This window comes from Thunnus thynnus, chromosome 9 (assembly GCF_963924715.1).
Source record: "Thunnus thynnus chromosome 9, fThuThy2.1, whole genome shotgun sequence".
NCBI classification, from domain to species: Eukaryota; Metazoa; Chordata; class Actinopteri; order Scombriformes; family Scombridae; genus Thunnus; species Thunnus thynnus.
The window spans coordinates 4,329,568-4,473,746 of NC_089525.1; the positions used below are offsets into that span (position 1 = coordinate 4,329,568).

General features: G+C 39.0%; 1 long non-coding RNA gene across 1 annotated transcript; it reads left to right on the forward strand.

Moving 5' to 3' along the window:
* Positions 1-48,089: 48,089 nt before the first annotated feature.
* LOC137188966 (uncharacterized) lies at positions 48,090-114,749 on the forward strand. The gene is made up of 4 exons (XR_010929566.1): positions 48,090-48,228; positions 113,493-113,596; positions 114,316-114,493; positions 114,708-114,749. It is a non-coding gene; the product is annotated as an uncharacterized lncRNA (long non-coding RNA).
* The last annotated feature ends 29,430 nt before the right edge of the window (positions 114,750-144,179 follow it).

A 144,179-nucleotide genomic window follows, 5' to 3' on the forward strand; every position in this document is an offset into this window, starting at 1 on the left:
ACACATTTATTTGGGGAGTTAAAGTTTTGACTTGAAGGTCTTTCACTTTGTTCCATGTATAATCCATCAAAGATGTAACTCACACAAACATTGACACAAGTTCCAAGTATTTAAGTGCAGATTCATATTGTCATTATCTATTGTTGGATAATGATGAAAATATTTTCTTAATCAATCAATCATTCATTTATATGTCACAGATTGGTTAAAAAAATGCACATCTCATGTCCTATGTGCCAAGGTCTTCAGATTACTTGTTTTGTCTAACCAACAACCTAAAACACAAAGATATTCAATGTACAATGAGAGAAACAGCAACGTTACATTTGAGAGTTGGAGCTGGTGAATGTTTGGCATTTTTAGAAATAAAAAGTGGTGTTCATTAATTTAGTCATTTTATCATTCATTTCTTCTCTCAGTATTTTGAAAAAACCTTTAAAAATCCCAGAAAACCTCATCTTTCTTTCAAATTCATGACTAAATAAGCAACAGCCAAAGTTGAGGGAACAAAAACATCCTTCGGTATTATTTATAAGCATTTATAAAACTCAGTAGGTGTTGCTAAATTCTGTTGCTCTGAAATACATGATATCACCTTCTACCACCTGAGCCCCGCCCACTTCAAACCAGTGAGAAAAGTCAGGATGAAAACAAAATACAGAAATCTCTCATGAAACTGTTCTAATCCTGGTAAAAAAAAAAAATTGTAGGTTCATTTCGCTTATAGTGAGAAAATGGACATTTCAGGACCTTTAACTCAAGGTCCACTGACTGGCTTTTTCCAAAGCTTTCAACTGCTTATCACCTAGCAAACTCCAGCAGTTGTGGACTGTGAGATGCAGTAGTAAGCAGCAGGAAAAACATTAAGTAGACATTGCATCAAAGTTATTTTGACTAATCTGTTATTTTGATGATCAAGAACAAAATGCTTTTTTTCATTTTATGTCTTTATTTGAGAGTTGTCAGTAGAGAGAAGACAGGGAATGAGAGGATAGAGAGAGAGATGAGAAATGACATGCAACAAAGGTGTCCAGCTAGACTCCAACCCAGAGCCGAACCTCAAACTCCTGGGCCACCAGCGCACCCCACTTTCACACTAACCAGATAGTAGCTGCACTAATTTTATATTACAGAAGTGTGAAAAGGCAATGTTCTCTTACTTCTCTTCTTTACAAACTCCACTCTGTTAGGGCAGGTATGAACAGAGAGAGAAAGACAGGTCCTCTGTTTCTGAGACAGTTTGTTCTGTTGCACTGCTTCATGGTTCATCAGCCTTGCTCTCTCAGGTCAGATAGCTGCAGCTTGTTCTGATATGAAACCTGTGAGAAAATTGAGAGAAAGCAACAAGGCTGGTTGAAAGTTTTGTTTATTCTCAACTCCTGCCCCAAACAAACTGCTGCTGTCAGATAAGATAGCAGCAGTTTGTTTGGGGGTTGGGGAGGTGGAGGTGGAGGGTATATCTACACCCATCACTGCTTTTTGTGTGCTGTGTATTTAGTGACAATTTTCAGGCAATACAGGTAATGTTTTGCACCATATATTTTGCTGTTTTACATCCATGGTAGATGAGGTACATTTTCTACTTGACTATTTAGGTTTATTTTCAGAAATCCATGGCACATGGAAGACTGAAACTCATTGTTCAAGCTAATCAGAGCAATTTTGAAAATGACAGAATATAATCAAAGGTACATTTCCTGTTCTGGCTAAATGACAGGCAAAGGCATATAAGGCATATAAAGCCCTTTTATGCCAAGCATATTTAATCTTGCTCGGTAATGATGAGTATCATCATTCAAAAAATGTTTATTAAGTATTGTGCTTGGTCTTTGGCTTTCATCAGATATTGCCTGCATTAAATCATAATTTTGGTAATTTTATACTGTATTTTATCTCCTATTCCTTGGCCAGAACACAAAATAAAATATCTTGTGTGGGAAACCTTGCAGCCTTTTCTTTAATTCATGGATAAAACAACTCGTCTTTAATTTCAAATTGAGGAGGTGAGTGAATTCCACACAGATATGGTGAGTTGCCGCATCCCTGGACCTCGAACTGACCTCTTTGCCAAGCAGGGATCTAATAACATTATACTGACCAAAAGTGAAACTCTGTGACAAAATGGAGATTAAACAGATCTCCTGAGAGACCATTTCTGACCAATAACTAAATTATGGCCTGAACTAAAAGCATAAATGACCTTCGGGGTCATTTGAACTTGGAGAAACAACCGATAACTCAGTAAACAGGGACCGGAAACTCTCCTCTTTTGGGCCTTATCTTTCCCAGATCAGACTCATAAACATTAACTGACATTCCTGGAGGACTTTTATGGAGTCTGCCTGCAAATGTGAGCCAGATCTGAATTTCATGTAAATTAAATATCTAATCATTGTGTACGTAATGTTGTTTGTCATAGGAATACACAAAGAACAGTATAACTAGCTGTGTGGCAATCTATTGAGGAGATATTAACTTTTGATTTTATTACATTTTTACTACATGTGACACGACTGCCCTCTAGTGGTAAGATTTTGAATTTTCTTATGTTAAGAGTTAATGAATGTTTATATGGTAACTACGCAATGGTATTTTTAAAATCACCCAAGTGTTTTTACTTTTAATCTATTAGCCTCATAGACAATCATATTTTAATAGTTAAATTAGATAAGTAGTTGTATTGCAATTTCTGAAATAATAGGGATGTAGAAATATACTATGTGAAGAATTTCAGGTTGAATGTTTTTTTTATTATGAAATAATAGTTTCATTGAAAGTTTAATATTATGAAGTAAGAGTTATGTTGAATTAAATTAGTTTAATTTAATCACATAAGTGTTGCTTTAACTATATTATGTTGTAACTTTTACTACTTTAAGTGTAGATGGTTTGAGAAAGTTGAATCAATGAAGGTTGGATGTCTAGACATCATGAGAAGTGTTAATAAGAATGTTAATGTTTGATATGTTGATAGAAGGACTGACTTATTATGAAATGAATGTATAATGCTGACCTGTTTTTATGAATGGTTTTACAATATGGTACAGGATGATATGAAGTATTCAGATTTAGCAACTCTGAGTTGTGAATTTGTGTCTAAAACTCAAAACTTAATTCCCCAGTGTAAGAAAAGTTATTTGCCATCTCAAGTCAAAGTCAGCCACACCTGAAACAAAGGAATTTAATATTGATCAGTAATTTGGCGCAAAACGTTTAAAACACACCCAAGACTCCAACTATCTTGTTCAAAATTATAAAAACAACCTCTGAGGAATCTCCCTCTGAGCTGGTCTCCAGAAACTCATGAGCCAAGACATAATTCTTATTAAGATGTCTCTCTTATTTGATTTTCAACCAAGTATATGTGTATTTTAATCTTTTATTGAAGCAAGTTCAGTATGTTTTTGTTTTATTTGTAACATTAAGTCTGGTCTTTCCACATACAGTATTTTATTTTTGAAGTCTATGCTGCTAAAGATTTGAGTGTAGTCAGGAAAGTTTATTCGGCACTCAACTATGGTTACAGGAAGCCAGCCAAAGCCTGAATCCTCAACTCAAACACTGCTTGGAAGCAGGTAGCAATGCTTGAAACTGCAACTCAGCCTGCTAGCTGACAGCAGTCGGCCAAACAAGGAGTTAAACTGAAAGACTCTTTCCAGAGCAGCCTGAAAACACAGCTTGACTCCTCTTCACTGGTGGTTCAACACCACCAAAGACTCAACCCAGCCTAAGCTGGACTACAACACACCAATTGTAACCTTGCAGCTAACTCCAACTCCATTCACAATGACATTGGACCTGCTGAGACGACATAAACTACAACAAATCTTAAGTAAGACATAATATGGCTTTATGAAGGGTTGATAAAAATAATGTTAAAATTAAAAAAGAGCATTTCCTTAAAGAAGCTGAACTAGCTTTCCCTTAGCATTCCTGTTGCAGTACGTTAGCCTCGAGTCACACACTTTGAGACACTATTTCTAAACAATTTTCTGTATTATTTTATTTTATAACCCTTATAGCCTTATTATTGTTTTTATTTAATTATTTTATGCTCTATCATGTATCCTCAAGATGTTTAGCTATTAATAAATTTGCGATTCGTGGGTTACTAGGACTACATGATCATTTGACTGAAGGCCCTATGTGAGAAAAAAGAACAAGATGGAATAGAGATTTCACAACTTTGCATTGATGTTCTTGACCGAAGATTTTTTTGCTGACAGTTCCTAAGCATACAAGGGTGTACAGTCAATAAAAATATATACCTTTTTTTTTTTAACTCTTTTTAAACTCTTGGCTGGGGTGAAAAAGTCGGTCAATAAAAAGACAATTAAACAAAGTGCAATGGAAACTGACTTAGCAAATACATCACTTGAAGCATGTGACCAAAAGTTACTCAGGCTTACACTGAAGAGACGAAAACATCAGATCTGTGTGGAGTAATGAGCAAACTGTAGCATTCTTCAAATAATACATGAAACAAACAGAAATGTCATATTTCAATCATGTTCTTCACATGGTCTTCCATAGTTTGAGGTTTGACTGGCGCTCTTTTAATTATGTCATCTCTTTGCATCAACTTCATCTGCAATGATTCAATGGCACTTGATTGGAGAATTAGCGGCAACGAGTGTGGTGTGGTTCAGGGCAACTATAAAAACCTTCACCTTCAGATTCTGTTTGACGACATATCACATACCTTAGTTTGTTTCAGCATACTGACACCTGAAGTGCTTGGACAGACAGATGGACATCCAGATGCACTGATGCAGGTCCATAGCCCTCTGCCTCAATGTATTCCAGAATTACCCAAAAGCATTAAATGTTAACTGTCATAGATGGAGACAGACTCCATTTTAGAAGAGCACAGTGTATGCTTAGGGTGTTTATGCATTTCCTCATGGTGATATTTTCGGCTACAGTCTGTGTCTTCATTCCTCCTTCTAATAGATGTTGCCTTAAAAGGCCACATGAACAACATGTTTTAAGGGGAATACTGGCTGAGCAGAATAAGAGCTCATAAAATCTAGCTGTAGGCAGGGTGAACAGTGTGACCTGAAATTCAAATTATACCCTCGCCATGCTTTGAATATGGAGGTGTAAGTGCACTCTGTGATGAGAAATAATAAAAACAATGTCATAGCAAAACACAATCACATAAATGCATTGATGAGGCAATGCATTTGAAGCAGTCAGCTTGGAGATAGGGTTAATAATAATGTGAACATGTCCAATTCAATCACAGTATATATTTATTCTCTTCAATGTTGCAGTGATGGGTGATCTGTCACTAACAGGCAGTGTGTTTGTAGCAGCTCTAGAGGCAATGACGTGGAAGCTACTAGATGGGAGACTGACTGAATGTTGGATGGGCAAAAGCATGGATGAATGCAACAGTCATCAGAACATACAGTATGCTGTACCTGGAGGGTTTGTTTTGGAATAAATACATTACTGAACATGCTTCTGCAGGGAAAACAGAGATAGCAGATCAGGCATTGACTGATATCTGACAAGATATTATTCAGACAGTGTGAGTATTAGTGGAAGCATTTTCCACAAATGCATGTTGCATAATGCAGTCCACGATCAGCTCCTTTGTCTTTGGCACATTGAGGACGATTGTTGAAGGCACGCCAAGATGTGAGGTGCAGGATTCCGTCCCTATAGGCTGTCTCGTCACTGTTAGTGATTCGGCCTGCGATTGTGGTGTCGTCTGCAAATTTTATTATTGAATTAGAGTTGTGAATTGACAGGCAGTTGTGGGTAATGAGGGAGTAGAGGAGGGGGCTCAGAACACAGCCTTCTGGGGCTCCTGTGCTGAGGGTCAGGGCGGATGAGATGTGGTTACCTAACCTCACAGACTGTGATCTGTTGGTTAGGAAATTTAGGGTCCAGTTACAGAGGGAGGGGTTAAGCCCATGGGAGAGGAGTTTGGTGTTTAGCTTGGAGGGGATGGGGGTGTAATTTTGGAGTAAAAGTCAGGTGATCACCAAAGTCAGCAAGTCTCATCTTCTGGTAACCATGAATGTCTGTACAAAATTTCATTGCAATCTGTCTTATAGTTGTTGAGATATATCTGGGCCAAAGTGGTGGACTGACTGAATGAAATTTGCTCTCTAGCCATGCAACTAGCATGGCTAAAAATGCACAGAGAAAGGGTTACTGCTCAGAAGACATTGTTAGCAAAGATTCAACTTCCAAAGTTCAAGGACAGCACTCACTTTTAGCATTAATGACACAAGCACATAGTGTTTAAATCTCTGGACAATTCAAGACAGTTGTATGGATGGAGAGTTGGTGGTTTGAGGTTCAAAAATACTGCACTTGGTCAATATATGATCAAAATAGCACTATATCCATTAAGTTTCAGTTTAATCACCTTGAACGATGGGCCAAGGCAGATGTGAGATGTGTTGTTTGCCTTTTCAGAAACTTTTGTTAAGCAGCAAGTTGGAAATATTGTAGCCTTAAAACTAGTCATAATTGTAACTAAAATATGGATATGAGCTGTATTCACAAGCCAGAAACCACAGTACATGATATGAATGTGGTATGAGATCTATGTTGGTGTTGCTTTAGGTACTGGTGAAAAGACTGAATAAGATCCAGAAAGTGTAATATGAATAATAGATCCATGAGTTTGAAGACTTATCAGATGTCAACACAATGCAGAGCTGTTTATATTCTGATGAGGCTGGATTTTACAAAATCATCATGGCAGAAATAATTTCATAAACCGTCTTGATGATTGCATAGTAAACAATAGTGAACGGGGTAATGCGCAGTTGTAGGTTGACTAACTAACGCAGTGCATTGTAGGATGATGGCTCTGACACAGCGTTGGTCTGAACATGGCCTCAAAGGGTTATTCCACTGACTTTCAACTCTGGGCTTGTTTTCATTTTCCACTCATGATGATTAACAGGAGAATAAAAATTGCTAGAGTACCACACAAATTGAAACAGCAATAACAAAATCCAATCAAATCCAAATTTAAGAGTATGCAGGAACAGATTTGTCAGTGACTTGTGTGAAAAATCACATTTGGGCTCTTGCTATTTTGGGAGCATTCTGAACAGCAGAGAATGTGAGAGGAGGATTGCTACTATTTCAAAACTTTAAAAGCACATACTCATATATAAAGTATCAAAGCTTTGTAGACAAACAACAAAGGCAATGGTCCATGCTGGGTGGTAGCCTGATGTTACATAGAAGGTGGGTCTAGCAGGCTAACACTTGCTGCAGGCATTATTTAAATTTTATTCTTCTATCGGTTTGATTTTGCATGTAAAGGACATAAACAGTCAAACCTCATGATGTGAAAGTTTTCCACACAGTCTAAGTAAGCAGGAGCAATATACAAAAGGCATTCCTCCCCATCTCTTTCCTCTTTCTCTTGATCTGTTACTGTCGCCTGGGCCAGATTAATCCTCTTGGGGGCCTTGGGGCAAAATTGAGCTGTGCATTGTGTACCTTGTTGCCTTTTAAGTACCTAAATTGAGTACTGTGCACATAGCAGCGTTATTCTACTGAAGCCTTAAGCTCAAAAAGCCTAACAGTACCACGATAGTGGAATACTACCTTGCCCCAGGTTCTCTTTGTTAGTTAGTTAATAGTTGTTTGACCACAATACCATTAAGGAATATACACAATGTAAGCATTTTATCAACTTAAATGCTTGTTTGATTTATTGGTTTAGACAGGTTTAGGCAGCAACAACAGGCCTTTTTCACAGAGACATTCTGACACAGTAGGACGAGCACAGGTGTTAATAATCAAATGAATGATGGCTGAGTTCCATGTAGCTGCACAGCCATCATTAATGTCATTAGTAAGACCTGTGCTTTTCTTACTTTGACAAAGCCTATTTGGAAGTTAATCATCCACCTTTAAAACCAGAACTGCCTACTTCAAAAGAAAAGCAGGTGAATCAAACTTGTTCCTCACCAGACCAAGGAAACAGAACTCACCCCCTAGGGACAAACAGGAACATAGGAAATTGAAACATGTAAAGGCTCAGTGGATGTTGGTACATTATGTCAGGCAGACACTGCCTTTTAACTATGAACAACCAGCAGGTAACACTTACTATAATGCTCTTACACTCGTAAGAACACTGTAAGTCTTATAATCAAGGGGGTCAGATCATAAATTCTGACTGTGAAAGAACCCAAAATCTTACACACTAAAATCCACTTAATGAATTTTACCATATGATGGTCTAAGGACCAAAATGTACAAAAGAAAAAAGAGTTCATATTTCAAATGGTTCAACAGTGTGTGGGATTTTTTTGGGTTCTTTTTCAGCTATTAAAACTGAAAGAAATTAGAACATGTATGAAAACATGACAAACAGGTAGTGGGCTGCATTTAATTTAATTTCCTGTCTTTAACTTCAAACAACTAACTTTCGTTAGTGGTGTTTTTAGTGTATTTGATGTATTTGCCAAGTATATCACAGTGTGAAGTAATTTTACTATGTTTTGGCGCTAAATTCTAATTTCAGGATGGTTTGATCATTATCGTGATACTACTGTTTGTTGTAATATTTTTGTTCACGATAATTGAAGCATTAAATTTTCTTACCAGCTCAACCCTAATCAGAACACTTGATTGACTGCCTGAACGATCAACAATTTGACTGTTGGGAAAATCAGACGGGTTTCTGGAAAGTCTTTGCTCTGCTGTCCTGTGGTTTGAGCAGTTCTGTGATCCAGTTCACATGGCTGCTGTCAAAAGATCTGTTGCAAACTTGTAGTAAGCCTGTTCAACATGATTGGAGTAATTTTTTACACGTTGTGGCTGACTGTAGTCTTGACTCAGACTGTGCTATAATAGAAAACTGAACTTGGCTGCAGAACAGGCAGGCAATATTGGTCACTCCACATTCTTTTTTTGTTTCTTCATTCTTGCTTTCTGACCAAGGTAGTAATGAACATGTTGTTTAATGCTGTTTTCATTATTTTATTTGTTTTTGGTCAACATCTTTGAGAATGCCGCCATCTTCGAATAAAACTCTATTGAAACTGTCAATGGACAAAAATGATTGGGGGTTCTAAGATAACGTTAAATTTCAACACCCATGTTGTGATCGTCTGATTGATCCATGCAGTGTGAGTGTAACGAAAGGCTCTTCGTTACTAGTGACTGACGGCTTTGTCCTTGTTAATATGGCACAACAGGGTCTCTATTAATTGGAATTAATTGGAAGCATCCAATCTAGTGGACCAGTGACAACAATGATAAAAAGCGCCGGTTTCAATCTGTGTGTGTTGCTGGTCAGATCTCCCTACCTGTGCTGCTGCTGTAGTTTGTTGGTTGGTGAATAAACACCTATGGTTTGGTACACCTTACCATCGCCGTGGAATTTCTTTTTTACTCCATCATATCCAGCCGCCAAATGTATGTTTTGGCTGTGCAGAAAGGGCATTTAAAATATGTTGTGTGAGTTAATGCAACATACCAGATTAATAAAAATGCACTGTGTCTTTCCAACTTAAGGCGAAATGTAGGCCATATTTTTAAATTTCAAACAGTAGTCTTACATTTCACTGCACAGCAATATTCCCAAACAAATGAACATTAATCTACTGTAAACTAATTGCCATGCTGTAAACCAGGGGCCTTCGGGGCCCGTTGGACTGTGGAACCGCAGGGGTAGTTTCCCACATTGCCTGGTTGGTAGTCCAGCCTTGACTCCCCCCTCCCTCCCTCTCTTTTCACCCCCCTGCACCACCTCTTGCCAGGTGTTTTTGTTAGCGTGCTGATCAGTATGTAGCTCCCTGTCCTTCTCTCTCTCCCTCCTTCTCTATCTCTTATTCTCCTGTCATTTTCCTCTCTCTTGTATCTTCATATCTCACCTCCTGCCTTCCTTTTTCTTCTGTCTTATTTAGAGTGTCTGTTTCACTTCTCCCTCTCTCCTCTCTTCATCCCTCTCTCCCTCCCCTTTCTCATGGGTGAGATTTGTTGCTTAAAGGATTTTTAACCTTTCTCTGATCTGTTTCTCCCTTTGATTCCTCTTCCTCCTTTTGATTCTTTGATTTGGTGCATGTGAGTCGGGCAGCGGGGGTAAAATCGGAAGGCAGCCGAGGGATTCCACCTGGAGCACAACGCGGACGAGAGTGTGTGTGTGCGTGTGTGTGTGGGAGAGAGAGAGAGAGGGAGAGGGAGACAGTTTAGTTTCTGAGTGTATATTTGTGATGAAGAGAAGAGCTGAATTTAAAAGTGTCTCTAACTTTTTATTGAGGTTGAGCAGGTATATATATTGTATCTGTGTCTGTGTGTGTGTGTGTACATGCAGAAGAGGGTCCTAGATAGAAATACTGACAGGAGGAAAACAAAGAATCCAAGACTTCCAGCAGTGTGCAGACATGCAGGCTGCAGTATGGAGGGGACTTGTCTGGCTGTGGATTCAGATGAGCAGTGCGGTATAAGATGTTCACGCTGCACAACTGTGACAAACAAAATGTACTCAAACTCAGGTCTGTGAGCTCTGTGTGTGTGTTTTATGTATGTGTCTTAGTAAATTTGGATGTCTGACAAGAATATAAACATGAGGAAAGTACTCCAAATTAAATCCTTTTACTTGATCTGCACTTGCACAAAGTGTAAATGTAAATGTGTGCAAGACCTGATATCCAAATTTTATTTAAAATAATTTTCAGCAGTCAGAAGCAGTGTTTATTTTTCCATTGGTCACACTTTCCATTATTCATTCAAAACAGCAGCAACACATAGGCACACTGCTAGCATGAATTATATAATGCAGCATTTTAAATGGGCTTTCACCTATATAGCACTACTCTACCTTAACAGACAACACGCTTTACTCATTCACCCATTCACACACTACTTACGCCTGGGTCACACAGCTTATCTCTACCTGAGCAGCGTCACTGAACTGCTGTGTTTCACAGGTCTGCGGTATCCACACAGACTGCGTTGCTGCTGAAATGCTGCTACTGCAGATCTACCTTTCTACATAGAGTTCGACTTTGATAATAGTCATCAATAATAGAATGTTTCATATCATTTCATTATAAATTTCATTTATATTTAGTTTAGACAGAAAAAGGTTATGAAGCATTTGCTCAATTGTGAAAAATAAATAAATATATGAGGTGAAAGCGGCTTTCTTTCTGACGGGCATGGTGGGGTCTGGTTGGGGCTACTTCTGTGTCAGCCACATACACACCTCACACAGGACGAGGTTTTTTTTTTTATTGATTATACTGATTATTCCGCCAGTTAAACCCCTGCTGTCACCACTCAAAGTGAAGAAAATCCTTCCAAATCCTTCCAGTTCCCCAAATGAGCCAAAAACACTCCAACAAACAAACCTCCAAACTGTCAGGAGGGAAACTGACAACAAATAAGGAAAGTAACAACACCAAATCTCCACCCAGAAGCAGGTGAAACAACAGGCAGGAGCCCCAGTTTGAACTAATATCACAGAGAGCGAGCAGGAGTCGAGAAAAGAAGCTCTGTGTGTCCACAATTCACCATACTGGAGTTCCCAACCACATATTCTACAGATATGGACATTGAAACTATAGTGTAAGGTGTAATGTTGCTGGTATGTCAATATGACTTACAACAGATCATTTTCTCTGTCTGTTGTTGCTGAGAACTGTACACGTCACGCGGAAAAAACAGGAAACACCCGAATCTCTAGATGACACGCTGCAGCAGCTGAAGGCTAAGTACACGGCTGCTCATGCAGGCTGTGTGTCCCAGGTGTTAGGGTTCAGTGTAGGGTATGTATTGATAGGGCTGTAAAGGCCTAATCACACCAGCATTTATAACAAAGTAATTCAAAGACACTTCAACATGTGGACAGGATCAAACCACCCAACATTGTGATTAGTGGATGACAAGCTCTACCTCCTGAGCAACGGCAACAGTTGATTTGAATGTAATATTTCCCTAACATACATACCAAGGTGCCCAGGCTTTTGCCTGTTGCCGAAGTGACTGTGGAACAGTGACCATGGAACCCCAACTTTTCAATGGTCACACTTCTTTGGGCTGAGTTCCACCACACCCCATGGATATAGGCTCAGCCACCAAGTGCTCCCTGCTGAGCTCCCCTGCCAGGCTTTAAAGTCGGCAATAATAACAGTAGGCATTCTCCATCTGTCATATGACCTTCATGTTGCATGTTTAGCCATCCTTTGAGGCCCTTCCTTTTTCCTCCACAGGGTTTTCTGAGAGTGCAGTTTCAACACCATCCTTTGAAGCACAACGACATCTGAGTGGCCAGCAATATGGAAACCAGTAGGAGAGTGTAAGGTGTAAATAAGTGTAATGTATGCTTTGATTATACATCACAGAGCAACAATGGACCAATACAGCTTTTCACAAAACACTAATAACAATATACTAATAAATCAATTTTCATTTTTGTTTTTCATTGTAGAGAAAAATGTACCTCCTAGAGCATCCAGTGTTCATTTTGTCAACCAGTGATACCCACCGTATCCTTATATGATATTCTGCGGTTGTTTAATTTTAATACTGACTGAATATGGAACGAACATTGAGGTAGCCATGGTGAACCCACAGCGGGTGATAGGACCTCAGTGTATTATTTGGGATAAAATGAGGAACAATCTCCAGTCTCACATGACCCTGAACAGAATAGGCACTTTGGAAAAAGGATGGAAATGAGCTTGAACATGGCAGGGATTATGTGATGATGAAATGGGGCATGGTGAGACGTTAAGGACGAAGGACTGTCATACATGATCTTGGCTAAGACTTCTGAACAGAAATGCATTAGACCAAGAACCCCCTGTCTGAGAAGACACGTGTAGTTGGATGTGATTTAGCGGAAAACCGCACAGCTGGCAAGATATCACACTTCATTATCCTTCCAGGGAACCTTTGAAGAACTGCTGAGGGGCCCTAGAACCCACTTTGTGAAGCATTGATTTGAAGAACATTGCCAAATAGATGCAGTGATCATGGCTTGTTACTCTCCCTCCTATAGTCACAAATTTCTCCACTGAGTTATAATGAAACATTGCTCTGTAGTGGAAAACAATTTCACTGCCCCTGTTCACACAAGCACACACACAGAATACATTGATTTGTAGAAGGACAGTCAAACATTTGGTGCAAATGATTGGTATGCAGTATTGGCAAGATGCAAGTCCCTCAAAGATGTAACAGTTATACAGTTAAACTAGGGGTGGCGCTAGCTGCTAGCCATCAGCTGATAACACACTTTAACTCTATACTAGGGCTGGAGTGGTAAGGAAAAGCTTGGGTAAACACTACCTAACCTCAGCTACTCTACTGCAGCTGCAAGGACCTTATGGATGGATAGATCAGTCTCTGTCATAAAAACAAATCTTCACACTCTCTATATGGTCCTTAATATAGATCAAAAATTGGAGTAAAGGCATAAATAAACTGACTTATGGAGAATTAATTTGTTTAAACTTTAAGCCAAATCAAGTCAATAGATAACACAAACTAGCTACTTACTTCATGGTCTTTTGTCTGACAGATTATTCAATGCTGCACATTGTAGTTATTGTCATATATCATCCTCTGATCTTTGATTCATGCATCTGCCCCACTCTGTCTCCCCACTCAGTCTGCCCCATGAAAGCGGCTCCAGTCTGCCTGCTAGATTCAGTGCAGAGGGTTCATTTGTTTTAAAACCCATGTAGCACAAGTAGGTGGTGGTACTCCGTGTTAACAGTAACAGCTGTCTCAGTGTCTCATAGAAGGATACAGTGTTCAAACAGAAGACAAAAGCGTTCCTAAAATCTGCAACAAAAGCTGCGGTACGGGAGCCCATTCTGAACACACTAACAAAGTGATGTGAGGTATGCATAAATACTCAGACGAGGCTGCATAAGTGCTGTTTCAGAATTTGAGAAGGAAGTAAACGACATATACATGCATTACACCTCAACTACAGCCCTGACTTACATATATTGTTCTGTGAATATGTATTTAACATGTCATCTAACATGTATTGGTAGAGTTGTAAAGGCCTGATCACACCAGCATGGATAACAAAGAAATTTTAGATTAAATTTATTTCGATGCAATTGCTATGATTGGTGGAGTGCTCACAGAGGGAAGTAAACTGACTGTTTGATGAACATGCAAGTTCTCACCATCGACTGATTGCAAACTGTCTAAAATGGGGAGTGAAAGGATTTTTAGGTAGATATACAGTAAATTGCCCTTCCCAGAGGTGTGTATGCGCTGTTTACTTGCATATACACACCACTACACCTATGCTGTCACCCTATGCACACCACTTCAACATGTGAAGAAATCCAAAGCTTGGAAGGCCTGCCATGCCATAGTGATAGTTGCTAAGCTATGACTGGGCAATTGCTATTTGATATTAAAGCTTTGTGACATTGTTACCTCAAAGTGTCTGAGTCCTTTTTATCCTCCTTGTTTATTAGGTTGATGGACCTTCGAGGACCAGCAAGGTTGCGACTGATTTTATTACCCTTAGTAATCTGTAGGGTCATGGAGGAGTTTCCCATCAGCCCCTGCTCTGTCTTGTTGACACCAGTGTCGTTGTCTACTGCTGTGGTATTTTTGGCAGCAGCAGCAGTGTTGTCATTGTCCTGTGGCAGTCTGAAGAGGAGATAGATGCCAGTTGTTCAGGTGAGAGCTCAGATAAAGAGCTCGGCGAGGCGTGAACCTCCTCCTTTCCTCCCTCAGATTATTTTCTTTATCTCAGTTTCTCCTTCTCTAATTCTTATTGCTCTGTTGTTCCTGTTCAGTCCGTCTTCTCTCTTTTGTTGGTCTTTGTACATTGTGACTGTTCATCCTCTTGTGCTGCCCCATTGTGTTTCACAAACACAAAGTTACCGCATTCATACCAGAAAACTACCCAATACAATATCAGTCTTTTAAGTTTAGCTCCACTGTTACAACTGGGGTCAAAATAAGTAGATTTTATAAAAAGAGAAAACATTTTACTAATGTTGATTTTGAACAGTGACCTAGTCCAGGGTTTCTAATCTTTTCATAACAAGGATACCCAAACAGATTTATTTTCATATTCAGTTTTGTTTCCCGCTCTGTATGACCCAATTTGCCTAAAACTCGCACCCCTTCTTTTCAAAGTCATAATTCATTGAAATTGGAATACAAAGAGATCAATCACACACTGCAGGAATCAGAAGAACTCATTCTTTCCAGTGATATAAGTATCCCTGATGTCCATCGAGGAAAGATGTTCATAAATCCTTTTATAAATCAGAGAAAAACGGTGCTGTCTTCAAATTTAGCTTCCCAGGGCTGGTTTGGGAGTGGGGGCTGTTGTCTGAGCCATAAAATCAAAAAGAATTTGCTTAGTTTTAAGATCTGTGGCTGCTTAAGCTAAACAGCAAGGCAACATGCAGTTTATGCTTTTTGAACAGGTTGCACTTACAGGCTTTTTTCTTGCACAGATTTTATGGCACCAACAGTAACAAGTATCATTTTCATTACCTTGAGTAATTTAAAAACACAATATACTTATTTAAAATTACAGTAATTCCACAAATAATCACAAATCAGAATTTGTCCAATTTGTTGTTAAAAGAGTTAACTGAAGGAGCTGACACTACATTCTCTGGAAGCTCATTCCATACTCCAGATATAAATCCATCCGGCTTATTGCTAAAAAGTCTGTTTGACTTCATATGGTAAACAATTTATGTCCTGGTTAGATTTTCCATTGTCTTACATATTACAGATGTCGGACTAACTGGCCTGTAGTTTCTTGTGAATGATTTGTTTCCTTTTTTTGAAAACTGCACTGATTTGCCCTGTGATTTTCATTCACAGAGTAAGAGTGATTCTTCTACTGATTGATTATATACCGCTGTTAGAGGTTCAGCAATCACACAAGCCAATCCCTTTAAAATCCTTGGATGTATCACATATGGCCCTGGTGATTTATATATGTTAATATTCTGTAGAAGTAGTTTTGTATCCTCAGTAGTTATTGTAAAACATTCTATTTGCTGAACTTCCAATCTCAGCAATTCAGGTATGTGCCCTTCAGGTTCGTGAGCAAACGCACTGCTGAAATATTCTGACAATATTTCTGCCTTTTCAATATCTTTGTCTGTTTTTTGAGAGTTAGTATTATTCTGATTAGTATATAAGTCTCCTACTGATGTTTTAATTTCTGTCCTCTTCTTTATATAATTCCAGATAACCTTTGGTTTCTATTTAGATTGACTTGCTAAATTGTATTTGTATATCTTTCTTAAATATCTTGTTCTCATTGTCACAAAGTATCTAACTCTCTGGAACTCCTCTGGGTTTTTACGTCTTATTGGCTTTAATTTTTCTTTTTTTCTTTTTCTTTTTTGTAGTTTTGGAATTTTGGAAGTTATGTTTTTTATTCTGAGGCCAGATTTTACTGATTGATACAAACTTGTCCTCTACTTCGTTCTGCTCAGCCTTAATTAGTCTCCATTTGTTGTCAACATCATAATTAGATAAGTATTATATCCAATCAAAGTCTTCCAATTACCTACATGCGTCCTCAAAATTTGCCTTATTGTAAGTTCATTTCTCATGATATAAAAAAATAAGACACAATGATCACTTTTACCTAAAGGGCTTAAATACTGAATACTATCTATCATGTTTTTCTCATTTGCAACAATAAGATCCAGCACATGTGGTGTGTCGTTCTTGTACATGTTGAAACAACAATGTGTAATATCTGTCACTTCACCTGGCATCACTCTCAGCTCCACTGTCCATGCTGTGTGTGTGTGTGTGTGTGTGGTGATGGTGGTGGTGGTGAGGACGGTGGTGTGGGGGGGGGACAGAGATAGCAGAGGAGAGGATGACAGACATGCATGCACAATCACAAGTTACACCAAACCCATAATTTCCAATCTGCCTCTCATCTATATTTACCAGGCAGTGAAGAGTGCCAGGCAATTTTCCCCATTCTCTGTGTGCACCTAATGCATTGGTGCCATAGGAATTATCTGATGCATCATGAATTTACATAACACAAAATTTGCCCAAATGTTTAAAATACCACATTAAAAAAATCATTATTTTTTGTTTAGATTTGTTGTGCAGTGCAGTATAAAGTTGACAGATGCTGCACGGGTTTTATTTTTACTTCATAATATGATATTGAAGCCTGACACTTTAAAAAGTGCAACTGTAAGCTGACAAACTGAAATTAAGAACTGTGTTAAAAGTGTGTATCAGTCGGTATCAGTATTGGTGATGCTGGTCTTGGTATCACCTGGTATCAGATTGAAACCAAGTTTTGGAGTATCATCTGCCTTAAAGCAGACTGCATCAGTACTGAACATTGGTAGTGGACCTATTTCTGTACAGCAGAATCATCCAACATGAGTGATATTCCTGGGCAAACTGGTCTCCTGTAAAAAGGTCTTGCGTTGCTACATCTGAAGGGAGACCAACAGAAAAATAGCTGAACAGCAGAAAAGATGTTCACCAGATTTGTAGCATGCCAGAGGTTTACCTCATGACCCAATACTGAAGCCTGGCACTATAAAACTGGGATTTGATGGTGGACAGGAAACATAGGAGCTGAAATTAGGGACTGTGCTTAAAGTGCATGTAAAATGGCCAAAATAGCTTCTCTGATTCTGTCAATAGCTCTCAATATATACAGTATATAATTTTTTTTTTTCTTTTTTATCATTGACACTTTGTTTTCATCTAGGCCTCCTCCCATTATATGCACAAGCTGTTGATGTTTAGCAGGTATAATGTTTTCCATGTTCACTGTATTGGTTTAGCATGCAAACATTTGCTAATTAGCAATAAACACAAAGTACAGCTGAAGCTGATGGGAATGTCATTAGTTTTGCAGGTACTTGGTCATAAAAAATAATCATTTTGGACAAAATTAAATTTTCATCAACAAAATTAAATTTTGACCAACACATAAAATGAGGCAGTAAAGTATTAGATGTTTTCCAACACCATATTGTGTGGGCCCTGTTCAGTTCTGGTGTAAAGCTGAATATATTTTTGACAGACACTCTCTATCAGACTGTTTCTTGTCTCACCTGGTCTGTCTTTCCATTTGGTATGCAGTGCCATACGCTGGTAGCCAACATACCTAATGAGCAATTGGTGAGTGTGACTGCATAAGCCACCTCCCCATACACACTTCTGTGCTCCAACAGGCAATTATTCAAAGAAAGGACAGCGTAAGGGACACCAACACTTTACCCTTCCTCAGTGTGTAATTAATTCTGTGTCGACACCGCAAATGATCCTCTTCCTTTGCGCGCACACACATGCACACTCAAATAAAGCCATATGGCTGGAGATCAAATTCTCTGAAGGGTCCCATACTTTCTGGTTTATAATGGATTATTGCTATCTGTCATATGTCATAACACTGATTAAGTGGTATGAATCTCCACTAGTTGAATGCATTTTCCTTCAATAAGAAATCCCATCCTTTGGTAGACTGAAAGCCTCCACCTGCTTTTAATCTACCTTTTTATCCCTCATTTGGTTAAAAGGCTTTGTTGTTCATGGATTGTGACTCATTAGCATTCACAAACACCATCTCCTTTAATCATATCCGCAGTAGATTTACTACAAGCACCCCACTCTGCAGGTAGTGACTCATTAGTGTTGTCATCCAGTTCCTATGTAATGCTTGCATTGAATGGTAGGTACCCTAATTAGAATTTTCTTTACCAAGATATTTAACAGCAACGTTGTTCCATGTTTTTATTCCTCCAGGAATAAATTAGTAACTCCAATATATACTGTACATACTGTAGTGTTTAAAAAGGATGGCTGGGGAAAGGAAAACTGTTTTACTTGTCAGAGGTACAGTGAGAGCTCAGTACACTTTTAAAAGTCCAACTGTAATAACATTCAGTGATAAGTTTTTGCAATCAATAATGTGTTTTTATGTATTGTTAAAAGTATTTTATTATTAAAAGGAAGAAAAAGGGTCTTTGGAGAAATATCAAAAATGCTCCTTTTTGTCTCAACTGGTAGGGGAGACGTGTCGGTGTCTGTGTTTGATTGACATTAGCTCGCAGGCTACTGGTGTTACACCGCAAAGTAAGACAAAGTATATAAACTGCTGTAACTACAAGTCATGGGCAGACAGTGTGTGTTAGCAGTGGTATTGAAGAGTAAGGAGAATCTATACCAACTGAAATGACATCAGATGCTGTCTAATGTGCTGCAGCTGAACAGCTAATTAGCTATCTAGCCTGCTAACTGACATTAGTGGTGCACTTGTTCCCTGGTGAATGTTTGTTTGGTGGTTCATTCAACTAAGGTAAGGTACAGGACAATACATGTCTTAATGTTTGTTAGTAAGACAAGAAGAAGACTTTAGCAGGAAAGCTAATGTGGGTTGTTCAGAGTCTGTTTCTCTTGTGTTGTGTAGCAGGAGGCTATCAGAATCAGTGTGACCATCTGCTCTGCCTATGATCAAATGCCACATTAATGATTTATGTAAAGATTTGATTGGGTGTATGGGTTCAAGGTCTCCTTCTATGTGGATGGATAACTAACATTACTCTGTCAAATTAATGCATAACTTTAGAGCACCATCATGAAATTTTTTTAAAAAAATCTATTTTTCTCCCTTTGGGTTTCTGATTTTTTTCCCATAGGAGAACACACAACAAGTGATTTACAGAGCAGATATGGATGCTGTAGCAGACAAATGCAATTTAATTTCTGTTGGACTTTAAGAAAACATAAGCAAAGGGGAAAAAAACATCCTCAGCACTTTGACAACACACTCTTTGCTCTGGAGGTTAGCAGGTTTAAAAACATCCAGGAGGAGGACAGGTTGTGTGAGCTGTGTGAACTGGGACATTTCTCATCACATTTCCTTTTGTACTATCTCTTTATGAGAATATGAAGTGAAATGTATGATTGAAATTCAGGAATAGTTTGGAGGCCTGATGAAGGAAAGATGGAATGGCTGTTTAATTTTAGTGTCAAGTTGTCAAATTTTGTTTCTAAAGCCTGTAAAAAAGAGAAGATGGTTTGCTGTTTAATAGTGGTATTGTAAAACATATGGAATGCAGGATTTGAAATTATCAGAGGGGCCCTGATGAGTCTGCAAGCAGTTCTGGAGGTTTAAGACCAGATCTATAAACCCATCATATTAACAGATAATCTGAGCTGAGATTATGGTCAGTACTGACCAAAGTTCTAGACCAGATTTCTCCTCTGATTGTCAGGAGGGGTGCATCGGGCATAAATCCACCCAAAACTCCTGTAGTCTGAGCCTGGCTTAATGTATACACTAACACCAGGTGTATAGCCAATATTTCCATTAACATTTGAGTCATACATTCAGAATGTTATAAAAACGTGTTGGACCATTTTCCAAACAGAAACTTCTTCTGTGTTGTAAGTCACTTCTGTTGTGTTGTTCTGTGTGACAAGCAGTGTTTCTGTACTTTCTTGTGTTTTTTAGCTGTGTGTTGTTTTATGCCTGTACAGTATGTGTGGTCAAATTGGTGTATTTAATTTATTGTGTTTTATTCAGTGTTTTTTTGAACAATTGCTTGTATGTTTTTACAATGGTGAGACTATTTTCTTTATTTGCTTTTGTTTTGTCCATCTGCATGTATTCTTAAGTTGATTTGCGATCTCTTGGCCACCACACAGGTACCTCTTAACCTATTCAGAACCCAATTATGTTCCAAACACACAAAAAATGTTTGTCATGGTGGAATTCTACTCTAAATGCACTCATAAATAATAAGCAATCAAAAAATTGATTAAAATACTTTGTGTTATTTTTTTTCTGTCCATTCCAATGGATAGAGAAACTGAACATGAGAAACCATCTAATAGTAAAAATGACAATAGTCTGAAGAGACCTTTTTTCAACAAACAACGTGAATTTATTTATTTTTCATGAACTCATCAATGAATAAAGTGATGCTTTAAAACAACTGCATATATATCTTGTATTATTTAATGAAATTATTGATTAAAAAACAAAAAAACAAAGGTTCAGTCCAGAGTGGTTCGTTCAGTTCATTGGCATCAGTAATGCTTTTAAAAAATCAGATATTTATGCACTGCTTTAATATAACAGTAACAGGTAACATGTAACAGTAATGTCTATAAAAAATAAAAACTATTCATTCAAAAAGATTACAAGCCAAACATCCCAGAAACACAAAGGCCTAGTCAAGTGATTGTCAAAGCAACAGCTTTAGCTATTCATTCAAGCAGTTATAAATGATAAAACATTGAAGAGCCACAGGCAAATACATAACAAAAACATGTAGCCTAGTAGCTAGTACAGCAAGAAACAAATGTTGCTATAATTGTAACAATTTTATCATTGTACTGATTCACAGTAACACAACAGCAGAAAAGTCAACAGTCATGCATTTACATTCTGTGTGCATTCTTGAAGCAGTTCCTCTGTGGAACCATGCAGAAGTGCATTTATTATATAAACATATTTATTATTATGTTTATTATATGTACCTGTGTTTGTGCATGCACGCATGTATGTGTGTGCACACATATAGGCTATAAGTTTGTGAAGGTGTAAGTGAGAGAGCAAATACAGAAGACTGTGTGTGCGCTTGCGTGCACGTGTGTGTGTGTGTGTGTGTGTGTGTGTGTGTGTGTGTGTGTGTGTGTGTGATCCTTTCATGTCCCTAAAAGCCACCAACCATGCTACTATCTAGTGTTTCCTCAGCCTCATCATCAGTATTCAGAATATCTTCAATTTCTGAAGTATCTCCAGAAAACAGTATGTTCAAGGTCTCCTGAGTTGAATATTCTGTGTACATAATCAATAGGATGTATTATAAACTGATTGTATCATTAGAAAATCAAATCAGAACAGTCTGAATAAATCAAAACAGTATTACCCCATTTATTTCCCTATTTCCCTTCTGGTGACATTCAAGTTCCCCGACCATTCCAATGGATGGATATTTTTGAAAAAATCCTGAGTAAAAGCTATAAATCTTTGTTTGTTTGTGGGAAAGCATTTGTGGTGGTTCACCTCTGTTCCGAGATTGATGCCAGCTGTCTGAGAACTTGGTTATGCCACCAAGTGTAACGTCCTTGGGTGAGGCTCGTAGTGCATCCTGTTAGAATGCCTTAGAGATGCATGTGCTTGACAAAGGGAGCAAGGGGGGTCTTCTCCCAACCACATAAGTGGCTCTGATGACAAAACTTAGCTGAGATCCCTCCATCTCCCAGATGTCACACCAGCTGAGTTTCCTCTTTTCCAGGCTCTCCCAGTTAGTCCACTGGCTCTGCTTGGCCATTGAGCTGGCCTTGGCGTGTCGCTCTGCCTCTTCCTGTCTTCTCACCTCCTCAACCACGAGCCGTCTCTTCTGCAGTGATGTTGTGTTGTGCCAATGAGGAGCTTTTGGGATGAGCCCAAAACCAGATCTCCCATGTTGGAGTTGGCAAACCATATCCCTGAAGTGAAGAGCAGACTTAGCACTTTGAATTCTTCCACAAGACTTGCAATTGGTTATTCCAATTTTCCATTCCCAAAGTCCAACAGGACTTAAGCATTGTGGAAGTCCAAGCCACTGTTTCAGATGTGTGCCAATCACTCTTTCCAGATTTTCCACTTTGTTGATGGGGATTTCGTACACAGTTAAAGGCCACATGACTCTTGGGAGTATGCCAAACTGGAAGTACCACAACTTGAGTTTTCCTGTCAGCAAGGTCTTCGTGGTCCTGTCAGCAGGTGTTCCTTCAGTATGAAATCTTTGATAAGTGACTTGACCTTTGACAATGGAGATGCTTCTGCACTTGCTGGGCTTCATCTTCATCCTCGCCCATGTGATGTGTTGATGAAACTTTTCCAGTAGTCTCTTGGTGCAGGAGACAGCTGTTGTCAGTGTTGTTGTATCGTCCATATAGGTTTGTATCGGTGGTAACCACTGACCAAATTGTAACCGTTTTCCTCCCGCAACCCATTTTGAGGCTCTTATAATGAGTGTCATTGCCATGGTGAAGGTCAATGGGAGATGGTGCACCCTGCCATGATGCCTACCTCCAGTAGTTGCCAAGCTGTGCTGAAGTCTGATGACAAAATTGCAGATCCTGGAAGTGGTGTTTTACCAGAGTTGTTATTGTTGCAGACACCTGAAAGAATTCAAAAGCAGTCCACAGTAGGGAATGAGGAATTGATCCATAGGCATTAGCCAGGTCGAGGATCAAGACGTGCAGATCCTTTTCTTTTTTCTTAGCAGTCTGGATTTGATGCCATATTACACAGGTATGTCCAAGGCATCCCAAGAAGGCTGCTATGCCTCGGACACAAGTTTTTTTTCCATGCAGAGTATTTTTTACATTTCTTAAATGTCTGGAAGTGAACTTCAAGTCTTGATATTACCAATACTAAGTCTTGTTTTGAGTGTTAATACCAATGTCAACAGGATCAATACCAAAAAATGGATGTGTCTTATGTTGCATCATGTTATAGGCACACACAAATGGTATTAGTATCAATATTGGTGAATCTAGCCCTTGTTTTACTCCCCGCACTGGCACTGAATGTTAACAGTGGACATAATTGTGCACTGCAGAATTGTCTAGAAAAAGAGGGCCTTAGTTACACCTACAGTAATACCAACAGAAAAATAGCTGAACAGCTGGAAAGATTTTATTTTCTTAGGAATTTCATTACACCTTCCACATCAGCCTTTCCCCTCCTTTCAAGTGCTCATTTCCCAGTCATGTCCTCCATCGTAACCCTTTTCCCCCTTGATTCCCACTTTCTTGCCTTTTCTCTGTTAGTTATTCATTACATTGGTGTGTAGGAATGGGAATGAAGAGGCCATATTTATTGGAGTGGCTGCAGTCTATAGATTTGTTCGCCTGCAAGTAATGTCCCCTGTACAAGAGTCGGGTGCTGCAAGTAAAAAGATCTCCCTGAAACATTTATTTAACATAGAGCTTTAATGAGGGGGAAGGGTTGGTGAGACGTGGCCGCTGTGTTCTCAGTGGGACTGTGTGTGTTTGTGTGTGTGTGTGTGTGTGTGTGTGTGTGTGTCAGGGAGAGACACAGGAGAGAGGAGGAAAGAGAGTCTTCTAGCTGCATAGACGAACAATCATGTAAAATTCATGGCCAGGGGAAAATCTGACACCGCTGTCGAGGGACAGGAGGTGAGGAAGGATGTGAGGGCCATGGAGTGGGATGGGAGCGAGATGAAGAGGAATGGATGGAGGGTACTGTGGGTGGAAAAAGCAGAGGAAGAGGAGGAGTGGGTGAAGGAGGAAGAGCAGGAAGAGGGCTGGAATAGATCAGAAGTGCAAGAGATGAGCAGAGAGCAGAGAAAGTTGGGCTGCTGGAGAGACTGGAGTGGAGGAAATGTCTGGCGGGGATAAAAGAAAGCCTCCTTGCAGGACGCAACAGTGTGTGAATGCTCTGCGTGCATTTTCCTCCAATGGAATGTTCTTATACTCAAAGAGAGAAAATGATAACTTTGTGTTTTTGGAGAAGAAAAGGAAATTCTTACTGTTGCTTTCATCAAGGAATTAAGTATATTACCTTTTGCACTTTGCAGTGCAGTATATTGTGTTCTAAAAGCCTCCAGTGCATCTGTTTGTGGACTTGAGAGCAGAAAATGACTGAACCTAAGAGCACTCTTTGTGGAGTACATGGCTGGTTTAGATCTAACTATGTCAAATGTTAACACTTTTTTTCTGGCTCTTTTTACATCGCAACATGTGATTCTCTATTTACTCTTCCTGGAGACGTCATACTTTTCACCACAGCTTCCACGTAAACCATCTGATTAGATTTTGGAGCACCATGGATAATGAACTCTTTAATGCCATAAGACATGGATCACATGTTGATTTAATGAATTAATTATCTAATAATCTCATTAGTGTAACTGCCTATGTTTAATATGTCACAGTGATTATGGATATGAGATAGCTTGTGGACGCCTCAGTGGGTAATGTTATGGTCAAAGATGTGAAGATAAACTTTGCTAGTTTGAATTCTTCAGTTTGGATAACCAAAACAGATAAGGAGCAAACAAAAAAGTAGCAATCAAGCAGCAAGATTGGTTACTATTATGCTTTTAACTCAGTCATGCAAAAATGCAATTGCTGAGGGGAAAATGAAGTTCATAGACTCATAACTGCTATCTTCAATTCAAATAGCTAACATGTCCCTCTCAATGCTTTCTTTCTTTCTTTCTTTCTTCCTTTCTTTCTTTTATGTTTTCCTTTTCTCTCCATGGTATATTGGTCTGAGCACTCATAAAAGTGTTGCCAGTTATTCATCTTTTTTGTTATTTTTTTCTGCAATTTGGGAGTTAAAGATATTTTTGATGTAATACTAAATCTAATGTTTAAAACTTCAATACAGTGAATGAGAAAACTACAGAATGGGTAAAGATGTGGCATGAAGAGAGACAAGTGTGTATTTATACAAACAGTTCAATGAGCCACTTCTCAAAGGCTGCACCTAAAGAAGATACTGCAATTTATTAAGGTGGAAATCACTAATGTTTTGACACGCACTGTGTCTTCATCAGCGTCAAACAGTAATGGCATAGATTGAAAAAGTTAAATATTCAATCAATAAACCAATACCTTGACAGCACTCATTCAAAAAGGGAGGTGTTACAATGTGAAACAGCAATCAACCCCATATTACCCATCACAGGAAATGAAAGGTAACAATCAATATCTTAAAACCAACACAAATCCCTTTCCTTGGAACATAGATCACAAATAATATGAGAGGCTAAGTTCTTCATTAAGTCTGTGTGGTTCAATTGTGTTTAGTGTGTATATCAAAAGAGCGTCTCTTCTAAGCAATTTGTTAACAATATCACTTCCTCTCTGGGAGGGAGAGATTTTTTCAATGTTTGAGCATAGTGTCTTGTTATTGCATAGTCCATATTCTTATTGTGAATAGCAGCCTTGTGTTCAGCAATCTGTGATTGCTCGGTCTGGCCCACATATACCATCCCACATGGACATTTCAGAATGTAAACAACATTGGTAGTACTGCAGTTTATGAATGAGTTAATGTTGTATTTTTTAACTGTGCATGGGTGAAAAGTGTTGAGTCTCTGATGAATTGGAACAGTGGGTACAGTGACCGCATCTATAGAAACCAGAGGGTGGAGTGGGCAACCATGTAGTTTTTTTGGGGGGACTCATCACAGTGTGAGTCTATCTTTGAGTGAACGAGATCTTCTGAAAGAAATAAGGGGGGTCCAGTCCATATTTGTTTCAGGGCAGAGTTGCTTTATAAAACATGCCAGTGTTTTTTACAGTGTTCTTGATTTCTCCTCCAATGGGAGAGGCGTGGTATAGACGAGCACTTAGATTTGTCAAGGAGGTGAGCTCTTTCAGTGCGCACCGCCCTCTGATAAGCTGTCAAGATGTCCTCCTTCGCATAGCCTCTGTCCAGGAACACCTCGGTCATTTCCACTGCATTTCGTTTAAACTCCTCATCTGTGCTGCAATTTTTTGTCGCAGAAACTGTCTTGTTAGAATGTTTTTGATCAGTTGTTTTGGATGATGACTGTCAGCTCTCAGGAGAGTGTTTCTGCTTAATGGTTTGTGGTAAATGGTGCTGTCGAAACCCCCATATTCATTTTTATAAAATTGTCAAATCTAGAATATTGACTTTTTCTTTGGATTGCTCCACTGTGAAATGTAGGTATTGCGTGGTAGAGTTGATGTAATCCATAAAATCATTCAACTCAACAGTGGTGCCAGTCTAAAAAAACAGAACATCATCAGTGTATCTTTTCCATAATGAAATCTTGGAGAAGAATGGGTTGGTAGTTGAATTATGAATAAACTTGTCTTCCCAGAACCCCATAACTAAGCACGCATGTGATGGCGCAAAGGACCTCTCCATGCTTACACCTCGCCTCTGCAGATAATAAGCTCCAGCATATTGGAAACAATTTCTGAACACAAGGCTGCTATTCACAATCAGAATATGACCATAACCATTGAAAAAACCTGATAACCTGATAAAACCTGATATTGTTAACAAATTGCTGAGAAGAGAAGCTTTTTTGATATACACACTAAACACAATTGAACCACACAGACTTAATGAAGAACGTAGCCTCTCATATTATCTGTGATCTATGTTCCAAGGAGAGGAATTTGTGTTGGTTTTAAGATATTGATTGTTACCTTTCATTTCCTGTGATGGGTAATATGGGGTTGATTGCTGTTTCACATTGTAACACCTCCCTTTTTGAATGAGTGCTGTCAAGGTATTGGTTTATTGATTGATTACTTAACTTTCAATCTATGCCATTACTGTTTGACTCTGATGAAGACACAGCAGGCGTCAAAACATTAGTCGTTTCCACCGTAATTGATTGCTGAAGTGAATTGGGTGCTACAGTATCTTCTTTGAGTGCAGTCTTTGAGAAGTGGTCCACTGAACTGTTTGTAACAATTTGTCCTATTCTGACTATGTTCATCTTTTCAGTTTCCCACTGCATCAGTCCTACATACAACAACTACTATACAGTAATTGCGTATAATGCTATCTTCATTCAGAATTATAATAGGGCAAATGCTTTCATGTCAACAGTATTCACAGCAAGAGTAATTTCAGCCCATGGTAACTGTACACAGGAAAACACAAGTAAGTAAACTGTATAAAGCACCTTTCAAAACCAGAGTTACAAGGTGCTGTACAATGCAATTGTGTGCATGTGTGTATGTGTATGTGAGAGAGAGAGAGAGGGAGACAAGAGCCCACATAGAGACATAAAAAGCAAGTTTTTTAGCAAAATAAAACTTTTAGACTAAACTAAACTTCAGTATTTACTTGGAGGAAGAACTGACATTACCATAGAAGCAGCAAAATGTGTCAGAGCATGTCACCGCCTGAGGAGAAACCAGCAGAACAGCACAGAAACTGCACTGAGAGATCTCAAAATCTGATTCCTCTGTTTGATTTAATCTTCTGTTTCTCACCATTAAACTTACATCCCACTGTCCCTTTTTCTAATGAATATGTTTTCCGCAAACAGTTTGTTTTTCTTGCAAGAACGTGATCATGTACTTAATCATGGTCATGCCAATAAAACAAATTTGACATTTAAAGCATTAGAGAAAGAAACTAATATTAGATATTTGCTCATTTTGGGCTTGAATCATGGTTCTACCAAGAAAGACGTACACATCTCTGCAGGTATACGCAGTGAGGTGTTATGGGTAACCGTAGGTGAAAGCAGCACACAGACTTGAGCATCAAGTAAGCTGATTGGTTTAAGGCTTGACAGGAAGTGGGTTCAAGTGCTGGCACTTCAGACCCTGTTAGCAGTCAAATGACACCACATGTTTTTCTAAAGAGGTGCCTACAAGCACATGAAGGTGCACAGGTAGTCCAGCCATTTACCTCCTAAGCCCTGTGGGGTAGGCAGTTCAGTTATTGATTTGATGTGACAGTTTTGCCAGTGATTTTTTTTTTACTCTTTCAAGTTGATTATTCATACCATACTCTATAAAAAGGCCTGTGATCCATAGGGTTAATGTAGGGGGTTAATATGTTATCAATTGAAAGCTAATAGCTTATCTTTTCTCTTTCAGCTAATCTGCTTTTTAGACATCATGCTAGGTATAAACAAGATCAACAACATTGATGTAGCCTGCATAATCTGTCTGGGTCTGTAACCATGGCAGCAAAAGTCATTGAAAGCAGCCAGAAATGTAAAATTCTTTCAAGCAGGAGACTCACCTGAAGCAGCACCACCTCCACGTGACAGGAAAAGGCTACTTACATATGTCTAAATGTTACAAACTAAATGTCGAAATCTAAATGTCAAATGAAATCGGAGTATTCATTGTATTAACAATGAAGACAGACCAGTTATTCTACGTAGTGTCAATACAGTTAACTAAAAAATGTTACTATACAAAACTTTTACTTGTACCTATAAATATCAGTGTTTGTGCCAGTTTATTTAGCTAAGTAGGGAAGACTACTTTACCTTTTTGTCTTCACTTATTGTGCTCTCATTACTGGACAAGGAAGACCTACACACTGATATTCAAACTGAGCTCTCAGGCTGCATAATGATTTCACTTGATATCCAGGGACAAGGCATGAATTTTTCATCAACTTCTTGGAAAAAATTATCAAACATGAGGCAGAGTTAGAGGAAATGCCCGTATAAGTAATTGGGTTTGGGTAATAAGAGGAGGATTTAACTTATTTTGATAAGTTTTCTATATTAATACTCATCAAATACAAGAGCACCTGCTACAATCTGTGTGCTTGTCAAGAGACACGTTTTCTCATTTAGCAGTTAAATATTTAGTCAGGTGTCTGCAGCAATGGCAGTACCCTGAAGACAAAGGATTTATACAGATATGCTTTATCGTCTTTATTGAAATGTATTTTTATCATTGGTACCAGCCACAGTTCAAACAGCTCATCAGACTTTCTTACTGAAATCAGTTGCTATGATGAAAACAGAAAGAGGTGGCAGAAGTCAAAGACAGCAACAAGCCACATCTCAGAATACACAACCCATCCTTGAAGCTCAGCTGAGATGGACTGTACTGCCCTCTTGTCATCCAAGAATAAGCTACATTGTGTTATATAATGTAAAAACACTGCCTAATCCAATGAATACCGATATTTGTTGTGATGTGCTAAAAGCTGGGAACACAAATCCATGTGACAGTCCCATGCAAGACCATTACAGGCAGCCTGTGGTGTAAAATGATGTGGGGAATGTCTTCCCAATGCACATTAGGCCCTTAAATGCCACATCATGCTTAAACATTTGTTTTAAATGGAGACTTCCAATATGACAACCATGCTCCAGATGCATGTTATAACATTTTAATTAGATCTGAATCCAATAAATCATTACAATGAAGTGAAATGGGATGTTCTGCTGAAAAATCTACAGGAACTGAATGACATATCAAATCAGCATGGACCAGGATCACTGTGAAAAACTGAAACTGTATTCGTGTTATAGCTATTCTCTGTTTGAAAGGTGTAGTTATCTCTCCTGCCCAAGCACTAGCATATCCATCCCATCAATGTTATATCAGTTGAAATAGAAGCAGTTAGCAGTATTGATTGCCAGGAGTAGTTTACTTAAAGGGCGAGTCCACTGAATTTATACATCAAAGTCTGTTTACAGGTGTTGGGGAGTACTACTCCAGGGTGAGCTGTGTGAAATCTTATAAATTGCCTCAAGTGATGTCACTTGAGTCAGTGTCACTTGGAAAGAAGTGAGGTTCCTCATCTCTGATTGAGGCTAGCAGCTCCAAGCTACATTAGCAGCTTAACAGCTGTTGCATTGTGGGTAATGTAGGTGGCAGATTTTGACAATGAAGAAGAATGTGTGGGATAAAAAAGACAATATCTCTGGCTCTGCTGCATCCATTTGCAGGGTGTTGCCTTTCACACTCTGGAAACACACCCCGCTACCTCGGACCCAAGCTAATGCTAACTTACTGGGAAGACTGAACACTGCACACTTGAGCTAACATTAGCTACTTTAGCTAAATTATGCCAACACAGCAGGTATCATAATCAAGTAACATTAAACTTAGTGAAATATTGTGACAATAGTCTTACTGCGTGTGAGTCTCGGAGCCAAGGAGAGCAGCAAGCTGTCAATCAACACCCACACAGCAGACATCGAAGCTAGTGTAAGTCTTCAAATCTTAGCAATGGAGCAATATTTTCCAAAATGACCACCAGCACACTTAGTGGAAGGCCTGAATTTAGAGATTGAAATTGAAAAAAAATGATTGACTTAGTATTGCTAGAGAGAAGTTGAGACTTTTTGAATGGGAGTCAATTAGAGCAGCTGACAGCCATCAGTGGCACTTTAAGGTACTTCCACTTTGGCTTCAGCCTCAAACTGTGGTAGTTGCCACTTGCTGCAGATGTGCTGTGAAACTGGAGCTTTTGGGGCCTGTAGTAATCTGAGACAAGTTGCCCAATTTTCCCATTCAGCCGTGGTCAGATTTTGTCACGTAGTACTTCTAGAGGAATGGGACTGACCGGTCTGATGATAGAGCGAATGCATCCTCAGGTGGAGCTCTGTCATCACTCTGCACTGGAACTGTCTTCAAAGAAGAGGATACTAAGTACTATCACACTGCTGTCATTTGACTTAATTTGACCTTACATTCTTTACCTATGGCCCAGAGCTGAGAGTAGTCAGCATCTATTAAGACAGTGTGAGCTTAAGATTTATCTCATGGCTGTAAAACTCTCTGTAAGCTTTCGGGAAGAGCCAATCACTGTCAAATTCAATTTGGACAATGCTCTGTATGGTGACAGCACTGAAAGAGACTCCGGGGTTTCCAACTGTGTAAAGAAACAAAATTTAAAAGAGGATAAGTGCCGAGAAGAGATTGTATGGTCTTTAACCTCCAAAGAATTCTTAAATTACTCTAAGTCTCAGAGCAGGGTGACAAGTGAAGGTAAGGCTTTGAGTTCAGTCCAAGTTCAATATCCTCATTTCCTTATTTTGTGCTCCACCGGCTGCTACGTCTACTGCTTGAGTCTTACACTTACACAGATTCGGTATGCATCACTGCCCCGTGCCTTCTATTTCTAACGTTACAGACACACTTTCATGTGAATAGACACACAAAAGGACCCTCATATAAAACATCTATGGACCCTGAAGAGTAAATCAACTGCTATTTATGGAAATCAGTGAATATGGAAAATTCTCCAATTCTCCCAACTGAGCATTGAGTTTGTTTTTTTTATCATGCTATTATTATGGAAATATTCCAATCTGTAGCTTTTAGGAAGAAATCCAAACCTCCCAGTTGGAGAAACAGAAAACAACACTGCTGCACACTTGATATTCTGCTGTGAATGTATTCATCTTCAAACTACAACAGTTTCACCTGTTCTGAATGCTTTACCTGGAGTGACTTTTCACAGTGGAGCTATACGGTTTCCATATTAGTTGAGAGGCAGACAAGAATAATTAATCATAACAAGGACAGAGTCATTTTGCAAAGCATTACCTTGCATTACCTATATCCTCAGATTTTTATGCCACTTTTTAAAAAAATATTCTATTTTCATATAAGCTTACTAGCTATCCCCTTAGTCCTGCCTACAACTGAATCTTTTCATGTGGTTTTCAAATTATTACTCCATCAACGTTTCACTCTTCACCAGCCAGCTGAGACCTGTGGATTCAAAATTCTGCAAATGGTGTATGATTAAACTTTCACTCTAATTATTTTTAGGTTTTTTAATAAAATGATGAAAATGAAATATAATTTAACAATTTCTGAATCTGATTGCACATCGCCATCAGAGATCATGTGTGGCATGAAGGGTGATGAGCTAGTTCCCCAAGCTTCTGTACAATGTTCAATATTAGTTAAAGACGACATATTCTGCACATTTCCAGGTCTATATTTATATTCTGGGGCTCTACTGGAATATCTTCACATGATTTACAGTTCAAAAAACTCTTACTTATCTAACTCATACTGACCCTTTACACAGCCCCTTAGTTCAGCCTCTGGCCCCGAAGAGGTGTTAGCTCCTGTCTCTTTAAGTGTCCCCTCCTAAGGAGCCCATTCTGTTCTGATTGGCCAGCTCTGGGAATTGTCCGTCTGGAGACTTCCAGCAGCGCCGGAGGCTACGTAAGCATACCATGAAACAAACTATAGTAGTAGGATTGCACTACTTTTTTTTCGTTCTTTACGAAAAACATCAACTTCTAAAATACATTCATACATTTTCATTTCCAGAATCCGATCCAAAATATGAGCGTGGACAACATGAACAACACATGGAAAAGTTTACAATTTTAAAATAGATTGTAAAGTAAAGAACAATATACTACCATGTACTGTAAAGTCCCAAACTTAAGCAGAGCAAGAACGAGAGGGTAAAATAAATCACTGATCCATGATGGTGTGAGTAGAGGATGATACCACTTGGCACATGCAGTTGTGCACAACGGGTGTGCGCAGGTGTGCACAGTGGGCACACGTACACACACTTCACACACAGTGACCCTATGTTGGGAGAGTAGGCTTGTGCACTGTGGCAGTCCCAAAGACTTGCACAAATAAGTGAAAAGAGTTAAATAAGTTAAAAGAGAGCTCAAGTATATGACAGCTTGCTGTGCACGTAACAGCTCTCCACTGAGATGACTGTGTGTGCATAATGTGCTCAGAGTTGACCGTGTGTCGCTGGTCGCCAAGTACTTCCAATACTGAATGAGTTAGAGAATGAGTTAGAGAAAATTCAGACATATTGTAAAGATAAAACTGAGTAAAAGGACACGGTGAAGCCCATGATGCCGCTGCGCATATGTCTGTCACTGCCATTCCTCTGAGAAGAGCTGTGGAGGAGGCCAGAGCTCTCGTGGAGTGGTTACCCGGCGGGGGGTCTTCCCCCGCTGTGACATACAGTATGTGTTTGTGAGAGCTTCACACAGCCAGAAGGCCAAGCGCTGTTTGGTCAGAGACTTTCCCTGAGAATGTTCTCTGTAAAGCACACTATGTGTTATGCACTTTCATAGAAGGTCTGTAGGCTATAACCCTGAATTTGCTTAGTGAAAAGCAAGTTTTTCTTTTAAAGTACACTGAGCAGAGGACACATTTTTGATGCTAAAAATCTTGGTTTCTTCATTTTGTTTTTCTAAGGTTACGTTGTTCTGTTGTCTTACAGAATACACTCAAGTAAAATATTTGGTATTGAGGTAATCCAAAAGTAATGGAAAGTAATCAAGTTACATTACTATAACATTGTGATAGTTGGATCAGGTTACTGACTACATTGTTTAACAGGTAATCAGTAATTGTGTCAGAATATATTTTTGAAGTAACCCTCCCAACCCTGTGCTTACATATCAGTGACATTTCTTGAGACCCGCTTTTCACCCCTTCTGACTTTGTATACTCTACTTGTGACGCATTTATGAAAGTCCACCATTAACCCCCATCATCTTCCCTGCATGGGATATAAAAGTACAGGATTTAAAATAAATAAAAATAAAATAAATATACAAAAATGAGAGAAAAAAAAGTTAAAGAAAGTGTTATTCACATCGATAGATAAAAGGAGTAATTAAAAAATAACATTCAGGAGTTTTTTGCCTTTGTTACATAGAGACAGTAGAGAGATGACAGGAAACACAGGGAGAGAGAGATGGGGAACGATATGCAACAAAGGCCTGCAGGTCTACTTTGCTGGTATTTGACATGTGTCTTAACTAAAAACGTATTATGTTGAGTAAGAAAGCACAGCACAATTAATTTGTATCACAGTACTGGTGAATATGGCGTGGATCCTCCATGTTGGATTTTCTTCCAGAGGGTCCAGAGGGCCTGAGGCAGAATTTTTCATTTGCTGAATGTGGCTGAACTTGATTTCAAACTTCACATTAACTTGTGAAAACTGAACACCTGCTGGCACTTTCCATCCTCTGCCACTAAAGACCACTACTGGCCAATGACTGCATGTAGTCACACACACACACACACATTTGTGTGAGTTTATATGTACTAGAGAGACATTGTCTCCAAACCCAATAATTCAAGCTTAGTTTAGCGTAATCTACATACTAACAATGAACAAAAAAACTACAATACGACATTTCTAAACCAAAACAACTATCAACACCAACATCCATTTTATCAAAGACCTTAACCAGGATGCTGTCACTTGTCATATCTTAAGGCAGCCTCACTGAAACAATGTAACCTAACTAAACACGTGCGGTTCACACAGACATTACAGCTACATTAGTAACACTACTAATAAGATGTGAAGTGCTTTGTGACTTTTACCCACCTGAAAGAATAAATGACAAACATAAAGGATGAGGTGGCTGATAACTGCTAAGTGAAGAAGCAACCAAGCCACCGCTTTAGAGAGCTGAACGTTGCCCACAAGCATCCTGGTGCCTTTCATAATCAATCAGAAATGTATTTGAAAGTGTGAGCTAGATAATATACATAGAACAAATAAACACACACTAATACTCACTGTATGACATTAACACAAAACAATGAATGCACGTTACTTATCGCTGATTATTTAAAAAATAAAAAAAACAGCTAATAGAAAGACTGCATGCTCTTACTTTGAAATGCAGAAATGAGTCGTCAGCAGGCGATCACGTGCTATCTGAAAATGGCTGAGTGATACAAGTGGATTTTTGTTCACACCGGCGGAAAATTTGTTTCAAAACTCTATGTGTGTAAAAAGCAAATCCACAAGCGTAGAACTGAGATTCACAAATGTTTTTTCGATTCACAAATAAAAACTGAGTTCACAGATGCCTGTTGGAAAGTTGTAAATGTTAGGAAGATATTCACAAATGCTTTTCATTCATTTGTAAATTAATTTAATGTATTCACAGATACTTGTTTTATTTGTGGAATTTGTTTGTGTATTTGCAGATCCATTTTATATTAGCAAAATATTTTTGTGAGTCTGTATTTGTGGAAGGTGTTTATATTTACAGATTACACATTTACACACAGAATGTCGATCTGTTCACACTAATCATTAAATCTCACTGCATAAATATGTGACTTATGAGGTCAAAACAAACACTGTTGGGTCTTTAAGAGTATGTTCATATTAACAAATATGTGAACATAAACGAGTGTATAAAAATAAGTACACTTACAGTAACGCTGAGCATAACAACACAATGAGATGCTTTTTCTGTGACTGTTTTGTTGTGTTACTGTACGTCCTTGATTGAACCTTCAAGTATTCTTTGTCGACACATATTTTCACACAGCCAATCAAATACCTTAAACTGGATTTATATAAAGCAGAAACATCAGCATTATCTCAGGCGGTCACACTGACATACAGCCACATAGAAACCTGTCACACAACACAACAAGAGAACCTTTTTTTTTATAAACCACATTATCTTTCCTGCTAAAATCTCAGTCATATCAAACTGAGAATGACCCATGTTTGGAACATGGTTGCTTCATAAAATATTAAAGCATCAGTACAACCACAACATGAATAAAAACAAACAAAACAAAAACCACAACACAGCTGTGAGCTTAAAGCTTTTTTTCAATGACTGCCTCTTTGCAGATAGTCCTCAGTTTCTAACAAAGTCCCTAATATTTTGTGACTGGACCTTCTACCAGCTTGCAGGGATTGCATTCATTTTTTGTTGGCCAGTTTTCCTTTAAATATGTGGTCTCTAAAATGCAGCATTACAGCAGCAACCTCAGACCACACTTTCTCTGGCCTTTAACTGGAAGATATGCAAAGTGGAAAAAATAATTAGAGATAGAGAGAAAGAGAGACAGAGAGACGTTGTCCAAAATGTATTGTTAAAATTGTTATTATTCATACATGGAAATTCATGGAAATGGTGTATTTGACTATGGTCATGCCAATAAAGCCTTCTGAATTTCAGAGAGAGAGATAGAATGCTGGCATGTATTTAAATAGTCATAATTTTACAAATTTAATGTGACAATGTCTCTGCCATTCATCTAGCTAAGCAGCTATGCCTTTTGATATCTGCATGGAATGAATCCATCTACAGTGCATTTATGATGCATTTAAAGTTGTTTTGGCTCTGTACTCCAAAACACTGGTTCAGTGATATTAACACTCAAGATTAACATTCAAATGAATGGGAAAGCTGCTGCAAACTGGCTTAACTTTTGCTGCAACGCAAAATGCTTTGTTGGCCAACCAAATACTGTACATGAAAAAATCCCTGTTAGATGACTTGTAACATGGTAAGTGTAATACTACTGCTTATCTGCTGATTGTCAAGGTAAATGATAAAATTGTTGTTGCTGTGATAACTTTCCAGAATTGAGAACATCCTCCCTCAGAGTATGAAGCTGTGAATGTTATGGTGTCTGAAAAAAGGTTAAAACTCCCAGATCTATAACTCAAATCTGCCTGAAGCAAGCACTTTAAATTCTGTACCTTCATCCAGGGGTATTGGTCACATCATCAGGTGTGATTGGCCAGCTGTGTGAAGATGAGAAAGGAGTCAACTTCTCTCTCGGCTCTCCTTTTACATTCTTGACATAACCAATTACGTTTTTTTTTTTCATGTGAAGAACAGAGTTCAACACTATGAATGTTTTCCAGGAGAGACTGTCTGAAGATGTCCAACCGTATTTAGATATCGCGTCTTCCCTGTCCTCCTCACTTCTTCTATGACTGCTGGCTTTTTACTCCGCCTTTGAATGTAACCAATCTGAACTACTATAAACACTTTGGACTACAAGTCCTACTACCCAAGTCTGATCGACCATGAATCAGGCGGAGGGGCAGAATAGCTGGACATAAGAAAACATTTAACTACATATTGGAAATAATATTTTTAGCCTAATTTATAGTAGTATCATTTAAGGGCCCAATTCTGAAATTAGTCAAACAGTGTAAAATGAAGAAGCCTATTGGACGAGGAACTTCAAGAATCTAAAGCAGGGGTTGCCAACTCGACGATTGTGACTTACCTGTAGGGACTGCAGCACATTTTATTTGAAAGGTTCATTTTGTTTTTACCAGTCAGAGTTCAACGCTTTCCTGGCTTCATGCATCAGGGCTGTATTTGCATTTTTAATCTAATTTGTATTTTTGTTTGTATGTTTATTAGTAGTCATAATGTTGTATGCACAGATACTTCAGGGTTCTGTAGTTTTGGACAACTTACTTGTTTTCTTGGTTATTTTTGTTGACCACTTGTCTATGGCAAGTTGATATGCCTAAACATCTACAACTGCTAATTTTAATACAAACCTTCAATATCAATCTCATCCAGTGATATCCCCTGCATGGTGGAGATATGTACCTTTGACACTGATATCAGTAGCTCGGAAATCTTGGCCAGTTGTGTTGTGAGTGCAGATGTTATAACCCAGAAAATCTGCAACTTGACCAAATTTGTTGTGTTTTAAATGAAGGACTTGTGAGAGTGTGGCAACATGTTTCCCCTTGCACGATCTGAGGTGCTCAGGGTGCTTTGCTCTGTGCTGGCTCGTCCATGTTCGTTGTAGAGTGACTGACAAACTGAATATTAGAGAGATCATTTCACACAGCTGAGGCAATCTCAACCTGTTTCATCACACTTAGGAGCTTCCACACTCCACTTGAGATGTGCTGACAGAATGCAGACTCTAAAGCTGCAGTTAAACCCAGTACTTTGGTTCTCCCAGGTTCTTTATCCACATCTTCATTTCCTGAGGTACAGGAGCATCAAAGCTCTTTATGAATGTACATCCCTTGATAGTACATACAGTTAATAAACTTTCCTGCCACTGCTTTGGCCTTCGGTGTTCCCTTCACTTTAAATGGTCCTGTTCCACTTTGTAAAACTGTAATGTTTTCTCTAAAATTTCCCTTATTCTTCATTTTCTTTGAAAGTAATATCTTACAGTCTTTGGAGAGAAATGCATGTACTATTTCAATGTAAGTCTTATGTGTTCTCCAGTGGCGAGAAATTTTGGTTTGTGGCTTACCACAAATGTGACAGTCATTTTTATTACTCATAGTCAAATGTGATGATTCTTGTTTGTGAAGCTCAGCCTCTCCTTCTGGCTTTTCCCAAACCAAGAAAAAGGTTCAAAAATGCAATCCAATAAAGTGTGCAAATGAATTTTCTAACCACTTTCTACTAAAGTGGGGCTGAGTGATATGGCCAAAAAAATCAAAGACTTTTTTTTTTAAAAGCCTGGGTGGGTTTTATTCCTACAGTATCCAAAAGGCTAAAACATGATTGAAACATCTATATTTGTAAGTCCTATGAGTGTAAAATACTTGAGCAAGAATAATCAAAGGCTGGAAACACTTGCGAAGGTGTCATTGTTGTTTGTATTTAAAAGAAATATGTTGTTAACCAGAGCCAGCTACCCATATAAATGAGGGGGGAAGCAAACAAAGCATAAAACTTTCAATATCCCATAAAATATGGTGTTTACCTGTAAAACGCAATTAAATAACTCATCAAAAAGGTAAAATTAAGTTTAAGAAATAGAAAAGTTAGATATCATCATAAATATCTTGACAGGATGTTCCCTCTGTAACATTATGCAAAAGGTATCATGGCTGTGTTTCTCTGGGTGCTTTGAAGGAAATAAATCCACTCTAAACATGTTTTTTAGTTACTTGACAGACCGAATGATTACAGTCTGATGACTATGAAAACTACAATCTTCCAAAATAATCTTCACAGATAAATTCCGCATTTGATGTCTTCATTGGTAATCTATTTCCTACCAACTTGCTGAGATGGTAACAAGCTTTTTTTGTTGAGTGACTTTGTGCCTTCAGTTCTTAGATTTGCTACAATTTTTTTTTTTTAAAGATGTTATCTTGCATTCCACTTATTACCAGTGAGTCCTCATCCATCAGCTGTGACTAAAGAACCGTCAGTTGTCGATATGGTGTAATTATTCACATCAGGAACATCAAAATATTTAACATACAAGATTACATTTTAGAAGTTAAATGTTTAATATGCTGACACTTATTATTTATAGATAGCTTCACATCTTTAATATAAATCATTAATCAACACATTTCACTTACCTTGTCAAAACTTTTGAATAGACCAGTTGATGCACCTGCAGGCATCTATTTCCACCATGGACTTTAAGATATCTTTTGAGTTCTGCCAGAGGGCTGTAATGTGGATGGTCCCTCAAGTCAAGTCAATTCTATATATATAACACCAAATAACAGAGTTATCTGAGGGCACTTTTCAAATAGAGCAGGTCTAGACTGTACTCTTTATTTTACAGAGACCCAACATTCCCTCATGAGCAAGCACATGGCGACAGCAGCAAGGAAAAACTCCCCTTTAATGGGAAGAAACCTCGAGCAGAACCAGGCTCTAGGTGGGCGGCCATCGGCTTTGACCGGTTGGGTTGTCCATGTTGCCCCTCCCAAGACTTTCCTGCAGCTTTCTAATACAAGTTCAACAACAAACATCAGACCAATGAGCTCAAGTACAAATAATTTAATCAGTATCTTTGACATGTGTCAGTGTAAATCTTTCTCCACTATATCAATTAACAATGTGAATAACTGTCACACCAAAGCTAGATGGACAATATACAATATTTATGTGTGTGAAATTTTCTATAGTTAGAATATTGTCTTTATGAGAACAATCAAGTAAAGTTATGACCACATTGCATCTCCATGGCCAGTCTGAAACCATTATTATTTTATGTTAATATATAATCATATTACATTAAGATGATCTCCTCTACTGGATTTAAGTCTTGTATTGCAAACAAACACAGATGGGCCTCCTTTGCACAGTGAAGTACTTCATCTTGCCATTAGGGTTTATATGGTCATTATTTACATGTCTTCCAAGTGACCCATCCTACTTTGCTGCATCAACACCACAAAAACACAAGTAATAATTCATTTCAAATCATTGTATTGATTTGAGTATAAATTAGCCTGACTTAAGGGCCTTCTATCAAAAGTGTCCGTATGTTCAGCACACTAAAAGCAACATGTCATTTAATTCTAGTAAGATTAAGCTTCAACATATGATACTCACCACCACAGTTTTCCATTAAAATGGAACTCAAACATGAACACCTTGAGGCAGTCGAAGTAAATGCTCTGTCTCCTCTCACATTCTTCCTCGTTCATTAGTTCACCTCTATATTCCCAAAGAAAGTCTCCTCTCTCGAATAGAGCAGGGGTGAAGATGTCATGACCTAGTTCCTACAGTACACAAATAACAAAGTGACAAGGGGAAAGGTGACATATTCAAAGTTTGACAATGATTAAACAATCAGAAGATTGAACTTGCCTTTGAAGGCATTGATATATTTGATGTCAAGTCTCACTTTGTTTAGCATCTTCCTTTGGATTAATGCGTTGCCGTCTTTGCATTTTTTACTGTCAAAAGCCTGAAATACAAAAGAAGATGACTGCCAGGATTATGGCCAAAAGCAATATTTAGATAGAAGCCAGATACTGTGCTCATCAATGTACCATTCATATGAAATGAAAGTGAAATGTAGCTGGAACAACTCAGGCTCACTATTGACTGGTATTACAGTCTAGATCAGTACATTTACAAGGCCAAGCCACCTGTCATTTATGCTTTGTGTCTGGCTGTCCCCCACCTCCACCCACTCTCCTCATTCTTCTGTCGTTTCTCTTTCATACACTCTTGTCTCTCTGTCTGTTCTTTAAGTTCTACTTGAGAATTTCCTCACCTTGTGACCGCTGGAATCATGCCAAACGCCGTCTGGGTCACAGTGTTCTTCCACAGTCTTCATCTCTGCCAATCAGCACGCCCACACTGCTGATTGATAGTCAGCCGACCACCAGCATCTGAGCACTCTCTTTAATTTACTGTGCACTAAGCCCCACCCCCTCTGTGGAATATTATATCATTCAAAAAGGTGTGCTTGAAAACAGGGTTTTGTATCTGTTACTTTAGTTTTGTAAACTTGTACACTTATGTTTGTAACTGTAAATTCTGTGCTGGCAGCTTACATATACATACTTGCAGGCTTAACATTTCGGTGTCTGCCTGCAAACTCCATTTTGCAAGTTTATGCAAGCCTGTATTCACGACCTATGAGGCAAAATCACTTGTGTGGTAGTGTGTGCGCACACAGACTTTTGACATGTTTACTGTTGAATTTGTTGAACGTTTTGCAGTAAGTTCTGTACACCAAGCTTTGTAAGAAGAAGGGGTGGGATCACTTTTAATCTTACATGAGAAAAGGCTTTAACAATGAGGGCCAACCAATGAGTTTGGCTAATGTAATGCTATCTAGGGGCCATCCATCATCCAAATCCCCAAATCTAATGAAGAGCAGGACTGAGATGCTAACCCCCCCTCAAAAAACAAACAAAAATGGAACAATTTATGACACTGGAAATAATGCTTGGTCACTACCATAGCTAGTGAGCAAGTTAGCCGGAGATTTCAGCTTACATTAGAGTAGACAGACACACCGTTTAATCCATTCCCTTTTTTTTTGCTCTTGTGTTCTTGTCTTTGGAAAGGCATGATCCTACAAACTCCTTAAATGCTGAATATCTGTCATACTACAGCCCCATGCACACTATTATGGCATGTGAAAAAACCCAAAGTTTGACAGGCTTGCCATGTCTAGCTATGATTAACAACCATTGTTGTTAATCAACCATTGGGTTTAGCAATTCACAGGCTTTCTATTAACCTGAGAAACAACTTAAAAGAGTTCAACTGATGTCTGTACACAGTGAACAAACCTTTGAAAGTGATGGGGAGAGAATCATAGATCTCTCTAGGGGACCTTGTATTCAACCTATTACAGCAGGTAAAGTGATGTTTATTGAAGTTGGATATCTATAATCTAAACCAAATACCCTGTCATTTTCAAATGAACTGCAATAACAATGTTTGGTGCTCCTCTCTGCATCCCTGCAATGTTCATTCTCTGCATATTTCATCATTTCCACTCTGGTTGATAAATAAAATGAAAAGCATGAAGCAGCCTCGCTTGGCCTGACCTCACCTGACCCGACCTCACCAGCAGGAGCTGAGGAGAGTAAAGTTACCCTAAAGGCAAAAAGAAAGTACAACAAACAGTTGGTCACTGAAGGAAAAAGGGAAGTAATGAAGCACTACATCTGCATCTTTCCCTCTGGAGGACCAGATGTTGTTTTTTCGACTTTCCTAACAGTGTACTTGCTTTTTAAGTGCAAGCTAAATTGTGAGTTTTGTTGAGGGGAAACATCCAACTAAAGCATAATTGCATCTATAGCTCATCCCTCATTAGATAGCAGAAAACAAAAGGTCAGATCTAACTGACCAAACCATACTGTTTTTATTTTACTGGTCACATCAACCAAGTGAACTGCAAGTAAAAACTTGTCTTTGAATTCAAGGTCTATTATTTATTCTTCTTAAGCTAATGGAAGTAAATGTTATACTATCAGTGCAGAATGTAGAGAAACTGTTTATCTCCTCTGTGACTTGTTTTAGCACCGTATACAAAAATGATACTGTTAAGAGGAATTCCAGTAGTTCAGTATTGCACTTGTATAAAACTGGAGGACTTGTGAGGGACATATTGGAAAAGAAATTAGTTTCAGCAAAAGTTGACATCCCCTGATTTTTAGTCCCTAGTATGGGTCAAGCTGAGAAAACACTGTATCCTACACTTCCCATAATGCAACTCACTGCCGTCTTTTCATTAGACCCAATTATGTCTTTGGAACACCAAAACTGCAACTTATAAAGCATGGTTTCCTTAACACATGTGTAACCCAAGCTGAGATAACCCTAATGACATCATCAGGGTTCTGATTTCAGATTTGACAAAGCTCCTTCAGAGATATAGAAGATATTATTGTCATCTAAATACAACTATACAACTCTTTTCACAGGCCTAGTAATAATAATCCCCATGACTAGTAAACTGATTTTGACAAGGACAATAGCTGGAATGCCCCTTTAAATTGTAATTTCAAACTTGAGAATTGTTCACAAGATTGGCACATAATACAAAAAGATGAGGATAAAAAGGCAAGAATAGAAAATACAGTTAGTTAAATTAATTCTAATATTTATTCAAATTCAATTTTCATGTCAATGTCACATAATGTCTGATGTCACAAATCCCAATTTGTGACATCAGATCTCAAAATGATAATGTACTTACATACTAGGAGTAATATTAAAGACTGTATGTGTATTCCGCTACCTCCTATCACCTCACCAGCTGAACATCTGCAGAAGGTGATACAGATGCTATGATAACATAAGTCAATAACTGGTACCTGTTATCAGAAAGCTGCATAAGTACTCACCCTGTAGGTGTAGCTGACTTTGAAAATGGTGGAATTAATCATGCATGCATTGGTCAAGATGGATTTATGTGTCTGCTTTACACAGTCCAGTATCCCCAGGAATCACATCCATGTTGAACAATTTTGAACCTCATGATATACATCCAATTCCAACATTCAGTTTCAAATGCAGGAAGTAGTAGTTTGACAGAACGTAAGCACGTGGAGGTCAGGGTGGTGGATGGACATGTTCAATAGCTACATAGTATGCTGTATCAAGCTGACTGGTCATCTGTTTTATGTGTAGATAAAGAGAAGAGGAGCACTAGAAGAACTGAGTAGCATGCTGTTTATGCACAAACGTAACATTTATTGTGTGGCTACATTACCTTCTGCTCTATATTCTCCAGTAGATTCCTTGCCTCTTGGATGATAAATCTCACCTTGTATGACTGTATTTATGCTAATTGGCTACTCTAGACAGAAAGTCTTTCTTTTTGATTGAAGGGCTAGATTTTCTAAGAAAATGAAAGTCTATAAATCAGGCGCTGAATAAATCCGCGCCTGATTTACAGACAGCAGCTCATTACATCAGCTGACTGAACCTGGTACTGACCTCCAGGTCACTGAGCTCAGAAAATAAATAATAATGTAGTAATCTTGGTAACAAAACATTTACTGAAGTTTAACTCCACATGAGATAAACTGTTAAACAAAATATTTCTCGTCAAATTGTCATATTATAGTGTTTAGCATATATCTAATAATTAATACGTTAGGAAGCAATGAACACATTCATAGGAAACGAGAAGACGATGGAGGGATATAATAGGGAGATGGAGCTGATATGGATTATAATACAGACGTAAATACATTTAAGTGTACGCTTAAATGTCTTGACCAAAGAATGAAAAGTTTAGTTGCAGCCTAGAGGAATTAAACAGATGGTCAAGTTCATATTCGAGTTTGATGAACACAAGCCAAAACTCCCCGTCCACTATTCATTTGCATTACAGTAATCAGACATTAATTTCTTTAATTAAAATCTCAACTTTTCTTTCTAATAATTGGTTTTCAGATACTGTATAAGCCTGTATTATACTTATACTATTACATTGCTATGTATTTTGCCCACTACAACCTTCCTTGTGATTCATGTAAATCCCATCTGCGTTACGAGGCGGATCATTTTTCCTGCAAAATTGACTGTTGCAAAAAGAGTGATGTTGGTAAATCCAACAGAATACTACTAATACTAATCAACCTCTGTTAACATGTCTCCTCATATGTGTGTTATCCTCCCGTGAATGCATATGCATGAGGAGACGCACCTTGTGAGAATCATTTTCGCAAATGATGCAAAAACCTTTGTGAATCTTTGAGTATCTTAACACAAAACTGAATACAAATCCACATGAAACAGGGTTTTTAAGACTTCTGATTGGAATAAATTACTGCTACATATTAAATTGATAACCTATTATGGATTATTAACATTAGATTTTTTCATAGTTAAAAACAAGCGTCCTTGCTTGTAGGGGCCCTCCTGGAAAAGACATGAATCATTTCGGGGCTTATCCTGTAAACAAGGAATTCATTCAAACAGGAGAAATACTCCACCAAGCCACAGAATCTGGCTTTGGATACAAGGTACATTTGAAGTGTTTTTGTAAAAGTAAAAATTAGATGTGCTCTTACAAGCAGAATTTTTTAAAAAAAAAAAATGTTTTAGGATCCATTGAAAAAGATTCATCTCAAGTGGAGGAGCAAGGCTTCTCCACCTTGGAAATGAGACACCGCTGTGCTCCAACAGAAGGTGCCAACAACCTCTTCATGCTGACACTTAACAAAGCAGTCATGTCAAGTATCAAATCCAGACTCTCTTCAACTTTGAGTATGCAACAAAAGCCTATTAAATGGTGTATCAACTATTTCTCAGTGGCACTTGACACTTGATATTGGACATGATTAATAATGTATCAATCTATTATACATCAATTTTACAACCTGACGTGCAATGCAGCATACTCACTGCTACAACACTTATAATCGAGATTAATTAACAGTCAGTGCATTTAGAATTCACTGCAGCACACCCAAAGGATTTACAGCGTTAATGAACTCTGAAACAATTGGATTCCTGTGGCATACTCTGTTTTACAGCAGGTAGATCTGCATGTTGTAATTGATTGCATCTACTGTTTTACATCTGTTAACCTTCCACCTGTTACAGGTGACTTTCAAGGACGCCCTGTTGCTCTCTATATCTCAGATATTGATATTCCCATACATTAAAACAGATGAAACAAGTTATTGTTAATCTGAACAACCTCTTTTCTGAGTCTGTCTTTCACCATGCAGTAATAATGCAATAAATAATAAATACAGCTTTGTCCTCCTGTGCCTGCAGTGTTTCAGTGGAGGTGAGAACCTAATTCCAACATAATCTGGGCTGTTGTTCATACTGTGTTCTGTCAGAGACACTTAGGTCAGAGCGTATAATACACTTTGTATTTGGTGGAATAGGCTGTGCTCCTGAGGTGCTCCCTGGTGAATCCGGGCCGCAGTGCCAAATTCAGCGGGGAGCTCAATAAACCCCCAGGGCTAAACAGTACAGAACCCAACAGGTACATTTCACAGAGATATAGGAGATACAAGATGTACAAGGAAGGAGACGCCATTACCAAGCATAGTAACTGAGAGGAGACTGGATTGGTAGACGAGGATAGAATGAGAAAAGCAGAACCAGCAGCAACAGCAGTGAGAGTTGTTCGATTGTGTTGCCACACTGTCTACACTTCAGTCCAGAGTGAAACTGACAACAGACATTCATGGTCCCAAAAGTTATAGGCTAATGGCTTTAGTGACACATTGAGTTTTCAGTTAGCACTTCAATTAGCACACAGGTCAGAATTCTCACTTTTACTTACTCAGTTCATGTTAGGTTACTGCTAACATGGTATGGTTACACTATGCTAACTGTAAAAGCTAAAAGTTTTATTGTAACTGTAACTGAGTGTATGTTAACATGCAAAATTAGCATGCTAATGTGGTATTCTGTGCTTAGAGTTAATAACAACCAACAGTTTTCTCAGTTACATAATATTGTGATGTACATGAGGTTGTTGGCAGGCGTGAAAATAAATCAGTAGCACTTAGACGCTAAGAGTGAATAAGCTACAATAAGCATAACAGCTAGCGTGACAAAATGCTGTCATCACATGCTAAAGTTTGCAGTCTGCTACACCTAGTCCTGATGTAGTACATTTAAGAGAGACAAAGTGCAGTTTATGATTAAAACATAATGAGCTAAGCCAACTCTCGCAATGTGAGGCTGAACCTGTCCTGAACTTGTAAAGAAACCTTCAGCTTCAGGCAACAAAAAGGCTTTTCATGTGGCCCAATATTCAGGATAATGTGTACATTTTAGCACCATTAGCAGTATGAATGTAAGAAAAGCAGTCAGTTTCCCATTCTCCGTCCATCCTCCTGTTTGAGTTTCTGGTGTGTAATGAGCATTATCAGCATGCTGGGGTATAGACTTATAGTCTTGTTTATCTGAATAAAAGAAATGAGTATGACCATGTGATATGTTATATTGATTTTATTGTATTTATTGGGACAATGTGCAGTTTTAAACATAAATGTTAACATTTGATGCACTGCACCAGAGTTAGCTTTAAAGCTAATTTTCATCTGCAGTTCCTTACAATTAAAACATATAACAGCACAATAACAAACAGTACAAAGCAAAAAACACATAGGACACACTCCACAAAATACAAAGCCACACATAACAGCACATCACATACACCCACAATGTCAACCAGAAATCAACAATGCAAGCATTTCAAACCAAGAGCAAGATTATTTGAGAAGACCATGAGATCAAATCCAGACTGATTGGCCACAGAGCTGAGCAGCCTTCAGCAGATTCTTCAACCTGGTTCTGAATGCACTGATTGAACTGCAGCTCTTTATATCATCAGGTAGGACATTCCACTGAGTTGTGGCTTTCACAGAGAAAGCTGACTGTCCAAATGCAGTTCAATGAAATAGTCTGGTACAATCTTTTATAGAGGAGATTCTGAAGGATCTAATAGAATTTACTGGATGAGTGTACACAAAGTCACATAGCTTTTCAAAACACATTTGGATGACACACTCACTCACATATCTAAGTTGAGTACATAATACATAAGTTTCTGGAAACCATAAAAAACAAACAGTAGGTGTCACCCTTGCAGAAACATGACATAACTAGTGTAAGAAAAAACACACAAGAAGAAGACAGCAACTTGCCCCCCCCCCCCCCCCGCCCCAGCTGTGTTTTTAAAGATTGTTCTAGAGCAAAGTACTTACCCCTACCATTTGCTCATTTTTCAGGTTTTGCAGGCTCAGTTTTTTGTGGATTTTGCCAGCTTGAAATGATGGAAATTTTGAAGAACTCACATCAAGGCAAACTGGTGAGTCAGATTTTATTTATTTACTGCTGCTTACGGGTCAGTGGCTCAGATTGGTTTAGAGTTTGGTTTTTTTGTGTGGAGGTTTAAATTTGTTTCTACAGTTCCTGTTCAAAACATGCCTGCTCAGAACAGGCCGATTGCTTAATGTTTCTCAAGAATTGCATATATATGTATCAGTTGACAAACACATCAATGAAAACAATAAGGAATTAATAATTAAATGGTTTAAATCCAGACAGAAACTTCACCAGTGAGACTTAACTGAGGTTGAACCGTAAAAGCAGTTTATGGCCTTCCATTGGTTGATTCTGCCTCTGTTTTTTCCTCCTGTGTGCACTAGTTCTCTCTCAGGCAGTTTAACTGAGGGGGACACGTGCCTTTTGTTTTGCTTAGCCACTCAGAGCCCAGAAGCCCCACCCCACTGTGATGTGACCATGTTTATATCGAACAGCCCCCGCTGCACTCAGACATGGTGCTGAGCAGCTCGCTGTTCACTTGTCTATTCAAAGTTTATTAATATTAAACATGTTGCATGTCCAAATTGCACCAAACTCAATACATACATACAGACAGAGATTCCTTGCTTTTTATTTAGATGAACTGCAGTTCCCGTTTAAAACATGTCTGAGACATCCTGCAGTAAGTCTTGAACATACATGCCAAGTTTCACTCACAGTACACAATTCAATAGTGGAGCTTAAGTCTCTTAAACTTTTTCAAGTCATTAACACCACAATATAATTCCACCTTCAGTCACAATGTGGGTTGCAATGGCAGAGTGGAGCTGTCTGTATTTCCTCTTGTTGACTCCACAGGCAGAAGAAGCAGCAGAAAAACATTGTTTGCTGGGTGTTTTTATATATTTCTCAAGAACCGCTCATCCAAACAACTTCACATTCGATATTGCACTTCCCTGGGTCCTCAGCAATACACCTGCCAAGTGTGAAGTCAATCAGATGAACGGTTGTCGAGATACACGAAGGACATACATACATACATACACACAGACATACAGAGAGATTTATTCCTTTGTAGTTAGATAGATGTGAGTGAGCTACTGGCTAACTAATACTGTTTTGAGCTGCACCTTTTATATATTCATAGTCTCTTCAGTACTTATCCAGGACCTCTCCTGTAAGACATAAAAAATACAACCTGGTAAAAAATACATCGTATTGTAGAGGAGAAATAAGTGACTGTGGCAGTCATCTGCCATGTCTGTCTTTCTTGCCTTAAACTGGCAATTTGCATGTCAGATTCGGTCTGGGTGGTTTCTGTGATTGACCATGATTGTGTTCACATCTTGGAGTTTGACAGAGCAACATCATGATGGGACGTACACCTGAACATTATGGCTGTTTGGCTAACTGTCACAAGAGGCACCTAGTTAGCAGGCAGTGCAGGCTGCAGGTGTCTCACTCAATTACATGCACAAGGACACCACCATTACACATTCCAGCCCACTGCATCTGAAGCAGGATTAGTGTGCATCAGCTCAGGGACAGTCAAAGACACGGTCACTGTTGCACCCAGTTGCCACATCTGTGCTTCTTATTAGCCACAGGCTGCGACACTGAGCTCAGCCAGGGTTTTCCCATTCCTTCTGCCTGTGTCTGAAGAATTCACTCAATATGAGAGAGAGAGAGCTCCTGTGGTGGATTTATCATCCTGAGGCAAGTGGTGTTAGTGAGAATTTTATTACATAGTCAGGGCTGTACCTGAGTACCATTCTTAGTCTTGACTATGGCCTTAAGACCACTTTTCTGTGACTTCTGGGTTTGACTTGGCTTTAGTCTGAGTCTTGACTGCGATTGAATGTTGGCTTTTTGCCCACCTTAAAAAAGAATTCTCTAGCTTGTGTGCATGGATTGTATTTGTATAGAAGAAACTAACTTCTAATTACTGATCAGTAAAATTAGTTAAAGCCTTTTCATCATCATCTTTGATCCCTGAAAAATTACATGCTGCACTGTTTTTTTGCCTATTTAGCATCTGGTTTTGTAAAGAACTCATTTTGGTTTTGACTCCATATTGTTGAAGCCATACTGACTCAGACTTCACAGTCTGAGGAACTAAAAAAGAAAAGTAAAAGCATTTACCCAGACTGCATGGATGAGTTCTAATTTGTCTTCACATATTCCAGGTCTTTAAAGATTCCCTCCAAACATGTTTTACAGCATATAAAATGCTCTGCTCACAGTCAATTCACAATAAACAAAACACAAAAGAAATGTTCAGATCTCACTCATAGTGTAACCATAAAATGTGGAAAATTGCTTGATCACTCAATTAACACACAAAGAGAGCATCATCAGGTTATGAAATGATGTCGAATCTAAAACTACTGTGCAGAATTTGAAACATCTGTTCACTAACCTGCAAGGCTATTAAACAACCCTCAGATAGAAACAAAAGTCTAGAGTTCAACTAACCAAGGAACAATCTGTCTTCACAACCATAAATGACAGCACACAAGCATGCACCGAGTAGCATCACACAATAACATTGCTACCATATTAAATTAAGAACAAACAACACTAACCTCTAAAGGCTTATCAGATTAACACATAGAAATCTGCATAACCATGGGTTGTCTTACCGCCGGCTCAGACAAAAATACAGCAGAATAAACTAACTGTTAAACACTCAACTGTCTCATTTTACATGGCAAAGAACTAAGTTTAGAATAGACACATCAAATGATAACCTGTTATTCAATTTTCTCTCACAAGAACATGACGGTTGTGTTCAGAGCAGAAAGAAGCCTGACTAATCCTGAAGTGAAGAGTATCCAGCAGTGTAGAACAGTGAAAATAATCCACATTCCTCCATTGATTGTAATTACATTTAAGCTGCTGTGCATGACATGACGTGACACAACATTCATTTTTTACTGTGCTGACCCTCTATGGAGATTATGTGCTTTACTGATTAAAAAGGCTTCTTGATTAACAACGCAACAATTATATCAAAGTGCAGTGAAACCGAACTTTCAAATTGATCTTTCTTAGAAGAATGTAACATTTTCTCAGAATAATGTTATTAATTTCAGTAGTTTCATTCAGCGATGGTCTTGTGTCACCCGTTCATTCATCATTCATCAGTTTGAAGAAACGCTTTTCATTTCCTAGAATCTCAGGTTCAGTACTAGTACTATTCAGTTCAAGGTTAGTGTTGTGATCGCTGCTGGTGGAATACACGTTTAGAAATATTTTGTAAGCTAATTAAAAAGTTTCCTTTATTCTCTATGCATAAATTCATACAAATACAGATGCACCTCTTTACTTTATGGTAATGAAAAACTAAACTGTGAAATAACTCTGCACTGATCAACTCACCAGGCTGAAAAAACTGTTTCAGAATGAACATGAGATTACAGTCAAGACAGCTGAAGTTTCAGCTAATATAATAGAATCTGCAGAGCAAGCATTTGATTTCAGGACCATCTTGTGTACACAGTCAAAGTGGTAAAAGTCTGTCTGTGTGTCTGTCGTCTGCAGAGATGTACCAACTGAACGGCCACCAATCGAGGATGGCTGGTTTCCAGCTGATCGGCCATGATCAGTTACCAGCTCCAATCAGTCTCATATGTCTGACATATCTGAACATCACAGCATGTCAGCCACTATGGCTGGTAGGTTGAGCAACTTCACGAGCCACCATTTCCATCCCTGATTGTCATTCATGATCTGGCTTACTCTCACATTATATGTGTATTCTATATATTATAATTGTTGGGATCATGCACCATTTTAATGTAGGGCATTGAGATTAAATTTGGCTATCAGAAATAATTAATAATTACATTGGGTAGTAAGATTTAATTTAGGCTAGGCCCAGTTGTTACTTGTCTTTTGAGTGAGTGAGGTGCTGCTTTGTTGAGCTGGTGATCTGTGGGTGAGTCAGGCTGAGACGAGCTGTGGCTCTGAGGCTGAATGGTGCAGGCTTTGCTGGGCTGTCAGTGATCCAACCGTGCAGGCCGGAGGGCCCAGGTCGCTCCTTTGTTCAGTACTTACAGAGTTAACGGTGAGTTAACTCTGCTTCATGGTTCCTGTGCTTGTAAAATCCGCCAGCAGACTTATGTAGTAGCCGCTGGCACAGGCAGGCTCTCGCATCTTCTGCTGTAGAGAGAAGAGTTCTGTGTGTGTCTGCTGTGAGAAAGACACGAGAGAGCAGAGAGCTGAGCAGCAGAGCTGCTCCTGCAGCAGCAGTGAGGAGGAAATAAAGCAGAGGTGGAGCTCTGGTTTTGAATCATGAGTCACATTGACCAATGATGATAAGGGGAGGGTCCATAGGGTGGAGTTCAGGTCTAGGTGTAAAAACCTGACAACTCTGGGAAATTGAGTTCTATGATGGGCAAAGTTCAGTTTAAATCACACAAATGAATGAATTCTGTGTAGTTCCAGTGGTACCTACATAATAGAGGAGCAGTCCTTGTTACTTTGCTCTGTGGATATGAAATTCAAATCAACCCCTTTCACCTGACAAGAACATTGATATTGGACAATGCCAGCCTCTTTTAAATTCTTGCTGTCTACAATATCTGTGCATGGCACCTGCGATGAATAAGGTCAGGGAAAGATCATGGTTACGGTTAAACACATATCTGCATGTCAGATGTGCTATATGCCCTTCCACCACACACTTACTCTCTGCCTTGATACAGAAAGCTCACACTGAATGGGCACTGAACGCTGATGCAAATTGGGGTAATTTGAGGTAATTCCTTCCTACTTGGCTGATTTAAACATGGCATGTGGACACAACGCCTGTATAATTCTATCCAATCCAGTATAATACAGCCCTGCAGGAAATACCGCCTGTGTGTGTGCATCAGTTCTGGTGTGAGTAGGAGCCCACCTGTTCACACCAGAAGCACATGTATCTGTGCCGTTAACAAGCGATTCTGTTCCTCTGCTCTTTTCTATTCACATGCAGAGCTTATCTTTACTCAATAAAATAAATATTCACTTAAATTACACAGTTTTAATAACCAAATCAGTCCACCTGTAATCAGTGCAAATGGACAGGCCAAGCTAGCGCTAGCTAGCTAACGGGCTAACATGCTAACGCTAGCGGGCTAACGCGCTAATGCTAGCGCCACTATGCTAACAGCAAACTAAAAAAGATTTTAGCATTTAATTCAATAAAAACAAATGACAAAGACATTAGGCACACAAAAGCATAACTTATTCTTGTTACAAATTTACAGGCTGTGCTCAGCATTGGGAAACAAAGCTGCAGGCAAAGTAATAACCTCATCAATTTGACATTTGATTGTCTTAGGCTAGCCTATAGCCACCCCACCGCTCTCTCGCTCGCTCACTCGCTGTCTGTCTGCTTGTGTGTGTGTGTGTGTGTGTGTGCTCGTCTCTCTTGATCTCTGTTTAGACACAACTGACAAATATGTATATATGAGATTTGACAGCTAACACCATCATCAATATTTTTGGATGGGTGCAGAGCAGATGAACTTCTGTCACTCACTGGCACAGGCTGCTTTATTCTGAAAATTGACTGGATGCTCTATGCTGTTCCTATGTCTGACTTCCTGCATGGCTCCATCTGCTCTGTGCAGCTTTATAGTGTACCTTTATATATGATTCTACTTGCAGATGTATGTGATCCACAGTACAAAAATGTTAACTTTCTGTGAAATTGTAACATCAAAAAAGCTTAATATATATGATAATTCCTTTGTCTAAATCTGGTTCTAAGCAATTGTCTGTCACAGTATCAGCAGTTGAGATTTTTCTTTTACATGTATTACAACGTTTGATAATGTAACAAATAATAGTGAAACACAGTTCATTGCACTGAGCATTAATTTAATTATTTTATGTGATTTTGCTTACAGTTGCCATGTTTTAATATTGGTATTGTAAAATATTTCTTCAGATTTCCAGCATATTGTTCAGCCTTAGCAGTCAATGTCAGATTCAGTGTCTATCTGCTGTATCTTGTATAGATTTTGACAACATTTTGGAACCATCACTCAACATGCTGTGTATGGAAGATATAACAGAAGTGAAAAGAGCAAGCTAAAACAAGCAGGATGAAAGGGAGAGAGAGAGAAGGCTGGCAAAAAAGCTCTAAACCTGTGTAATGAGCATGCTCAGCATGACATCAGCAATGTTTCCTACTAAATCTCACTTTTTTTCCATCTTTCTCCCATCTTGTCTCTCTTTTCCTCTGTCTCTCACGTCCTCTCCCTCCTATCCACTCCCACGCTCAGCCACCAGCCCACAGGGAAATTATGGGATGTCAGGAGAATGGTAGGGAGGAAGAGGGAGACGTGGAGAAAGGAAACTAATATATGCAGAGGCTCAAAGAAGAAGTCAGCTATCTTCTACAGTAAGACCATGACTTCAATTTCTTGTGTCTTGTTGCTCCTAACAGACTAAACATGCTGTGATATCAACAGAAATGAGAGATGAAGAAACAGATGTAGGTCCTGTTGCTCCCTCCTGATTCACAACTGGTTTTGAGGCTGAAGGGCAAACATCTGGATGTGCTGATGTTTCTCAGTCTCTGTTGTATTTCCAGGCTCCTTGTTGGTACCTTTAGATACTGTAATTTCTAAAAAGACTATGGTATGGAACAGTTCACGACCAGCAAATACTACTACTACTAATAATGATGATTCTTGTATTCACTTTAATACAGTAGTGAATTATTTAAGTTGTTCAGGACTTTGGAAGTATGTCACACTCATTTTCTGCATAGAACATTTTGGGTGACTGTCAGTTTAAGGATTTTCAAAGTTTGGATGGGCATAATTAATACAAAAGTTGAGCAGTGTCGTGACAATTCACCTCTTTCACTTCAATGAAGAAACAAACAACAACTAAATAAAGTATTGTCACACTTTCTTTAACGCTCAGAGCATGCTACACTCACACTCGATACAGACATACAAGCTGCTGCAGAGGAGTGAGCACCTACCAGTGGGGTGAATACTCCTTCATCTCTTTCACATCAACCTCTAGGAGTTGTTTTGATGACTCTATGCATGGTTATACTCATACAGACATAGCAGGATATGCTTCAGCATAAACAGATGTTCTTTGTTTATCTTTTACACAGGAACATACTGTTCAGACACACAAACATGGTTTCTATGACAGTTTTAATCTTTCACAAGTTCACACAAGCATTTTTACATATTCATACAATAGTTTCCCTCACAGTAAATATCTTGTTAGAAAAAAACTGGTTCTGGAACAATAAAAGGTCCAAATCTAAAGGAGCACTGCAGATAGAAACATCCAATCAGAGAGTTTAAAATTCAGTTGTATGTATCCACTAATGGTGGAGATGATAGGTTGACAAAACCCTCTGCAGTTAAATAATTTCATTTCTGGATTCTGGGTCAATTTTGGATCAGTTCTGCAACAATAGTGAGGGATTTATTTGTTCCTATTTGCAGCTAAGAAGTGTTCCAAATTTACTGCAGCTCTAAATTTGTGCCCCTGATCGTCATCGCCATAATGACAACTACTGAGACTCCATTACAAACTGACAGGAAAAAAAACAGAATTTCTCAGAAACAACATAAATAGTATTTATATATTATTTAATACTGACCAAGGAATATGGACGCTACTACTATCTACAATTATTGATCACACTCTCAGGAAATCTGTCTGAATTTTTACAGCTGTAACATTTTAACAGTTTGTAAAGCTTTGTTTTCTACCTTTTAACCCTAACCCATACAAACATCATACATAGATCACATTGACCTATCTTATTCGGGCTCTGTTCATAGAGGCATCATAGACATAGACACCCAATTAACCTCATTCTGTCACCCACATGTTTAACCCTACACCTCTTCATACGCCCATTGGGAAACTCTGGCGCTTAAAGAAGAGAGGGTCAGAAGAAATCTCATTTAGTTTGTCACTGTACAATTACTATACATGCACGTATATACAATCACAGTCACATCTGTATACATGGCTCCAATTACACATAGACTGCACCAGCTCCTCCCCTCCACTAAGATTAGACAAAATAGACAGTTATAAGACTGTAAGTTGTGCCCTTAATCAGTCTTGGTAGCTGTAGTATTACAGGTGTCTTCTTAATGTTGAAAACATCCTTAGTTGGGGTTTGGCTTTATGCTTTCATCAAATATACTGTGCACTTGCTTTATATTTCTCCATAACACTGTAATCATCATCTTTGCAATCAGCAGCAACACCTCAAGTAAATATGTCTGATTTGTCTTAAATGCTCTCATTCTAGTTTTCCATTCAAACTCCCTCCAGGTAGGACTGCTTGTTTACTTGTGACCATCAAGGCATGTCTTTTTTCTGTCTCGTTTCCATAGTGTTTCCTGTTACGTTATCTTGAAGCCATCTGTAGAAGTGGGCTATCAGTTTCTTTTTTTAATCACTTCCTACATTGTCAACATGAAAATCTTTTCTTAATTAGATGGTAGTTTACATATTTGCTCCCAATCTCTATGAGTCTGTAAGTAGTGTTGCACTTGAAGAAATCTAAAAAAAAAATCCATCCCTGACAGAGCAAATTCTTACTGAAGATGTTCATATGATTTCAAACTTTCACCACACAAAAGCTGATCCACAATAGCTGGCCTTCATCTGCCTATTTTCTGAAGCTGTTACATTTAATGCTCTGGATATAGAATTAAAAATGTTTGGTTGTTTTCTAATAACCAACCAAGTTTTCATTGTGAATTTAATCCATTCATTATCTAGTTTTATTTTCTTCTAATTTGCTTGACTTGAAAGGTAAGCCTTCCAGGGAAATACTGGGGCATGACTCTATACTCACCCAACCGTTTCCATATCATTTGTTATCCATGCTATCAGGGTGCTCAGCTGTGTCCAATAGTAGTAGTTAATGTTGGGCAAATTAAGCCCCCCTTTTTGCTTTGGTAGTAACAAAGTCTTGAGTCTAACTCTAGGTTTTTTGTTTTGCCATATGAATCTTGATATCAATTTGTAAAGAGTGTTGAATGCCACCACAGGGACTCCTACCAGCAAACACTGAGATAGAAAAAGCAGTCTGGGCAAAACATTCATTTATACAGTTTCAACTGATAAGGGGAGAATCTCCCATCTGAGCATATTAGCCTTTATCTCCTTCAGTAGAAAGATTCTCTTAAAAGAGGCCATGTTTCAGTAGAATAGAACGGCTATTTTTACGAACACATTTTCTTGTACTATACTACCGATGAGATATACACACATATGGCAAAACATCTGGAAGCTGATGTTTGCTGTCAGCCTGTCAGTGATTATTATTTGTACTGTAATTTTCACACAGCATTAGTAAATCACACATCATGTTGATACTCAGTGTCTGCTTGTTCTGACGTTTTATTAAAGTGATGTGATGATTATGTTGAGGGGAATTTTCAAACTGCAGATGCTACATTTTTATGGCTACATCAAATGCAAATGGGTGTGTAGATGTCATGTGAATTATTTTAGACATATTTCCCCCCAAATGAAGCTTGACATATATGGTGTTTTTGGAAAGGAAGAAGGTTAGAACAGTGCTCGGTCACGACATGTATTTATGATGATATACACATCAGTTATTCTGGTAGGGTTGAAAAGCTCAAATCCTGAAGTCTTAGGCCTTGAGATTTGAGATTTAGCTTTAAAAAGTTATGATTAACTTAAACTAAAAAGTTAAATAAATGTGCTACTGAATTATTTCCCTGAATTCAATCTTAAAATGATAAATAATTAATGACAATATTTGTGTGAAATGACAGTGTGTAATGTCAGCGGCGTGGCTCACAGTGATGAACCTACAGAGGATTATCAGTGACTCTGCAGCTCACCTCGGCTTTACAGAGCTTTATAGTGAGTTTTAGCTCATCGCTTGGCTGCAACTTTACTTTTTTGGTTCACTCTCAGCGCTCTCGTGGCGTCATTTTCGGCCACAGAAGGCAGCTTTTTTTCAGAGAGAAAGCTCTGTATACCACCCAGACTAGCTGGTGAACATAGTGGAGCATTTAGCAGCTAAAAGAGTCAGATATTTCCCTCAGGAGTTGATAGAGAGCAAAAACAGAGCTAAAAGAGAGTGAATATTGGACTTACATTCACCAGTTGGACAGAAACACGACTCCAAATGAATGAAAGAACAACTGTTTGCTAACAAGTTATTAACTTAAAAGGTGATGATTTGTAACTGTTCACAACTTGTTTCCAGTGCCCCCAAGTGGCCAAAAAATTAATTATTGCAAGTTTACATTTACGTTAATAAATTTGGAGGACACATTTCTCCAAAGTGAGATACAAATGAGGTTCAAATGTTATAATATGCTGTTTACAAAATGTGTCCACTTATCATATTTCAGCTCACAATTAATTTCTTGGTTTTAGGTTATAGGTATTCTTGTGAAATGAACACCTACAGTGTTGGATGGGGTTGAGGTCAGGGCTCTGCAGGCCAGGCCAGTTCTTCTACACCAAACTGGCCTGGCTTTGAGCAAAAGGACCTTCACTAAACTGTGGCCACAAAATTGAAAGCACACCGTTGCCTAACACATCATTGTTAGATAACGATATGTTAACGAGATGTATATTTGATGAATGTCTTTCATGCTTTCTCCAAACTGTAAACTGGTTTGGCAGGTGCATAAAGCAGAGCCCAGTAGCTGGATGGGTTTAGATGATCAAGTTGTGTTGAAACTAAGGTTAGATTAGGATTCATCATTAAGTGGTTATAGAACATCTCAAGCTTGAGGCAAGTAATGTCAAGAAATGCACCTCGCAGCAAAGCATTAACAACCTCTATGTGTGTGTGTGTGAGTGTGTGTGCGTGCATGACACAGGGGTGAAGACTTGGAATAGAACTATAATTAAAGTTAAAGTCAGGTGACTAGCCTGCTGAATGACAGATCCTAATTAGCTGCACACAAACACTCTTATGCACAGCCCAGACACCCACACACACACACACACACACACACACCCTGTGGCAACATATGTCTTCTAGCCCTTATCTCCCGGTTGAAACTGAGCTCTATTATTCTGCTAATAAACCAAGGTAGGTGTTGTTTATTGGACTTCTCCCCTTTCTTCTCTCGCCCCGGGCTAAATGCAGTTCCATAGTTAAATTATTTCCAATTGTCTCTGGTGTGGATGTCTGCTGAACACAAGTAGGGCAATCTGCATTTCTTTGCCCAAACATGCTGATAGCGTGGTGAGCTGTAATCACTCACTTTTTTTTCTCTCTTCACTCATTCCCTCTCTCTTTTTGATTCTGTGTGGGGGGTTTAAATTAGCAATTATCATTAGTTTACTATTTAGAAATACAAAACACAAACCAAATGAAACTTCATTAATGGGCACATAATAAGACACATGTACTGTATTTTTATGCAGTATGCGTACACAAAAATGTCATGTAAGGTCTGGAGACGGGATGGAATCAGAAGGTGTGATAAAATATCTATCAACTGAACAACATTCAAAGTTTCTCTTTAGATGTGGAATTTGAGTCTTTTTATTTGGAGACCAGAAAGCATCCAGGAACATGACTCAAAGTTTAAAGTCACGCTATTCTTAGACCCTTGCCATTAGAGAGGCTGAAAAGGTAAACTTTGTTCTGAGAGTGGTGCCAAAGAAAAGGTCTTAGGTGCTGAAATTACGCTGAGCAAATTTCAGGGCAATCCAAATTATGAGAGATCTTGACCTAAAGTTGACATTTTGGCCAGAGGATGTCTCTAGGTGGAAGGCTCATAGTCTAAAATGGAAAGGGTTCATCCTCCAGAAGGAATGAATTTCATCAGTAATTTTCATAGTAGTTTGCAGATTTAGATACTTTAGTTCAGTGCATTTAGCTAAATGCTGCCGTCAGCATGCTAACCTGTTCACTATGACAACGCTAACATGCTGATATCAACAGGTATGACATGTTCACCGTCTTCATTTAGTGTGTTAGTGTCTGATGCTAACATTTGCTTGCTAGCAGAGCCATGCTAGTGGTAGTGTGAGGTTGTACTTAAAGGTATACTATGCAGGAAAAACAATGTACAGACTCGTACAAAAGTAATCCCTCTTAATCATCACTTGTCACCCGCTAGAAATGTGTGGCGGTGTATGTATCTGCAGAGACTCTGCCCTCTGCCTGTATTTTCTTATTATTTAAGCGTTCAGGAAGCTTCTGAGTGTCACCCTTTGGGCAGTGGGTGTGTAGCCTCCAGCCAATAACAGTGTGAGGTCAGGACTCGTAGCGTAGCAACCAGGTTACATCTCTCCTCTGCTCTGCTCTGCTCTCTGTCTCTGTGTCATGGATGTATAAAGAGCTGCAGATCTGTGTGTTTGCTTGAGGCTGAGCTACACACACGCAGAGCAGAGAGGGCACAGAGGAGAGGATCGAGATTTGCATTCACACAAAAGCCGGCTATGTGGCCTTCCTGCAGGGTTATGTGGACGTATGTGAAGGTGTGGGTGTGTTTATTTGTGCTTTAGAACGTAACAATGAAACAATGAGAAAATAATGTTTTATTTATCTGATTCATGGCTTTATTCTCACCAGTGCCACTCGCTCTCTGCATTCACTCTCTAGCTCACTCGACCACTGCTGCTCTCTCTCTCTCTCTCTCGCGCTCGTTGAGCCGGGAAGGAGGGGCCAACTTTGAATGCTGTGTTTACAGACACCAACGACAAATCCTGCATAGTATAACTTAAAGCACAGCTGGTTTGCTAAATGCTAATATCAGCATGCTAACATGCTCACTGTGACAATGCTTATATGCTGTTATGAGCTAATTAGTACAAAACGCAGCTGTACAGCTGTGGATGATGGGAACATCATTAGTTTTGCAGGTGTATTATGTGTATTATATTTTCCTATTTGTTTGACCTGCTGGTTAATATGAATAGTTGGGATCACCAAAGTCAGTAGGATTCATCCTCTGGGATCATATGTATCACGGCAATCCATACAACAGTTGCTGAGATGTTTTTGTCTGGACCAAAGTGATGGACCAACTGACTGACAATGTCATCCCTGGAGCCATCCCTTCAGGCCAAACATTTGACCAAAATTTGACTTTAGGGCTGAGAGGAGAGCTCTTGGGGTCCTCACAGTCAGTAGAATCATCCTTTAGGGACCATGAATATCCTCTCTACTGCTACATCAATTGATGGCTGTAATCTCATGGAACAATACTTGAATTGAGAAACAGTAGCCTCTAGTGTATCTACACAAAATAAACCTTATCGCCTCAAATTTCTCCTCTCCAGTTACCTTCTATGTAGCTTTCAAACATAAAACAAATATTAGAATATCTTGATCCCATCACCTCAGTTTGTTCCAGTCAGTGACTGTCTCTGTCAGGGTTTTTCATAAATAAAAGTATAATAATAATAAGGCAGAGGCTGAGCTCTGACTGTTTATTTTGTCTTAAAAGAAAGATGATTGCACTGCCCTGTTATCTGGCCCACCAAACTCCAGTCATAAAACTCTCAACTTTTACAAAATGCCATTGGTAGAATATTCATGCAAACTAAGAAATTACACCCAGCTTGACCTCCCCTTATGTGCCCTCAATACAAGCCACACTGGATTTGAGTGCTTCTGCTCATGTATAAATCATTACATGGACTTGCAACATCATATCTATCCGGCCTCATCATCTCTTATGTGTCCCTCTGTGCCCTCCACGGCCAGGATGCTGCTCATTTTACTCTCCCGAAAATTATAAGTGTTTTCCTATCAAGTCTCCCATCAGTGGAAAGACTTCTCTGTTTCAATCAAGGAAGCTACTTGAAGCTTTCAAATCAAAACCACAATTCAAAATCAATTTAGATGTTGTTTCATTCACCTTAGCTTTTCTAGTAGAGTATCACTGTTGTGATTTAGGCAGTATGTGTGAGTTTCTGCATGGCTGAAAATGTGTGTGTGTGTGTGTGTGTGTGTGTTTGTGTGATTGGTCTGGTTGTTGGCCTTTACTCAGTTTCATGGACCAGTCTCGCACAGTGACTTTACCTGGCGGTGGAAACCTGCCCCAGCTGCCAATTTCCAATCCTCCTGCCTCATCATGTCTTTCACTGTGTTTTGCTTTGTAATCTCAATGATGAAACACTTACTGCAGGTTCAGCTCGTCTGGTAGGGACTCTCTCTATGGATTGGCAGGCCAAAAGGGTCAGACAATTTGGTTAGTGACCTCTGGATACAATGGGAAAAGAATGACTCTCTGTACTATAATATTTTGATGAATGATTTATCATTTGAGTCACTTTTAAGGCAAAAATGCCCAACATATGCTGGTACCAGCCTCTCAAATGTCAGTATTGTTCTGCTTTTGTCAGTTTTATATCCTTGTAAACTCAATATTTTGTTGGTTTTTTTGATAATAAATAAAATAATAAGCACATAAATCAGTAATGAGGATCATTGTTAGATGCAGCCTCTAGCCTGATGAATGGCTGTTAATTAAAACATGAATGTCATTTGGTAGTTACTGAGGATCAGGAATTTGGACTCCAGTCATGTGGCTTGGACTTGGCGTCAGACTTGAGTTGTGAATCTTATGACTACACTTAACAAAATAAAAAAATAAAAAAGACTTGCAACTACTGCTTCACAGGAGTAAGGAACAACACACAATACAAACACACTCATACCCCTTGCTCTAATCATGTTTCCTCTCTCTGCACTTTCAGCTGTCAGATAACAAAAAGGCAATAAAAAACTGAAAGGTGCATAGTGAATTGTTAAATAACACAGAACACAAAGTTTTGGACTTTATTCTTGACTTTGGAGTTGACTGGATATCATGGCCTACCTTTGTCCCAGCTGTGCTAAGGGTTAGCAGCCTTTTTATAGGCCCTAAAGAATAAAGTAGCACCACTGACCATATTTACTATGGAGCTTCTCTGAGGTTTTGCCACCACAAAGTGAGAGAAAAACTAAATACTGCATGTTTGTCTGAATGTAATATTTAGGCTATCTAGGTTTCTTATCCCAGTCCAAGGACATCCTGGTCTGCTGGACCAGTGCAGCTCCAGCTCCATGGCATTGTGACTGTGCTTGTTAGGTAGGCCTGTTGGATCTTTCCTTCTTTCAGGAAGTGTGTGTGAGAGCAGTTTCACAATAGTTTCTTACATTCTGATCCATAGCAAAGCAGTTCTCTTTTGTTCAACTGCTTTCCACGCATACATGCATCTTTAACATCAGTTAGACCTAGTATCAGGTTATATTTAGCAGCAGTTCACATTAACGTAACCATGCAGCCTTGATGGTACAATGGAGTAGGTTCAGTAAATAGCGCTCATATATCTGTACAGTATGTACAATATGTGTCTCTGTGAAGATGTTGGCATTGTCTGGTTTAGCTCACTGTTATACTGCTGTCTATAATGGGTGGAAGATGTCAGACTGATTTTTTTAATCTGTATTGAAATGAATTTCGTAGGCCTCTGTGTTAGGTCCTTGAACTTGGACAGCTTTCATTATATATCAGTTTCTCTCTTTTCAATCGCTTTTAATTCATTTCAGTTGAATCCTGTTGAAAGATGCTTCATTGGTATGACTGTAAAAATGAACAATGTGCCAAAGCGAGTCTACAGATGCCAAGGAACGTGACACATGATGATCACTTCAGAAGCGTGAAGCAAAATGATTAGGTTACTAATTCTGGTGAAATAATCAGCAGTAGAACTGAGTGCAATAATCAACTTGTAGTAAACACAGATTTTTGACATTCTCTGCATAATGAGGATATGGATTTTCTGAGGATATTTTTTTCTCTAAACTCTTGAGAATTTGGAGATGTTTTAAACTAAAAGTACTAATCAGTGTGATCTTCAGCTAAGTGCTCCAGGCTGTGGTCAGTCCTCATGCATTTGATGCTTTAGGCAAGCCCAGATTGTTTGATTTTAATTAACCATTTAATCAATGGATTCCACAATATCTGAATGCAAAATGAACACAAGCAGAGGGCAGGAGGACAGTAAATTTTGAGGACATATTGATTACCATGTATATTTATAATTTATGACATATTGGATGCACAAATTTAAATCTAAGCTAAATTAAAAAAGCATAAGTAAGTGTGTGAAAGCTGAAAGGAGTGCAACATTAAATATATTTCTTAATGCCAACAAAACCCACGAAGAAACCAAAACCAACGATGCATTAATTTGTCTCTCAATAATTTCTCCCTTCCCTACCAAAGTCCATTCATTTCCTACGGAAAACATAAACCTTTAAAAACAAGTCACTGGGCCACCCCAGTGGTTGAGGGGCCATTAACCACAACTTCTGCCATTGGAGGAATGCCAGGGATCTTTGTTGCAGCTCCCTCTCCCTCATTTCCTGTCATCTCTGTTAAATGCCCAAAAAATACTTGAAAAAGAGCAAGGTAACAGTTACTCCTCCAGGAAACCAAGAATTAAACGCACAATATGTAATTTCTGCAGCTAGGAGTCTCTCAATAAAAACAATAACAAATGACGAAGTTTGATGATGTTGTGAAATAGCATGGGATCATGGGAGTTGTTGTCTTCATTGTTAAACAACCACCGTCACCATCATTACAGTCGGCTTCACTCGGTTAGGATTCCTTCAGTGTTCATCTTTCAGGAGGGTTTTGCCAGGAGCCAAATTATCCACAGAGGTCTCCACCTCTCCAAAATAAACAGACATAGTGATTAAAACCGGTAAAAACACTGAATAAAGCAGTTACATGTTAAAAAGCTCTGGCGCTGCTCGGTGTACACAGGATGTCTGGAGGGGATGCGAGCCAAGCTGCCGCTAACGTTTGCTCAGCTTGTTTCTCTGATAACTTAAGACCCAGATGTCTGACTAAAATCCTTCATCTGGTTAAAACATATAGTTAAAAACTACCAAGATCTAAAAAGTGTATTGGGAAAGTGTGGTTTAAAACTGGATTAAAAAGTCAATTTATGACATTTGTTCTTGCACAAAGCAATTAGAGGAAAATAAGAAATTCAACAAACTCTCTTAACTGCCTGAACTTGTTGTAAATTACTTGTTTCAGCCTGATGAATGAGGTGCACATTTGTGAGATGTGATCATTAGCATAATCAGGCTCCTAAAATTGCCATGTAAGGCTCCATGTTCCACTCCGTTTGTGAGCGAGTTTCATTCACAAAAAAGTTGTGAAGAGTAAAAACACTGGGCAGCTTCAAGTCCTGCTTTCAGAAAACAGAAGACAAACACAGGAAATTTAGGAGTAACGAAACAATTAGAAAATATGAATCCAGCTAACATGTCATCAGAGCAGCTCTGCACTTTGACAGAAGTAAAGAGGGAATGATTTGATGTGAAGTTAGACGCTAAAAAACATCTTTCTAAATCAAAGCGCTTTGTGAAAGGAGGCGGTCATGTGACAGTCACAGAGATATTAGAGGAGAATATTATAGTCTACAGGTGATGTTACACTGTCAGCTGAAACAGAAGATGATATTGGACAGAGAGCTGCAGAGACACAGAGGCAGCTGAGTGAGAGAAATTTCCAACAATTACTGAAATGAAGAAGTTGCTGTGCCAAAATATGGACATAAAAATCATAAAATATAAAAAAAATCTTTAAATGAATTGGCAGCCATGATGATGAAAATGTGGTAAACAGAATATAAATTTTGCAGTGAGTTTGTTTTACTTATAAATGATTTTTTTTGTTAATTTTTGTATCATATTTAAACTCCAAATGAATTCAGATTAGGACATTATAATTGTAAGTCAAACAAGTGTTTCTCCCCAGTGAAGAAAGGCAGAGATGATCTATTCATGAGTCATACGACAGGTCTCAACCACTCATAAACTTAGTTCATACCTGACAGAAAATTCTAAGTAAGAAAAAATTGATGAATGTAGCAAATGTTCTCAAATCATTCATACATGCATTTTAAGAACGAAACTGTTCGCACGAGTGCTTCTTGTGCCCAATGTTGGAAACATTTGGGATAATGTAAGTACACAACTCAACAAAATAAACATAGCACAAAAAGTAAGGAAATGTGTGTTTGGTAGATTATTTCTTTGTTGTAACAATGCTTCTTGGCAATAAATCTTATACTGTTGGAAAGCCTGTTTATTTCTCTTTTAAATGGTGCCACATTTGTAAGGGACATGCATTTGTGGGATGAGCAGCAGAGCTGAGTATGTGGGTTGTGCCCATGAAAAATTTGCCAAATCTTCTCTGCCAATGCCAAACAGCTTATTCTGCCATTGACTCTTGTTTGGTGTTTGGTGGATTGGATGATTGAAGTTTGAAGAAACAAGACATATTGGCAATTTAACAATTTATTCATTTAACAAACAGGTTCGTGACCAGCCTGGTCACACAATGCTGTGGGATGGCATCCTATTCTTCAACCAGCATTTGTCGCAAGTCAGCCAACGTGGTTGTGTTGGTCACCAACATGAGGAGGTGCCAGGCTGTTGTGGCTGTGTATGGTTCTTCCACACGCTACTGAGGCTCCTGTTTGTTAAATGAATAAATTGTTAAATTGCCAATATGTCTTGTTTCTTCAAACTTCAATCATCCAATCCACGAAACACCAAACAATGTCAATGGCAGAATAAGCTGTTTGGCATTGGCAGAGAAGATTTGGCAAATTTTTCACGGGCGCAACCCACATACTCAGCTCTGCTGTTCATCCCACAAATGCATGTTCCTTACAAATGTGGCACCATTTAAAAGGGAAATAAACAGGCTATCCAACAGTATACGATTTATTGCCAAGAAGCATTGTTTCAACAAAGAAATAATCTACCAAACACAAATTTCCTTACTTTTTGTGCTATGTTTATATAAAATAGGTCTACTCGTATTTAGACATTTTAATGTGGAAAAGTTACATATTGGGCCTTTAAACAGAATTATAGAAAGCATTGCTACAAATGAAAACAAATCATTACAATTTCTTACAATTTCATTTAGCAGACACTTTTATCCAAAGAGACATACATCTGAGAGTTGATACAACACAAGCAGGGATCTAGTCAGGAGAGAACAACATTTGTAAGTGCCATAAAGCTAGGTTCAAGTCCAAAATCATACATATATAGTTTCATTATTAAAATGAAATGAAATTAAGGCCGTGTAATTTCTTCAGAAGGTTGGGGACTGTAGTTTCTAGTTGCAATAAAATATTGTGTTCTCTTCCATTGAAGCCATTAACCATGGTTTTATGATGTTTACATGAGTCTGTTTAACATTAAATAGGCAATGCAAAATCAGGCAGAGATAGGCCTGGAATTGCTACTCCAGAAAGAGGGTGAGTTATGCTGACAGTTTTTGCACAACAATGGAGCTCTACAGCACAGAGGAATAAGCTATATCAGGCTTTGGAAACACACACAGTACTTGTAAGTAGATCAGTTCATTGTTGGTTTGGGTCTTTTTATGGGATTTATGGGAAAAAGGAGCCCCTTCCAACCCCCCCCCCCCCCCCCCCAACCCCCCAGGCCTTTTTACTGTCTTGACCCAAGTAACCTGAATGGGAAAATTAGAAATAACCTTCTAAATTTGCCTGTGGTGGAAAGTAAAGTACATTTACTTAAGTACTGTACTTAAGTACAATTTTGAGGTACTTGTACTTTACTTGAGTATTTCCATGTGATGCTACTTTATACTTCCACTCCACTACATTTCAGAGGGAAATATTGTACTCTCTTCTCCACTACATTTATTTGACAGCTTTAGTTACTTTTCAGATGAAGATTTGACACAATGGATAATATAACAAGATTTTAAAATACAACACATTGTTAAAGATGAAACCAGTGGTTTCCAACCTTTTTGGCTTTTGACGTCTTACAAAAAGCAGTGTGTAGTCGGGGTCACATTTCACATGTCTATGAGTTGTTAACAGCTCCACCAAATAGTGATTTTTCCCTCTAAACTTCTCACATGGTTTCATTTCAATAAATGTTCAAATGATCCAATATTTCAGCAAAAATCAAAGATTAGAGAACAAGTCCAAAAACTGAAAACAGATTTGTGTATCAGAACTTTGTTTTTTCTTCTTTCCTCTTCCATTAATCATCTCACGACCCCTCAGATTTATCTGCTGAGCCTTTGGAGGGGCCCCACCCCTAGGTTGGGAACCATTGTACTAAACTAGTTAACTGTATATGAAGTAGTTGAAACTAGCTCCACCTCCAGCAGCTACAACAGTAACATGCTGCTCTAACACTGATGCTTCACTATTAATAATCTAATGATGTCATATATAATAATATATCAGTCAGAGGGACCAAAACACTACTTTTACTGCAATACTTTAACTACATCAAGCTCATAATACTTATGTACTTTTACTGTAGTAGGATTTTTCATGCAGGACTTTTAGTTGTAATGGAGTATTCTGCTAGCATGTGCTGTGTTCAGAGACAGTCTGTAAAAGTCTGAATGTTTCTTGTTACTGAAACTAACATGTATCTGTCAATGTCACTTGTTGCTGCATGTAGCCTTTAAAAAGGTCTACTGCAGGTTTAAGCACGTAAATTTGCATCAAGTATTAACTTGAAAATACGATGAGGCAAAACTTTGTCTTAAAGGACACTTTATCATTCTTATTTCCTCTTCATTTCTCCCCTTCTGTGAATCCATCTCTTTCTGGAGCTCCCTCTGTTTCAACCGAGGTCTCAGTCTGTGTCCCTTACTCTTACTTAAATTCAGTCTAGCCTCTCTCCTTGTACGTGCTCCGGGTCTCCCACTGCTTCTCTGCTCCTTGATTAAGGAAAAAAAAAAAAAAAAAAGACTCCATTTTCACATCAGGGATAGAAAGTGTGTTCCAATTCTACCATCCTCTCTGAGAGAGCTCAATTCTCCAACTGTTTCTCAGATGACTCTGCGAGTGCTGCCTTGGGTAAATGTATTCCTTCGAGGGCAAGAAATGTATTCTTTATCCAGGCCTATTCCCCTCATTTTCTTTTTCCGCCCCATGTAATAAATCATTATTCATAAAGTGTCACCCAGGAAACTGGTGATGGCAGATAGAAAGGGAGAGAGAGTGTTTATGTATGTGTGTGTCAGTGTTGAGGAAGATGGAATGGAAGCAAGGGACCGCATGCAGTCACGTATTTGAATGTATGGGAATACATTGTGTGTGTGTGTGTGTGTGTGTGTGTGTGTGTGTGTGTTTTAAATCTGTGTCAGCGTGTGTGTATAAAGGCAGTGACTTGTATGCCTTCAGAGGCAGGGCTGCCAGCACTCAGAGGGTTGCTGGCTCAATTCCCAGAGACCCTGAGGGAAAGGCACCTATTGATGGATGAAAAACTCCCACAGTGCTTTGCTTCCTGTGTGCACAAAGCCCACTGAGTCTGCAACCTCTCTGAGCCCACACACTGGTTTGGAAACAGTGTTGTCTCTCTTCTCTTTTTTACATCTCCTGTGACTTTATCTGGCATTTAAAATACTGTTTCTCTACATAGTTAATACTAGTTCAGCTTTCTTCTACTTCCCTCAACATGTTATCTATCTATCTATCTATCTATCTATCTATCTATCTATCTATCTATCTATCTATCTATAGTTATTAAAGACTAGCCTGCTTCCAGCTAAATGTTTGTCCACATTCCGACTTCTTTCTGTGATTCAAATACAATAGTTGGACAGAAAATTGGCCACAAAATCAGTGACAACCATGCATCAGATTGACGCAGCTGTACAGTTTATTGTAAGTTGACTTTTGTGTGTGATTTTTTAAAAAGTCACAAAAAATTCTAACAAGTCCTTGTGACTTCTACTGCAACTTTTGTGTTTACTGAAAATGACATCAGTAGAATGGCAACTTTAGTTGTCACTGATTGGTTAAAACTAAATAAAATAAACCTAGTTTAAAGCTATAATATGTAACTATTCTGCATTAAAATGTCTGAAAACAACCAGAATTATGTTGTATATTTTGTTGAGTTGTGTACTTACATTATCCCAAACGTTTCCAACAATTTTCAAACCCAGAGAAATCAGTAATTTTATCAAGGTAACTGTCCGTTTCATTTGGTCACCTGTCAATGGCGTCATACCTCCTCTACCAAAGACTTTACGCCTACAAGATAATACATCAGCAAAGGATTTTAGTCATCGGATTTCTGGATCTTAAGTTATCAGAGAAACAAGCTGAGCAAATGTCAGCAGCAGCTCGGCTAACAGCCCCTCTCGGACGTCCTGTGCCCACTGAACAGTGTCAGAGAAACACTGATTTTTACATGAAACTGCTTTATTCAGTGTTTTTACCTGTTTTAATCCCAGTGTACCTTTGTTCTGGAGAGGAGGAGACCTCTGTGGATAATTCGGCTCCTGGTAAAAACATCCTGAACAATGAACACTGTCAATGAACACTAATCCTAGCCCAAAGAAGCTGGTTGATTAACAATAAAGACAACAATTTCCATGATCCCACAATACACACACTCACTTAGACCATCTGTATATTATGTATTGTCTGTATTGCTTGACAGACACCAACAGCCGGAACCAAATTCCTTGTGTGTGTTAACATATCTGGCAAATAAATCTAATTCTCATTGTTTTAGTCCATGTCTACACTAAGCTGGCTATATTTTTAAACGCAACTTTTTCTCTTTCTGTTTTGGTGCTCCGCCCAGATTAAAACTATGTTTTTCTACTAAACTAAACTTTTCCAAAACGGTCTCCAGAGTGTGTAAATCAGAAAACACTGTGTGGTATTATAGTGTGTATGGGGAAAATGGAGCTTTGTAGAAACGCTGTGATATTGGTGACAAAACACATGGTTGCAGCTGCACAGCTCTTCACTGAAAGAGGAAGAAGAAGAAACACAACGACAATAACAACAATGGCAGACGGCTTCATGCGAGTGTTGTTCTCTTTATTGTCTATTTTTACAGAGGTATTTGCAGGAACAAGGTGCTGCTGCATATCGTTTTTGCTTGAAAACAGCGTTTTAGAATTTAGACGTACAGTCTCAGCCTATGCATTTACTCAAAATAGCTTTTCCTGTACTCTACACAAAGCAGTGCTGTAATATTCATTCCCCTTCAAGTTGTTTAAGGCTACATGCTACATCTGTGGACCGCAGGAACAGTATGTACAACTTGTTGCCAATTTAAAGATAATTGAAAATGTATTTAAAAAAAAACACAGCTGATGAAATAACATATTTTTGCCAACTTAGCCACACAGTTGACATTTTCAGCCTGATTGATGTGACTTTGCTCGCCAAGGCCAGGCTATGCTAACCAGCAGAAGTGCATTACCTACTGTCAGGCACATCTACTTGATAAAGTTGAATTCTGCTATATAAAGTAGCTGCGCATAATAATACCTTCATAGATTTACTGGAAGTCAGGTTTTGCTATAAGTGCATTAGAGAAACAGAGCTCCTGGAGACTGAGGGAATAAGCTCGACTCTCAAATCCTCCCATGGAAACCTGATAAGGGGAAATGAGCAGATTTGATTAGAAGTAGAGAGATAGGTGGATAAATAGATAGATACATAAATACACAGATGGAGTGGGAGTGTGAATGAGAATATAGCCGTGCAGGGCGAGACATGTATTCATAGAGGGAGGAATGGTAGAGGGAGATATTTACAGTGATTCATATATTTGGATGCTGTGGGATTGCACATTTAGCTGTGAGTAGATTCAGCAAAGTGTTCCTTGATAAAGATATTTGAGTTTCATCCCGTGAATGTGCTTCATACCTACTGTGAACCAAACATCTTGCGCTCCAAATTATGGATGAGAATTAACTGCTGTCTCCTGTCCTTTAAAAACCTCCTACAGGCATGTTTAGGACATACAAACATTTTTCTGCTTTGAAATGTGTCTGATGTGGTTTTTCCATTAAAAAAAAAGTTCAATTACCTGGTTAGAAATTCTTAAAATGACTCCTGCTATGTACTCCGTCTACCTAATTAAAAATCCAGAATCTATGAATTTATAAATATTTTTCAACTGCTGGACACAAGATATCTACTACTTCACTGTAAAGTCCACATCACACTTGTGTGAGTTGCATACTGGACAACGATTGGCTTCCAAACTAGTCATGATGTCACAGTCATGTCACGGCTTTAACTTAGATTTTCAGTGACCACGGAGAAACTTTCCACTTTCTGAATTCTAGTGTCAAACTCTGCACATACGTTATTCTGCACAGTGTCAAACATTCAAGTGAAGTAATAATAAGCAAAACACATTTTGGAATGAGGGACTTTAATTAATAATTGATAATGTGCTGTCAAACTGCTTTCAAGTGTTTTTTTTTTCTTATTTCCGGATATGATGTTTTTCTTGCAGCATCAGCAATTTCATGCAATTAATACGTTTCAGAGAGACGACAGCTCTGACCCTCAGAAAAGGCAGCAGATAGCAATTTTTTTTTTTTTTTATTATTTCAAATTGAAGCATGCATTTTAAACAATGACACACCATGCTTTAAATGAGCCTCATTATCAGGGTTTCACTCAGAAGACAGAAAGAGAGAGAGAGAGAGAGACAGAGAGAAAGAGAGGCTATAATTGTAGATGTCCCATCACCATGGGAACAGAAGAGGCCGTTATAGACACATGATCCATGTAGTAAAGGCATCATGCCACCATTAACATTAAAAAGTGAGTTTCAGTATTTGATATGTGCTGGTATATTCTACAGCTTTAAGTCAAGGATGAGATGTGGGTTTTTAGAGAATAAATCTTAGTTGGGTTGAAGAGAGAATGAACATATCCAGCAGCAAACCTCTGCAAGTATAGTATGACAGACATTTGTGTGTGTGTGTGTGTGTGTGTGCATGTTTTAACAGCAGATGGGAGACTACCAGTGTGTGTGTGTGTGTGTGTGTGTGTGTGTGTGTGTGTGCAGTCTACCACTCCAGTGCTGCTATCCATCTTTTTAAGCTCCCTCTTCTCATTTATCTCACTCACTGGCTCTGACCAGCAGCTATCATCCTCTTCCTCTGTGTTCCTTCGGTTTTCATTGTTTTTCTTCTTCGTTCTTTTTCTGTCAGGTTTTTAGCCTTAAAATTTGCCACTAAGCGTAAGCTGCTGAAGCCACAGAACTACTAAAAACTTGTGTCATCATCTGTTTTGTTTTTGGCAACCATACTCAGATTTTTACCACGCAATAGTAACATAATGTGTTGATAATAATGAGAGCAAAGTTGCAAAATGCTGACTTTGAAGCATTTACTTTTTTAATATTTAACCCAAAATACAATCTTCTCCTATCCATAACCTGATTGTTTTAGTAGGTTAAACCACAACACATGGGATAAATAAGATGAGGCCCAGTCTCTGCAGTCAGTCTAAAGGTCCACGATACAATGTACACCATTACTGTGCAGATCAGGTGCTGCACAGATCTCACACACATGCTCAGCATGACTCAGCATGACTTCTTTCCAGCAGCAGTAGCTCTGATGCCCAATTATCCATCTCCATAAATCCATGTAGAATCACATTAAACAACAGCCTTCAATACTTTTACTTTCAGATCTCATCCCAAAATGATTAGATTTAGTTTTTTCCTCAGCATCAAAAGTAAACAGTAACTGTTAGCTAATGTAGCATGACTTTCCACAATGAAGATTTAGCAAAATGTAAAGAAATACAGTCAAATAAGTCAATAATTTAATATGTAAAAACTAAAAGTGTGCATTCATAAGAGTGCAGAACTCCGCCAGGTGTGTCTGTGGGTGTGTATAGTCTCAGTTTGCTTTAAGATAATGGTGTAATGTGATGGAGTGTCCAATAAACGGGACGATAAGTCCAAACTCCTCAGTTTAAACATTGTTATTCATTTAGAACATTTTGTCGTAACACACCACACAAAGTACCACCTCCCTACCTCCTCCCCTCCTAAACAAAGTAGAGTTGAATCTCACTCAATTGTCCCTCTCGGCTCCCTTACAGTCAAGGTAGCAGTGAAACTAACAAAAACAGGAATATATTCACATCGTATCGTGCCTAACTTTAGTGGATCATAACATATAGGTTAAGGAATTAATCTGCAGATCCTCCAGTGGGAACAAACTTTTCCATGGATGTCTGTTTTTGAGCCATGACAAAGGCCGTAATGTGGCCTGCAACAGTCTTGTTTTTAGCCAAGACGATCGTCAGAAATGTCTTTTCCTGCAGTTGTTGATCAGTCAGCAGTCAATAGCAATATAAAACATGTTATTAAATAGTTTTTTCAGCTATTGTGAATCACTGCAACCATGAGAGGTCATTGAACATATAGCCATAAATGTGCACAAACAATATTAGGCTGATGGGTCCAGAAGTATGTGAGATTAGCTGCTGACAGACACAAACACACACAATCAAATGCATCATGTCCGTCTAGGCTCAGGCTTGGCGGAGATAAGAACTCTGCTGACAGGATTCTCATCATGCTGAAATGGGAATAAGAAAGTGGAAATTAAGAGGGGTGCCAAACACAATGAAGAAAAAATTAAAAAAAAGCATTTCTGTTTTATTATCAATACAGTATTTGACACAACTGTTAGCATAGCATGTCCTGTCAAAATGAGTTTTCATGTTCCTGGAACACTGTGTTCAGACAGAAGCTGATTTTAGAGCCGGAGTACAAATAAAGTCAATGAAAAGATACAATTAAACACTAATTTGCCCGGTGTGCCACAAATTGACACAAAGACATGTCAGCACTAGTTTAAAATGTATCAACTCAAGCGAAAAATTTGTGTTCATCCCGAGGCTTTATGAATCTGCTACATTAACATACAGAGACAAAAGGAAAAATACTGAAGGGAAATAACAGAAAGAACAGTCAGAGGCTGAGCTGAACAAACAAACACACACACACACATTCCACACACACAGTCTCTATGTCCTTTGCTAGCTAACCAGGCAGGTATCATAATCAAGTCACAATTAACTTAATGAAATATTGCAACAATAGTCCGACTCAGTGTGAGTCCCTGAGCCGGGGAGAACAGCAGTTGAGCCAACTGTCAATCACAGCTGTCAATCATCACCCACACAGCAGACACCAAAGCTATTATAAGTCTTCAAATCTTATTAATGGAGAAATAATTTCAAAAATGACCGCCAGCACACTAATTAGAGGGCCCGAATTTAGAGATTGAGACCATAATGACTCATTGAGATAAAAAAAAGATTGGCTCAGTATTTCTAGAGAGAAGTTGACACTTTTTGAATGGGAATCACTTGGAGCGTCTAGCGGCTGTTGGTGGCTTTGCACTTTAACTTCCACATTGGCTTCAGCCTCAAGCTGTGATAGTTACCGCTCAATTCAAAGGGTTAAAAATATCTAAATCATTATGAGTCTACTGCAGTGAGATGGATGTTGTGTGTGCTTGTATGTAGAGGTTATGTGTATATGTGTGTGCATGTGTAGTAACTGTATATATGAGTGACAGCCTGCTGTGAATGTGTGTGCCTTGTGTATTCTGCAGCACATGTCAGTTTATCTGAGAGAGGGACAAGAAATCCCATCACAGCATTGAAAGCACAGCTCCAGTTGTGGCCTTTCCCTCTGCTCAGAGTGGGAAAAGAAAAATAACGCTGACGTTAAGACTGTAATTTCCTTCAATTGCTGCTGCCATTCATATGTAAACATGATGTTTGCGAGGCCATCGCCAGAGTTCAAGGCTGTTAACTTCTGCCTGGGAAGCAATGCCAACATCTTAGTGGATCTATATTAAGTGGGGTCAAGTCCATTCCTATAGTATCACTTTGAAAAAGTTCCAGGTTGAATTTTAAGTAGATGGGCTTTCAATCTGGAATTAAATAGAACAAATTCAGTCTTAGTGAAATATGTCAAATCACCGTGAGAGTTTTTGGTAAGCAGAAAGCTTTTCTTACAGAAGAAAGACTTCCAGGTTTGCAGTTTTTTCTCCTTTGGTCCCAGCTGGATACCTAATATCCATAGCTGTTTACAGCTTCAATGTAATCTAGTGAAGCAGACTCAGGTGGTGAAGAACATTTTAAATGCGCCATAACATAAATTTCACTGAATCGCCACATTACAGCAGAGTTCTTTGTGGAAAACCCCTGGCTTCTGTGTATATTTCATAATTTGACAAAACTCAGAGTGGCAATTGTATGCTAGAAATGAGTGCTTGAAAAGACTGCTTCCTGAAGTGAGGTCCTGAGCAGCCAGTAAGGGTTATTTTGCAGATAATGGATCACGCAGACTATTAAATACCACAAAAGATGTGCTACTCAGCAAAAGAAAGCAGCGCCAATTTCTGCTTTGGAAGCAAAGAAAATAAACGAAACAGCTTTGGTTGCTGAGAGCAGTCAGTGTAAGGAGGATTATACGGATGAATGATCACTATGATGATACAGGAGCAACTCCATCATATGCGGCTCTCATGTTTAGGAAGTGTCATGGTGTCACGCTGAGACGGCTGCATTGTGCTTTGTTGTTTGGTGACTGGAACTGAGAATAATGTGTTGAGCATCTGAATGTGTGTTGTGCTTTTAAGTTAAAATAATACAGATGATGAAACAACAGTTTTCACCTCTTGAAACACACTAAATCACAAACATGAACAAAGAGCGTTTGCTTACTGTGAGTCATTTATCACAGTAAGCAACTGTCTTCGTTCATGTTTGTGATTTAGTTGGCTTTCTATTATTCTTCTCAGCATGGTGATAGAGAAAGTCTAGTTCTTTCTACAGTGATGCAAATAGTCTTCCTGTGAACTTAAGTATCATTCAAGGCTCCTAACACTGTGTGCCAGTCATTACTATTGGCAACCCTGATACTTTTTCAGTATTTAACAAAAACCTTAACCCTAATTTTAACCAAAGTATTTTTTTAGCCTAATTCAAAGCACACATGGAACTTTGTAGTTGTCACCATCCACACAGGGTTAGGGTTAGGGTTGTCTAAAGTGAAATCCTATCACCAAAACATTCTGCAAAAGCCTGGATTACTTTCAATGTTGTCTTTTTATATCCAATGTCCAACATCCAAAATCTAACATTTTCAAAGTTCTTGTTTCTCAATATCTGCGCCACCCAACGGTATGGTTAAAGTTGTGAAAAGCTTGTGCCTATGGCAAGTAAACTATAGTTAAGGTATGGTTAAGGTTAGGAAACTATAACACTTAGTTGAGGGTTTGGGGAAAGATTGTGGTTACTGTTAAAGGATAAGGATGGTGCAGGGCCGGCCCATGGCATAGGCCACATAGGCGGTTGCCTAGGGCACCAAATGAAGGACGGGGCGGCAAATGAGTGGGAAGTGGGTTTTTTGGAAATACGTAGTCTACAAGTTCTCCCTTCTTAATGTTTTTCCTGCCTTTTGCCCCATTAACTTGCATGGATTTTCATCTGATTTAATTTTCTAAAGCTTTATTGTCAGTTTTCACACAACAGTCACCAAACTTCATGTACTACCTCAGGCAATGCCACCAAACACTCATTGAAAGGCACCTTGACCCCCACTTGCCTTTTTTTGTCTGGAGGAATGGGAGGACTTTCTCTGAGCTGGAGGAACCATTGTGGCAATTGATTTTTAGTGCAAATTCATATCTTGCACTTTTTTGGGGGCTCCAATCTAAATCTTTTGGGGCTTCAATTTAAAATCTTGCCTAGGGCACCAACGTAGTCAGAGCCGGCCCTGGGATGGTGATTTTCTATATTTTTCTTATTGTCAATAAATGTTATGCAGAGCCAACCCAACAATGAACCGATCTACTTACAAGTATTGTGTGTTGTGTGTGTATCCAAAGCCTGATATATCTCATGTCTTAAGCAAAAGAATTTATTGCCACTATTAAGGAGACATTTGGATACAGAGTTGACACTGTGAGATGCTACCCAAAATCTGAGAAGTGGGCCTGACCCAGAGAAGGGCAGACAGCTGGCTATATGCAAAAATCCTTCACAGTTAGTACATCAATTCATTGTTGGTTTGGCTCTGAGATATGTTGGCAATAAGAAAAATACAGAAAATCACCAGCCTTTAATAGAAAGGTGAATGGCAATTGCAGTTCTGTGACAGGACATAAGCTCTGGTCTCCTACATGCCCATCCACTGCAAACGCCTCCCCACCTTTCCTTTCCAAATTGCTACATCTCAGGTACCTGCATTGGCACTTCTACTGCCATAAAATATGAACATAATTCCTAGAATACTGGGTTGAATTATTGTATGTGTGGCACAAAAGCATAGAACTTACTGAACTCCTCAGAGGACACTGCTGTACCAGCTCAGTCTTGTTGTAACTACACTATGCACCTGCAACACCAGACATAAATCTGAACATGAGCGACCATGTTCATATCCCTGCTATGGTTATTAAAGCATGGAGCAAATTGTAAAAAAGGACCAAAGTCATCTATGCTGGCAGAGTAATATTTAAGTCATATAGTATGTTAGTTCTCTGGAAGTACAAAACACCACCTTGTTTGATAGCCTCATGTACCATTGTGTCTTCTCACATCCTGGCAAAGCTTTGTCTTTGTTTTCCTTCTTTAGCTAATGGAAAAGAAAGAAAAAGATTGTAAGTCCACCACTCATGGGTGGGTGTATTTTTTGCTGGAGCAGTTTGCATTTCAAAGGCATGCTATTCACCTGACAATGTACAGTATACACACGCCTATGTTTATTGTCAATTGAAATGAAATTAATATTTTATGATGCATTCCATTTCTTATTGACTTTGTCAAACATGTTTTTCATCTCTCTCTTAAGTCTTTGAAATGCCAAAAACATGCTAATCAAGACTTACAGATACAAATGAAAGACAAGATGCCGTGCTGTGTGCACTGATTAAACAAGCAAAGTACACCCACAGAGTATCTGTTGCCACGCTGATCATAAATGAACCGCAAACATGTATTTAATATGCTTGTAAAACAGAAAATGTTGGCAAAACAACTGTAAACTAGATGGGAAATTAGGTTTGGCAAAAGTTCAGTCACAGACTATCTTCATGCTTACTCTATTTATTTAGATTTTTTTTGTCTTCTCTGCTTTCAAATCAATCCATCAGATTTGACCATGACCTCTGTGAGCCAATCACCTTGTTGCTGTCAAACTCTCTGCTGCTGCCCATCAAAAGCACATTTATACACTTTATTTGGCTTAATTACTCTTTGTGATCAACTCTTTTTTCCTGTGTTGTTACCTTTTATTGTGAAGCTCTTTGGAACATCTGTTTTCATGTAGGCACTGTGAGAAAAAAAATCATGATTAACCTTTGGACATTCGAAGATGGTGATTGAAATATCACTGGTACAGAGGGCAATCATGTGGGCGCTATAAATAGCCAGAGCTGTGTGTCATTACATCTGCTGGCTGCTCTTCTGTGAGGTTTGTTTCTTTGATAGGTCTTAAGACTAATGCAGGCACAAATATCGATATGCAAACAGATGATTACGGGTATATCTGCATCCATATATTTGATTCCAATAACAAATATTTGGTGTTAGGTGCTCAAATATGAGATTTAGCTGCGTTGGCCTCCTGTAACATTGTCAGACTGGATGGATAGTTTAAAATAAAAGGATCAGAATCGATGCAGCACAACAAGAGACACTGTCTTTTTTTTTTATTCCATGCATTCTTCTTCCTTGTCAAAACCTACATTACCCACAGTACACTTGATTAATTCGAGTGTACAGATTGTGGTGTGTTATGCTAGCAGTGGCTAATGTAGCCTGGAGCTGCTAGCCTCCAGCAGAGATGAGCAGCAGGCTACAGAGATCTGCTAACCTCATTTATTTCTAACTCCAGACACACAGATTTCTTTCATTTTCAAACTTGTAGTCTTCAGCCCAGACTGACGCTGACTGAATTTCTCAGACTTTGCGCAGCTTCCTCTGGAGATGTCATCCAACATCCCATAAATGCAGTGGTACGTCCCAAGGCCTGTAAAAAAAAAAAGTGTAAAATTGGTGGAGTTCCCCTTTAAATAAGCCATCGAGGGAAAATTATGTCAACTGATCCAAAGAGAAGTCAGCAGCAGAGTGAGGGGCCAGTGGGTCAGACCCTGCAGCCCCACAGTATCTCATATGCTGTTATGTTACATCTGCTGTGATTGGTGACATGATAGCATTGCAAATACTGTAGTTACATTTTTTACATTTATGATGATTGCAGTACAGAATTATCTCAGAAATACAGCCAGTCAGAACTTCATCTTACTTTCTCTGTTAGTGTCTGAGATTTGTATTGAATTGATGGCAAAAAAACAGTGAACAGCTGCCACAAGCGCCAACACCCAAACTGTTGATTTTGAGCCTCTTCTGATGTTGTATTTATTGTTAAAAGAGACTGTCAAAGTGTCACCTGCCTTAAAGGGAAAATGCAACACAGTGTTGGTCATTTATCTGGGATTTTATAAAGCAAATACTGCTTACACGGTATTTCTCTTTACGTCTGGATACTTAAGGGATCGCATATTTTCTTAGGTGTCAGACTAAACTGAAGACATTTTGACAGAAAATACAGCCCAGGTTCCTATGATCAGTGTAAGTCTTAATCTGACAACATTTGACATTTTTCTTTAAATCTTTGGCTCCAGGCTGTCAGTGCTGTTTTTATATCCATCCCTGCCGGTAAAAATTGTCACTGCTGCTGAATCTTTCTGTGACGTTCAGTTCGGCTCACATAGTTGTGTGGTTTTTGCGCTGCTGTGTGACCGTTAATCTGTGTGTGTGTAGTATTCTGACTTCTTCTTCCAGGTCATTTCTGCTGATGAGGTTCCTGTAAACTGCACTCTTGTGTTTGTGACCTCACAGTCAAAGTGCTGAATAACTACTGCGTTACAAATCACAGTCAGAATGGACATTAGTTTGTGTGAAAGTGTTGCTTTAACTCATCATTTAGAACATGATGTATGTCAACACCTCACATACCCTGCCATGCTTGATTATGTGTGTTTCGTGTGTTTGTCTTTGTGTATTTTTGTACATTTTTTCATATATGTGTGTGTTTTTGAACAGCAGTATTCAATGGGATCATTTCAATAGGGTAGCACACACACACACAGGAACTTCAGCCATGTTCAAAAACACTAATGTATGCTCTGACATGAGAACACACACACTGAGTCTCCTACATTCACCATTTACAATAGATTGTTGTTGAATGCACACACACATACACACACACACAGTCTTCCTAGCAGCACATATTGCAGCTAGGAAGCATTAAACTTGTTGAAATGACATTGTAACGCTGTCAGCCGTGTTAATATTACAGATTGGGTATTGAAGCGTGTCCGTCATGCTGTCATGACTTTAATGGCTTGTTGATGAGAGAAAAATGCCATCAAATGTCAAGAATGATCCAAGAATGGCACTTTGTTTCAGGACGGAGATTCACATTCACGTACGGTTGACTTGGTTGTGAGGAGGGAGCACTATCGCTCTAAGGGTTCCATGTGCCACAGCCTTTTACTTGACTCATTATGCTGTATTGTTCTGGAGACCAAATGTGAAAACCCGGAATAAAAAGGCAGAGGACTTGAGTGAGAAAATGATTGAAGCAAGCTGATTAAATTAGTTAATCTCTTGCTAGACAGAGATTATTATTATTATTATTATTATTATTATTATTATTATTATTATTATTATTATTATTATTATTATTATTACATCATTTTACAACAGTAGCTTAATTGAAAATAATGAAAGGGTTTGGATTTTTCAGTGTTGTTGGGATGGAAACAGAAGCCTCAGAGATGAATATCTCAAAACCTGAATGAATACAATCAAAACTGCATAATTACATATCACTGAAGGGAACTGCACAAATATGTATTTTGTAATTTTGGGTTAACTGGCCATTTAAAGTCTTCTCTTAGTCTTCTCCTTTAACACCAAAAAACCCATTTGGATGGGACAAGCATTATAGGGGGAGATGAGTAATGGAATATTATTTACTCCTTGGTTAAAATGCTGTCCAGAGTTAAAATAGCTGAATTATCAGGAAATGACATGGACATTCAGCTGAACAAAGACAAAAGCCTCTCCAGGGGGATGTCAGAGAGTTGAATGTGAGGCAAAGATACTACGTGAGCTGAGTTTGAGTCAAAAATCATCCTCCTTGTCAGAGTCACAACTCGGTGAAATCTGACCACACAGACATGACACACATATTGATATCATTCAATGTGAACAAATAAAAGCTAAAAGAGGGGTTAAAAAAAGAACATGCGTACCTGTGGCCAACATTATAGCAGGCCTCTATGTTGATGTTTCCATTTATTAGATTAGCAAAAACATTTTTGATTTACTCTGTTTTCTGATCTGAGCTGATAAAGAAAGAAAAAGTAGGAAGACAAGTAGCTCCTCACGTGGAAAAAACTCTAAGATCCACTTTAAAATTCAAGGAACTCACTCCGGATGTGACTTAGATTACAGGAAGAGCAATGAAAGCAAGTTTGAAGAAAAACATCAGGTAATTGCGGCCATAATTATCACTAATTAGAAATTACGTCATCTCCCCTGGAGATATCATTCCAGTCTGAATGGGGCTAAAGAAAGAACCTGCATGCACAAAATACAATAATGAAGAGGAAAACAAAAGGAAACACAAGAAAGACTGCAGGAAATGTGAGAACAGGCCGGAAAGAGACAGAAAACAAAAGCAGACAGGGAGAGAAAGTCTGAGCCAGACACATGTACTTCAGGCCTTGGTTCTGCAATCTGTATGCTCACAAGCCAGTTATAGCTAACATAAACACACACACACACACACACACACAGACGCCGTGAAAATTCCCACAAAGAAAAGAGCCACACCTCGGGCAAGCTGTTCACACTCATCCCAAAAGAGAAGGGCTTTGATGCAAAGCCCAAATGTCTGCTTTTATCTGCCTCCATTGGGTGTATGTATGTGTGAGAGAGACTGAGGGTGAGTGTGTGTGAGAGTGTATGTGCAGGACAATATCTACACAAACGCTTCCAAAGAGTACACTGTCAATGGTGTTTGTAAAAAGAGACGACAAGCTTGATTGGTTAAGGATGAGACAGAATCGCTGGCTTACGTGTGTCTGGCTTCTACAGCTAAATTAAGAGAGGAGTCATCGCCCCAGTATGTGAGTGAAGATCTGCCCAGTGCCACTGGACATTTTGATTGGCCGCACCAGAGCAACTGGAATTCACTTTATTCTGTAATGTGTGTGTGAATCTGCACTGCTTCCCAAAACAGCCTCTGCAGTGACTCACAGAGGCAACATTTAACACTAAAGTTTGGCCTAGACAGAGCACTTCATGCAACGTGGGCTTATTGTGATGGACCCATGCTGGTGCTCAGGTATGGGAGGCCAAACAATATAAAAGCCTAACCTAACAAGACACCACATATCCAGCTGGATAGGCCGACATAGATAACGAATGCTGCTGAGGCCCCCAACTCAATATTGCGAGGGATCCAACTGGGCAGCACAGCACTGTCCGGTTGGATGTAACAGGTGACCCAGCTGGGCAGCACAAACTAATAGCGTACAGCCACTGGTACTGACCTCTTTATATAAAAAAAAAGGAACTTCGGCACACCTTAAAATGGAAATAGTGTTGTACAGCAAACCAAACAATTCAGAAGACTTTGTCCTAAGTAGTAGCAGAGGAGGGACGTGAATCAGAGGATGGACAACCTAATACTGTGATACCGTACTACCAATTGACATGATACATTATTTAGAGGAACCTTATCAATGTTTAGTGGACACAGAAGTTGCTTTTCACACTAACAACATCAATGCCTTGTAACATAGCCACCGTGTCCTGGAGGAACACATATGTTTTCTAATGACAATGTCCACTATTATTGACCTCTCAGGTAACGTTAACATTATATATGTGATGATATGTACAGCTATTGTGCTGATTATCTCATAATGTTTGTAATATGTACAGGGCAACAATCTGGCACATATCATTACTGAGCTAATGGATGGTAAGCAACCTCTTTCAGTTTACTTTGCAATAAACAGGTGGATGTCCAAGGTATGGTGCCTAATTGATAGTGTAACACTTTGTAGCAGATAGCACCCAGCAACAACTCCTCTTGAAAGATAAGAGGAGAGGGGCTTTCTTGTCGTGGTGCACCATTTATGTTTTGGGATATGTGTATTCTTTGGCTAAAATTTTCAGTGCCATTGTTCAGCATTTGGTTTCCAGGTATCATAGTTCAGAGAGAGTGGAATGACATGGGCCTCCATTGCTGATTGTCTCAGCATCAGTGTTGCATCCCTGTTCCGAAAACAACAAGAACTAGGCATTGTACAGAATTTCCATCCCATCTCCAACAATGAGCTGATTGATGCCATGATTCAGGAAGTAATCACCAGTACTCCAAATGCTGGAGCTAGGCTCGTGCAAGGTAAAACTGACTATACAGTTCAATGTTTTGCCCAGTTCTTTTCTTGAGTCCAAATTTACCAAAACTGTAGTACAGTAAAGGCCAATGTATCATAAAGAGTAGTCTTAGATTTTGTGTATACTTACATTATTAATTTGAATTTTATTTAGAGGACCATGAGAAGCATGTAAAATCACTGAACAATCTTGAATTTCAAAGATTAGCATATGTTTTTTTAACCAATTGTCAAGTAAGTATAATTACAAGACGTTTTTTAATCCAAAGATAGAAGGTGAGGGAAAGTCTTAATGCAGTCGACCCCATTGGCACAATGTTGCAGCGGAGGCATGCTATTAGGCAAAGGGTTTATAATGTCAGAAGCCCCAACCATCCATGGTGTGTTATTTATAATGTTGTAATTGTAAAAGAAAATGTCTGTACTTGGTGGAAAACAAGGGAAACATGATGGGGTTCTGCCATGTGGACTTTTAACCCATCTTGTCATGTCAGCCTTTTAATAATTTTTACATCTATCATTTCTATCATGTATGACAGATGTTCTGTAGTCACTGTAACATTGTTTAAAGTTTTCATTACAGGCATATGGACTCCAATCATACATTGATTGCCTGGAGATTTGTTTTTCATGAATACATTGATGGTTATAGTCAGACTGTTATTTACCTGGAATGCTGCACCAATAATCATACATCAACTGTAGTGTCTTTTTTTCAAAGAGGGGTTTCCCAGTTCAGTTTACCCCATAGAGTCAGAGGAGACAGAGGAGGAGAAAATGTAGATGTAGCAAGATTTAGGATTGAGAACAGATGTGTCCGTTGAGGGTGTTTTATAGCTGGAAGACGTGTACACAATCAAAGAATTGAGTGACTCTAGAGTTATCAGAGTTGTTTCTGACTAATATCAACAATTATTTCAGTATATGGAATATGTGTTCATTCTTGACTCAAATAATGAAGTGCATGTATGGGCATTAAATTATGTCTATATTAGGAGAATTCAGTGTTCCAACAAGGAATGTATTAGACAGTGGAATCACCACAGATTAATGTGGCCAGATGTGGGTTCCAGATAATGTCATTTTTGGCGTCTGACAGATGTTGTCTTAAATGAAGTATATAATATTTATATGTCCTGAATGAAGAAGTGAAATCTGGTTGATAATGTCTTGAGTTTGTGAGTAAAACTGTGGAATAGTAAACATTTATCAATAAGCCACAAACCTGTACAAGAGATGCAAAAGTAATAATCAAAACAAGCAGTTTGGGGAAAGAAACACATTTTTAAAGTAAAGCAATAATAAATGTGTGTTCTGGATTTGTCACACCACAGAAAAATGTGTAATTAATCACCCAGCCAAATTTGAATGATTAAAAAGATCGCCAAGTATAAAATTAGGTATCAAAATCATGGAAAAATAAGCAGTATTCTCTGCTCTGAAAGGCAGGGGGCATGTCCACTGAAGGTGCTGAAAGCACGGCCCAACTGAACAGCCTCTGAGTCAACAATGCTCATACCAAACTCATGTATAAAAATACACAATTTAAAATAGGCTTTGTTTGTAAGTGTAAGGCAAGCAACATGGATGATATTTTAAAATGAAATAAAGTAACGTTAGGAGCTACTGTTTAATTCGGTACTTGAACAGGGTTGTCCATGCAAAGAAGTGAACAAAAGTCTACACACTCCATGGTTCGAGTACCGTATTACCTACCTTCTGTGTCCTGGAAATAATCCCACCACCCAGTTTTCAGCTGTTTGGTTGTTGCTCCCTGTACTGGAAAATCTTACATGGAACAGACTGTCCAAAATATATGCTGTCAGCTTTGTAGGGCTGTGGCACAGCAGAGGGTGGAATGCCTCCTGATATTCCTGGATCTCTTCTAATACATCAAGACTTTTCAAGCCATCAATCAATCTGGGAAGCAAGTAAAAAAATTAGGAATCAAATTTCTGTGCACTTATAATATTGACATTTTAGGAGATGGATGTTGGACTCCGTTAATGACCTGGAACTTCAAGATGTCCTTAATCATCATGTGCCTGTCTTCAACCTTCCTAATGGGACGCAAGCAACCTGCATTAGCTAGGTAGTCTTGTAGTTCAGTTGTTTCTTTATGAAGATCCTCAAAGGTCCCAGCATCAGCAATCTGTGAACAAAATTATTTTTTTTAATCACATTACCCAATGCTGTTAATGCATCACTATGAACACATTTGCTCTTTTAAACCTGCACTAAGCGGTTTCAGAACCTATTAAAGTTTGCTATTTACAGATTGACTGGCAGCATCCTCAGATGTAGAGAGCATCATTTCACCAGCCGCTTCAGTATTGATCCTGATATCAATGTGCTGCAGGCTCCCACTCAGCCACAACAGCGGTCAATCATGAATGGCTTTGAAAAACTAAGATAATGTTACTTTTCTGAAACGGAAAGCCTGGTGTATACTCTCAGAATATTCTCCTGAAAAAGGATTGGTAAACCTATCATTAAATCAACAGAACTGCTCTGTTTGAAAGAGAACTACTTAGATTAATTTCCCGTCCATTGATTTAAAGTGGATCTCTGAGTTTTTTCCGCAGGAAGATCTGCCTTTCAATTAAAAAGTTTTTGCTAATCTGATAGATGGAAACATACTTACACCACATATAGACCTGTTTGGGAACCAATATGATGACAGGACAAAATAATAAATAAAGCCATTAGGAGAACAAGACCCTAATAAAAGCTCATCAAATTGGGTTGTAATGTCAGCAGGTTCTGGCATACTAGTTTGAGCCTGGTTTTAGATGATATTTGCTTATGTTTTGGCAAATACCTAAAAAGTAGCCGAAAGGATGCCAAATAAGCTATTTGCAGTTCTTGTTTGCAGTGTAGCCATGGATGTACAGACAACTATCACTGGATGACTTTGATGCTGAATAAAACTTCAAAATGTGATGATTCTCAGGCAAGTTCTGAAGCTTTTTTTTCTCTGACTTCTAAGCAGATTCAGGGACGTAAATTGACAATTTACATCGGAGATGTCATCCTCGGGAAGTTTAATCACACTGAAATATACACTGTGTTTCATGTTTGTGCAATAAAATTTGATTGAGTTATGACTCTGAGAATGAGGAGAACTTTTGACTCACATTCACTTCCCTCATTATCGTTGTCTCACCTTCAACTCTTCTACGCTCCACTGTGGAGGCTTTTGGCTTCGTCCTGCTAAATGTTCGTGTCTATTACAGACCAGATCCTGTAATTTCCTGATGGTTAAAATCTGGACAATTAAGTTAAATAACCAAGGAGCACCTTGAATATATTCTCCTCCTCTAATGTTGATCCAAACGGGGCTGAAGATAGGTGAATGACCAAATGTCCATTTCTTTGAGATAATTAAATCATAGATACATTTATGTTATACATCATACATCTGTGTTCTATTGCAGCTTACAGCTTATTCACAAGTAGCACCAATCTGATTTGGGGTCTGACTGTCCGTCATCTTTTCCTGCCGCCTGAGTAAAGTGAGATGAAATACAGTATCAAACTTGATTTAGCTGATTATTTTGTCAAATACTGACAACGGTCCACACACGCATCAGCTTTTAAATTCTAATAAATGTACATATTTTTCTTTTTGTAAAGAAAGGATATAACTGCGGGGCTTTACAGTGCGAGCATTTCACTCGCATAAAAATTATAGCGTAACAATGTGAAAACTTATTTGTGTGCACCGGTGTGAATTGGTGCATGTCTAAATATTCTTTAGTAATCTTCCAGTTAAGTCAATTTTGCCCTGTGTCTTATATGTACTGTATATTTAATGTTAAATGTTTGTTAGGAAAACAGATGTATTAACATTATTTAAAAAATAACTGTGGTCCCACATTTTCTAACAACAAATGTAAGCATAAAGCCCTGATCCAAATAAAATGTACCAAAGAACTATCAGTTCAGGACCTTTGGCTCATGTCTGCTTGTTTTAAACTGTTGCGTATTCCCAGCTGTGTAACACAAAATATGTGTTTGGTTTTGATATATAGAGTGATATTTAAAAAAGAAAGCAGGAGCAGTTGATCTTTGATGCAGTAGTGAAATGATGTCTTGTAAACAAAAAATGCAAAGACAAACAGTGCAGATGAATTAGTGAGTGGACTTTCATTTTCTGCTGTTTGTGCTCACATTGATCATTTAAGTGTGATGTACTTAGTTGAAGCAGCTGGTACTGAAAATTCATGCACAGCTGAATAGGATAGCATTTATTTTTTTAAAATATGCATAATTATGATGTCTTTGCAAGTGTTGCAGGTCTTTTATTATTCTTGCTCAACTATTTTACATGTGGAGGTCTAAAATTAGATCTAGATATGTCATTTTTTTTAAGCCTTAAAAAAGATCCTTGATCTTTATTTTAACTGGGAAATGAGTTTATAATTCAGCCTTTATTTGCACTTTACACAATTTTATATTCAAGGAAACAACAGTGTTGCTCACTTGTTGAAGGTAGAAGAAATTTAAGTTCCCAGGATGAATTGAGAAGCACTTTATGCAATATTAGTATTTATCTTATGTAACTGAATCAAGAATTGAATTGAAATGAAGTTAATTGAAATTAATCCATTCTGGGTTTTCTGAATCATAATCAAATCCAATCTTGAGACCAATGCCAATATATCCAGCCCTATTCATGCTGTGTTTTATTGGTTTATTATATCACCTCTGGAAATGTCTTGAGAAATGTAATATACTCACAAACAATGTAAAGAAATTAAATTATGTTTCTTCTTATTTTTTATTTATTTTCTCATTGTTAGCTTATGGTAATATTTTTGGGGGAGAACACCAACTCCTTCTCCTTTTTATTTATTTACAAGCACTCTCTTCCACTTTTTCAGTTGGTGCTACTCTATTAGAAGCATAAGCTTTCTAACTCATTTCCATCATCAAAGAGGTTGAAAGTAGAGGTGTGGAGATATGTTAGAAAAAAATGTAGAAGGTATGTCAGGAATTAAGGATGATTTGATGATCTTTAACCTGTTTGTTAAAATGTAGTTTTCTTTTCTCACATCTCACTCAGGAGCTGTGGCCAGACACTTGCTAACTGATCACTCGCTCACTAACTTAAGGAAGGTGATGTGATGGACAGTCTATGATATTGGTATGTAGGGCTATTCAAAGATCCTGGGCAGATTTTGTGCTTGTCATAATACATCTTGATGATATTATAAACCATGACAAAATATTATCATAAGTGATAAGTGATGTCATATTAGCACATTGCCTATTCACTCGTATATATATTTTTAACACATTTGTAACACATTACACATGATAGTCTTTTTTCCACACCTCACTGGTTGCAATCTGTCTTTTGTGTTTCTGAAAAATTTCTTTTAGATAAAATGAATAGAAAGACTCTAGCTTCACCTTAAGATAGAGGACCTGTGTAGACGTAGATAAACACCTTAAACAAATTAGGGATGACTGAACAAATTTGACTGACTTTCAAATGACAACAGAGAGGGACCTTGGAGATGTCAGTGGAGAGTTTTTTGAAGAAAGTCTAAATTGCACAGACAATCCAACTTGTTCAGACATTGCAACTGGAGCAGTGTTTAGTGAGGAGGAAGGGGGCATGGAAGTAGATGCAGACATATCTGAGGGTTTTGTAGTTTGCGGCTAGATTCAGATATCTGATTCAGAGCATTCTGATGATGACCTCTGAGATATTTTCATGCTCTGACAGCATTTCCAACAGGGCCATACACGTTGACATTTCTTTGGTCGCTTTGACAGCACTATTGGGCATACTTCACATTTGCCATCCTGATCTTCCAAAGGATGCTAGGACCCTACTTGCAACTAAGACAAAATACTCAATTCTGGAAAGGACTGGGGTACAGTACCACTACCAGTGCTGTTGCTTAGAAATACACTGTACAAGTATGTACAGACACTGGCAGACAGTTTCACTTTGAAGTTGCAAATAAACATAGATGAACTTCCTTTGTTCAAGAGCTCTAGTCTGCAACTGTGGCCCATCCTTGATGTGCTAATGAGTGTTCCCATGGAAGAACCAGTAGTGATAGGTTTGTTCTGTGGACCAAAGAAACCCAACTCAGCAAAAGAGTTCCTTGGAGATTGTGTTACTGAGTTACAAGAGCTTGAAAAAGGTTTTGATTTAGAGGGTAAGAAATTGAAGCTCAAGCTGGACATAGTCATTTGTGACACACTGGCCAGATCCTTTGTTCAAAACACAAAGAACCACAATGCCTACCACGGTTGTGACAAAATACAGTAATAGATTCCACATACCAATGTACAGCCTATGCTCTAAGGACAGATGAATCATTTGAAAACATCGTTGATGAGAGTCATCATCATGAGGGGCTACATCCATTTCATGGCAGCAGTGTTGGCATGGTTTCACAATACCCTCTAGGCTATGCATGTGGACTGTTTAGGCTTTGTTAGGCGAATGCTACACATCTGGCTCAGGGGTCCTCTGAATATCTGAGTACCGGCAAAAATATTAGAAAGAATGTCGGCAAAACTGATAGAAGTATGTTCCAATATTCCTGTGGAGTTTGTCCAAAAGCCCAGATCACTGAGGGAATTAGATTGTTGGAATGCCACTGAATAAAGGCAGTTTCTGCTGCACACGGGACCTGTAAATCTAGGTACCTCTCTGGACAGAAATATGTGCAGCAATTTCATGCTACTCTTCTCTGGTGTTGCTATTTAGTAAGTCCTAAATTATCCCACCACACACAGTATGCTCACATCTTAGATCTTTTGTTAGTCGCTTTGGTGAAATATATGGCAAGGATCAAATTGTTTATAATGTACATATATATGCTTGTTGTTTATACTGAACATGTACATGCTTTTGCATTTCCCCATGAAAGTTACCTGCACAAGCTGAAAAAGCTGTCACAAACATAAGATATACTCAAGTGTTTTAAAGTTTCAGAGCTTGTTCAAAAATGTACTGTTTTGCCTCATAGGGATGATTGAGAGAGATTTTCACCCATCCTGGCCAATAACAACTGTTTATCTACATGCGTGGGGACTTACAGGGCATGCCCACATGGAGATGCCAAGCTGTGATTGGTTGACATCACTAAACTCCATCGGAGCACCCGATTGGTTAGTGCAGGACACATGACTGACAGTTTGCATAGATCCATTCAGCGCAATGCACCAGGCTCATGAAACTCAGATGAAACTGTCAAACTAGTCAGTGCTGATGAAATATGAATCAAGATTCTGTTACTGCATTGCTTATTTCCCACCTCAAATGTTTTCAGAAACATATCTTAGTGTACTGTTTAGCTGTAATATGAGGAAGTTTATGAGTAGGCCATCATTTTTTCTTCCTTAAAAACAGACGAAGCCCAAATTGCATGTGTTGCTCAGCGCAATGTCACACGTTTCGTTGCTCTGATTGGTTGTAGGTCTATCAAATTGTGTCCAGAGGCATTTTGGTCTGCGCCTGTTGATAACACCCTTTGGAAATCAGAAATGGACTAAGAGGTTCCAGGCTAATACGCATTTGCAAATTAGTGTGGAGATGTCTCATGCATTTTGGGTAAGAAACAACAAAAACTCCACAGGTCTTTCATTTGTCCTGTTTTAGGGTAGTAACTCCACAGCTCTTGATCTTTGAAATGTGTTTCATTAGATTTTAAACAATCTATTTCAGGAAAATCAAATATTTAAATGATGTACACTAAAGCAAATATGCACTCACACACACACACAAACATGGGCTCAGTCAGCTAAAACTAAAAGAAGTGTCAGGGTGGTGTACAGTTCCACTAGCCATTGAGGCTTATCAGCTTTTTTTCTAATTGCCAATTAAAAGACCAAGGATGAAGCCATTTTGTTGGTACTCTAGCTGACACAGCAATTATTGATTAATAATGATGGCTATACTAGGTATTTGACTTGTCACTTAATTGTTTCAGAACATCTTGGAACAGAAGTTCTTCTCAGTTAAGGATGTTCCACTCAATTGAGTTCCTGATCAACAAAACTGTAGCAGTGGTGCCAAAAAACTGGTGCCACCTACTGGCCAAATAGTGATGAGAGAGTGGACAGAGCAGTAAAAATGCAGAGGAGCTTGGACCTGACTGGAAAACATATGATGTCAGAGTTATTAAATCATGTGGTATGCTAATTCTCAAAAAAAATTCTAATGAGAAATGGCTTTTGTAAGTAAATATCAAAATATATTTAACTTATGTCATTTGAAAAAAATCCTTTTAATCAACCTTGTTCTGTTGTCTATAATTCTGTTCTTTTTTAAAAAACTGTTAATTTGAAAGTCAAGGGAAGTTTGACACATTTCATTTTTAGATCCGTACTTTGAAGCACAACAACTGTTGAAGAAATCTGTGACATGCAACACATCAGATTGACAGTCTGAAGAGGAAGAGAAGGAAATTCAAGAGAAAGAGAAAAGAGAGAGAAAGCCAAAGCCGATGTTAGTATATAGGTATATTTTTCTTTATATTCTACTGTGCGTATGTACTTTTTGACCTTTAGTTTCACATCAGCGTCATTCAGTGTGATGGTATGACAAACCTGACAGCAACCACACAGGCAAAGCCAGCTGTAACTGAGTGAAAAGGTCAGTCAGTTACCTGGTTTCTCAGAGAAATCAGGTTATGTGGGTAATTGGAGACTGCTTTTACTCAGAAAGTATTGACAGACAGTATTGACAGCCCAACACATTGTTGGTTGTGGTCTTTTGATTGGATTTGTTGACAAAATAAAGCACAGAATAACACTATACCCATCCTTTACCTAGGTTTGCAAAATCTGAGTCTGACACAGTGGACGATTAAATGGTGATTCTCAGCCTCCAGACAAAGAAATTACTTAATTAATTGGGTTATAATTATTTCTTATAATATATAATGACATACATTCTTTTGCAGCTACTCAATAGTGATTTTTTTCTCATATCATATACAGTATACCAGCATAATGTCACGGAGACGGTCTGTCAGATGCGCCAGATGATGGTAATGCACTAGTAAAGGTAGAACTCAGAATGCAGAATATTCTTAACACAACAACCACAGGATCACCACGGCACTCTTGACCAATTACACTAGTTTACAACTTGACTTCTTTGGCCAGTGAGAACATTTATGGTATTATTAATAAGGGAGTCAAGATGCAAATCAAGATAACATTATGTTGACAGCTGAATATGGTTATTTTTTTTAACTCACATCATAGTCATTTTTGGGGGGGGGGGGCTCAGATGATGACAGTGAGGAGGAAGGTCATCTAAAAAAGAGAGCTAGGTGTCAAGTCAAACCCTCACCATAACCACCAGCTCCTATTTTTCCACCATCATCTTGCCGTGTGCAAAGTAGCAGCACAGTTGCCCCTCTCACCCACTCCACCACCTCACTGTCAGCAGATGGAATGTAGGAGATCAGCAGAAGAGCAAACCCTTCTGCCTGCTCTGGTGATCAATACCTCAAATGGCTATGAGATTCAAATTGAACGTTTCAATCATTTCACTTTTTAAAATATTAACAATTGTTTATTATATAACTCTTATACAACAAGCCACACACACCCTGCCACATTCAAGTGAATATAAGTAGTATTTCATGTTCCTATTCCTGGCATGTAGTTTGAGCACATAAGACATAAATGAAGAGATATTTTGATTCTTTCACACTCTTAAAATTTCTCAAGACCAAGTACCAACTAATCCTAGTAACAATTAGAAAACATTACTGCAGGTGTGTGGGCTGTAGTACAGTAAATGTGAATAACATGTAAGACATTAGTTTTACCTTTACTAAATCGAGGCTTCTTCGTGGCCTAAAGTTAAAAAAAATGAATAAATAAACTTGCTGTTCCCATCTGCTCAGTGAAATCTGCCTTAATAAGTTGTCCAAAGCAGACTGGAATTTATTTATATATTCTATGTTCTTTTTATAACAGCTGCAGAAGTCCATATTATGAGCTACTGGAGTATATAAAACACCAGCAAGAGCAGTTAATTGCCAAAGTGAAATATCTGACTAGCAAGCTGAACCCAGCTGGCCAACAAATGGAAATGCCTGACACTGTACATTTTCCATTGGGATCAATGGCTTAAATATCCCATCATTTCTCAACTGAAACAGAGCGTGGTGAGTTTTTTTGTGTTTTTTGTTTTTCATCTCATTACAGTTTTACATTAAATTCTAGAGTAAAGTCTGAGATTTTGTGCCATATTAAAGCCCCTGAAATCTTGGTTTCACATCTTAAGTGTTTTGTCTAGAATATCAAAGCTCCATTAATCAATAGTTTTATTGATTTTATGATCAATGGGTCAAATGGCTTTGTGTAATGTGAAAAGCGTTGTTTGTAATGACAAACTCACAGATAATTATCACCTGACTCTTCTGTTCCCCAACAGAGCTGTTACAGAAGGAACAAATGATGTTCACCTAGTCATGAGTTTGGATTTAAAGTAGGAGGGATGAAGGGAGCAGGCCCTTGTTTTGGCACCAAGCCCGGGGTTACACTCTATTACCAGATGGTCTTATTAATAAATTAGGCCATATCTTGTATTAATTACTAGATATAATTTTGAGTGTAGTCATGATCTATGCTATTATCTACACTAAAGATTAAATCTCTAGCACTGAGGAAACAGATGTTGTTGAACAGTTGTTATTAAATCTGTAATAAATGTCAGCAATTCAGAAGTCTATTCCAATACATTAAATTATACTTTTCATCTACTGTATAGGTTTTCTGAAACTTTTGGCAGATCTTGGTTTTATAACATAGATCTGGAACAAAAGAAAGCTTTGAAGATTGACTATAATGGAAAGGGGGTCTTCCAGACAAAGTCCTGTTTACATTAAAATCTCTGTTACATACACACACACACATCCTGAGAGTGCAATAAGTAAAGAGGTTAGATGTCTCACTTGGAAAAGCATGAAAAAAGGCCTAATTTACTACAATTAGGCTGAAAATGTTGTGCGCATATAGGATTAATTGGTTCTATGTGAACCAAATGAAAATTGGTTATCAAGGTCTTTTAGAGGAAAAAATGTAATTAACACTGGATATTTATACTCTGTCTGATAAAAAGATATGTTAAAAAACGTTCTGTAAATTATATAGACAGGATTTTTATGCCTCTGTGCCGGCAACAGCTGTGACTGGAGGCATTATGCTTTTGGGTTGTCCGTCTGTTGTGTGAGACATTTAAATAGTGGTTATCATTTGATGCATTTCTTGTATATATTATAGTATATGTTACAATGTTGTTTTCAAACTAAGGGGTGAATGTTTGTTCTTAATTCATTGTGATAGTAATGTCACTGTGACACTGTGGTATAAGAAATCCTTCTCCAAGGCTAGTTGAACTCCTGAACTTTTTACTATCTGAGGGTTGTTTGCTGACCTCTGGGGTTAGCTATAGATATCTTCGCCTTAAGCCTATTGTCTTAGAAACTGTGTGGATCATGAGGTACCTAGATGAGCTAAATTTGAATGATGCCCTTGTTTGAAGTCATTGACCATTAGGTCTCTGTGAGATCATCCTATGACCATACTAGTTTATAAAAAGGTGTAACAGTTTGTAGAAGTGTCCATTTAGGGATCTGACTGTTATTAACTTTGCTTCTGGAGAGGTATAAAGCTGTCTGGTTTGTGTTTGCAATCTTTAGAGAAAGGGCCGGCTGAACAACATGCTTTCTCTACAAAAATACAAAATAATTGTATTTTTGTTTTTGTGTTTTTGTATTTGGACATTTGAATGATTGTTGCTGATCATTTGACGGATTGTACAGTGTCTACAATTATTACTTGTTGCATCAACAAGTAATAATGTTTAATGCTCTCTTGTGTCTTTGAGGGTTCTTGAGGGAGCCATGCAAAAATTTCCACAACACTGTCCATCCGTCTTTCCATCCCATTCTCGTGAATGCAATAACTCAGGAACACCTCAGGGGAATTTCTTCAAATTTGGCACAAATGTCCACTTGGACTCAAGGATGATCTGATTAGAATTTGGTGTTCAAAGGTCAAGGCACTGTGACCTCACAAAACACATTTTTGACTGTACATCAAGAATTCATACGCTAATTATGACAAAGTTTTACCCAAATATCTAATAGGATGAAACTGTGGTGATTGTACAGATCTTCTGTGCTGTCGGCTTGAAGATGTGTGTGAAGCATCGATGTTTTAGGGTTGTAGCTTCTTTGCAACAACATCCATATATGAAGTATTGTCCGCTGTCATGGCTACAACTTTGTGTTCTATCAGAATCAGCTTTATTGGCCAAACATGTGAAGGAAAATACACTCAATACCTTTTATTAAATTCCATCAAAGTCTTCACTACAAATACTTCATGAATCTGGACAGACATGGATGTAAACTCCAATTTGATTGGTTGGCGGAGGCATACAACCATGAGGTGGTATTTCTAGTTTTTGTTCCATTTTAGATTTCCTCCCTGGCAACCATCAGCGGCCATGACACAAAACATGTCACATTGAACATCCTTGCCTGCATGTTCCATGGTGATGTTGTGAGGAGGATAAATTGGAAAGGGATAAATGGGAGAAAATCCTTCAGCCAGATGGCATCGAAGACATTGCTCCTGCATAAGTAATTGTAATAAATATTTAAAACTATTTGAAGTCACACAGCAGTCTTAGGCAGTATTCAAACTGACATTAGCAGTACATGAAAAAAACACAGCCATGCTAATTATTTTGATTGAGACCACTGCATTGACACTTAGGGGAGGGAGCCAATGCAGGGTTCTTCAGAAAACATTACAGAGTCTGTCTGGCTGAGTAAAAGTTTTACTTCAGTAGTCAGCACAGTCGTCTATGATCTGGGAGACTCCAGTTCGAAGCAAAATTATTTATATTTGTATATAAATAAAAGTGGAAAGAGGCTTAAAAATCCTGTTTTTGTTTTTATTACGCTTTTAATTTTAGAAAATTAAAGTGTTACAATAAGTGTTTATGAATAAACTACCTTATGAAGGAGGTCCCCACACCGGGTGTCGAACTGGAGTCTCCTAGATCATAGATGACTGTGCCGACTACTGAACTACTCATCACCTCATTGCAGACAGACCTCTACCTATTTATACACCCATAACACAGAGACAGCACAGCGTGTAACGTGTAGGCAAGAACTTCAGAGGTGATTATTGCTTTGCACTTTTCATTTATTGCCTATTTTTCACAACCTAACTTTGTAGAAAGGAGAAGGGGAACGACAGTTTATGAAGAGTCTCTTGGGAGCACTTTGTGTGTGTCAGTAGCTCAGCTTTATCTCAGGGGAACACCCTCAACTCCAGGAGTGATGTCCGAATAAGGAAACGTGCATCATGTAGCAGGTAGATGTGACTCCCCTCATTGAGACCTGCTGATAGATGTATCAGTGGAGCAGAGGAGAGAGACTGAGATAGCGATGTAACTGACCTGCATGCTGGTATTTGACATGTTTTTTTTTTTCCTTTCCAAAAACAAATAATTTTTTAAGTATTTGTATGAAACAAATATTTCTAAAAAAAAAAAAAAAAAAAACACTATTTGTGCCTTGCCAAATAATGTATTTGTATTTGGGCACACCCCTATTAAGTAGAGAGGAAAACTTACAGTGGGAAAAGTTATGTACTTTGTACTGAGTTATGAACAACTACAGTAGCTACAGTGGTTTAATTAGTGCTGGGGTAGTTGGTGTAAGTGAGGTAACTACAGTGGGTGAATTACTACATTAGATAGTCAAAGCACTTGGGGAAGCTCTAGCAAGGAAATGTTTAGCACGTGTTGTCAATGGGGCAGATACTGAGCCTGAGGTGGTCACAGTGGGAATGTTGCTGGATATTAATGGTGGTTACAATGATTGTTTCAAATCTAGTGGAATGATTACTTAATATGGTACTGATGCTAATGGATGTAATAATTAGTCTTTTGGGCGTAACGTTATGGTTACTAATTTTGAGCTAGTTATGTCTAGTCTGTAGGGGGCTGGGGTTGACAGTGTTTGTGGGATGAATGCTGGGTATGGCGTAGCTTGTATGTGAGAGGGAGTAGTAGGAATGTACTGTGTGTTTTCTGGTATCTTGGTCCCCAAAAACATCTCTTAAATGTGAAGTAACATGGGATGCACTCCAGTCCCGCTTGAAATGGACCCCTGACATAATGTAGCCACTCTGGTTGAGCTTTGGCCCCAGCTGTCCCCTGGCAACAACACTCTGATAAGATCAGCAGGCTTGTCTTAAAAAGGAAGATGATGCCCCATCACTACCACCTCTGGCATGTTTTCTGGTGACAGTTAGAAAATAAATGATGGTATAGTTCATTGCAAGCTGAATACATCATAACATACATCACTTTATGCAACTCATATATTTATGTTTTCATATGCAATGATCTTTTTATGAAAAATAACAAACTATATTAGTCAAGTATAACATGTTCATATATAGATCCACATGTGATCATTGTAGCCTACTATTTAATTAATTTAATCAACTAGTTTAACTAAATGAGTAGTTTTAGTGTATGTTTGATGAGTTAGGCTGTAAATACTACGTTATCTGGTTCTTATTTCTTTTATCTAGTAGCATCCAACCCCCTGTGTTTTCATCATTTGCATATGCTCTACTGTTTTATTATCAACAGCTGTAATACAACCCTACAACATTCACTGTGTGTACAAAATATTAAAGACAATTTCTCTGTCCATGAGAATGAGCAGCATGAATCCAGGTAAAAGTGATCCAACACTCTCATCAATATGAAGGATTATATTTAATGGAAAACATTTTAAACCTGTAACGTTATGTTCAATGAACAACTAAATATATATAAATGTCTGCTGTCTCACCCAGTGTGTCATGAATACTACTGAAAATGGTTAATCAGTTTAATATCCAGTGGAAATCGTTTATAGTGATCACGTCTGTCCGGGTCAAATTGATCACTATAAGCAGATGATTATTCTAACCGATTTTTTAATTTTTCTTTATTTCTCATGGAGATTACCATCTAATTGACATTTGCATATTACAGCCGGCATTCAGACAGATTAGAGATGTACAACCCTGCCATGAGGGAGGACAAAAACATTACTAGAAAGAGGGGATGACATTTCTCTTCGTTTAATAACATTAAAAGTAAAGTTAGGCGTTGCTGTTGGCTTCCTGACTCATTTTAAAAAAGACGAGAGAGAGAGAGAGAGAGAGGGAGAGAGAGAGAAGCAGTGGTCGGGCAAGCTAGAGAATGGATGAGGAGAGCGAGCAGTGGTAGCAAGAAAGCCGATGAATGAGAGGAATAAAAAGCTATACTTTTCTATTTCACTTTGGTTACAAATAAACACACCAACATCCTGCACCTCCACACAAACCTGCAACACCTGATAATGGTGCCGCAGCCGCTAATTAAATATCATACGTGTATCATGGGAGTAAGGTAAAAAAAAATAGTTTTACCATAGTTTTAAAATGTTTTTCCATATTTTGTCACACTGTAAGCAGACTATTTGATTACTATAAGTGAATTATTCAATCAGCTTTTGTATAGGAATGATTCTGTCCCAAGCTTTTTGATCCATATAAGTGGTTGATCACTATAACTGTGATCACTATAAGCAGTTACCACTGTAAAATGTCATCCACAGGATTTGGAACTGTAATGAAAAACCAATTTCGAAATTCAAGTTCAACATAGCCTTTTTCCTTTAACCTAGTACTCGTGAGATGCACAATCTGTGTGCAAAAGTTTTTTTTCCTATATGATAGCATATGAATCAACATTAATGTGTTAGCTAACACTTACTACACCAAAATGCAACCCAAAATGTTACTAACGCACTTAATGTCACTGACATGTAACATTAGTGGTCTTTGTCAAGTGATTTGTTTTTTGATGCTAGCTAAAGTCAGCCTTGAGTTGATAACACCAAATTCATTCAAGTCAAGTAAGCTGAGAATGATTATTCCTACTGCAGTTAACAATGTTTCTACACGACGAAGCCAAGTAGCCTAAACCAAGAGGGGGAGTCTGTGTATAGCAGGCAGAGTTATGTATACTCAGATAAAAACATACAGAAAAGCAACTTTTGTTTATAAACTTTATTAAGGCTAATTAAAACACTTAATATGAAAGAAGAATTTAACAATTTCTTAAGCCACCCAATCTCATCTATTTGAGGGGGCATGGCACGACGCCTCTGACGTCAGCTTGTTGGCATGGTAACTGCTATATTTTTATGTAGCTTACATTTTTAAAAGCTTTTTTGAGCTTCTGTGTGACTTGTGGTGTAAGTCTTGCACAGATCCATTGGTGCAGTCGGTTGAGCACACCTCTCAGTGTAGGACTCTACTGTCCTGAGCAGAGCAGAGCAGCTCACAGACCACCTGGTCATGCCCTCTGTAAGGACGCTTTCCACAGCACCAGAATAGAAGGTCTTTAGGACCCCCAGAGAGACTATGAATTTCCTAAGCTGTCTGAGGTGGTAAAAGCGTTTCTTCACCTTTTTCACCAACATGTCTGAGCATGTGATCCATGCCTGACATGATTCTAGCATAAGCAGTGCTAGCCAGCATGGCTAATCCAAGAAAAGAGCAGCACTGACAGACTGTAACTGAAAGATGCCAGATTTTCACTGGCAAGGTATAGAGAGCTGAAAGGAAAGATCTGGGTTCTGTTCCAGAAGTAATAAAACCTAACTCATCATCACAATGACATTTGTAATAAAGCAAATTACAAAAAATCTAACCCACATATATTGATATATGGAGAAACAGTATATCAACCAACTCCACAGGTCTTCTCAGCACTGCGGAGCATTTTATCAGCTCTCAGTGTTTTGGTTCAGTCTCACGGCTTTCAATACACTCATTTCCAGTTGCAGCAGACAGCTGTTTTCAGCAAAAATACTCCCACTGTACACTATCTATGCATCTATGCAGCACCAAAAAACACTAAGCTAGTGACTGGCAAGTGAAGAAAGAACATCTAGGAGCTAAAGAAACAGACATTTTTCTAAAAAGAGATTGAATATTGGGCTTAGATTCATCAGGTGGACACAAACATGACTCCAAATGAATGCTAATGTTTAGTTAGTCGTAACAACTTACATAATATGCCCAATAAACACATAAATAAATAGTGCAGCTTTAATATTTCTCCTCTTTGTGCCTTTTTAACCCACCATAAGTCCATGGTGGGTTCGGTGTCACTCAGCCAGACTGAGGCCAGTTGACTTTCAAGGACTCAGACTGGGAGGGAAGGTTGAATAGTCTAGACTTCTCCTTTTATTTTTTATTACAGCAGAGGTCAAAGCTAAAAACCTGATGAGTTAACAAGAGAATGATGCTGGATTTCATTGATATATGTATGGATATGGATACAGTAACATACAATTATTTTGTTTCCATGCTAGAAACACTTAATAGGGACTGTAGTTTTATATATGCCAACATATTACTCTTTATCTAACTTTATTTCAAACTCTAACAGCAGCTGCCGTAGTGAATAATCACTAGAATGTGAATAGTACGCCCAAATAACACATTTCACTTACAAACAGACCGATGAAAGAAACCTATAATGACAGATTGCATCACAGAAGCTTGTGCAACAGCGGCAGGCCCAGAAGTGATTGGCTCTCCATCACCATCATCATCATCATCATCATCAAGTGATTGAGAAGCAAAACTACATAGTTTAAAGTTTTAGCTCACAGAGATCACTGCAGAGAAGCAAAAGCAGGACTTAAGTTGGAAAATATTTATCATACCGAAAATGTATCGAAATATACATAGAAATTAAATAATGCATGGCTATGGCTTAACAAAGGTGATGAAGAGCAGGGAGAGCTGCCAATGAAACTGGTAAAAAGAAAAGTTTACAGCAGTGAGAAAGTCTGCCTGGTGAAGGAAAATGGAATTGTCTTGAGGAAGAGAGAGACGGTCCTTGAAAATGAAATCAAGTTTTGTGAGAGAGAAAGCAGAGAAATGCCGGGGATGACAAGGAGCAGAGGGAAAAGAGGAGAATGTGGCTCTAAAAATGAACACGCTGCAGAAGAGAAAGGAAAAATTGACAACGAGGTGGAGAAGAAGAGGAAACAATGACAAATCCCGATGAATATGAGAGCCAACAGGATTCTAATACTTACTTTATCACTCAGCCAGACCTCAATGACAAATCTCTTAATATGCAAATAGGTCTGTATTTATTCCAATGACAAATCACACTGTCACATAAACAGACTCATGAAATACTATGCACACAGACGTCCACATACACACAGGTGGTTTATTCATCTGTAGTACTTATCAAGTCTAGAGGTTATTAAAAGTTATTAATAACTGCTGTATTTGTTCCAATGACAAATGGAAAAAAGAGCCACTTCTGTACTCCATAAAGAGGATAGATACCACTGTTCCACCTGTGTGTATGAGTGTGTGTTAATGTTTTTATCAGTTTAATAGTTACTTATTATTTCTATCTGTAGATGACCCACTGCCTGTTGTGTGGGTGATTCTACCTTATTTTATCAAGCGCCATGTGTAGCATTTTGGAAATATATCATATATTACTGGTAGGTCAGTACGTCTGCACAAATAAAGTTTTGTTTTGTTGGAAAATTGCAGGTGTTAGAGTTTTGTAGTTTGGACCCAGACACAGACTAGGAGTAAGATGAATGAAGAGGATTTATTGAAAGGGGGAGTGGGGAATGGAGGTGGAATGAGCGGGGAGGTAGCTGGCTGAGGCAGAGGGCTGGAGGGCGGTTAGGTATGGCAGGACCGGCTGGGCAGGGTGGATGAATGAGGGAGGATGGTGTAGGCTGGCGGGAGGTAGCAGGTGGTTAGTGGTTTGGAGAGAGGCGGGCATGCACGCAGGGCCAGTAATGATCCTGGAGCACAGGGAAGAGAGACGGCAATTAGCAAGGAATTCAACATGAGGAAACAAACGCTAAGAACACTAGAACATAAGAGAAGCCTGAAGCGTTTACTACCACTATAGCTGAAACAACAATCCAGCGGAGAGAGGGTGAAGAGCCGGGGGTTGATATACTGAAGAGGAGCTGACCTGATGGATGGCAGGTGTGTAGGGATCCAAGAGCCAGGAGAGTGAGAGGAGGAGCGCCACACCCACATCACACACACACACACATACATACACACACATAGAGAGAGACAGACAGGGAACAGAGGAGACACTGGAGAAGGGATAAACTGGAGGCACGGCCATGGCTGTAACAGTATAACATGTTATATGGTTTGTATGAGCTAACAGGCTAGCTACACAATAAAACACCATAATAACAATTTGCCATAGATGGGTAATTAATGAAGTGTTTTTGAGTATGGCCAGCCTGCCTCATGTCACTGTCAGTCTAATTGTGACAGCTTGCTATAATTACCACAAATTAATATCCACACCAATTCATTTTAAGAGCTACAATTAACCTTTTACTTGAAATTAATTTGGCAGATGCCTTCATCCAAAGAAATGTACAATACGTGCATTCAACCTCCAAAAGAACAAGATGTAAAAAGAGAAGAAAAAATATCTAAGTTCTAATCCTGTGTCACTGTAATAACTGACCTGTTATCTCTTGGTACATGGCAAATAAATGCCAAACAAATCATTCTTGACTCATCTTGAACCTGGGTTGTAGAAATGTACCCAATCAAATGTGATTTTGGACTTCTCACTAACCCCACTCATCACATAAACCTGCACTTGACTGTTAGCTTGTGGATCATAGTAACTGGCAGAGAAATGTCACAGGAAGAGGTGTGTGTTTAAGACATGAGGTGGAAAAAGCTATTTTTTTTACATTTCTACTGACTGTGGTTGAGGTCTGATGTATTCATTTCTCCCTCACTTTGCGCCTCCTGGTCTAACAACACTGAGGAGAGGAGAGGAGAGGAGAGGAGAGGTTAGGGTGGAGGCCAACTATCCTCTAAATCAGGGCTTCCCATCCTCTGGACCTCGGAACATTTGCTACTGTACCAGGCCATGAGGAAACCATATGACTTGGCACAAAAAGCTGAACAATAATTATATAACTTCATATGATATTATAGGTAATTAGTCTGTGCTGCATTTACCTCATCACTCCCTGACATGCCATGCCCTCCTCTCTGGAGTTGGCTGTCTCTCTCCATACTGAGGTGTATATCTGCGGGTTGGCAGAGTTTACCCTGAACCACAACATACAGGATTAGTGTACAAGTTAATGACAGGCCTCCGTCTACAAACACTATCTTCCAGTTTTCAAGGGTCCCATCTTGATGGAGGAGTGTGAAGAATTATAAATCCAAATTATATACAATTATATACCATTATAAACATTCTTAGATACGAGCACTGAGTTACACCAAAATCTAACATTTTAAAATTCTACACATAGCAGCTAATGTCACCTTCAAATTGCCAGTGTTTCTAGTTGGATTTTGATGTTATTTATCTAGGTAAGGCAAAGACTCAGGAAACAGGGTTTGTGTTGACATTTGTCATTTTCTGAATTTTAAAACACTTAACAGATATCTCATATGCCATTTGTCATTTTGACAGTTAAAAAAAATTGCTGGTGCTGCAACAGGATTAGTCACATCATCACCAAATTGGAAAAAGACTCCAACAAATCAACAGTGCACATAAGGAACCAGAGCCAGACCTGTGATCTGTCTGTTCATCCCATGTCCCCAATGTCTCTTAGATATATATCTAATATTGGAAGCATGATTGAAATGGTTCAAGCGCATCAGCAAGCGCAAAACAGTAGGTTGTGGGTGTTTGCACTTCTGCACATACATGAACCAAAATAGCAGCTAGAAAGTTTAAAAAGTTTTGGTTGTGTCTCAACCAGTCACATCACCAGTTTCATCGCCCTGAAACAGCTGAGCCAAACACAGTGAAGCATGAAAACAAACAACAGCTCAACAAATGGAAAAATACATCTCCAGGAAATGATATTAATGACTGGAAGGTGCAACGTGTCATGCACAGCACCAGCAGTCTGCAGCCAGAGGCAGATACTGTTTTTCTTTCAGTGAATTAGCATAATGACATTAGAAATAAATAACAGGAACAATAATCATTTGTCGAAGCTGTTCTTATGACAGCATCAAGCTAACATTATTGCGTCATTGTTGTTAATGTATAGAAACAGTTTCTAAAGACAATTTACTGTTCAATGAGTGTTTAGATGATACATTTTTTTTACAATTTAATGATTGTACCATAATTACTGAACATTTCTTCCAAGTATTTTTTTTTAACACAATCACCAAAATGCCTGTGAGGTGGCTTTGGGCCAGAAAAAGATGTGGTTCTGAGGCGTCTGCTCTGAGAGGAACTTCTAACATCGTGTCCACACAGAAAGTGATTCAGCCAGGTTTTTCAGACATCTGTCTCAAGCACCTCTGATGGAACAGATACGCTTCTATTTTAATCAACACAGCTGTCTACAAGGGCCACATGATGGCTGGCACTACACATGACCCGAGGCGTATTTTTACACTTCAAGCCCATTTTCCTCCGTTTTATGCACTGAACTCCAGTCATTGTGTGTTGGGCTCTGAGCCTGTGATCATGGTGATGTATTTTGACAGCACAATCACTGTTTTGGAAGTGATTTTTCAGCTTTTCACTCCTTCCACCTCTTAACAAAACACCTCTAAATCTCTGAAATCTTCAGTTCCGTCTGTGCCACAGACCAGCGCCACACTTCTTCTCCACCCGGCAGCACTCGATGTAAAAAAGCAGCAGATGCTGGATGGAGGCTGCCAATATTCTCCATAATGGTCTTACTTGTTTATGGTAATTGCACTAATGTCTAGAAATTAATGTGCTTATGATTTATTGATCTTGGAGTGCTACACATTAGAAAGCACCCTCGTGTATGCTGACAAACGTGGGAACCGTCTCTATGTGCAGCACTTTCACTTAACATAATGCAATTCAAAGAAATGAAATGCAACATAATGTGTACATGTGCAGTGGCCACACACAAGGAGTTACATCAGCAGGATGGAGAACAGCCAGTGGGAATTATCATCCAATCAAAACAACACTATGAACTCTGTCTGAGTTGTTTTGTTGCTCTTATCGGCCCGCTGCTCTAAAGCGACATACACAACAATAATCATCCATCTTTCATTTACCATCAGCCCTCACTCGTTCAATCCATCTGCTTTGTTTTCTTTGTTTATGTCAAGGATGAATAGTCGCACAAGGACCCTGTTGGATGAATTAACTCCTAGTTATAAAAGCCTCAATTTTTTTTGTGTCTTGTTTTGATACAACTGCATAAAAGAACATCAGGAACGGTTTGAAAACACCAACATCAACCACCAAAGGCCCCCAAAACCACTCCAGTCCACAGTTAGCACACAGTGCCTCGATTGTGTTTGATGGATGCAACCTGATTCTCCAACCATGTGTTGATCTGTTTGAGGATTTGGTGATGATTGTAAAATATATTGACTCCAATGGCTCAACAGAATCAGCAGTACTCGCTTAGTCGTTATAATGTGTTGACGGTCGTGCCACAAGAATGAGACATTAGCTTTTATACTAATCAAGCTCTTGAGTTAACATTCATGCCCTGAGGATGTGAGCCTCTCCATCCTTTGAGACTTCACTCCCATAAGGACAGAAATGTTTCACCATCTCGTCTGATAACTGTTGTTGTTGGCAAGATTGCGTCTTTATTTTTATACTGTTTTTTTGATCTTGTATAGATAGATCGTATTTGATAAACCAGACCAGCTCTAGAACACAGCAAGACATAAAAATAAGACTGCAGATATCTCTGTTTTGCTTTGTTGAATAGGGTAAAGGTTATCATCCTTAAGAGTTTAATTATTTCAAACCCTATTTTGATGCTACTTATGCTCTGCATTTTCCCTGCAGCAGCCATTCAGTGTATTTATGTTCAGTAATTGCGTCTGTGTCATAGATTTCATTGTTAGTGGCAGAGTTCGCCATTCAAGTTACCTACACACACACACAAAGCATTCACAGGAAATGATGCATATATGTACTTCAGTTTGTTCTTTTATCTCATTATTACAAGCCTCCCTGTTTACTGATATCTCTCTACAATAGCATTAGTATGGAGTTATATTTGTGCTGTAGGGAAATAAGCTCATGTTTGTATAAAGGGGTTATAGCAAAGAATTATTGCACTTGACTCAGTTGAACCTCTCCTCCACTCATATAGTTTTATATGGTCGTTGTAATAGTTCTAAAAGGCCGGTCAAGGAGAGTTTCTGGACTGAATAGATAATTTTCTGGGGTAGAATTTAGTGTGAATAGCGAGGTAGAAGATGATCTATATGATTTAGGGACCAATAAGTGAGCAAGAAAACAAAACAATTGACTTTATGTGCATGCATTCATTTCTACAAACTACAGCTACAATACAACTAATACAAAAAAAACACAACATAAACAATAAAACACACAAACAAATGAAGACCTACACAAACAATGCAACAACTGATGAACAATGAGAATGATGACCAGATAGTTACAGCAATATAAAGGCCATCACCTGAAAGCAGCTGATATTTTGGGGTAATTTGGAATAGGTCTAATCTTTTGAGAGCCAATTTGGAGTAGCAGAGTATTTAGAAACCAGGAGGAGATAGTTTAGATTTAGCAGCAGTTTAGCAGATTATGGAAGCTTACCTGTGTGACTGTGGTGTTGGAGCATAGAGAGTTTCAATGCAGTGATGCTGTGCGGAGTCAGATGATGATGAAGGGTGCCAAGTGGGCCTGTTGACAGTCAGATCACTCTGCTGGAGCAGGTCAGAATAACAGATGGACAGAGCAGAACACTTTGTACTGGTCGACAAGTGAACTCTCTAACTCTCTGATGTATTCAGGTGACGATGATCTTTTTTTTTTAACTTTATTACCATGGACGGAAGCTGATAGATAGACCTCTTCTACCCCCCCCCCCCACACACCCCCACACCCCCAGGGAGAGGCATTGATTAATTGTTTTTACAACCCAGTTCAGTCAGATGCCTTCCAGATTCATACTTAGTAGGGATATGCAGAGAGCCCAGTATTTGTATTTGTACTTGTTTAGGCAGCAAAATTATTTGTATCTGTATTTGTATTTGAATCAAAGTGGAAAGAGGCTTAAAAATCCTGTTTTTGTTAATATTACGCTTTTCACTTTAGAAATTTAAAGTGTTACAATAATGACTACTGAGCTAAAACTTTACTCATTGCCTCATTGCAGACAGACCTCTACCTATTTATACACCCATAACACAGAGACAGCACACTGTGTAATGTGTAGGGAAGAATTTCAAAGATGATTCTTGCTTTGCACTTTTCAATTATTGCCTATTTTTTACAACCTAACTTTGTTGAAAGGAGGAGAACAACAGGTTATGGAGAGTCTCTTGGGGGCACGTCATGTGTGTCAGTAGCTCAGCTTTATCTCTGGGGAACACCCCCAACTCCGAGAATGATGTCCAAATTAGGAAATGTGCATCATGCAGCAGGTGGATGTGACTCCCTTTGTTGACACCTGCTGATAGAGCAGAGGAGAGAGACTGAGATAACCGACCTGCAAGCTGGTATTTGACATGGTTTTTTTTCTTCCCAAAAACAAATAATTTTTAAAATATTTGTATCAAACAAATATTCGTATAAAGCCCACTATTTGTGCTTTGCCGAATAATGTATTTGTATTCTAATCGGTTAGACAGACTAATGGGTTTCTTAATATTGAGTTGAGTCGAGTGGTATGGGATGACAAATTAAATTTTTGCTGTGTCTTTGTGTCACAATTTCTCTATGAAATATCATTTATGTGCTAGGAAAAAAACATTTTCTGCATGCAAAATGTGTCATTGAGAATGAGGCATGAATATAACACTGTGTAATAGAGCTTTGTTAAGTTACTGAATTCCTTCTGTGGCAGCTTCACATTTAAAGCATTCCATGTTGCAGACGTCTTGGTGGCTTATAAAAGCAAGCGGGCAGAGGAAATGCAATTTATTTGTCACCGAGGTTTGTGCTCACAAACAAAGCATGGTCACTTTCTTTGGCTTTTGTCAGTGGAGTAGTTTTCGATATTGCATGGAGTGATGGAAAAAGCAGAAACAGCCACACTGAGCTGTTACAGTAGAGATGAGGAGCTGCAGGCGACACTGCGATTTGTGAGAAACACATCTTATGGCAAGTCAAGCAGTTCAGAAATATGTGATTTTTAACACGTAAACATGGTGACAACACATTAACAACACATTACTAACATGTTCATTTTCCACACGTTAACATTGTCAATTTCACATAATTCTGAGTCATTTGGCCTCTTGCCACTGGCTGTTGAGCAATAGGGTTAAACCATATCTATAAGCCGAGGGGTTGCCTACCACTATTATGATATTTAACATGCTCTCTATCCTCTTATTTATTTATACCATTCATCAAATTTTAGTTTCCTATTGTTAAAACATCACAGTAGTGTGGGGAAAAAGTCACAGCAGTGGTACTCGCTCTGCTGGTTTAGGATACAGACCATCGTAATGAATATCTGTATTTAGAAAACTACATAAACACAGGTGATATTACCCATTTTGATTGAATTGACAGCCTTCCAAAGACTTTTAGGATTATAATGAGAGCTTATAATTAGGTCAGATATTATTATGATTTGGCTTTCCTGACAGCAGATACATACGTTACTGTGTCAAAGTCCTGGGCCATCCTGAAAATCCTTATTAAAGCCATTTACCTGAAAAGTGTTCAGCCAATAAGTTAAAACACTTCACAGCATTCAAGTAAACACAAAGATACAAAGAAAAATAGCTTATTATTGTTTGTCTCTAGAACCACACACATAGTTTATATCTGCAATACCTGGAAGTAGTCGTGCAGAAAATAAGGGATATGAACACTTTCAACTGTGCATTGCAGATGCTCCACAGTGATCACACCAACAAGTGACCTGGATTGTTACTGACTAGCCTATTATACACTTCACAACAGCCAGAATTCATTTTATAACTGCTTTTGTGACAGTTTATATGCTGGTTTGGTGACTTGAAATGGCTTACTGACTGGTAATATAATATATCTGGTATAAGGCTTAGTTGAGGGGCTGGTTCTGGATAATTATAGACTTGGCTATGCAGATTATGCAGGACAGACATTTTCATTCATTAGGCCTACTTTGTATTTTATGCACAGATAGGCTACAGCACGTTGTATTAAAATGTATTAATGTGGTTGAACAGTTTTAATTGCACCCTTACCCAAGGTCATGCAAAGGGTCTGATGGCTCCTTGATAATAGCAGCAGACTTCTCTCATTATCTGAGAATAAAATCATGGGTCTGGATATCAAGCTGTTAACTTCAAATTAACTTATTAATGTTTAGTTTGTTAACGTGCTGTAAATGGCCGCTGCCATTATAGATTTAAACATCTGTGATTAAAATGAAAATAAGTCAAGAATAGCTGCAGGAAGCTTTTTATATATGTATTATAAAATAAGTACAAAGCCTAGTTAAGAGCGTTGAGATGACATGTGAGCCACTTTGCATCTGCTGTGTAATAATTAACACAGGTGTGTCTAAGAGGTTGAGACGCCAGGCAGATATTGTTTTTTGCTTTAATATTTTGGTTTGAATTAAAGTCGCTTTTTACTGAATGTTTTGAAATCCATGTTAGCCTTTAGATGCACGCATCAAGTCTTATTTTTTGATAGCTTATATGCACCTGTACAGTTGCATGCACTTCCACACATTCATATCTATGAGAACCCGTAAGACAGAAACTACACTGCGGATTAAGCGTGTTTAAAATAAGTCCATCTTGAAGCGTCTTAAAGCTTGAAAACCTTGACAAGAGCCATCAAATCCATATGCTATATACTCCAATTCCACTCCTGTAAACCCCCTCATGACTCACAAACAAGTTGAATATTAACTAAACCCCCGTCAACAACTCCTTTCAGAGTTCATGTCACTTACTCCAAAACAAAATAGAGAAAATGGGTATTTTGTACATCAATACAAAATAAATATTCAAATCGCTTTAATTAATTCATCCACATCTTTTGAGTTTATGTATTTTTTAGTCATTCTATTTTCTTCTCAGAGACCGAAATAAAAAATGAATAGTGATTTGATTTTCATTTCAAAATCCACAATCCTGGTACAAATGAGGCATTTGTCCTTTCCCCAGTCAAAACCAGCAGGTACAACATTTATGAAGGACTTGAATTTCCTTTTCTAACCTTTCATTTTTTAACAAGAAAACAAACATGAAAAAACCTGTTCAAGGACTGAGAAGTAGCTGCTACTAGAGAGAGAGAGAGAGAGATAAAAATAATAATAATAAACATTAATTCTGATAGAAAATATGTTCAAAGAATATTTGACTAATATATTTGGAACAACTTCACCATCCTATTTCTGAGTGCTGTGAAATCTACAAGAGGGTTGTTTTCACCTTTTGATTCATTGCTCTTAAATGAGTGAAACAACTGGTACACACATTGTCATGTGCACTGATTTTATTCATCAAAAAACATCCATAACAACCATAAATCACTACAAAGTTATACCGAGGTAAACTACAATTCTCTACAAAATGTAATTGAAATTTGATAATGAAGTGGAGCCAACTGTTACAGGCAGCATGATAAAGGTTGTTAAGCTGTGGCCTATCAGAGGCTCATTCACTGCCTCCATTGGAACTGCTCATATCTGGCTGCTTCAACTCAGTTCTGATTACATTGAATTCTCAGTAAATCCACATATTTATATTTGACAATTTATAAATTACACAATTTATAATTACTTATTACATAGATCTAAGTGTACATCGGGACATTTATAACATAATAAATCAGGTATATTCCAAGTATTTTTTAATTACCTAAAAGCAGTAACTTAAACATTTGGAACTTGAGATACTGGTGTCTAGTGTTGTAATACTAGCCTATAAACTGACCGCAAATACTTACATTGTACTTCATTAAATTAAGTCACAAAATGACAAACAAGACTAGGTCAAATACTAGTAGATGGCTGGACCATGTATAAAACACTAGAGGGCTTTTAATTTGAAACGAGGGCTTTTAATTTGAAATACAGGAATACAATAAACACACATTACAAATTAAGGCTATTTGTCACTGTATTGGGTTGTCCTGTTCATCTGGACTATTACTGCACTGCATATAACTGAACTATACTAATATTTACTCCCAACTTTTTAAAGGAGAGTCTGGGAGAGCAGGTCAGAGAACAGGAAGATGGGTGTCATATATTTAAGGTTTTTTGTTTTTTTTTCTGTCTTCCTACACTGGACCAGGCACAGCTCAGAGAAGCAGATATTTTCAACAGACGCAAAGAGGGATAGTGTGACTCATTTGTTGTTTAATTGAACTAAGAATAGAGTTATTTATTTTATTTCCTGTGCTCTTTTGACAGGCTTTAGAAAGAAGGTTTAATTTAAACAATCAGGCTGAGCTGCAGGACGGCATCCCACTGCAACTGAAATATCCAGATGGCCATGTTGTACAGAGTAGATTTCACCTCATACAGCCAATATAGTACTTGGAAATTGGGTTCAGATATTGGGACACCTCATGGTGCATTATTGCTAATTTACAAAAAATCCCAAACCTTAAAGTTAAGGATTTAAATTATATGCCAACACTGTTAATGCACAATTAATTCGGATTATTTGACTTTTTTAAATTGTATAAAAACTTTAACAAGGACATGTTGTCCGGGCAGTGCTTCCACATTTAATACCTTGGATATTTCTTTTTTAAAGCACCTGTTTGACATTGTCAGCTCAGATGACATGGCTACAGAGGTGTTCAGAGAGCCAGGGCATCACCGATAAGAAGTACAACAACGGGCAGAATAACTGATCACATCAACGAATCCTGCACTGTGTTTTATTTTTTGTTCTTTGTCAGGACACTCTGGTTCCTGAAGAAGAGAATACTCCTCAAAACAACTCATCTGGTTCCTCAGATACAAATGCTGATTCTACAAATACTGGTTTCAGTCATGTTAATGAGTAAGTGGTAGTTTCCTACTTTATTAATAATGGATCATCTGCTGTGTTAAATGACTCATGGCCAGGGTCAGCAGGCCAATAGAGAGTACTACAAACAGAATCAGGATAATAATATGGTAACCCAACTGTTTTGGATGTTGCAAAGCCCCGCCAGCAAAATGTTTCATCAGCTGCCACTGCTCATGAGCATAACAACCAGTCATTTAATGGTTTAATGGTATAATTTACTGTTATGTGTTATTGTTCATGATCAGATCTGAAAACCTTACTGACCACTCTAGCATCAAAAATCTGGATTGGAGAGATGCCCAGCAGTAATATGATAAATGTATGCAGACAAAACATAATGGATGGTGCCATGCCAGCCTTTGCAAGGAGGGGTTTCAATCCAAAGGCCAAATTAAGTGTCATATTTATGAGTGACTTCATGCAAGCAGAGGGTGCATGAGAGTTTTTCCGACTGCTTATGATAGCTCTCAAGGACAGCACGCTATTTACAGGCCCACGGAGCAGTAAGATCCTGTCCCTGGACAGCCATGATTACTACCCACACATGGCACTTATCTAACTCACTCTTCTAACATATTGAAATTGTATATCTGCCTTTGTTCAAATTTGAATTTGAGTTGGTTATAAACACTTTATTCTGCAGATATTTGCCGAACTGCTGTCCACTGGAAAAAATATCTCTCAGTTTTTCAACATTTCAACTTTCGCAGCAATATACAGAGGTCTCTACAGGACATATGGAGTGATGATAGCTGTGGCACTGGTGCATGGAGGAGTGTTACCTTCTTTTTCTCTGAGAGGCTCTGCTAAAACCTGTGCTCCACACTTACATCACCACCCACTCTCCAAGAAGTAGCAGATCAGGATTTGCAGTGGAAACTCAAAAAGGTATGTCAATTTTGTCAACAAGTTCCTTACTCACTTTCTTAATTTTTTTAAGCCAATGATGATAGTATTACAAAGACCTGCTTCTACTAATAAACTGTCATAAAGATCAGTGAGGCGGGTGATATTGCAGGAGCTAAAGCTGCCATTAGTCCCACAGTTCATCAATACAAATGGTAAATTGCATTTTAACTTACCTTAATTTTGTTCATGACAGTGGTTGGATGAGATTTTCTAATTTTTAAAGGAAAATGCTCAGGTGAGCCGGAAAATCAGTATTTCTAGCTGGAAAAACAAAGCTACCTGGTGCCACATGCTGTTATCTAATATAGTGCACTTGCTCCTGTTTGATTGGGGCCAGAGGTTGATTGTTCACAATGTGTTGGGCCTGTCTGTGTCAAAGGATTGCTTAACTGGGTAATAATGGTCAATTGAGTGTGGCACTCCTGATTCACTTAACCTATGGCAGTTGCTTAGTTCTCATCACTTAGGTGTGTTAGGTTAACATGCTATTCTCTGAACATGCTTTCTTATACATCACTTATTTTGTTCTCTAAATGTATACATGGTCCCTTGCAGAATAGCATACTGTAGCGGTTTGGGCAATTCGTATTATCCTCAACCCCACAAAGGATACATGGTTAACTCATGACCCACAAAAAAAATGCTTTCGAAAGACCTTGTGGTATTGTATAAACAATATAAATAACACAAAATGAACACTTAAATAGAGTTAATAAGGACAAACACACCACCATTTGAATTTCCCAAAATCATATTAGAGCACTCACACAAAAAACAAAACTCTTCCACCAATCAGTCCAGGTCCATAAACAAAAATAGTGCTCCGTTCCGGGTTTTCCCCGTTTCTCAATACAGTTCCGTTTAAACAGTCCAGTTCCAACAAAATAATCCGCCTCGGGTTTTCCCGGAATTCCAAACAAAAATAAGGAAGTCAGTTCAGTTCTTCACCCCAAAAGCCCAGTCGAAAGAAAAAAAAAGAAGAAAGATAACGAAAAGAGTACAGTGAAGTCACCCGGCCTAAGCCGACTCACGGTTCAGGGGACGGGTGGCAACGTGCGTTGTCCGGCGTTGAAAATACGGACGATTTGGTGTATTCGTGGCGATAGGCAGAGAGGCTGCAGTATCCACGGCTCGCGGGCAACCAAGGTAGATTTACCGACGCGGACTGAAACGCGCGCTAATCGCCAAGGATAGGCTTACTCCGGACATGAGGGTTTCTCTCCTGCTGTTGCACACACCGGCGACCCCCGCCATACTGAATTAAATCTACTGGTAGAAAGACGGAAGAGGCGGGACTCCGAGGGAGTGGCAACGTGGAGCTAGCTCACTGGCTGACTGGGCTAGTGGGGTGTGGAAGTAAGTAAAAAAACAACAGAAAACAGAATGGGCAATCGTATACCAAAACATAACATATATTTACAGCATGAATGTAAGGCATTTGCCTAGTCCCGAACATAGTTCAAATCCCCATTATTATTATCTTTTTTATTCTGTGGGATTGATCGCCACACTCTTCCCCCCTTAACAAAAAAAAGAAAAAAAAAGAAAGAAAAAAGAAAAAAAACCCAAAATAGAGCTATATCAATATCAGCCCCCCCTTTTTTTTTTTTTATTTTTTTTTTTTATTTTTTTTTTTATTTTTTTTTTTTTTATAGGTCTATTAGATTCTTACCCTTCTCCCCTGACTCTCTCAAACTTTTGGTTTTTATTTTCATTTTCTCAGGAGGCCTAGATGTTACCATAGGAGGACTTGCTGGAAAACCAAGGAAATCCTCATCCATGGTTTCTTCTTCAAATATCTCCCTTAACTGCCTGTTTTGCTGCTCTTCCACTTGCTGAGCAGTGGGGTAACAAGGCTTGAGGTGGGAGATGTGTACTATTCTCCGGTCTGTTCCACTCTCCTCCAGCACCACTTCATAGTTCAGAGGCCCCACTTGCTGAAGGACACGGTAGGGGCCCTGCCACTTGGGAGCAAGTTTCGCTGTGAAGGCTTTTTCTGCTTTGGAAAAAGGATGGGCTCGTAGCCAGACTCGTGCTTTTTCTGCCAAACACGCTTCTCTGCGATGCTTATCATAATTTCTCTTCTGTCGCTTACGGGCCAGAGAGAGATTCTTTGCAACAAAAGCTTTGAGGTCATCAAGCTGTGTGATTTTTTGGTAGACAGACGAGTCGGGCAGGGCATTTCTGGGCTGCAGCAAGACATCCAGCGGTCCCCTGAGTGGTCGCTGTAGGTTGAGTTCAGCCGGTGTGACTCCTGTGGACTCCTGAACAGCAGAGTTCAAGGCAAACCTGAACTCATGAAGGTGTTTATCCCAGTTTTTGTGCCTGGAGCCCACATAGGAGGCCATCATAGTTTTTAAGGTCCGATTCACTCGCTCTGTCAAATTTGTCTGTGGGTGGTAAGCCGATGTGAGTTTGTGTGACACATTCCATGTTTCACAGGTAGCCTGGAAGATGGAGGAAACAAATTGAGAACCTCGGTCAGAGAGAATGTACTCAGGTATTCCCCATCTGGTGACAATCTCCTGGATGAGAATGCGTGAGATGGATTCAGCAGTGGCGTTCCTTAAAGGGAAGAGCTCCACCCATTTGGAGTAATAATCCACAAAAACCAGTAGGTAAACATTTCTGCTTGAACTCCTGGGGAACGGACCCATTAAGTCCATGCCCAACATTTCCCAGGGACGGCATACCAGTGTTTGCTGTAGTTTTCCAGCTGGTTTGCGGCTTTCCGGTTTGTATAGTTGACAGACTTGGCAATTTGTCACATGTTGTTTGACATCCCAGCTCATTTTGGGCCAGTAAACCAGATTCTGCATCCTCCTGTATGTTTTGTATCTACCCAGGTGGCCAGCAAGGGGGTCTTCATGGAATGATGTCAGAAAGTGGGAACGCAAGCTCTCAGGTATGTATATTTGGTATATGGTTTTATATTCCAGTTTCACAACCCGATAAATCAGATCCTCAAAAATGGTGTACAGAGTGTTGTTGTTTGCTTGCATTTCCCCCTTCTCTTGGATGTTTTCATAGAGCGTCTGACACTCAGGGTCGTTTTTCTGGGCATTCCACACCTCTTGGACAGTGATGGGCATATCCTCTGGAAACTCTGGTTTGCCAGACACCATTGTGGCGCAGAGAGGATAGTGAGTAGTGTCAGATCCATCACATGGAGCTCTAGATAGGGCATCTGGCACAGTATTATATCTGCCTTTTCTGTACTCCACCGTGAAGGTGAACTCTTGAAGCCTGAGAGCCCACCGGATCAGACGGGTGCTGGGTTTAGTGGTCTTAAACACCCATAGGAGCGAAGAATGATCCGTAACCACTGTAAAGAGGCGTCCTTCCAGATAAACTCTCCACTTCTCCACAGCCCAAACCACAGCCAGACACTCCAGCTCTGTAGTGGAGTAGTTTTTTTCAGCTGGGTTAAGGCTGCGGCTGCCATAAGCCAGGATTTCTTCGGTCCCATTGTTAGTGCGTTGAACAATCACTGCACCCAGCCCTACCTCACTGGCATCAGTGTAAACCAGGAATGGAAGATCAAAGTTCGGATGTCCGAGGATAGGAGGATTCGTTAGATGCTTTTTGAGAGTATCGAAGGCAGTTTGACATTCAGGGGACCAGCAGAACTTGACCCCCTTTCTTTTCAAGGCATTGAGGGGCTCTGCAATTTGTGAAAAATTTGGCACAAACCGATGGTACCATCCCGCCATTCCCAGGAACCGCTCCAGAGATTTCCTGTTGGTGGGCACAGGGAAGTTCTGGACAGCCTGGGTTTTCTCTGGCTCCACCTGAACCCCCTGTGCTGACACAACGTGTCCAAGGAATGTCAGAGAGGTACGGAAGAACTTACTCTTCTTTACATTAACAGTGAGCCCTGCCTGCCTAAGCTTGTCCATGATGGTTTGGACATCCCTGAAATGTTGCTGCCAGGAGTTGGAGTAAATGATGATGTCATCCAGATACACAAAACACGTTTCTCCCTTGAGTTCGCCCAAGACAGTGTCCATAAGCCGCTGGAAGGTGGCTGGTGCGTTTTTCAGGCCAAAGGGCATCACCTTGAACTGGAATAGGCCGTATGGACAGATGAAAGCGGTCATGGCTCGGGATTTTGGATCCATCTCCACTTGCCAGTATCCACTGTTGAGATCCAGAGCAGTGAATACAGTGGCTCCAGCAAGGGACTCAAGGATTTCCTGGATGGTAGGGAGGGGATAGGCATCAGTGAGAGTTCTGGCATTGGGTTTTCTGTAATCTACACAGAACCTAGGCTTTCCGCTTTTCCTGGGGACGATCACCACTGGAGAAGCCCATGGGGAGGATGAAGGTTCTATAACTTTACTTTCCAGCATTTCATCCAGAAGCTCCTTTAAAACCTTCTGTTTTGGTGGAGAGAGACGGTAGGGTTTCTGTTTTATTGGCATATCCTCCGTCATGAACATTTGATGCTTGAGTAGTCCTGTGCGCCCGACTTTGGTAGTGCAGACATTGATGTTATAATGCAGCATCTCCAGAAGTCTCTCTTTCATTTGCCCCTCCAGGTGTGAGCCTTGAACTGCCTTCTCCAAAAGATCTGTCATGTCTGGTAATTGAGGTTGTAAAATCTCTGGAGCATTTGCCAGGAAGAGGACAACATGGTTGCCAGCCCCCTCCCCCTCTGAGGTGCCGGGGTGACACGCTTGAAAAAAGTACCGCCCCGTCTCTCCGCGGAACCAGTAAGTGCCACCTGCCACATCAATGTGCATCCCACTGAAAAACGCAAAATCCAGTCCCAGTACAACAGAGAATGCTAGTGCCTGAGGAGACAGCACAACCATGGGTATTATCCAGGTCTTCCCATGCAGGCAGATCTCCACATCTGTCCATCCAAGAGGATGCTCCTGTTTCCCATTTGCCAGGTACAAGGGGACGCCTGACCATGGGGTAAGTCTGGATGCAGGTGGTTTAATGCTCATCCACAGGTTTTCATTTAGCAATGTGTATGATGATCCTGTGTCCAGAATGGCTGTCCCTTCCCAGGAGCCGATGGTGAGAGGCACCTTTAACTGCTGTGGTAGTGGGCTGCCGAAAGTGGGAGCAGCACTGTGCCTATAGGCAGGCGTGAAGGATAGACAGGGGGAAGGTGATGGGGACTGCTCTACTGATGGACCAAGAGCACTTGCAGATGGATGAGTCATCCCTCCGGACCCTAATTGCTGATGTTGAAGTTGTGCTAAGGCCGGAGGTTTGTTCCTCTTCTGATTATTGGAAGTCGGACACGCATAAGGAGGATGGCTCCCTTTACAACGCCAACAACTCACTTGAGAGGAGGTGCTAGGTCGTGTAGTGGTTACAGATTGTGGTGGTGGAGAGGGTGTCTGCATTGGTTCTCCTTTTTCCTTTAGTTTGCTCCCCTGCTTCTTCCGCAGGTCATATTGTGCCTGGCTCAGTTTGTCCTTCTCCAGCTGCTGCCCCAATCTGACCAATTCCTCCACTGTTTCCACCCTGCCTCGCAGTTGGCTGGCCATACGGGGATTGATGTTCCTGAGGATGAGTTTAATGACAGCCTCCTCTGTAATGTCAGGCCTCCAGCGACAGCATAATGAACGATACAGGTAAGCAAAGTCTCTTATGCTCTCATCCTCTCCTTGAACCCGTGTCCGCACTCTTTCTGCCAGCTCATCCTCATAGTCCTCAGACAGGAAAGCAGAAAGGAACTTGGACTGGAAGTCTTTCCATGAATGAGTAGTTGCACGAGTCACATCCCACCAATCCCTCGCAGTACCAAACAAGACATTCCTGAAAGTCACCATCAGTTCCCCATCAGTCAGCGGATTGAGAGCCAAGAAATCTTTACATCTGTCCAAGTACAACAGAGGGTCAGGGTTGTCTTCCATCCCGCCAAAGGTAGGAAACTGCAATTTAAGGGGACATTTCCCCATGAAATGGCGGCCCAAATCCCCTGAAATGGGAGAATCATCTGGTGAACACGGCGGACTCTCCAATACTCCTGCATGCATTGTCGACTGCAGCCGATGCCGCTGGGGAAGTGCCGCCTGATCACTACCAGGACTAGTTTGAACCGAGGCATCGGCTAGTGCGGACACACGGAGATTCTGTGTTCTAATGGTGGACATGTCACCCACCATCCCCTCCAAATGTTGGGAGCACTTCCAGACCTCAGACTGTAAGTGCGTGATATTCTGTAACACAGGGCTTAGAGTTTCCTTCATCGCCTTTAATAGGTCTGCATGGTGGCTTTGCAAGCGCCAGTTCAATGTAACCGAGTACTGTTCACGTACATAATTGAACTGTTTATCCATGGCCGATCTCAACTGCCGCAGTTGCTCCTCATAGTATGCCGTAAGATCCTTGGTCACAACACCTAGAGCAAGCTTGAGTTCCTCCTTATGGTTGCTCTGTGCCTCTGAAAGGGACTGGAATCCTTCCTGGATGCTAATATGCCAAGATTCCTGGGCCAAGTGCTTGGGCCCTGACCCAGTGGTGGCTTCCGATGAAGCAGCACCACCTTGCGGCAGAGCGAGCAAAGGTAGCGTCAAGTCGGAGTCCCCACACAAATCCATGTCCAATAACGAGTGATTTGTCATAGGTGAACCAGAGATTGGTAGAGGATCCTTTAATACTCCCCCAACTAACACAGAACTTTCTGCTTCAGGTCCAGTTTTGTGAGCCTCAGAGGGGAGGTTCAAGATATCCTCCAGAGCTGAAGCCATCCTTTGCATTGAGACACAACCACAACCCACAACCAATAATGATTGTTTGCAGTTTTTTTTTGTTTTGTTTGTTTGTTTGTTTGTTTACATACAATAAAACAATTTTTCCCACAACACAGTCTTTTTTTTTTTTTTTTTTTTTTTTTTTTTAGTATTTTAGGGTTCTTTGAACATTGGGCGCCATTTTTTATGTAGCGGTTTGGGCAATTCGTATTATCCTCAACCCCACAAAGGATACATGGTTAACTCATGACCCACAAAAAAAATGCTTTCGAAAGACCTTGTGGTATTGTATAAACAATATAAATAACACAAAATGAACACTTAAATAGAGTTAATAAGGACAAACACACCACCATTTGAATTTCCCAAAATCATATTAGAGCACTCACACAAAAAACAAAACTCTTCCACCAATCAGTCCAGGTCCATAAACAAAAATAGTGCTCCGTTCCGGGTTTTCCCCGTTTCTCAATACAGTTCCGTTTAAACAGTCCAGTTCCAACAAAATAATCCGCCTCGGGTTTTCCCGGAATTCCAAACAAAAATAAGGAAGTCAGTTCAGTTCTTCACCCCAAAAGCCCAGTCGAAAGAAAAAAAAAGAAGAAAGATAACGAAAAGAGTACAGTGAAGTCACCCGGCCTAAGCCGACTCACGGTTCAGGGGACGGGTGGCAACGTGCGTTGTCCGGCGTTGAAAATACGGACGATTTGGTGTATTCGTGGCGATAGGCAGAGAGGCTGCAGTATCCACGGCTCGCGGGCAACCAAGGTAGATTTACCGACGCGGACTGAAACGCGCGCTAATCGCCAAGGATAGGCTTACTCCGGACATGAGGGTTTCTCTCCTGCTGTTGCACACACCGGCGACCCCCGCCATACTGAATTAAATCTACTGGTAGAAAGACGGAAGAGGCGGGACTCCGAGGGAGTGGCAACGTGGAGCTAGCTCACTGGCTGACTGGGCTAGTGGGGTGTGGAAGTAAGTAAAAAAACAACAGAAAACAGAATGGGCAATCGTATACCAAAACATAACATATATTTACAGCATGAATGTAAGGCATTTGCCTAGTCCCGAACATAGTTCAAATCCCCATTATTATTATCTTTTTTATTCTGTGGGATTGATCGCCACAATACGCCCTGTGGAACTGAACACACTTGGCCTCCTGGACCTGATGAAAATTCACCCAAGCATCTTCAAGGAAAGTGTTTTCTTCATCGGAGAGGCCTTGAAAGGCTACAGACTTGATCTCCCTGTTCCAAGCAGAGCTGTCCCCTCCAGGAAGCAACCAGAGGTGACTGGAAAAGAGAGAGTGGAAGAGTACTGAGAGACAACTGAAGGTAAATGAATGATTCACTCTGTAACAGTTGTGCAGAGTATTTTGAGCTACTCTGACTTTTGCTGACAATCCTGTATATCATCACAGATGTTTAATGATTTTATTACCTTACTATTTTACTGATGGTGTGTTTGAGAGCACAACATATTTTTTTGTGTTTGCCTCTGGAGCTGACTAAGTACCAGTGCTCGGTTTTTTCCACTCTGGCAATGCTAAATTTCATTCACAAGACAAGGCTGAAGTACCCTGAAGCCAACACCTGTCTTGTAAATTTGAAACTTCCTATCCATGACACTAATGTTCAATTCACCAAGTTTATGTGTGAGGGCATTATTCAAGCTCCGGCTTTTGGTCTAGCTTAAAGTCACTGACAGTTAATTTCATAATGGCTGTTTGAACTTCCTCACTGCTACTTTTATTCTCAGTTCTTTGAAAGGATAAAACTGCAACTGTTTTGGGACATGGAACACCCAAATGCAATTAAATGAATGAATGGAAAATAATTGGAACCTGTTGCATGTTTCTTTCTTTCCCCTTCATTAAAAAGACAATCTGTCATTCTCCTACATGCTAGACGCTCCTACTCAATACTGATCATGGATCATCATTATTATTACTACTATTAATCACAAGGATTTTTTTAGGCAATGTACTGATTATGTTGTAAATGAGGATTTGCAGCACATCTGTTGTGATTTGGGGATTTTCTGATTGGTCAATAGCTGTGGTGGTGATGTTGTGGGATTTGAGTACAGGGAGGCATTAGCATTATCACAGTTAACCAGAGACTGTAAATGCACCATGCTAACAAAGCTAGCAGCTATCAGTTAGTGTTAGGGTCAACTCCACCCTCTCATCCAAATATGGTCACTTCTGGCTCCAAGTGACGGTCAAAATGCAAACTCAAGGCTTCAAATCAAGAGTCCATAAACCAATGGGTGACGTCACAGTGGCTACGTCCATTATTTTTTACATTCTATGAAAGAATTCAGCACAGGTACACCACGTCTCCCTGTCTCATCATTCTGTCCTGAATTTCAGGTTAGTATTGTTTTAAGTGGCCAAAGGCGCACCAAAAGTGTTATGAGGCGCATCAAACTGCCCTGATGTCCCTATGCTGACCTTATTTCGATTGTGGAGCATCAAATGAGGGCCCAATGACCCAAGCTGTTTTTTCTGCAGCTGAAAAAGAGAGAGAGAGCGCGAGTGAGCTGAGAGCACAAGAGAGAGACAACGTGGCGATGGTCGAGTGAGGAGAGGGAGCGGCGGTAGAGAATAAGAGAAATAAAAAGTTATTTTCTGATTGTTTCATAGTGGTTACATTCTAAAGCATAAATAAATAACCATCAAACACTCAACTGTGCAAGTAAAGCAGTAGTTAATACAAAGAACAACAGGACAAATCTGGGTTTTTCTGTGGTGGCATTTCAAATCTGATGCCTGCAGTGCACCATAGGAGCATCAAATGACCTGCGTCAAATGAGTTGCGTCAGTTATTGCTTTCAGTGTGTTTGGGCCTTAATGTTACTGTTATGTGCAAGTCTGAGTAACACTTGATGGTAATATCTGTGTGTCTGTGCATTTATTAATCATTTCACGATTAATTAAATTAGATGCAATTACAGCCTAAACTTATTTGGAAAGATGAATGTAGAGATATGAAAATGACACGGAGACAGAATGTGTTTGTTCTGGGTTTGACATTTTATTTTGTACGTGTTTTATGAACATGGAAAATGTGTCTACAGAGACTATAAATGTGCAGTAATAGTAAATACTGGTTAAATGGGAAAAGGGACGATGCAAACAGTATAGAGTGAATAAGATGTGAATAAATAACTGTAGAGAATGCAGCAAAGGCAAGCCACATCTCCCTGTCTCATCGTTCTTTCCTGGATGCATAGAGCTGCTTATGGGTGCTGCAGCCTGGTACTTGTAACACTAGTACCCAATCTCAGTCACTTTACAGCTGACATAAATCGGTGATAAATGTGCAAACCAGCCATGTAGACATATGAGGCTCTCATACAAACTAGGTGCTTGTAACACTGGAGTTTGAAGTTACACTCAGTCATGCTTCACTCAATTGTGCTCAGGTGGATACAGAGATTGTAAAATTTCATATGTTTTTTAGTTTGATGGGAATGCAACATTTAACGTCATACAGATTAGTTTTTCCAGAAATGTCCAATTTTGTTGTGTTTAATTCTTTAGACTTGAGACCCTTGAGAGGAGCATCAGGTGGGCAAGAGGGAGGATTCTTCCATTGGAGGTTGCAGATGAACTTCTTCCATTAGTGACCTGTTTTATTCAACTAGTGCAAACAGCTTTGTCATGTCAACTCAATAAGATATTGACTATGATTCATATGATTCCATCTCTTTTGTCAGTCAGTCAAACTTTATGCAGGGGTTAGGTTCTCAGCCACCATGCCTGAATTCAGGCATAGAGCAGTTTTAAATTCATATTATACTTAATTCAATACATTGTACACTGGACAACTATTCAGGCTCCCAAATCTTTTCTTGCTTTAATCCCTGCTTTATGTAGAAGTTAAATGCAATTCAAAGTGCTTTCTTTGAATTGGAGTTATATTGAATTCTAAAAAGTCTGTTTTGAGGTTGGGGTGAACAGGACACTTTTCATGCCTGCTGGAGATTGCATCATGCATTATTTCAAGACTTTGGAGACACTTAAAGTTGGACTTGTTTTCAACATGCTCAATCCACAGTAGGTTATGTTGTATGTGTTCTGATGGCACTTGAATGCAGTTTGGTGCAGTATACAGGTGATATCTCTGGAGCCAGACTATACTTAGGAGATATCAGTATTCATTCAAATGATATAGGATATATCAGTATTCAAGCTAAATATTCTTAATATAACATAAAGATATTGAATATATAATTACATAGTGTAGCTTTACATTACATAGTCTAGCTTTTTAATACAATGCATTGTATTAAAAAGGCTAAACACACCAAGTCACATACCTAATCATCGACATCTCTATGTAAAAATGAGATATCCCTGCACCTCCACTGTGTCGGTTTAAATTAGCCTTAAAGAGACATGGACTGTCTCAATTTGATCTTCATGACAGTGGCTGACATGTATGCATATTAAATCATATCATGTCATTAAATCTCTTTTAGCCACATTAGGTACCTCTGGGTATCAAGCCCCGTTGGTGTGGTTGTAAAGCATACACACACAATATCTTTTCCTCAGACTGCATGTTTAATGTTTTAAATGATTTGAGTCAACCACATGTTCAGTGAAATAGGTAGCCCCCAATCATTTCAAGCTGGCAGTGGCCGTCTATAGGTCCAAACAAACTGGAATAAGCAGATTAAGCAAAAAGTGTGGCTAATGACATCATTAGATTTTCATCTTTTGCCAAGTCTGTTCTCCAAGGAGACTAGAAAGAGGACATGTCACTTGCTATGAGACAGTCTGTCTGATAGATGATGCATGATGTCTATTCATGTAACAGAACAAGAGTTTTTTTAGTCTATATATACACTGTGGGTTCGCCAGCTGTCAATTAACTTATTTTGAGTAAAGCAGGAGCTAAATGAACTATCATGTTATATAATGTGATATAGGGTTGATTTGACTACTGTTAACAAATTAAATTATTCTAAATCACAAATGTGTTTTCTAAATGACATTATGTAATGTAATGCATAAAGGTCAGACGTTCCATTTAGGTGATACAGTTGAGCCTGAAAACCAATGGCCATATTCTTTACATTCAAAACCAATAGTTTGGCTCAGTTTATTATTAAGGAAAGAAACACAAGATTAAATGGTATCTTTCTTGAGGATAACACATTTAACTATTAAACATGTATTTCCAGTATGGTCTTTCAAATCACACACCATGGGACAGAAGTGTGTATGATATATAAGTATTTTAATATTCATACTGGTTGTTTTTTTGCAAGGTGTAGTTATTACTGAAACTGCAATTACTATTTTTCTGTTGTTATTTGTATCAGAAGTTGTGTTTTTGTAACATGGTCACGTTGAGTGAAATGCAAATACTCTCTCATACAGTTCACTTATCCTATTTGATGAGATATGCACGTCTTTCTGAAGCAGAACTTGATGAAGTGGTTCGGCAGTTGGTTAGAGAAGATGAAGAGATGGGAGCAAATGCTGTTCAGGTCAGACTGGCTGCTACGGGTGTGCGAGTGCAGAGAAGGAGAGTGAGAGAGAGTTTGATTGAGTGAATCCAGCTGGAGCTGCACACACAGCATTGTCCTACCAACTGCACCGGAGAACCTACAGTGTTGCAGGTCCCAACTCACTGTGGCACACACAAGCTGATCAGGTAGATGAGGATGATAAATGAATTCCAGTGAGACTAAACACTCATCTAACTGGAATTTACAGGGCTCAATAGTGCAAGCATTTCACTCACAAAATCCTGCATGCAAATGTGAAAAAATGTTTTGGCACACCAGTGGAGGTGACTCGTGGATCTGATTAACTATGATGACATCAGAATAAACAAGCACAGATCCTGCACAGACACATGTGTTATTAGGACACAAGTTAATATTCAGTGTTTTTCCCGGTCTATTGAACCGTAAACAGGTTTTATAAATTGAAGTGTCTAATATCCTCTGTTATGTCATTTGTAATTATAAGAAGTTTCTGTGTGTCTGTTTTGTATTATAATAGTGATGCACTGACATTACAGTACATAGAAAATTGCACTTTGAGTGTGCCCCTACACTTTTGGCAGGTGTAAACAGAGAACCCCGAATTTATTAATATAATCCTAACACAGAAGACAAACAGCTTTTTGTGTCATTTTTAGGTGGAGAATAGTGATCCGTGGTGGAATCTGTGGCTTCAGCAAACTCGCTGTGTTTTTGCAGGCTTAAGACGACAACAGAAGTTGTACAATGTTTGTTCAAGCCACTGCTAGATATTGGGTACCATCTCAACTAAGATGTGACCATGGAGGACAAAACAATGGTGTTTGCTTGTTCATGAATATTTACCATGTATCAGAAAGAGGAAGTGCCATCCAGGGCAGAAGTGTCCATAACCAGTGGATAGAGAGGCTTTGGGGAGATCTTTGGCAGAGTGTGACGAATGTGTACCACCAGCTTTCCTCCTGTTTTGCAAATGATGGAATCATTGACTGTACCAATGAGCTACACATACGGCCATGACATTATGTTTACCTGCCACAGATAAACTGGGACCTGGATGTTTTCAGGGAACAATGTTGGCCACCACCACACACCATGTCAGATATTTGCCAAGGATGTCTTTAGGGGCAAACACAACCACTCACTGCCATGGAAGAGATTTTTGGACCCAACACTCTTCAGCAAGGTGCAGCTGTTGCAATTCCTGCTCTGAATTGGCAAGAAGTAGTAACAGTTCGTGCTAACCAATTCAGTCCAAGCCATGCACAGATGCAACAGCTCCAGGATGTGGACATTCTGGCAGGACCTATTGGTCTGGCCATAGATACACTGCAAAGTCTAATTGACATTTTGGACCAGTAATTTTCTGTCCATTGATTCCATTGTAATTTGGACTAATTATTACATTTCATGTTGTGGTAACTTCATCGCAGCGCATTCAGGTGCACAGGTGCCATAGACAATGCAAAACAATTCCCAAATGTTTTGCATGACAGTGGAGGGAAACTGTTTTGTACTTTTGTAACATTGTGGTCGACCACAAGCGGAAATCTTCACTGGACAGTCACTTTTCTCCTGCAAAGCATAAGAAACTGTCTGCAATGAATAAACAACATGGGCAAATCACTGTGACTGAAGCGGCTGCATTAAGGCGACACTGAACTGTTGTTTCGTACATGAGGTGTTAGAGATCACACTTTGTTTTTCATTTAACTGGCACTATGTCTCTGGTCTGCATTCAGTTAGTCAGAAGAAAACAAGTTGACGTGATGTTCAGACAGTAAAGATGTACATAATCTACCTGTGACTACAAAATGGAAACTTTGGAAATAAAACTAGCTATATTTTCATGTTGATGGACTTATGTTTATGGCATTATTGACAGATTTTATTTGGTGCTAATATCAAGGTTAAACTTTATTTAGTAAAGGCTTATAAGTGGAACTCGAGTACAGTATTTATTAATAATAATAACTTTATTTGTATAGCACCTGTCATACAAAAAAGAAATGAAGCTCAAAGTGCTTTACAGCAAAAGGGTAACGCCTGGGACATATTCTTCAGATATATGTAGTCAGGTTAAAAATACCATATATTGTGATAAAGTTATGTTAAGTTAAATAATTAAGGTTAAAAGATACATCATAAATATGGTTAAAATAGCTATTTCCTAAAAGATTAAAAGGTTCAGTGGAATAAATAAAAATATGCAATGTGTAGTTATAAATATTAATTTTGTTTTGAAGAGTTCATGGTCGTAAAGCAAGTAGTATTCCAGAGTAAGTTTAATACTGGTCATTCATTGGTTGAAGTGGGTTGGCTCACACAGGTGTGTGGAGAGAGAGAGAAAGAGAGGAAGTAGAGTGTGAGAAAAAGTCATGTAACTTGACCATGGATGTATAATAAGAGATGGATAGGGCGCCGCCGCTCAGCCTTGCAGCCAATTTTTCCCAGTGGCCACTCGCTGTATTGCACCGAAAAATCCCCCTGCAGCCCGAAAAGGATTTTCCCCATAGACCACCGTTGTAAAACAGACGTCTGTAAAACGTGATGTCATCACAATGTAACGTCTATGGGCCGAGCGGGAACTCGTGGGCGGGGCCAGTGGGGAAAACACTACTGCGCATATTCAGTGGACCGCACAACGCGCAAGCAAACCCGGAAGCTAGAAACTTTTTTGGTGTATGCGCCAGGCGAGCAATTCCTAGAGGACTGAAAGGGCGCCATTTTTGGTTCGGTATCCAGCTCTTTCATACATCCATGAACTTGACGGACTGAGTAACGATGTATGCGAAGTGTTTACAAACAAATGTGTAGCTGGTGTCTGAGATTATCTACCCGACAGTCTATGCCAGGATACTCAGGTTACATATTTTCTGCGAGCAGCTGAAGATATTTCTACTCGAAGTTTGTTGTATAGTAGTTCAAGTTTGTTTGTTTATTAGCTCATTAGCCGAACGTGTGTTTGTTAGCATTCATTAGCACAGTGGATGGACTCTTAGCCACGATGACTAACGTTAACACACGAGTGATTTATTAGCATGCATTAGCACAGTGAATGGATTTATAGCCACTGTGTAGCTAACCCAGCTTATGCTAAAGGATTTAGTTAATCATTTTCGACGTGGAAACCCTGAGGATTTATCGGACAGTGCTGTGAGCTACTAAGTCAACGCTCAGAGAGACTTTTCTCTACATTGGCCGGACCCGCCATCTTTGGACTTCAGCGTGTTTCCTGTTCCTTCCCGGAGACCGTGAGGCTGGTATAAACTGCTGATTGGAGTCAGACTTCATGACCAAGGTACCACATTTTATTTTGTTGCTCTTTGAGTGAAGCGGTTAAATAGTTTTGGGTCTCTCCGTTCCTAAGCGTCGAATCAGGCTTGCAACGGGGTTTTTATTTTATTTTATTTAAATACCTGCAGGCTTGTGTGTGTGCTTGGTGAATGTGGGCGCACAAACTTTGATATAAATTTAAACCAGAGGAAATCTAAATTTCACTTTGAGTATATTATTTACATTTGGAGAGTGTTGTTGCCATAACTCAGCTATTGAAAGAGAGTAAATATTATTTCATTGTTTACCTATATGGGACATTTCATTATTTCTAAAACTGATTCCAGTGTGATGTTTGGTTATTTCTTTCACTAGAGGTATTTAACAGTGGATATCAGTGACAGCTTTGTTTAAAGGAGTGATACACCTATTTCATTGCAGTAGTCTAATTCATCAAGTAGATTACAGTGCATAGATTTAATACAAGGGTTAGATAAAAGTGAGCCTAATAAGTGTAATACAGTTCATTAGCAGTGAATAAAGCAACCCAAGACAAATACAAATATATCTATATAAACAAAAGAGAAACAGAGTAACATTTAAGTAGTATTTATTATACATTAAGTTAGTTGATTTAAAGAACTCAGAGTCCTTCCCTGGTTAGACACAGGATAAGTGGGCTACATATAGCCATTGAAACTATAGTGAAAGGTGTAATGTTGCTGGTACGATGTCATATGACTGTCTCCCTGTCTATTTCTGCTGAGAACCGCACGCATCACGCAGAGAAAATAGGCAAGATCTCGAATCTCTACATGACACGACGCAGCAGCCTCGTGTGAGACGCGCGCTGTGTGGCTTAAATTAAAAAACTGTCGCATGATCATCTATCTATGTGTGTATTTGGATGTAGAGCCAGAAGCAGATCGAAACATTTTAAAATAGCTAATGAAACATTATGCAGCTTCAGCAGTATCCACTCTGTGTTTTCTTGGTTGGTTTCAAAGGTTAGTGGTTGACTAGTTGTCTATCCTCTGTGTTCAAACACTTATTGATCAGTTTGATGGTGAAAGTAACTTCCAAGTTAGTGTTTTGAATTTTGGTGGTTGGATTAAACCTTTGTTTGCTTTATTTTACTGAGTGCAGTTGGAGAATATCAGAATACACTATTAGTTTTTATTTCTATAAGTTTGTTATTAGTATTAGCTGCTGATGCCTGCAGGCTTTGCCATTAATGCAGCATCTGTTTGATATTCATGAAGCTGCTCTTAACTGCATAAAAAAGTTTTAATACATTCAAATACTTGGTTGTTATTGTGATAACTTCTATTAATTGTCACCCAAATGAGGCCATTGAAACTCTTTGTAACTTCCTCTATTGTCCTCGTTTTTCTCGCCCAAATCAGTGTTTGCATTCTTTGTAAAACAGTTGATCATCTGTTATATGTATGTTTTGCTAAAAGATGAAATCCACTAAATATGTAGATCATGAATACATAAATGTTGCTCTAAAATTATACCGACTATCAGTTATTGCAACAGAATATGACAATATCAATGCAAATCAGGCAAGTACAGCAGTAGGGAAGAGGATACCTGAATAAAATGCCGGGGCTTTAATTAAAAGATGAAATTATTTGTTAGACTATGGAATTTGATGTTAAATTATGGTAACAGGATTTCCCGCCCTAAGCACCTAGTTAAACTTTGTAAATCCTCGTCAACCTGTCTGTCATTATCTTACCATTTGTCTAGTATTCCCCCTGCTGCTCATAAGCCCTACATTAAAATGCTAAAAAAAAATCATGTTGTTTTCCAAATATAGATATTCATTACTATGGTCTGTACTTAATCCCCCACACAAATGTTTTTAATGATAGTAAACTAAAGTTTGATGAATGGTGTTAAAGCTAGAATATCCACTGATGTATTTGTTTACTTAAAAAGGCAGTAGTGGAGCAAAAGGAGGTAATTTTATTTTAAAGAAAATCATTAAAGTCATAAAACTGTAATCCAAATATTTTATTTTTATAGACTACTCAGAAAAGGAAGAAAAGGACAAAGAAATAAGAGGATCCTGAGCATGTTAAATAGTGGTAGGCAACCCCTATGCTTACAGAAATGGTTTAACCCTGTTGCTCAGCAGCCAATAGGAACTGATGACACTCACCCATTCAAACTGGACAAGTAGCCAAATGGCTCAGAGTTATGTGAAACTGACACGTTAACGTGTTGTCAGCGCGTGAAAAATTAACACGTTGTCGCCGTGTTGTTTACGTGTCAGAAATCACATATTTATGAACTGCTAGACTTTCCATACACATCTCCAACACGTCATCAACAACTCCTTATACTGTGCCATGCTGTTAAATGGCATGACATCAAATCGCGATTGCTTTGACGATGTGATGAAAAAATGCCAATTACAGAGTTTTCTTGCTTGTGAACACAGTGTGAACAGGATCAAACTTCTCAGCATTGAGTTTCCTGGCTGTAAACAGATACACCAGTTGCTCTTTTTCTGTTACGCTTCTGACAGAGTCGCTGCTCAAGGCAAGTTTTGCTTCCTCCAGATCCATGCCAGACCAATAAATAAACATTAAGATTATATAATACCACACTCAGTCTGGTGGATGGTTAAGACTAACTTTGACACGTCCAGAACACAGAAGCAAAGACCAATGACAAACCAGGGAGTGTTGTGCTCGTCCAATCAGGGGCAGGAATGGTTTGAGTTGTTGCCCCAGTAAAGAGTGCAGTAAACCTGTCAATCATCTATTGAACGAGATGTCTTACTCTGCTACTTTTTCTCTGTCCTGGCCTGACCACAGTGAGTAAAGTGAAACTGTGAAATGACTTTTCCAGACAGCCGTAATGTTGCAAACAAAAGCAGGACAGAAACCATATTGTTTGTATAACAGCAGCGTTTTGACAGTTTAACACAGTGAGATATTACACTCAGATCTGAGTGCAGAAATACATTGTCCCACTTAAAATCCACATTTGCTTGTAAAATGGTTGAGAAACCACAGGCTTTAGTCTACTAGTCCTGAATCAAAGGTCACATAGTCGGCTGAATCATCCCTCACTTTCCTCCCAATAAACACACAGAAATGTGTGTTCTGCATGCTAAAAGACAACAACAAGGCCTGAGGTCCCTGTGCCGACGGTGTCTGGCAGCTCTGTTAAGTGTGTGATGCATTTTCCTGGCATGATTTGGATGCACTGAACCCCTCCAGAGAGCTGTGCAAATGCCAGTAAATACAACAGCATTCTGAGTGATTATGTTCCGTCTAATTCTAGTTTTATTTGCAAAGCACATTTAGAAACACAGTAACAACTGCTGCTTCACAGCACAGCCGACTGGCAAAACAACAAGAAAAACCAAAACTGACAAAATCATAATGAACGGAAATATAAATAATAACCAACAGCAATGATTAAATTAACCAAAATGACAAATGAAAATGAAACTGTAAAATGAAAAGAGAAAATAGGAAACAATAAATCTTTACAACATAAAAGCAAAGAATGATGTCGTATGCCTCTTACATCTGGAGATTATTGTGTTTGCAGTGTAGCAGGGGTGGATTTAGTGATTTGGGAACCCCATCTTAATTTATTGTGTTAGCGTGCTGACATTTGTGAATTAGCACTAAACAGCATGTTAGCAAAGCTAAATAAGGAGGGAAAGCCTCTGGCACCATCTAAAACAAAAGTTTGATCCTCTTTGGACTTTCAATAGGCAGCAGATTCCATGGCAACCCATCCAACAGCTGTCAAGATATTCAACTCAGAAGCAAAAGCACCTCATGATGGCACTAGAGGAAATGTCAGGGGATCACCCCCCCCAAAAAATAAAAAAAACAAGCCACTGCCTTTTATGAATAAACAGCCCCTAAATAAATGAGCAGACCAGGCGTATGTATCTATGAATTAGATCAGATGATGTAATAGCCTGATATGATACCAGAGTCACATCACCATGTGTTGCAGACTCAGAGGAGACTGTTCCCTGTACTCAGTTTTAGTTGGAATGTGAACATAATTTTTATGAAGTATATCTAAAGCTAATAGGGATTCTATTAGTCAGGGTCCCAGGTGGTTACTTACCTTGTCTAATGGTGAATTCCACCCCCAGAGTGTAGATTCAGCTTTAAATGACATCAGCTCAGAAAATTAGACATATCATTTACAAGAGAAACATTATAGAAATCTGTTCATGGCGAAGTATTCATTCATGAGCCTAAATCAATAATCTTCAAAGTAAAAAAGGATCAAAGTGATCCAGATAAGCCCGTTTCTTTTATTTCCATAACTATCAAAGGTAATTCAAGTTCAACATGTCTTTGTTTTCAGCTAAGATTTAAGAACAACTAACATAAGATAAATGATCTATGACTAAACCTCGGGGAATTTGGATAAAAACTTTTAAAGAAAACTCATTTAAATATAGGTCTAAAATCACAAAGAAGAGAAAGTTCCAAGTTGTGGCTGGATGTGGAGACATGTTACTACTAGACAGCAAACTGAGGATGCTTCGCAGTATGCTAACATGGCTCCTTGCTTCCCTCACTCACGTCTCTTCCTCATGTCTAAGCTCCTCTAAGCGAGGATACGAGAGAGAGAGACGTGAGGATGGAGGATTTTAATACACCAAAGGGGAAGTCCTCACTCACTCCAGCATCATTTTGAGGAGACATCTACTCATGATGCACAGCACCTCCACTGTCAAATATTCTATCAGCTAGTCAGCTATCAATATGTAGAAATTGTTGAGAAACAGTTTAAAAGGAGAACAATTTTTTTATTCTTTGATTTATAGATCTATAGCAGCATCTGAGCGTCACAGAATAAGACAAGTTAATTACTGAGAGAAGAGAACAGATGTAAAGGAGCAATAAAAACTGATGAAGCCTACAGTATATGTTTAAATAAAATATGGCTTATTTAGTTTGTGGAAGTCTGTAGAATGAGCTAAGACGTACTTGAAACCAAAAAGAAGACGAAGCCTTTTGGCATATAGAATAGAAAAATAGAATTACAAGAGTGTTTTTTTATGATTAATTTGTCATTCAGATTCTACACACTTGTAATATTTATTTTATGAATAAATATGAATAGCTGCCTTTTGGTGCCGTCACTCCTGTTCCACAGATAGTTTTCCTAATCTGCTATATTACAATCATATATATAAATATCACATTAAAGCCCGACTGTTTACTGTCCCGTCAGATCAGCTGACCAATCAATAAACACATTGGATCAAAGAGGATACACCTCTGTTTCCTCATTCTAAACTCCTCCAGGAGCCTCCTCTCCTTGGATGGGAAGATCCTCGATGATGGTGGAGGGAGAATTGCATGAATTAGCAGAATGGAAAACACCCTATAGGATAGGAGTGATACTGAGAGTGCAAGAGGTGGATTTCATTTCAAACATCACACGACATTTCTTTTATAGTCAACAAAGTAACAGACTAGCAGTAGACATGAGCAGCAGAGGAGGAGAAAAAGCCTGATATCCACCACACATCTGAAGTAAAATAGTCGAACAACTCATTTATCTTTGTTAAAGCTGTAGGGAGACGATGACAATTAATATGAAGTAGGATTGCAGTTGGTGATTGTGCATCATTAAGTGATTTTTGTTTTTGCTTCAGGTTTTTGTGAATGTCCAGAGAGCTCTCTTGTTTATTGTTTTATGCTTCCCTTCATTGACTTGTAATTAGTTGTGTGTGCTCAGTGAACCAGGACTTAACCTTTGATTTCAGCTTCTTAGCTTTAATTGGAGCAACTTAATTGGGGGTGGAGAGGCATTTGAGCTAAAATAAGCTAATTTGATTCAATACAAACAAACTGCAGATGCAATGGATTCATTTTTGAATTAAAAAAAAAGTGACAGTGTTGATATCTAAGGATGAGGAGGAAAAAGGTAAATCAACATTTTGGATTAGAGGGTGTAATCAAACAGACACACCATGGTACAGTGAGTCCCACGCTTTGAAATTACATTTTTGAAAAGGTCTGATTGTTAATGGACAGGATATGTTATGTGACAGTCAGACAACCAGGTCTCAAGGTGATGCAAGTTGGCATATCAGAGTATGAAATCACACAGGTCAAAACCTATAGGACTGTCAGACAACACCAAAAAGGTTAAATACGGGAATGATTTCAACATGAATTTCAACTCTGCTTTGACATGATGGCCGATCCTTTATTTATCCTCGTTACTTATCCTGTGAGACACAGGGCCACAAAAAGCTCCCTCCGTTGTTCCTTCTCCTTGGCAACATGTTGAACGTCTCTCAAATGCACCAGGTCATTTTTGGTCTTTCAGGTTTTTCAGGTTGCCTGGAGGTCCATCTCAGTGCAACATCTGGGATGAGATCTGCCTCCATTCGAAGCACATGACCCAACCATCACAGTTGCCTCTACCTTATTTCAGTGATGATGATCTTGCTTTTGGTTTTGCTGTATAATACCGAGGGTGTGATCTTGTTAATGCAGACAATTGCCACATAGCTTTCTCAGGCATCCATGGTGAAATACCTCAATCCTTTTCATATCCACTTTGACTTTTTTTCTCCAGCATTCAGGACTGTACATTAGGATGGACTTCACGTTGTTGTTGTATTGATGGACCTTTGTTTTTAGGCTGTGTTGCTCGGACTTCCAGGTGTTGCGGTGATGGGGAAACATACCCGGGGCTATCTTGCCTTGATGCCCTTCTGTGTCCTTCTGTCCTTGCTGATCAGAACCCAACAGCCTCTGGATGTTTTGTAGTGTTTTTGTTGGTGCTGATGTTGAGGCCTGTTTGCTCGGCAAATATGTCCAGCTTGTCTGTCTTTTCTTGTATGTTGTGGTAGTGGGTGACATGGATATCTAGTCATCAGCAAGGTCCAAGCTGCCTTAAATCTGCAACAACAAAGTCAGCTGATTTCATCTGGTTCATCCGCTGTGGTTTGGGACATGATTCCATCTATTGTGAGGAGGAAGAGCATCCAGAAGAGGATGCAACCTTGTCTCACTCCAGACTGACCAGAGAACTACTCATTTATCTTCATCGGACAACATTTACCGTTCGTCTGATATGGCCACCCAATAACACGATTGCCCTGTGGGTTCTCACAATAACCAGTGGGCACCTGAGCTCCTGAGCACCCACATAATCGGCGCTTATACTGTGATACATCTTCTAAAAATTACCTGTTGTGGGTTGCTGCTTAATTCAGCTCTTTCCGCCCTGGCATAAAAGCCAACCTACCACCATCATCACCCAAACCCCTGTAGAGGTGAGAAACAGCCTGATTTAGCATCACAGTTTGATTGGGTGAAACTGACTGTGCTTGGAAAGTTTTAGTACATAAAGGCCTTCTGTATTCACTGTGTATTATTGCTGCCAAATGGCTTTGATGTAGTGAGTTTGCTGCAGGCTTGATCTACAGCTCATGCCTCCCTTTCTCCCTTTGCCTGCCAATGATTCATTTCATAAAGAAGCTAAGTACATAGTGTTCATAAAAACAGAATTTTAAAAGGCTGCAGTCTATCTGTATGTATTACAGGCTGTTCACGGCCGAGTCTATCAGCTGCGAGGAGAGTGCAGCGGGGTGAATGATCAACTGTTAACCACCACCGCTACTCCACTGATTACACTGCCTCCATCTGTCTCACCCCTCTCTTACCCCCTCCTCCCTCCCCCCACCCACCCACCCACCTACCCAGGGTGCACAAATAATTCTCTCTCTAGATATTTGTCTGTATTCCTCTCTCGACCCGCCCACCCCTGCACTCTCTCTCTCTCTCTCTCTCTCTCTGACCTACAAATCCCTTCACACATGCCGCCTCTCTCTCACTGAGAAATGCACGACTGCAACTTCTCCCCTTCTCTGCTTTATTTCCACGAGTACTTGCAGAAAGGCACTTGCCAGGAAAGTGCAAATGGGGAAAAAAAATGGAAGAAAAGCAATGTATTGAAGGCTTCAGCAAGCGGGCAGTAAGTTCTATTATAGTTTAGGAGATTGAGGAATTCAACAGGCTTCTCTATACCCATTCATCTACTCCGCTAGACAGCCGTTGTCACATACAAGGACTTCCTGTGGAAAGTGACCTGCATTCATTGATTTGTCTGGTGTTGCAGCAGTTGTCTTGTGGTTGTGGGGAAGGGGGTGGTTGTTCGCAGACAGGATGACAAGCAGCTCTTGGTAATTGGTTCATTTCTATTTAGGCACTGCATAGAGGGACATGTGGCAAGACAAGTCTCAAGGGGTGGATTAAAGGCGAAAAGAGCCAGATTCGGTCATTAGACTGTTGGAGGGAAAATCTGTTTCCAACATAGAGGATGCACAAGACTCAAAGTTAGAGTGTCCAAGTCACTTGAAGTGTCAGTCTGTTAGGTCCGACATGGCAGTCTGCCAGTTTGAATCCTGTGCACTATAATGATCCTTATGTTCGTGCTTATTTCCAAAAGTTTAGTGGTTGTGAAAAACATGGTGCCAACATGCAGTCATCAGAGAATGATTGTTTGAATGCATACTTCAGTTAAAGCTGCACTATCTTACTTTTTACAGTGGTAATGGAAGTAGAACTTCAATACCTCAAAATCCTGAAAACTCTGCACCTCCCTTGATAACCTTTAAACCCGTCATCAAGTGAATTTAGGCAATTAAATATACAACACTTAAGTAAAGTTATGTAAAATAACATTAGATAGAAGTCAAGCAAAGTAGGTAGAAAAAGATAAGACCTAAGGAAATAAAAAATAGGGCCAGCATTATAAAACTGTGTGTTTAATAAGTTTTTAGACGTGATTTTAAAATGTCACTGCATTCTTGACTCATCAGTGAGGTCAGAGGTGTGTATGTTTAAATCCATAGAGGCCAGTGGAGATGTTTTTCTGCTTCCAAAACGTAGTGTGTAGTTACTCTTAAGTTCCTTTGGAGTTTATGACCACTAACAGCACTGTGGAGTAATGTTTTCATGAGCAGGTCCATGTTTAATTAGTATCTTATGCATAACTATGTACATACGTGGGCGACACAATACACAATCCTGTGGACAGTTTCATGCTAACGACATTGACAGTTGGTGATGGTAATGTTATGGACATATATGAACATTGCTGACTGGGCACAAAAGAGATTTTTAGGCTTTTGCATTTTGTAGGATGTGCATTATAACATTTTTCCACTGGCCCAGGTTAGCCCACTGTAATCATGCCGAGCCATGCCAAAATGATAACATGAGTTTGTCCTGAGTCCTCGCAGCAGAGGATAGCAGTGCTGTTGTAGCAGGGCCATATGGCAGCGTCTTACTGCCACCATGACAAAAAACAATTTTCTTGCTAACGAGATCCTTTTCATGTTATAGAAAAATATTTTTGGTGTTATTCTGAGATATTTACTCATTATTGCTAGATTCCAAATTATTCAGTTTTTACAAAAAAACTTTTCTTGTTATAACACCTTATCACTTTATCTTGTATCACAAAACATTCTCATTATTTCACATAATGAACGTATTTCATTAAAACAAACTTTTTTCATTATAATATGTTAAGTAGGTATTTTGTTACAAAAATGAACTTCCATAAAACAAGAAAAAGGTCTGGTCGGTGCTTCCAGAGATGACATGGATGGATGGATGGATGGATGGATGGATGGATGGATGGATGGATGGATGGATGTAATCAGGAAGGGCAGTCAGCGGAGCGTCTTCAGCAGTGCTATTGTTGCAAAAAGTTGCTTCACACAACAAGATATGAACACATTTTGCACTGTTTGTTCAGTACGTCAGTTCGTCAGGCGACAGGCTCTTACTGTGATTTGTGAAACCTGGCACACCTCCAACACATCAAGGTAAACAATGACTTTTACCTTGCCATGCTGTCCTATGGAAATCCATTTACACTGTGCCAGCACAGTCATGGAGGTTCATGGCTCAGCTAGACACAAGCACTCCCACCCTTTCAAAAAACAGCAACAGAAAAGAGATGGAAAACAACCAATGAACTGTCAATAATAGAACAAAACTGCAATGCATGTTGGGACAGTAGATGACTCTGCAACATCAAACTCAAACCATGTAAAACCACAAGGAAAAACTTCTTGCAAAATGTGAACAGATAGAATCCTGGTAGCGATGGCATCTGAAGTGTGCGTGCTGCATCCGCTGGCAGGTGGAAACAGTGCTTCAGCTCGGCGTGTGAGAGAGATGATCTGAGTAGACAGAAACACAAGCACACACACAGCTGTGCTCAACACTACTCATGACTCAGAGCAGACACACTGAGCCACATTTACACTCATACAGACAGCAGACAGACAGGTGTGGACACTCGGGATGCGGCTCTGACTGGGTTGCCAGCAGCAGGTTCCTGCTGTCTCAGCTCCGAGAGCAGAAGAGACTGTGCCGCTGTCGTGCTAGACAGTGCTGGTGTCAGCAACGTGACAATGAGAATAGATAGGTTTTGATTTTGGATTTGACGGTTTCTACAGATTTTTCCTCTCTAATCACCAGTGGGAGTTGATTCAAGAGATGAACAGGGTCAGGAAAAGTGAAGATGGGGCACTTTCTTTTGCTGCAGCTCCACTTGCTGATTCAAACTGATGTGAAAGGTGTGTTGTGAAAAGAAAACTTGTCTATGCTATTGTTTATTTGGTCAGATTTTGTGTATACATTGAAATGTGATCAAATAAAGAAGGTAAAGAAATACAAGGTTCCTGACTTGGGTGTTCCTAATCATAGATCCAAGAAAGACCCCAACATGAGCCTCACCTCATGAAAACTGTAGACTCCAATATTCACGGGGATTGTTGAATTTTTATACAAGCACAAACTTATGTTGTCAGAATATTTTGAAAGATGCTTTAATGCAACATTGACATTATTAGCAAATTAGCAAATAGCAAACAGTTGCTTGTTTACTCATCTGTTAGACACAGAACAACATAAGCACTGTGTTTCTGATCACCTGGTGAATATAAGTCCAATATTCACTCTCCTTCTAACTCTTCAGTCTCCACCAACTCCAGATGAAAACATCTGACTCTTTAGCTGCTAAATGCTCTACTGTCTTCACCAGCCAGTCACTAATTGTGTCTAATTTCTGTTTGGTGCTGAGCAGGAAGTATACCAGGCCATTTATCAGAGCTTTTTTCGTTGGTGAGAGTGCAGAGACTGACCTATAACATTAAAGTTTCAGGCTGTCAAACCAATATAATGAGCTGAAAGACACTAAAATGCTCCATCGAGCTCAGGGAATCTGCAGAGGGTGATAATTCTTTGTGGAATCATCGCTACCAGTGACCCTTTCAAATTACACATATTCATTTGTGTTGTAAGGTGAGGTGCAAGGTAGCATGGTGAAGTGTAAGGAAGGCCAAACATTATGCTGGCAGGGAGGCCTGTTGGAAAAACCAACCATTTATTTGAAATCTTCTGTGTGTGTGTGTGTGTGTGTGTGTGTGTGTGTGTATGTGTATATATATATGTATGTGTGTGTATATGTGTATATGTATATATATATATATATATATACACACATGCATGCATGCATGGTTTTGGTCTCTTTTGAAAGGTAACAATCTGAATTTTTTTTTCTAAACAGTCAGAATCACTGTAAGTGTTCTTGGCATTGAGCAGTAGAAGTCTGAATACACTGAATAATGAAGTTTTTGTTTCTGCCTGAATATGTTTTTGCAAACAGATGCCTGCAGCCTATAGCTGAGATGTATTATCTGGAAAACACAATTGGACCACAGTATGGAGCCTTACCTAGTCCAAGTTCAAATTTAATAACAATACCACAGAAAATGAATATCTTACACGTTTTTCTGAGGGTATGTCTGGGCGTCTTCCAAAAAAAGGCCATTTAGAGACACCAAATGACCCCTGCTTCAGAGTAATTGAAGCATAAACACATTATGGTGATTTGTTTAGGACATCTGCCGACTAATTTGAAATGATGCAACAGCCGTTCGTGGATATTTATTGATGTAATAATGGGTTTTGGACTAAATATTTTACTGGATTGGATCGACTTCACCTTTGCAATTCCAATTTATGTTGGAATTGTGTCAGTCAGCGGAGTAATATGATGTTGATGGTTTGGTGTTTGTGTTCATCTTTGGCAACTGATATTAGGACTGTAAATTAAATAAAGAAAACAAAAATATGAGAGAATGTTCTATAATCAAAAGTCCAATAAATGACATTGAGCCTCACTGGATGTCAGTAAAGAACTATTTGCTATGTAAAGATATAGTGGAGTAATGGCGACCTGAGCAGTGAATGAAGTCACACACCGTTGTTAGTGCATGTGTGCTAGCATGTTAGTGCATGTGTTTCCCTCCACATCCATTTCCAAGATGGCGGCCATGTCACAAACTTTCTCAAATTTCAGCTAAACAGAACACTAAAATATGTTTCTGGAAACATTTGATGTGAGAAATAGGCAACGCAGCAACAGAATCTTTCTTTTCTTTTTTTTCCAACGACAGACATTTGTTTTGGTCTGAGATGCTGGTGCTATAGTGTGACATCTAATGGCTAAATGTCATGTATTGCAACTTTTAATAAAAAATTCTACCAACAGTGGCTTTTACAGTAATTATTTTGTAGCTCCTGTAAATACAAAAGTGTTTTCTGTCATATGAAAATTCAGTAAGGGATATTTTTCCTTTCTGTTTTTTCTTAATTCTCTTGGTGATTTCCTATCTATCATTTTGGTCTTCGTTAATACATTTCCTTTCCAAATCTGTCAATATTTCTGTCATTCAAACTTCAATTCAATCATTGTCGACCTGCTCTTTAAAGCCCTGTGTGTGATTTGAAAATGTCTTTCTTGTGCACACCCTAGTGTCAGTTCCAAAAAAGACAGTCAGAAACTTTATAGCCAGACAGAAAGAAGACATTGAGTGTTTTTATTCTTGTGCTATAACTAATGCCAGCAGTTATGTGAGTTCAATTTATGCTTCAGCATGTTGCATTTCAGTTAAATGGGCTCTGTGCTCCAGTCCTTTTTTTGCCTTTTATTTTACAAATTGAAGTGATGTCTGTGTTTACTGGTGGCTTGGAACCCTCTTTTAAATTACATTTTACTTACGTAACATTTACCTTTCCGGGTGGGTCAACTGAAAAAATATAAATCTACAATGATGACCTTTTGACAAGGAGATGAGAGCTATTTCAGCCACCTCACTGACATTTCAACAGCATGATCACATTCTGTCCTCCTCTGCGGCTTTGTGTTCTAAAAAAGGCAACATCTGGTTTGTGGCTGGTTTTAAACTGACAAGCCAAAGTGCAACAATATTTTTCCCCTTCACTGTTTTCCAATTTCTCAGTGTCTAACAAGGTGGCAGCCTGAGACATTTGAAGCTCAACTTCATCATGCTTCTTGTATGGTAGCATAGCAACGTCTAGTTGTGTCTGGTTGCCAGCTATGTCCTGTACCTTGTGTCATTTTCAAAGGCTGCTCTCTGATTGCTACCTGTGAGTAGGTGTTGGCACAGAACAGTGTGACACGGTTTGACATTTTCATATTTCTATTCTGTGTGATCCCAAGAGCCTCCGGAAGGATCTCAGATGTTTTCCAAAGCTTGGGAATCTCATTAGGAGGGAGACACACAGACATCTGCATACACACTTGAAAACATATGTACATAAAGCATGAGTCCAAGTGCACATGTGCACACACGCTACCTGTGGAGAAGGCACAGATGTTTATATTTGCATGTGTTTACATGTTCACTTCCAGGAATGTACATATATACTGTATGCTTGGATATACACACACATTCATGCAGGCAAATTATTCACACAACATACAATACACACATTTCTGCCTTAAATGCATACATACACACATCTAAATTTCCCCTGGGGATAGCAAGTCTTTTATACCACTAATGGAACAGTCTGTGAAAGTGAGTAAATCTACTAAGGCACACTCAAAATCTATTTAGATTTATCTTGCAGTAAGGATGCACACCTCTCAGGGTTACTGGCAGTAACACCTGAAGGCAATATGAGTGAGTAACATCAGGCATTTAGGTAGTTAATGTCATTTCTTATACATGAACATTTTGACATAATATAGACTTATATAGTGTAGATAAATGCGTAGGATAACAGCAGTTTCCCTAAGGGTTATTTCAG